This window comes from Lineus longissimus, chromosome 12 (assembly GCF_910592395.1).
Source record: "Lineus longissimus chromosome 12, tnLinLong1.2, whole genome shotgun sequence".
Lineage (NCBI taxonomy): Eukaryota > Metazoa > Nemertea > Pilidiophora > Heteronemertea > Lineidae > Lineus > Lineus longissimus.
The window spans coordinates 15006693-15143228 of NC_088319.1; the positions used below are offsets into that span (position 1 = coordinate 15006693).

General features: G+C 40.5%; 1 protein-coding gene and 1 long non-coding RNA gene across 3 annotated transcripts; both read left to right on the top strand.

The window, feature by feature from the left end:
* Positions 1 to 26141: 26141 nt before the first annotated feature.
* LOC135497291 (uncharacterized) lies at positions 26142 to 90477 on the top strand. 2 transcript variants are annotated; one of them, XR_010448792.1, is made up of 3 exons: positions 26142 to 26216; positions 70026 to 70328; positions 87229 to 90477. It is a non-coding gene; the product is annotated as an uncharacterized LOC135497291 (long non-coding RNA). The 2 variants fall into 2 exon arrangements; XR_010448793.1 differs by having other exon boundaries at positions 70026 to 70313.
* A 36328-nt stretch (positions 90478 to 126805) lies between these two features.
* LOC135496564 (uncharacterized) lies at positions 126806 to 127411 on the top strand. The gene has a single exon (XM_064785926.1). The coding sequence runs from the start codon at positions 126806 to 126808 to the stop codon at positions 127409 to 127411; it is 606 nt and encodes a 201-aa protein (XP_064641996.1).
* Positions 127412 to 136536: the final 9125 nt, after the last annotated feature.

Below are 136536 nucleotides of genomic sequence, written 5' to 3' on the forward strand. Positions count from 1 at the left end.
TTGCATAATCCTCTCCACAATGTCCTCGCTGTGTTACTGACCCCGGAGTGCATCCATTGGTGTAGGTAGATCTCTGCACTGTTCATCGCCCAATGCTAATGGCCGAGCCATTCAGAGACCTAATATTAACACTAGATGATGTACAAGTAAAGCTGGAGGCTACTGAGATAAACACGATGGACACGACGGAAAAGAGAAAGACACCTGATGTGGTCGATGGAAGCGGTAGCACTAGTGGCTGTGATAGTATTACACGTTTCGTCTGTAACTATCAGAAGTCAGGTAGACTTAGACGGCGATTGCGCCAACGTCGTTAGTGCTTTGCTATTTCATGTCGGAACACACCCAAACAATGCAAAAATCGTATGTGGAAATCATGAAAAATACGTCAATTGCATATAGTGAAAACCTTACCTATCCATGACATCGAAAAAATCCTTGAAAATAACGTGCAGCGAACCGGTTGTGGCTGAGATAATTGTAAATAACTTAACTCTGACATTAGAATATTTAACGTTTAAGAACTTCCATGTGCCACGTTTGTTTCGGCAAGCTCACCTACCTTCGTTTGAAACATATGATAACCATCTTGAATTGTGTCATCCTCCTTCTCCATACATGTTCCCTTCGTTTTGCTCAGTTGACAAACATTGCCATCGTCACTAAAACGAGTATTTATTGTTGTACAGTTTATCATCATGAAGCAAACTATAGCACAATGGCATCTTGATCGTGTTTTGTCGTCAATAAATGCTGGCTTTCGTATTGCTTTCCTCTTTGTAACCTTCATGTAACAGATTGAGCTCTTCGGTGGTGACATTTTACTTTGTTACCTATCTGATTGTTATTTTTTGCTTAACATGACCCGATATGCAGATGCAGAAGATCTAAAAATCAGCTCAGATTCAGAAAATCAGATCTTCACACCTTTGTATCAGTATTTCAATTTAGATTTACTATCAGCCCGGTAAAATCGAACAAGAATCTCCCCAAATCTCCTCGATTCGACTTTGTAAGGAGATACTATGGCGTAGCTAGATCTAGCTATACCGACACGTGGCCAAATATGCTCGATAAAAATAAAATTAGAAATACATGTACCTCGAAAGGCGTTACATGACTTTCCGGGACTTTTTATTAGGAGTTGCAAACGATAAGGCCGAGAAATCGGCATGCTTAGCGCTAACGTTACGTATCCTGGTCTATATATCGTTTGTTTTTCGAAGTTGGTTCGGTTCCAATGTTACCGCTACTAACGCTTACATTCCCCAAGGAACTGTGATGAATGGGCGATGCCATAGGTTGAGAGTGAGTCAAAATTATTCTCAAACGTCGTGGCTGAGCTTACGTCAGTTCAATAATCATTGATTGCATGAAAGACTCGCAGTGCACTTTTGACAAATGACATAAATATCGTTGATTGATCTCCATTGTATTTCTAACTAAAATGTCGATATAATAAAGTGTTGTTTATATCGACTAAAATGGATTGCCGTGCTACTCGATAAAAGACAAAAAAAGTTAAAGGGATGACACCTTTTTCGTGATCAACTATATTTTGGTCCGGAGACCCGACCCAACTATTGGCACTATCTGTGCCTTTATCAAGTATGAGGAGAGGGTGACTGACTGCATCTATATATGTTAGCATAATATTATGATAAAAACAAAAATACAGTGGTAGACGTAAATTGTAATTCAATCGGCGCCAGTTGTTTATATCGGTATAGTGTTCACATTTAATCTGCAGAATAAATTTTAAATCGAAATTATGGTAAATCGTTCTCATTCTTTGATGTTTCTTCGTGCTCTGCTTTCAAGCAAACATAGTCATTAAGGCAGGCATCTTCGATTAGCTGAGTCAGTCGCATGTTCTTCCCGTCGGTGAGCGACTTCTTCCGACTTCTTAACGGTTTCTCTAACTTTTTCCCTGATTTATCCGACAAAACTCCGACATTGTACGACTTTTCCCTGAAAGGTCGGATTTTTAGAAAATTTGTGAAAAATACTAGGGCTTCCCAAAATATGGCATTTAAGATCAAAGGATAATGTTGAATGGGGTTAATGAGGGGACCTAATTGAGTGAGCTAATTAGTATTCACACTGATGGTGACTCTGAGTGTTTGGCTCACACCTCATCAAATCAGGAAAAAGTTAGGGAAACCGTTAAGAAGACAGCAAAAGCCTCCTCGTGTTGGCGAGTGCCGAGTAAAAAGGCCATGAAGCTCAGTATTTCTGGCACCTGTGGTCATCCTCCAATTTTTCACTCAGTGTTTTTAATACCACAGTACACAGCACAAGAGACCATAAAGTTTTAATCCCCCGATTACTGACGCAAGGTTGGATTGTATGTACGTTTTCAATGTACACTGCCAAAAATAACTCCAAAGAAAAAGAAAGTGTTCTGTGCTCCGTCTTCAAGACAATGGAACTTTGGTACCATGGTCATGGCGAAGATTTAGAATGAAGGGTAGGAAAATTGTAACTTTGGATGTTTCACCGATGTAATTAACAGGGTATAGATGGCGATTGTGAGAAATCTGTCTGATAATACATGTACTTTCGTGTGTACTCCAGAATACGATTAATGTGTTCATGTTCAGCGGCAGGGCAAAGTAAAATAAAATCGAAAAATAAATAATAAATTAGACCTCTCAGAGGAGTGTACATTGATTTGGAAAACCAAACCCGATTACGCAGTTTCCCAGTCGAGTTAATTCAACAATATTGATTGAGCCCACCGGATTCCAAGCAATTTATTGTCAGCCATAGTTTGGAAACCTTTCACGCCGGGGATATTATGTCGGGTCTTAGGTTCTGCACTCTCGTCAGCACTGTAAAATATTTCTCTATTGATTTGTCATGTGAAACTTTCAATCTTTGGTGGTGTCTGCGGTCTTTATTTAAGTTAAAGCCGGGGCTCGATCAGATCAAAACCAATAGAGTGACCGCCGTACATGGTGTCACTAGCAGGCGGCTTTTTCCGACTTCTTAAGGCTTTCTCTAACTCTTTCCTGATTTATCTGACAAAAGTCCGAGATTTCTAGACAACCTGTTAAAATGACGAGGGCTTCCCAAAATAGGGCAATAAAGATCAAAGGCCTATGTTAAATGGGGTTAATGAAGTGTGAGCCAAACACTTAGAGTGACCCTAAGTGTGAATATTAACTATCTCACTCAATTAAGTCTCCTCACTGACCCCATTCAACATTAGTCTTTGATCTTTAATGCCCCAGGCTATTTTGGGAAGTCCTAGTAGTATTTTTAATGTGTTTTCTAGAAATCCGACCATTCAGGGAAGTCGGATAATGTCGGACTTATGTCGGATAAATCAGGGAAAAAGTTAGAGAAACCGTAAAGTAGTTGGAAAAAGCCTCCGATAATGAAAATGTGTAGAGTTTCGCTTATTTGTGATGGGCGGTTCTGTTTTTGCGCATGTCCTTCTGGATTTCATCGCTGAACTGTCAATTTGCTCCCTCATTGGTTTCAGTTACTTAGTCGGTAAGATTCAGTGTGATATCGCACATTATATGCAGTAATTGGACAACGATCGGCACAGCTACGCCATGGTATCTCCATGGCATAGTCGAATCGGGGAGCTTCTCAGAGGCATTGGCGACAACTCTCACAAAGTGAATACGTGCCAGTCTCCGTGACTGATGACAGTCTGATTGGACGCCCTTGTTACCCAAGTAAACATAGCCAAATTTCATTGTATCATCATAAACATATCCCGTTTCAATCTTGTGTACAAACTCAGCTCCCTGTTGAAGCAGAACCAACCGTACAACTGTGAGTCCCTATTTTATCTGTTGAATTACCGCGCTGAATACACAGTTGCGTCGGTTGAGAGTTCATTTGTTCCTTTGTTGGCCGATGGCGACCGCAGCAGCACTGAGCACCGAGTGTTTACTTTATCAACGGCAGCAGATGATACGGGATCGTTACTATGAGCAAAACCCAATGAGCAAACTCTTGTAAACAAAGTGAAAACGCTGGATAATTCGTTGGTCTTATTTGAGTAAGATACGTTCGAAAATGAACATTCAAAACCCAGTCTGTGCTAAAAGGTGATTTTAGAAAGGCACTCTGCTTTATACACAGATATATACTTTTTAAAAGGATTACAGTTATTTTTTCTATTGGAGGGATCGGAGAAGATACTGATTATTTTACTTCGGACAGTAAGGTAAGAATTTTTTTAACTTCGAAAAGTGATTTGATCGCTGATGAACGTATATTTTAATAATGTCTTAATTCGGAAGAAATTCCTTATTTCCTAATTTCTCATAAGATTGCATTGAAGGGCTACAAATTTGTTTTCTGAGTGAAAGGAATGGAAATATGTTTTATGTGAAGGTTAGTTTAATACAGAAATAGGAAGAATCCGTTCCGACTAATCTTGCTATTCAACTCTCATAAACCTTTGAGCAAACCTTATTGATCTCCTTCGATTGAATCTCTCCAAATATCTTACAGAAGATACGGGGGAAATCAGATCGCCATTACGCAGCATGAGAAGTTCTTCTTCGCCTTCATATACGCCTTTATTTGCCCGTATATGGCAATTACTGAGCATAACGTCAACCACTCTGTAAAAAGTTTTATCGACCTTCCAAGGATTTAATGGAGAACATTCTGGTATTCGAATCAGTTTAGTGGCGAATAGTCTGAAATTGTTTAAATAATATATCAGGAGTGTAGATTTTATTTGATAATAATCAAGCTTTCGAACGCGAAAGCCAATGGGATCCATTTCCTGCAAGATACACGTTTTTCTGCTAAATTTAGGATATACTTGTACGTGTTGGATTTTGAATATTTGACTTAACTTGATAATGTATAAATGGCCACCATTCGTATTAAATGATAAAGACTGGTCTTCAGACGCAATCCAACTCATGTGCAGGGTAAGCGTCCCCACCCCATTTGTCCAAGTTATATTGGATATGGTGTATACTTTATTTTCTCTCACTCTGCACATGACCATTAACATGTTTTGCAGTATGAGCGGTTCTGTAAGTGTTTTAAGTCGAATGCATGGATGTTTGTAACACATGTTGATCATTTTAACTACTCTATCAGTAAATATGTCATACCATTTAAGCGAAATAGTTATACGTCGGCCTCGTCCTTTCCTTTCAATCAGTAATAGTTTCATGTCAAATAGTGTGTGGAACATAGCCCTAAAGCCAACATTTTCCGCAGAAATATTATGCGTAAGTTTGTATTCCATCTTATTTTCACTCCTAAGCTGATAGACTAAAATCGGTTTCAAAACACCAAGCATTCTTTCAGCGTGTTTATGGACAAATACGACAGAGTCAGAATTAAAATCAAACATATAAAACCCCGTTTCATGTTTTTTGGTCAGTGAAACAACGGGGGGTTTGAAAAGTATTGCGCCACTAGGTCTGTACTCTATGTTTTTCTCCTGAAATAGGAAAACTTGCATAACCGCGCAGTCCTGTCAAGTTTATTTGTCGTCCTCTCACCACTGTATCAGTGGCCGTTGCATACTCCTCTCCACAATGTCCTCGCTGTGTTACTGACCCCGGAGTGCATCCATTGGTGTAGGTAGATCTCTGCTTTGTTCATCGCCCAATGCTAATGGCCGAGCCATTCAGAGACCTAATATTAACACTAGATGATGTACAAGTAAAGCTTGAGGCTACTGAGAAAAACACGATGGTCACGACGGAAAAGAGAAAGACACCTGATGTGGTCGATGGAAGCGGTAGCACTAGTGGCTGTGATAGTATTACACGTTTCTTCTGTAACTATCAGAAGTCAGGTAGACTTAGACGGCGATTGCGCCAACGTCGGCAGTGCTTTGCTATTTCATGTCGGAACACACCCAAACAATGCAAAAATCGTATGTGGAAATCATGAAAAATACGTCAATTGCATATAGTGAAAACCTTACCTATCCATGACATCGAAAAAATCCTTGAAAATAACGTGCAGTGAACCGGTTGTGGCTGAGATAATTGTAAATAACTTAACTCTGACATTAGAACATTTAAGGTTTAAGAACTTCCATGTGCCACGTTTGTTTCGGCAAGCTCACCTACCTTCGTTTGAAACATATGATAACCATCTTGAATTGTGTCATCCTCCTTCTCCATACATGTTCCCTTCGTTTTGCTCAGTTGACAAACATTGCCATCGTCACTAAAACGAGTATTTATTGTTGTACAGTTTATCATCATGAAGCAAACTATAGCACAATGGCATCTTGATCGTGTTTTGTCGTCAATAAGTGCTGGCTTTCGTATTGCTTTCCTCTTTGTAACCTTCATGTAACAGATTGAGCTCTTCGGTGGTGACATTTTACTTTGTTACCTATCTGATTGTTATTTTTTGCTTAACATGACCGATTTGCAGATGCAGAAGATCTAAAAGTCAGCTCAGATTCAGAAAATCAGATCTTCACACCTTTGTATCAGTATTTCAATTTAGATTTACTATCAGCCCGGTAAAATCGAACAAGAATCTCCCCAAATCTCCTCGATTCGACTTTGCCAGGAGATACTATGGCGTAGCTAGATCTAGCTATACCGACACGTGGCCAAATATGCTCGATAAAAATAAAATTAGAAATACATGTACCTCGAAAGGCGTTACATGACTTTCCGGGACTTTTTATTAGGAGTTGCAAACGACAAGGCCGAGAAATCGGCATGCTTAGCGCTAACGTTACGTATCCTGGTCTATATATCGTTTGTTTTTCGAAGTTGGTTCGGTTCCAATGTTACCGCTACTAACGCTTACATTCCCCAAGGAACAGTGATGAATGGGCGATGCCATAGGTTGGGAGTAAGTCAAAATTCTCTCAAACGTCGTGGCTGAGCTTACGTCAGTTCAATAATCACTGATTGCATGAAAGACTCGCAGTGCACTTTTGACAAATGACATAAATATCGTTGATTGATCTCCATTGTATTTCTAACTAAAATATCGATATACAAATTTTTTTGTTGATATCGACTAAAATGGATTGCCGTGCTACTCGATATAAGACAAAAAAAGTTAAAGGGATGAAACCTTTTTCGTGATCAACTATATTTTGGTCCGGAGACCCGACACAAGCTTCCGGCACTATTGGTGCCTTTATCAGGCATGAGGAGAGGGTGACTGACTGCATCTATATATGTTAGCATAATATTATGATAAAAACAAAAATACAGTGGTAGACGTAAATTGTAATTCAATCGGCGCCAGTTGTTTATATCGGTATAGTGTTCACATTTAATCTGCAGAATAAATTTTAAATCGAAATTATGGTAAATCGTTCTCATTCTTTGATGTTTCTTCGTGCTCTGCTTTCAAGCAAAGATAGTCATTAAGGCAGGCATCTTCGATTAGCTGAGTCAGTCGCATGTTCTTCCCGTCGGTGAGCGACTTCTTCCGACTTCTTAACGGTTTCTCTAACTTTTTCCCTGATTTATCCGACAAAACTCCGACATTGTACGACTTTTCCCTGAAAGGTCGGATTTTTAGAAAATTTGTGAAAAATACTAGGGCTTCCCAAAATATGGCATTTAAGATCAAAGGATAATGTTGAATGGGGTTAATGAGGGGACCTAATTATGTGAGCTAATTAGTATTCACACTGATGGTCACTCTGAGTGTTTGGCTCACACCTCATCAAATCAGGAAAAAGTTAGGGAAACCGTTAAGAAGACAGCAAAAGCCTCCTCGTGTTGGCGAGTGCCGAGTAAAATGGCCATGAAGCTCAGTATTTCTGGCACCTGTGGTCATCCACCAATTTTTCATTCAGTGTTTTTAATACCACAGTACACAGCACAAGAGACCATAAAGTTTTAATCCCCCGATTACTGACGCAAGGTTGGATTGTATGTACGTTTTCAATGTACACTGCCAAAAATAACTCCAAAGAAAAAGAAAGTGTTCTGTGCTCCGTCTTCAAGACAATGGAACTTTGGTACCATGGTCATGGCGAAGATTTAGAATGAAGGGAAGGAAGATTGTAACTTTGGATGTTTCACCGATGTAATTAACAGGGTATAGATGGCGATTGTGAGAAATCTGTTTGATAATACATGTACTTTTGTGTGTACTCCAGAATACGATTAATGTGTTCATGTTCAGCGGCAGGGCAAAGTAAAATAAAATCGAAAAATAAATAATAAATTAGACCTCTCAGAGGAGTGTACATTGATTTGGAAAACCAAACCCGATTACGCAGTTTCCCAGTCGAGTTAATTCAACAATATTGATTGAGCCCACCGGATTCCAAGCAATTTATTGTCAGCCATAGTTTGGAAACCTTTCACGCCGGGGATATTAATTATGTCGGGTCTTAGGTTCTGCACTCTCGTCAGCACTGTAAAATATTTTTCTATTGATTTGTCATGTGAAACTTTCAATCTTTGGTGGTGTCTGCGGTTTTTATTTAAGTTAAAGCCGGGGCTCGATCAGATCAAAACCAATAGAGTGACCGCCGTACATGGTGTCACTAGCAGGCGGCTTTTTCCGACTTGTTAAGGCTTTCTCTAACTCTTTCCTGATTTATCTGACAAAAGTCCGAGATTTCTAGACAACCTGTTAAAATGACGAGGGCTTCCCAAAATAGGGCAATAAAGATCAAAGGCCTATGTTGAATGGGGTTAATGAAGTGTGAGTCAAACACTCAGAGTGATACTAAGTGTGAATATTAACTAGCTCACTCAATTAAGTCTCCTCACTGACCCCATTCAACATTAGCCTTTGATATTTAATACCCCAGGCTATTTCGGGAAGCCCTAGTAGTATTTTTAATATTTTCTAGAAATCCGACTTTTCAGGGAAGTCGGACAATGTCGGACTTTTGTCGGATAAATCAGGGAAAAAGTTAGAGAAACCGTAAAGAAGTTGGAAATAGCCTCCGATAATGAAAATTTGTAGAGTTTCGCTTATTTGTGATGGGCGGTTCTGTTTTTGCGCATGTCCTTCTGCATTTCATCGCTGAACTGTCAATTTGCTCCATCATTGGTTTCAGTTACTTAGTCGGTAAGATTTAGTGTGATATCGCACATTATATGCAGTCATTGGACAACGATCGTCACAGCTACGCCATGGTATCTCCATGGCATAGTCGAATCGGGGAGCTTCTCCGAGGCATTGGCGACAACTCTCACAAAGTGAATACGTGCCAGTCTCCGTGACTGATAACAGTCTGATTGGACGCCCTTGTTACCTAAGTAAACATACCCAAATTTCATTGTATGATCATAAACATATCCCGTTTCAATCTTGTGTACAAACTCATCTCCCTGTTGAAGCAGAACCAACCGTACAACTGAGAGTCCCTATTTTATCTGTTGAATCACCACGCTGAATACATAGTTGCGTCGGTTGAGAGTTCATTTGTTTCTTTATTGGCCGATGGCGACCGCAGCAGCACTGAGCACCGATCAGAGTGTTTACTTTATCAACGGCAGCAGATGATACGGGATCGTTGCTATGAGCAAAACTCAATGAGCAAACTCTTGTAAACAAAGTGAAAACGCTGGATAATTCGTTGGTCTTATTTGAGTAAGATACGTTCGAAAATGAACATTCAAAACCCAGTCTGTGCTAAAAGGTGATTTTAGGAAGGCACTCTGCTTTATACACAGATATATACTTTTTAAAAGGATTACAGTTATTTTTTCTATTGGAGGGATCGGAGAAGATACTGATTATTTTACTTCGGACAGTAAGGTAAGAATTTGTTTAACTTCGAAAAGTGATTTGATCGCTGATGAACGTATATTTTAATAATGTCTTAATTCGGAAGAAATTCCTTATTTCCTAATTTCTCATAAGATTGCATTGAAGGGCTACAAATTTGTTTTCTGAGTGAAAGGAATGGAAATATGTTTTATGTGAAGGTTAGTTTAATACAAAAATAGGAAGAATCCGTTCCGACTAATCTTGCTATTCAACTCTCATAAACCTTTGAGCAAACCTTAATGATCTCCTTCGATTGTATCTCTCCAAATATCTTACAGAAGATACGGGGGAAATCAGATCGCCATTACGCAGCATGAGAAGTTCTTCTTCGCCTTCATATACGCCTTTATTTGCCCGTATATGGCAATTACTGAGCATAACGTCAACCACTCTGTAAAAAGTTTTATCGACCTTCCAAGGATTTAAAGGAGAACATTCTGGTATTCGAATCAGTTTAGTGGCGAATAGTCTGAAATTGTTTAAATAATATATCAGGAGTGTAGATTTTATTTGATAATAATTAAGCTTTCGAACGCGAAAGCCAATGGGATCCATTTCCTGCAAGATACACGTTTTTCTGCTAAATTTAGGATATACTTGTACGTGTTGGATTTTGAATATTTGGCTTAACTTGATAATGTATAAATGGCCACCATTCGTATTAAATGATAAAACCTGGTCTTCAGACGCAATCCAACTCATGTGCAGGGTAAGCGTCCCCAGCCCATTTGTCCAAGTTATATTGGATATGGTGTATACTGTATTTTCTCTCACTCTGCACATGACCATTAACATGTTTTGCAGTATGAGCGGTTCTGTAAGTGATTTAAGTCGAATGCATGGATGTTTGTAATACATGTTGATCATTTTAACTACTCTATCAGTAAATATGTCATACCATTTAAGCGAAATAGTTATACGTCGGCCTCGTCCTTTCCTTTCAAACAGCAATAGTTTCATGTCAAATAGTGTGTGGAACATAGCCCTAAAGCCAACATTTTCCGCAGAAATATTATGCGTAAGTTTGTATTCCATCTTATTATCACTCCTAAGCTGATAGATTAAAATCGGTTTCAAAACACCAAGCATTCTTTCAGCGTGTTTATGGACAAATACGACAGAGTTAGAATTAAAATCAAACATATAAAACCCCGTTTCATTTTTTTTGGTCAGTGAAACAACGGGGGGTTTGAAAAGTATTGCGCCACTAGGTCTGTACTCTATGTTTTTCTCCTGAAATAGGAAAACTTGCATAACCGCGCAGTCCTGTGAAGTTTATTTGTCGTCCTCTCACCACTGTATCAGTGGCCGTTGCATACTCCTCTCCACAATGTCCTCGCTGTGTTACTGACCCCGGAGTGCATCCATTGGTGTAGGTAGATCTCTGCAGTGTTCATCGCCCAATGCTAATGGCCGAGCCATTCAGAGACCTAATATTAACACTAGATGATGTACAAGTAAAGCTTGAGGCTACTGAGAAAAACACGATGGTCACGACGGAAAAGAGAAAGACACCTGATGTGGTCGATGGAAGCGGTAGCACTAGTGGCTGTGATAGTATTACACGTTTCTTCTGTAACTATCAGAAGTCAGGTAGACTTAGACGGCGATTGCGCCAACGTCGGCAGTGCTTTGCTATTTCATGTCGGAACACACCCAAACAATGCAAAAATCGTATGTGGAAATCATGAAAAATACGTCAATTGCATATAGTGAAAACCTTACCTATCCATGACATCGAAAAAATCCTTGAAAATAACGTGCAGTGAACCGGTTGTGGCTGAGATAATTGTAAATAACTTAACTCTGACATTAGAACATTTAAGGTTTAAGAACTTCCATGTGCCACGTTTGTTTCGGCAAGCTCACCTACCTTCGTTTGAAACATATGATAACCATCTTGAATTGTGTCATCCTCCTTCTCCATACATGTTCCCTTCGTTTTGCTCAGTTGACAAACATTGCCATCGTCACTAAAACGAGTATTTATTGTTGTACAGTTTATCATCATGAAGCAAACTATAGCACAATGGCATCTTGATCGTGTTTTGTCGTCAATAAATGCTGGCTTTCGTATTGCTTTCCTCTTTGTAACCTTCATGTAACAGATTGAGCTCTTCGGTGGTGACATTTTACTTTGTTACCTATCTGATTGTTATTTTTTGCTTAACATGACCCGATATGCAGATGCAGAAGATCTAAAAGTCAGCTCAGATTCAGAAAATCAGATCTTCACACCTTTGTATCAGTATTTCAATTTAGATTTACTATCAGCCCGGTAAAATCGAACAAGAATCTCCCCAAATCTCCTCGATTCGACTTTGCCAGGAGATACTATGGCGTAGCTAGATCTAGCTATACCGACACGTGGCCAAATATGCTCGATAAAAATAAAATTAGAAATACATGTACCTCGAAAGGCGTTACATGACTTTCCGGGACTTTTTATTAGGAGTTGCAAACGATAAGGCCGAGAAATCGGCATGCTTAGCGCTAACGTTACGTATCCTGGTCTATATATCGTTTGTTTTTCGAAGTTGGTTCGGTTCCAATGTTACCGCTACTAACGCTTACATTCCCCAAGGAACAGTGATGAATGGGCGATGCCATAGGTTGGGAGTAAGTCAAAATTCTCTCAAACGTCGTGGCTGAGCTTACGTCAGTTCAATAATCACTGATTGCATGAAAGACTCGCAGTGCACTTTTGACAAATGACATAAATATCGTTGATTGATCTCCATTGTATTTCTAACTAAAATGTCGATATAATAAAGTGTTGTTTATATCGACTAAAATGGATTGCCGTGCTACTCGATATAAGACAAAAAAAGTTAAAGGGATGACACCTTTTTCGTGACCAACTATATTTTGGTCCGGAGACCCGACACAAGCTTCCGGCACTATCTGTGCCTTTATCAAGTATGAGGAGAGGATGACTGACTGCATCTATATATGTTAGCATAATATTATGATAAAAACAAAAATACAGTGGTAGACGTAAATTGTAATTCAATCGGCGCCAGTTGTTTATATCGGTATAGTGTTCACATTTAATCTGCAGAATAAATTTTAAATCGAAATTATGGTAAATCGTTCTCATTCTTTGATGTTTCTTCGTGCTCTGCTTTCAAGCAAACATAGTCATTAAGGCAGGCATCTTCGATTAGCTGAGTCAGTCGCATGTTCTTCCCGTCGGTGAGCGACTTCTTCCGACTTCTTAACGGTTTCTCTAACTTTTTCCCTGATTTATCCGACAAAACTCCGACATTGTACGACTTTTCCCTGAAAGGTCGGATTTTTAGAAAATTTGTGAAAAATACTAGGGCTTCCCAAAATATGGCATTTAAGATCAAAGGATAATGTTGAATGGGGTTAATGAGGGGACCTAATTGAGTGAGCTAATTAGTATTCACACTGATGGTGACTCTGAGTGTTTGGCTCACACCTCATCAAATCAGGAAAAAGTTAGGGAAACCGTTAAGAAGACAGCAAAAGCCTCCTCGTGTTGGCGAGTGCCGAGTAAAAAGGCCATGAAGCTCAGTATTTCTGGCACCTGTGGTCATCCTCCAATTTTTCACTCAGTGTTTTTAATACCACAGTACACAGCACAAGAGACCATAAAGTTTTAATCCCCCGATTACTGACGCAAGGTTGGATTGTATGTACGTTTTCAATGTACACTGCAAAAAATAACTCCAAAGAAAAAGAAAGTGTTCTGTGCTCCGTCTTCAAGACAATGGAACTTTGGTACCATGGTCATGGCGAAGATTTAGAATGAAGGGTAGGAAAATTGTAACTTTGGATGTTTCACCGATGTAATTAACAGGGTATAGATGGCGATTGTGAGAAATCTGTCTGATAATACATGTACTTTCGTGTGTACTCCAGAATACGATTAATGTGTTCATGTTCAGCGGCAGGGCAAAGTAAAATAAAATCGAAAAATAAATAATAAATTAGACCTCTCAGAGGAGTGTACATTGATTTGGAAAACCAAACCCGATTACGCAGTTTCCCAGTCGAGTTAATTCAACAATATTGATTGAGCCCACCGGATTCCAAGCAATTTATTGTCAGCCATAGTTTGGAAACCTTTCACGCCGGGGATATTATGTCGGGTCTTAGGTTCTGCACTCTCGTCAGCACTGTAAAGTATTTCTCTATTGATTTGTCATGTGAAACTTTCAATCTTTGGTGGTGTCTGCGGTCTTTATTTAAGTTAAAGCCGGGGCTCGATCAGATCAAAACCAATAGAGTGACTTGTTAAGGCTTTCTCTAACTCTTTCCTGATTTATCTGACAAAAGTCCGAGATTTTCTAGACAACCTGTTAAAATGACGAGGGCTTCCCAAAATAGGGCAATAAAGATCAAAGGCTTATGTTGAATGGGGTTAATGAAGTGTGAGCCAAACACTTAGAGTGACCCTAAGTGTGAATATTAACTATCTCACTCAATTAAGTCTCCTCACTGACCCCATTCAACATTAGTCTTTGATCTTTAATGCCCCAGGCTATTTTGGGAAGTCCTAGTAGTATTTTTAATATGTTTTCTAGAAATCCGACCATTCAGGGAAGTCGGACAATGTCGGACTTATGTCGGATAAATCAGGGAAAAAGTTAGAGAAACCGTAAAGTAGTTGGAAAAAGCCTCCGATAATGAAAATGTGTAGAGTTTCGCTTATTTGTGATGGGCGGTTCTGTTTTTGCGCATGTCCTTCTGGATTTCATCGCTGAACTGTCAATTTGCTCCATCATTGGTTTCAGTTACTTAGTCGGTAAGATTCAGTGTGATATCGCACATTATATGCAGTAATTGGACAACGATCGGCACAGCTACGCCATGGTATCTCCATGGCATAGTCGAATCGGGGAGCTTCTCAGAGGCATTGGCGACAACTCTCACAAAGTGAATACGTGCCAGTCTCCGTGACTGATGACAGTCTGATTGGACGCCCTTGTTACCTAAGTAAACATAGCCAAATTTCATTGTATCATCATAAACATATCCCGTTTCAATCTTGTGTACAAACTCATCTCCCTGTTGAAGCAGAACCAACCGTACAACTGAGAGTCCCTATTTTATCTGTTGAATCACCGCGCTGAATACACAGTTGCGTCGGTTGAGAGTTCATTTGTTCCTTTGTTGGCCGATGGCGACCGCAGCAGCACTGAGCACCGATCAGAGTGTTTACTTTATCAACGGCAGCAGATGATACGGGATCGTTGCTATGAGCAAAACTCAATGAGCAAACTCTTGTAAACAAAGTGAAAACGCTGGATAATTCGTTGGTCTTATTTGAATAAGATACGTTCGAAAATGAACATTCAAAACCCAGTCTGTGCTAAAAGGTGATTTTAGGAAGGCACTCTGCTTTATACACAGATATATACTTTTTAAAAGGATTACAGTTATTTTTTCTATTGAAGGGATCGGAGAAGATACTGATTATTTTACTTCGGACAGTAAGGTAAGAATTTTTTTAACTTCGAAAAGTGATTTGATCGCTGATGAACGTATATTTTAATAATGTCTTAATTCGGAAGAAATTCCTTATTTCCTAATTTCTCATAAGATTGCATTGAAGGGCTACAAATTTGTTTTCTGAGTGAAAGGAATGGAAATATGTTTTATGTGAAGGTTAGTTTAATACAGAAATAGGAAGAATCCGTTCCGACTAATCTTGCTATTCAACTCTCATAAACCTTTGAGCAAATCTTAATGATCTCCTTCGATTGTATCTCTCCAAATATCTTACAGAAGATACGGGGGAAATCAGATCGCCATTACGCAGCATGAGAAGTTCTTCTTCGCCTTCATATACGCCTTTATTTGCCCGTATATGGCAATTACTGAGCATAACGTCAACCACTCTGTAAAAAGTTTTATCGACCTTCCAAGGATTTAATGGAGAACATTCTGGTATTCGAATCAGTTTAGTGGCGAATAGTCTCAAATTGTTTAAATAATATATCAGGAGTGTAGATTTTATTTGATAATAATTAAGCTTTCGAACGCGAAAGCCAATGGGATCCATTTCCTGCAAGATACACGTTTTTCTGCTAAATTTAGGATATACTTGTACGTGTTGGATTTTGAATATTTGACTTGACTTGATAATGTATAAATGGCCACCATTCGTATTAAATGATAAAAACTGGTCTTCAGACGCAATCCAACTCATGTGCAGGGTAAGCGTCCCCAGCCCATTTGTCCAAGTTATATTGGATATGGTGTATACTATATTTTCTCTCACTGTGCACATGACCATTAACATGTTTTGCAGTATGAGCGGTTCTGTAAGTGTTTTAAGTCGAATGCATGGATGTTTGTAATACATGTTGATCATTTTAACTACTCTATCAGTAAATATGTCATACCATTTAAGCGAAATAGTTGTACGTCGGCCTCGTCCTTTCCTTCCAAACAGTAATAGTTTCATGTCAAATAGTGTTAGGAACATAACCCTAAAGCCAACATTTTCCGCAGAAGTATTATGCGTAAGTTTGTATTCCATCTTATTATCACTCCTAAGCTGATAGACTAAAATCGGTTTCAAAACATGAAGCATTCTTTTAGCGTGTTTATGGACAAATACGACAGAGTTAGAATTAAAATCGAACAAATAAAACTCCTTTTCATGATTTTTGGTAAGTGAAACAACGGGGGGTTTGAAAAGTATTGCGCCACTAGGTCTGTACTCTATGTTTTTCTCCTGAAATAGGAAAACTTGCATAACCGCGCAGTCCTGTGAAGTTTATTTGTCGTCCTCTCACCACTGTATCAGTGGCCGTTGCATAATCCTCTCCACAATGTCCTCGCTGTGTTACTGACCCCGGAGTGCATCCATTGGTGTAGGTAGATCTCTGCACTGTTCATCGCCCAATGCTAATGGCCGAGCCATTCAGAGACCTAATATTAACACTAGATGATGTACAAGTAAAGCTGGAGGCTACTGAGATAAACACGATGGACACGACGGAAAAGAGAAAGACACCTGATGTGGTCGATGGAAGCGGTAGCACTAGTGGCTGTGATAATATTACACGTTTCGTCTGTAACTATCAGAAGTCAGGTAGACTTAGACGGCGATTGCGCCAACGTCGTTAGTGCTTTGCTATTTCATGTCGGAACACACCCAAACAATGCAAAAATCGTATGTGGAAATCATGAAAAATACGTCAATTGCATATAGTGAAAACCTTACCTATCCATGACATCGAAAAAATCCTTGAAAATAACGTGCAGCGAACCGGTTGTGGCTGAGATAATTGTAAATAACTTAACTCTGACATTAGAATATTTAACGTTTAAGAACTTCCATGTGCCACGTTTGTTTCGGCAAGCTCACCTACCTTCGTTTGAAACATATGATAACCATCTTGAATTGTGTCATCCTCCTTCTCCATACATGTTCCCTTCGTTTTGCTCAGTTGACAAACATTGCCATCGTCACTAAAACGAGTATTTATTGTTGTACAGTTTATCATCATGAAGCAAACTATAGCACAATGGCATCTTGATCGTGTTTTGTCGTCAATAAATGCTGGCTTTCGTATTGCTTTCCTCTTTGTAACCTTCATGTAACAGATTGAGCTCTTCGGTGGTGACATTTTACTTTGTTACCTATCTGATTGTTATTTTTTGCTTAACATGACCCGATATGCAGATGCAGAAGATCTAAAAGTCAGCTCAGATTCAGAAAATCAGATCTTCACACCTTTGTATCAGTATTTCAATTTAGATTTACTATCAGCCCGGTAAAATCGAACAAGAATCTCCCCAAATCTCCTCGATTCGACTTTGCCAGGAGATACTATGGCGTAGCTAGATCTAGCTATACCGACACGTGGCCAAATATGCTCGATAAAAATAAAATTAGAAATACATGTACCTCGAAAGGCGTTACATGACTTTCCGGGACTTTTTATTAGGAGTTGCAAACGACAAGGCCGAGAAATCGGCATGCTTAGCGCTAACGTTACGTATCCTGGTCTATATATCGTTTGTTTTTCGAAGTTGGTTCGGTTCCAATGTTACCGCTACTAACGCTTACATTCCCCAAGGAACAGTGATGAATGGGCGATGCCATAGGTTGGGAGTAAGTCAAAATTCTCTCAAACGTCGTGGCTGAGCTTACGTCAGTTCAAGAATCACTGATTGCATGAAAGACTCGCAGTGCACTTTTGACAAATGACATAAATATCGTTGATTGATCTCCATTGTATTTCTAACTAAAATATCGATATACAAATTTTTTTGTTGATATCGACTAAAATGGATTGCCGTGCTACTCGATATAAGACAAAAAAAGTTAAAGGGATGAAACCTTTTTCGTGATCAACTATATTTTGGTCCGGAGACCCGACACAAGCTTCCGGCACTATTGGTGCCTTTATCAGGTATGAGGAGAGGGTGACTGACTGCATCTATATATGTTAGCATAATATTATGATAAAAACAAAAATCAGTGGTAGACGTAAATTGTAATTCAATCGGCGCCAGTTGTTTATATCGGTATAGTGTTCACATTTAATCTGCAGAATAAATTTTAAATCGAAATTATGGTAAATCGTTCTCATTCTTTGATGTTTCTTCGTGCTCTGCTTTCAAGCAAACATAGTCATTAAGGCAGGCATCTTCGATTAGCTGAGTCAGTCGCATGTTCTTCCCGTCGGTGAGCGACTTCTTCCGACTTCTTAACGGTTTCTCTAACTTTTTCCCTGATTTATCCGACAAAACTCCGACATTGTACGACTTTTCCCTGAAAGGTCGGATTTTTAGAAAATTTGTGAAAAATACTAGGGCTTCCCAAAATATGGCATTTAAGATCAAAGGATAATGTTGAATGGGGTTAATGAGGGGACCTAATTGAGTGAGCTAATTAGTATTCACACTGATGGTCACTCTGAGTGTTTGGCTCACACCTCATCAAATCAGGAAAAAGTTAGGGAAACCGTTAAGAAGACAGCAAAAGCCTCCTCGTGTTGGCGAGTGCCGAGTAAAAAGGCCATGAAGCTCAGTATTTCTGGCACCTGTGGTCATCCTCCAATTTTTCACTCAGTGTTTTTAATACCACAGTACACAGCACAAGAGACCATAAAGTTTTAATCCCCCGATTACTGACGCAAGGTTGGATTGTATGTACGTTTTCAATGTACACTGCCAAAAATAACTCCAAAGAAAAAGAAAGTGTTCTGTGCTCCGTCTTCAAGACAATGGAACTTTGGTACCATGGTTATGGCGAAGATTTAGAATGAAGGGTAGGAAAATTGTAACTTTGGATGTTTCACCGATGTAATTAACAGGGTATAGATGGCGATTGTGAGAAATCTGTCTGATAATACATGTACTTTCGTGTGTACTCCAGAATACGATTAATGTGTTCATGTTCAGCGGCAGGGCAAAGTAAAATAAAATCGAAAAATAAATAATAAATTAGACCTCTCAGAGGAGTGTACATTGATTTGGAAAACCAAACCCGATTACGCAGTTTCCCAGTCGAGTTAATTCAACAATATTGATTGAGCCCACCGGATTCCAAGCAATGTATTGTCAGCCATAGTTTGGAAACCTTTCACGCCGGGGATATTATGTCGGGTCTTAGGTTCTGCACTCTCGTCAGCACTGTAAAATATTTCTCTATTGATTTGTCATGTGAAACTTTCAATCTTTGGTGGTGTCTGCGGTCTTTATTTAAGTTAAAGCCGGGGCTCGATCAGATCAAAACCAATAGAGTGACCGCCGTACATGGTGTCACTAGCAGGCGGCTTTTTCCGACTTCTTAAGGCTTTCTCTAACTCTTTCCTGATTTATCTGACAAAAGTCCGAGATTTCTAGACAACCTGTTAAAATGACGAGGGCTTCCCAAAATAGGGCAATAATGATCAAAGGCCTATGTTAAATGGGGTTAATGAAGTGTGAGCCAAACACTTAGAGTGACCCTAAGTGTGAATATTAACTATCTCACTCAATTAAGTCTCCTCACTGACCCCATTCAACATTAGTCTTTGATCTTTAATGCCCCAGGCTATTTTGGGAAGTCCTAGTAGTATTTTTAATGTGTTTTCTAGAAATCCGACTTTTCAGGGAAGTCGGATAATGTCGGACTTATGTCGGATAAATCAGGGAAAAAGTTAGAGAAACCGTAAAGTAGTTGGAAAAAGCCTCCGATAATGAAAATGTGTAGAGTTTCGCTTATTTGTGATGGGCGGTTCTGTTTTTGCGCATGTCCTTCTGGATTTCATCGCTGAACTGTCAATTTGCTCCCTCATTGGTTTCAGTTACTTAGTCGGTAAGATTCAGTGTGATATCGCACATTATATGCAGTAATTGGACAACGATCGGCACAGCTACGCCATGGTATCTCCATGGCATAGTCGAATCGGGGAGCTTCTCAGAGGCATTGGCGACAACTCTCACAAAGTGAATACGTGCCAGTCTCCGTGACTGATGACAGTCTGATTGGACGCCCTTGTTACCCAAGTAAACATAGCCAAATTTCATTGTATCATCATAAACATATCCCGTTTCAATCTTGTGTACAAACTCAGCTCCCTGTTGAAGCAGAACCAACCGTACAACTGTGAGTCCCTATTTTATCTGTTGAATTACCGTGCTGAATACACAGTTGCGTCGGTTGAGAGTTCATTTGTTCCTTTGTTGGCCGATGGCGACCGCAGCAGCACTGAGCACCGATCAGAGTGTTTACTTTATCAACGGCAGCAGATGATACGGGATCGTTACTATGAGCAAAACCCAATGAGCAAACTCTTGTAAACAAAGTGAAAACGCTGGATAATTCGTTGGTCTTATTTGAGTAAGATACGTTCGAAAATGAACATTCAAAACCCAGTCTGTGCTAAAAGGTGATTTTAGGAAGGCACTCTGCTTTATACACAGATATATACTTTTTAAAAGGATTACAGTTATTTTCTATTAGACAGAGATCGGAGAAGATACTGATTATTTTACTTCGGACAGTAAGGTAAGAATTTTTTTAACTTCGAAAAGTGATTTGATCGCTGATGAACGTATATTTTAATAATGTCTTAATTCGGAAGAAATTCCTTATTTCCTAATTTCTCATAAGATTGCATTGATGGGCTACAAATTTGTTTTCTGAGTGAAAGGAATGGAAATATGTTTTATGTGAAGGTTAGTTTAATACAGAAATAGGAAGAATCCGTTCCGACTAATCTTGCTATTCAACTCTCATAAACCTTTGAGCAAACCTTAATGATCTCCTTCGATTGTATCTCTCCAAATATCTTACAGAAGATACGGGGGAAATCAGATCGCCATTACGCAGCATGAGAAGTTCTTCTTCGCCTTCATATACGCCTTTATTTGCCCGTATATGGCAATTACTGAGCATAACGTCAACCACTCTGTAAAAAGTTTTATCGACCTTCCAAGGATTTAATGGAGAACATTCTGGTATTCGAATCAGTTTAGTGGCGAATAGTCTCAAATTGTTTAAATAATATATCAGGAGTGTAGATTTTATTTGATAATAATCAAGCTTTCGAACGCGAAAGCCAATGGGATCCATTTCCTGCAAGATACACGTTTTTCTGCTAAATTTAGGATATACTTGTACGTGTTGGATTTTGAATATTTGACTTAACTTGATAATGTATAAATGGCCACCATTCGTATTAAATGATAAAGACTGGTCTTCAGACGCAATCCAACTCATGTGCAGGGTAAGCGTCCCCAGCCCATTTGTCCAAGTTATATTGGATATGGTGTATACTTTATTTTCTCTCACTCTGCACATGACCATTAACATGTTTTGCAGTATGAGCGGTTCTGTAAGTGTTTTAAGTCGAATGCATGGATGTTTGGAATACATGTTGATCATTTTAACTACTCTATCAGTAAATATGTCATACCATTTAAGCGAAATAGTTATACGTCGGCCTCGTCCTTCCTTTTCAATCAGTAATAGTTTCATGTCAAATAGTGTATGGAACATACCCTTAAAGCCAACCTTTTCCATAGAAATATTATGCGTAAGTTTGTATTCCATCTTATTATCACTCCTGAGCTGATAGACTAAAATCGGTTTCAAAACACGAAGCATTCTTTCAGCGTGTTCATGGACAAATACGACAGAGTCAGAATTAAAATCAAACATATAAAACCCCGTTTCATGTTTTTTGGTCAGTGAAACAACGGGGGGTTTGAAAAATATTGCGCCACTAGGTCTGTACTCTATGTTTTTCTCCTGAAATAGGAAAACTTGCATAACCGCGCAGTCCTGTCAAGTTTATTTGTCGTCCTCTCACCACTGTATCAGTGGCCGTTGCATACTCCTCTCCACAATGTCCTCGCTGTGTTACTGACCCCGGAGTGCATCCATTCGTGTAGGTAGATCTCTGCACTGTTCATCGCCCAATGCTAATGGCCGAGCCATTCAGAGACCTAATATTAACACTAGATGATGTACAAGTAAAGCTTGAGGCTACTGAGAAAAACACGATGGACACGACGGAAAAGAGAAAGACACCTGATGTGGTCGATGGAAGCGGTAGCACTAGTGGCTGTGAAAGTATTACACGTTTCGTCTGTAACTATCAGAAGTCAGGTAGACTTAGACGGCGATTGCGCCAACGTCGGCAGTGCTTTGCTATTTCATGTCGGAACACACCCAAACAATGCAAAAATCGTATGTGGAAATCATGAAAAATACGTCAATTGCATATAGTGAAAACCTTACCTATCCATCGAAAAAATCCTTGAAAATAACGTGCAGCGAACCGGTTGTGGCTGAGATAATTGTAAATAACTTAACTCTGACATTAGAATATTTAAGGTTTAAGAACTTCCATGTGCCACGTTTGTTTCGGTAAGCTCACCTACCTTCGTTTGAAACATATGATAACCATCTTGAATTGTGTCATCCACCTTCTCCATACATGTTCCCTTCGTTTTGCTCAGTTGACAAACATTGCCATCGTCACTAAAACGAGTATTTATTGTTGTACAGTTTATCATCATGAAGCAAACTATAGCACAATGGCATCTTGATCGTGTTTTGTTGTCAATAAATGCTGGCTTTCGTATTGCTTTCCTCTTTGTAACCTTCATGTAACAGATTGAGCTCTTCGGTGGTGACATTTTACTTTGTTACCTATCTGATTGTTATTTTTTGCTTAACATGACCCGATATGCAGATGCAGAAGATCTAAAAATCAGCTCAGATTCAGAAAATCAGATCTTCACACCTTTGTATCAGTATTTCAATTTAGATTTACTATCAGCCCGGTAAAATCGAACAAGAATCTCCCCAAATCTCCTCGATTCGACTTTGTAAGGAGATACCATGGCGTAGCTAGATCTAGCTATACCGACACGTGGCCAAATATGCTCGATAAAAATAAAATTAGAAATACATGTACCTCGAAAGGCGTTACATGACTTTCCGGGACTTTTTATTAGGAGTTGCAAACGATAAGGCCGAGAAATCGGCATGCTTAGCGCTAACGTTACGTATCCTGGTCTATATATCGTTTGTTTTTCGAAGTTGGTTCGGTTCCAATGTTACCGCTACTAACGCTTACATTCCCCAAGGAACAGTGATGAATGGGCGATGCCATAGGTTGAGAGTGAGTCAAAATTATTCTCAAACGTCGTGGCTGAGCTTACGTCAGTTCAATAATCATTGATTGCATGAAAGACTCGCAGTGCACTTTTGACAAATGACATAAATATCGTTGATTGATCTCCATTGTATTTCTAACTAAAATGTCGATATAATAAAGTGTTGTTTATATCGACTAAAATGGATTGCCGTGCTACTCGATATAAGACAAAAAAAGTTAAAGGGATGAAACCTTTTTCGTGATCAACTATATTTTGGTCCGGAGACCCGACACAAGCTTCCGGCACTATTGGTGCCTTTATCAGGCATGAGGAGAGGGTGACTGACTGCATCTATATATGTTAGCATAATATTATGATAAAAACAAAAATACAGTGGTAGACGTAAATTGTAATTCAATCGGCGCCAGTTGTTTATATCGGTATAGTGTTCACATTTAATCTGCAGAATAAATTTTAAATCGAAATTATGGTAAATCGTTCTCATTCTTTGATGTTTCTTCGTGCTCTGCTTTCAAGCAAACATAGTCATTAAGGCAGGCATCTTCGATTAGCTGAGTCAGTCGCATGTTCTTCCCGTCGGTGAGCGACTTCTTCCGACTTCTTAACGGTTTCTCTAACTTTTTCCCTGATTTATCCGACAAAACTCCGACATTGTACGACTTTTCCCTGAAAGGTCGGATTTTTAGAAAATTTGTGAAAAATACTAGGGCTTCCCAAAATATGGCATTTAAGATCAAAGGATAATGTTGAATGGGGTTAATGAGGGGACCTAATTGAGTGAGCTAATTAGTATTCACACTGATGGTCACTCTGAGTGTTTGGCTCACACCTCATCAAATCAGGAAAAAGTTAGGGAAACCGTTAAGAAGACAGCAAAAGCCTCCTCGTGTTGGCGAGTGCCGAGTAAAATGGCCATGAAGCTCAGTATTTCTGGCACCTGTGGTCATCCACCAATTTTTCACTCAGTGTTTTTAATACCACAGTACACAGCACAAGAGACCATAAAGTTTTAATCCCCCGATTACTGACGCAAGGTTGGATTGTATGTACGTTTTCAATGTACACTGCCAAAAATAACTCCAAAGAAAAAGAAAGTGTTCTGTGCTCCGTCTTCAAGACAATGGAACTTTGGTACCATGGTCATGGCGAAGATTTAGAATGAAGGGAAGGAAGATTGTAACTTTGGATGTTTCACCGATGTAATTAACATGGTATAGATGGCGATTGTGAGAAATCTGTCTGATAATACATGTACTTTCGTGTGTACTCCAGAATACGATTAATGTGTTCATGTTCAGCGGCAGGGCAAAGTAAAATAAAATCGAAAAATAAATAATAAATTAGACCTCTCAGAGGAGTGTACATTGATTTGGAAAACCAAACCCGATTACGCAGTTTCCCAGTCGAGTTAATTCAACAATATTGATTGAGCCCACCGGATTCCAAGCAATTTATTGTCAGCCATAGTTTGGAAACCTTTCACGCCGGGGATATTAATTATGTCGGGTCTTAGGTTCTGCACTCTCGTCAGCACTGTAAAATATTTCTCTATTGATTTGTCATGTGAAACTTTCAATCTTTGGTGGTGTCTGCGGTCTTTATTTAAGTTAAAGCCGGGGCTCGATCAGATCAAAACCAATGGTGTCCGCCGCACATGGTGTCACTAGCAGGCGGCTTTTTCCGACTTCTTAAGGCTTTCTCTAACTCTTTCCTGATTTATCTGACAAAAGTCCGAGATTTCTAGAAACCTGTTAAAATGACGAGGGCTTCCCAAAATAGGGCAATAAAGATCAAAGGCCTATGTTGAATTGGGTTAATGAAGTGTGAGCCAAACACTTAGAGTGACCCTAAGTGTGAATATTAACTATCTCACTCAATTAAGTCTCCTCACTGACCCCATTCAACATTAGTCTTTGATCTTTAATGCCCCAGGCTATTTTGGGAAGTCCTAGTAGTATTTTTAATATGTTTTCTAGAAATCCTACCATTCAGGGAAGTCGGACAATGTCGGTCTTATGTCGGATAAATCAGGGAAAAAGTTAGAGAAACCGTAAAGTAGTTGGAAAAAGCATCCGATAATGAAAATGTGTAGAGTTTCGCTTATTTGTGATGGGCGGTTCTGTTTTTGCGCATGTCCTTCTGGATTTCATCGCTGAACTGTCAATTTGCTCCATCATTGGTTTCAGTTACTTAGTCGGTAAGATTCAGTGTGATATCGCACATTATATGCAGTAATTGGACAACGATCGGCACAGCTACGCCATGGTATCTCCATGGCATAGTCGAATCGGGGAGCTTCTCAGAGGCATTGGCGACAACTCTCACAAAGTGAATACGTGCCAGTCTCCGTGACTGATGACAGTCTGATTGGACGCCCTTGTTACCCAAGTAAACATAGCCAAATTTCATTGTATCATCATAAACATATCCCGTTTCAATCTTGTGTACAAACTCATCTCCCTGTTGAAGCAGAACCAACCGTACAACTGTGAGTCCCTATTTTATCTGTTGAATTACCGCGCTGAATACACAGTTGCGTCGGTTGAGAGTTCATTTGTTCCTTTGTTGGCCGATGGCGACCGCAGCAGCACTGAGCACCGATCAGAGTGTTTACTTTATCAACGGCAGCAGATGATACGGGATCGTTACTATGAGCAAAACCCAATGAGCAAACTCTTGTAAACAAAGTGAAAACGCTGGATAATTCGTTGGTCTTATTCGAGTAAGATACGTTCGAAAATGAACATTCAAAACCCAGTCTGTGCTAAAAGGTGATTTTAGGAAGGCACTCTGCTTTATACACAGATATATACTTTTTAAAAGGATAACAGTTATTTTCTATTGGAGAGATCGGAGAAGATACTGATTCTTTTACTTCGGAAAGTAAGGTAAGAATTTTTTTAACTTCGAAAAGTGATTTGATCGCTGATGAACGTATATTTTAATAATGTCTGAATTCGGAAGAAATTCCGTATTTCCTAATTTCTCATAAGATTGCATTGAAGGGCTACAAATTTGTTTTCTGGGTGAAAGGAATAAAAATATGTTTTATGTGAAGGTTAGTTCAATACAGAAATAGGAAGAATCCGTTCCGACTAATCTTGCTATTCAACTCTCATAAACCTTTGAGCAAACCTTAATGATCTCCTTCGATTGTATCTCTCCAAATATCTTACAGAAGATACGGGGGAAATCAGATCGCCATTACGCAGCATGAGAAGTTCTTCTTCGCCTTCATATACGCCTTTATTTGCCCGTATATGGCAATTACTGAGCATAACATCAACAACTCTGTAAAAAGTTTTATCGACCTTCCAAGGATTTAAAGGAGAACATTCTGGTATTCGAATCAGTTTAGTGGCGAATAGTCTCAAATTGTTTAAATAATATATCAGGAGTGTAGATTTTGTTTGATAATAATCGAACTTTCGAACGCAAAAGCCAATGGGATCCATTTCCTGCAAGATACACGTTTTTCTGCTAAATTTAGGATATACTTGTATGTGTTGGATTTTGAATATTGGACTTGACTTGATGATGTATACATGGTCATCTTTCGTATTAAATGATAAAAACTGGTCTTCAGACGCAATCCAACTCATGTGCAGGGTAAGCGTCCCCAGCCCATTTGTCCAAGTTATATTGGATATGGTGTATACTATATTTTCTCTCACTCTGCACATGACCATTAACATGTTTTGAAGTATGAGCGGTTCTGTAAGTGTTTTAAGTCGAATGCATGGATGTTTGTAATACATGTTGATCATTTTAACCAAGCTATCAGTAAATATGTCATACCATTTAAGCGAAATAGTTATACGTCGGCCTCGTCCTTTCCTTTCAATCAGTAATAGTTTCATGTCAAATAGTGTGTGGAACACAACCGTAAAGCCAACCTTTTCCGCAGAAGTATTATGCGTAAGTTTGTATTCCATCTTATTATCACTCCTAAGCTGATAGACTAAAATCGGTTTCAAAACATGAAGCATTCTTTTAGCGTGTTTATGGACAAATACGACAGAGTTAGAATTGAAATCGAACAAATAAAACTCCTTTTCATGTTTTTTGGTCAGTGAAACAACGGGGGGTTTGAAAAGTATTGCGCCACTAGGTCTGTACTCTATGTTTTTCTCCTGAAATAGGAAAACTTGCATAACCGCGCAGTCCTGTGAAGTTTATTTGTCGTCCTCTCACCACTGGATCAGTGGCCGTTGCATAATCCTCTCCACAATGTCCTCGCTGCGTTACTGACCCCGGAGTGCATCCATTGGTGTAGGTAGATCTCTGCACTGTTCATCGCCCAATGCTAATGGCCGAGCCATTCAGAGACCTAATATTAACACTAGATGATGTACAAGTAAAGCTTGAGGCTACTGAGAAAAACACGATGGTCACGACGGAAAAGAGAAAGACACCTGATGTGGTCGATGGAAGCGGTAGCACTAGTGGCTGTGATAGTATTACACGTTTCTTCTGTAACTATCAGAAGTCAGGTAGACTTAGACGGCGATTGCGCCAACGTCGGCAGTGCTTTGCTATTTCATGTCGGAACACACCCAAACAATGCAAAAATCGTATGTGGAAATCATGAAAAATACGTCAATTGCATATAGTGAAAACCTTACCTATCCATGACATCGAAAAAATCCTTGAAAATAACGTGCAGCGAACCGGTTGTGGCTGAGATAATTGTAAATAACTTAACTCTGACATTAGAATATTTGAGGTTTAAGAACTTCCATGTGCCACGTTTGTCTCGGTAAGCTCACCTACCTTCGTTTGAAACATATGATAACCATCTTGAATTGTGTCATCCTCCTTCTCCATACATGTTCCCTTCGTTTTGCTCAGTTGACAAACATTGCCATCGTCACTAAAACGAGTATTTATTGTTGTACAGTTTATCATCATGAAGCAAACTATAGCACAATGGCATCTTGATCGTGTTTTGTCGTCAATAAATGCTGGCTTTCGTATTGCTTTCCTCTTTGTAACCTTCATGTAACAGATTGAGCTCTTCGGTGGTGACATTTTACTTTGTTACCTATCTGATTGTTATTTTTTGCTTAACATGACCCGATATGCAGATGCAGAAGATCTAAAAACCAGCTCAGATTCAGAAAATCAGATCTTCACACCTTTGTATCAGTATTTCAATTTAGATTTACTATCAGCCCGGTAAAATCGAACAAGAATCTCCCCAAATCTCCTCGATTCGACTTTGTAAGGAGATACTATGGCGTAGCTAGATCTAGCTATACCGACACGTGGCCAAATATGCTCGATAAAAATAAAATTAGAAATACATGTACCTCGAAAGGCGTTACATGACTTTCCGGGACTTTTTATTAGGAGTTGCAAACGATAAGCCCGAGAAATCGGCATGCTTAGCGCTAACGTTACGTATCCTGGTCTATATATCGTTTGTTTTTCGAAGTTGGTTCGGTTCTAATGTTACCGCTACTAACGCTTACATTCCCCAAGGAACAGTGATGAATGGGCGATGCCATAGTTTGGGAGTAAGTCAAAATTCTCTCAAACGTCGTGGCTGAGCTTACGTCAGTTCAATAATCACTGATTGCATGAAAGACTCGCAGTGCACTTTTGACAAATGACATAAATATCGTTGATTGATCTCCATTGTATTTCTAACTAAAATGTCGATATAATAAAGTGTTGTTTATATCAACTAAAATGGATTGCCGTGCTACTCGATAAAAGACAAAAAAAGTTAAAGGGATGACACCTTTTTCGTGATCAACTATATTTTGGTCCGGAGACCCGACACAAGCTTCCGGCACTATTGGTGCCTTTATCAAGTATGAGGAGAGGGTGATTGACTGCATCTATATATGTTAGCATAATATTATGATAAAAACAAAAATACAGTGGTAGACGTAAATTGTAATTCAATCGGCGCCAGTTGTTTATATCGGTATTGTGTTCACATTTAATCTGCAGAATAAATTTTAAATCGAAATTATGGTAAATCGTTCTCATTCTTTGATGTTTCTTCGTGCTCTGCTTTCAAGCAAACATAGTCATTAAGGCAGGCATCTTCGATTAGCTGAGTCAGTCGCATGTTCTTCCCGTCGGTGAGCGACTTCTTCCGACTTCTTAACGGTTTCTCTAACTTTTTCCCTGATTTATCCGACAAAACTCCGACATTGTACGACTTTTCCCTGAAAGGTCGGATTTTTAGAAAATTTGTGAAAAATACTAGGGCTTCCCAAAATATGGCATTTAAGATCAAAGGATAATGTTGAATGGGGTTAATGAGGGGACCTAATTGAGTGAGCTAATTAGTATTCACACTGATGGTGACTCTGAGTGTTTGGCTCACACCTCATCAAATCAGGAAAAAGTTAGGGAAACCGTTAAGAAGACAGCAAAAGCCTCCTCGTGTTGGCGAGTGCCGAGTAAAAAGGCCATGAAGCTCAGTATTTCTGGCACCTGTGGTCATCCTCCAATTTTTCATTCAGTGTTTTTAATACCACAGTACACAGCACAAGAGACCATAAAGTTTTAATCCCCCGATTACTGACGCAAGGTTTGATTGTATGTACGTTTTCAATGTACACTGCCAAAAATAACTCCAAAGAAAAAGAAAGTGTTCTGTGCTCCGTCTTCAAGACAATGGAACTTTGGTACCATGGTCATGGCGAAGATTTAGAATGAATGGAAGGAAGATTGTAACTTTGGATGTTTCACCGATGTAATTAACAGGGTATAGATGGCGATTGTGAGAAATCTGTCTGATAATACATGTACTTTCGTGTGTACTCCAGAATACGATTAATGTGTTCATGTTCAGCGGCAGGGCAAAGTAAAATAAAATCGAAAAATAAATAATAAATTAGACCTCTCAGAGGAGTGTACATTGATTTGGAAAACCAAACCCGATTACGCAGTTTCCCAGTCGAGTTAATTCAACAATATTGATTGAGCCCACCGGATTCCAAGCAATTTATTGTCAGCCATAGTTTGGAAACCTTTCACGCCGGGAATATTATGTCGGGTCTTAGGTTCTGCACTCTCGTCAGCACTGTAAAATATTTCTCTATTGATTTGTCATATGAAACTTTCAATCTTTGGTGGTGTCTGCGGTCTTTATTTAAGTTAAAGCCGGGGCTCGATCAGATCAAAACCAATAGTGTCCGCCGCACATGGTGTCACTAGCAGGCGGCTTTTTCCGACTTGTTAAGGCTTTCTCTAACTCTTTCCTGATTCATCTGACAAAAGTCCGAGATTTCTAGAAAACCTGTTAAAATGACGAGGGCTTCCCAAAATAGGGCAATAAAGATCAAAGGCCTATGTTGAATGGGGTTAATGAAGTGTGAGCCAAACACTTAGAGTGAACCCTAAGTGTGAATATTAACTACAATGTATCTCACTCAATTAAGTCTCCTCACTGACCCCATTCAACATTAGTCTTTGATCTTTAATGCCCCAGGCTATTTTGGGAAGTCCTAGTAGTATTTTTAATATGTTTTCTAGAAATCCGACCATTCAGGGAAGTCGGACAATGTCGGACTTATGTCGGATAAATCAGGGAAAAAGTTAGAGAAACCGTAAAGTAGTTGGAAAAAGCCTCCGATAATGAAAATGTGTAGAGTTTCGCTTATTTGTGATGGGCGGTTCTGTTTTTGCGCATGTCCTTCTGGATTTCATCGCTGAACTGTCAATTTGCTCCATCATTGGTTTCAGTTACTTAGTCGGTAAGATTCAGTGTGATATCGCACATTATATGCAGTAATTGGACAACGATCGGCACAGCTACGCCATGGTATCTCCATGGCATAGTCGAATCGGGGAGCTTCTCAGAGGCATTGGCGACAACTCTCACAAAGTGAATACGTGCCAGTCTCCGTGACTGATGACAGTCTGATTGGACGCCCTTGTTACCCAAGTAAACATAGCCAAATTTCATTGTATCATCATAAACATATCCCGTTTCAATCTTGTGTACAAACTCAGCTCCCTGTTGAAGCAGAACCAACCGTACAACTGTGAGTCCCTATTTTATCTGTTGAATTACCGCGCTGAATACACAGTTGCGTCGGTTGAGAGTTCATTTGTTCCTTTGTTGGCCGATGGCGACCACAGCAGCACTGAGCACCGATCAGAGTGTTTACTTTATCAACGGCAGCAGATGATACGGGATCGTTACTATGAGCAAAACCCAATGAGCAAACTCTTGTAAACAAAGTGAAAACGCTGGATAATTCGTTGGTCTTATTTGAGTAAGATACGTTCGAAAATGAACATTCAAAACCCAGTCTGTGCTAAAAGGTGATTTTAGGAAGGCACTCAGCTTTATACACAGATATATACTTTTTAAAAGGATTACAGTTATTTTCTATTAGACAGAGATCGGAGAAGATACTGATTCTTTTACTTCGGACAGTAAGGTAAGAATTTTTTTAACTTCGAAAAGTGATTTGATTGCTGATGAACGAATATTTTAATAATGTCTTAATTCGGAAGAAATTCCTTATTTCCTAATTTCTCATAAGATTGCATTGAAGGGCTACAAATTTGTTTTCTGAGTGAAAGGAATAAAAATATGTTTTATGTGAAGGTTAGTTCAATACAGAAATATGAAGAATCCGTTCTGACTAATCTTGCTATTCAACTCTCATAAACCTTTGAGCAAACCTTAATGATCTCCTTCGATTGTATCTCTCCAAATATCTTACAGAAGATACGGGGGAAATCAGATCGCCATTACGCAGCATGAGAAGTTCTTCTTCGCCTTCATATACGCCTTTATTTGCCCGTATATGGCAATTACTGAGCATAACATCAACCACTCTGTAAAAAGTGTTCTCGACCTTCCAAGGATTTAATGGAGAACATTCTGGTATTCGAATCAGTTTAGTGGCGAATAGTCTCAAATTGTTTAAATAATATATCAGGAGTGTAGATTTTATTTGATAATAATCAAGCTTTCGAACGCGAAAGCCAATGGGATTCATTTCATGCAAGATACACGTTTTTCTGCTAAATTTAGGATATACTTGTACGTGTTGGATTTTGAATATTTGACTTGACTTAATAATGTATACATGGCCATCTTTCGTATTAAATGATAAAACCTGGTTTTCAGACGCAATCCAGCTCATGTGCAGGGTAAGCGTCCCAAGCCCATTTGTCCAAGTTATATTGGATATGGTGTATACTATATTTTCTCTCACTTTGCACATGAGCATTAACATGTTTTGCAGTATGAGCGGTTCTGTAAGTGATCTAAGTCGAATGCATGGATGTTTGTAATACATGTTGATCATTTTAACTACGCTATCAGTAAATATGTCATACCATTTAAGCGAAATAGTTGTACGTCGGCCTCGTCCTTTCCTTTCAATCAGTAATAGTTTCATGTCAAATAGTGTGTGGAACACACCCTTAAAGCCAATCTTTTCCACAGAAATATTATGCGTAAGTTTGTATTCCATCTCATGATCACTCCTAAGCTGATAGACTAAAATCGGTTTCAAAACACGAAGCATTCTTTCAGCACGTTTATGGACAAATACGACAGAGTCAGAATTAAAATCAAACATATAAAACCCCGTTTCATATTTTTTCGTCAGTGAAACAACGGGGGGTTTGAAAAGTATTGCGCCACTAGGTCTGTACTCTAAGTTTTTCTCCTGAAATAGGAAAACTTGCATAACCGCGCAGTCCTGTGAAGTTTATTTGTCGTCCTCTCACCACTGTATCAGTGGCCGTTGCATACTCCTCTCCATAATGTCCTTGCTGTGTTACTGACCCCGGAGTGCATCCATTGGTGTAGGTAGATCTCTGCACTGTTCATCGCCCAATGCTAATGGCCGAGCCATTCAGAGACCTAATATTAACACTAGATGATGTACAAGTAAAGCTTGAGGCTACTGAGAAAAACACGATGGTCACGACGGAAAAGAGAAAGACACCTGATGTGGTCGATGGAAGCGGTAGCACTAGTGGCTGTGATAGTATTACACGTTTCTTCTGTAACTATCAGAAGTCAGGTAGACTTAGACGGCGATTGCGCCAACGTCGGCAGTGCTTTGCTATTTCATGTCGGAACACACCCAAACAATGCAAAAATCGTATGTGGAAATCATGAAAAATACGTCAATTTCATATAGTGAAAACCTTACCTATCCATGACATCGAAAAAATCCTTGAAAATAACGTGCAGTGAACCGGTTGTGGCTGAGATAATTGTAAATAACTTAACTCTGACATTAGAATATTTAAGGTTTAAGAACTGCCATGTGCCACGTTTGTTTCGGCAAGCTCACCTACCTTCGTTTGAAACATATGATAACCATCTTGAATTGTGTCATCCTCCTTCTCCATACATGTTCCCTTCGTTTTGCTCAGTTGACAAACATTGCCATCGTCACTAAAACGAGTATTTATTGTTGTACAGTTTATCATCATGAAGCAAACTATAGCACAATGGCATCTTGATCGTGTTTTGTCGTCAATAAATGCTGGCTTTCGTATTGCTTTCCTCTTTGTAACCTTCATGTAACAGATTGAGCTCTTCGGTGGTGACATTTTACTTTGTTACCTATCTGATTGTTATTTTTTGCTTAACATGACCCGATATGCAGATGCAGAAGATCTAAAAATCAGCTCAGATTCAGAAAATCAGATCTTCACACCTTTGTATCAGTATTTCAATTTAGATTTACTATCAGCCCGGTAAAATCGAACAAGAATCTCCCCAAATCTCCTCGATTCGACTTTGTAAGGAGATACTATGGCGTAGCTAGATCTAGCTATACTGACACGTGGCCAAATATGCTCGATAAAAATAAAATTAGAAATACATGTACCTCGAAAGGCGTTACATGACTTTCCGGGACTTTTTATTAGGAGTTGCAAACGATAAGCCCGAGAAATCGGCATGCTTAGCGCTAACGTTACGTATCCTGGTCTATATATCGTTTGTTTTTCGAAGTTGGTTCGGTTCCAATGTTACCGCTACTAACGCTTACTTTCCCCAAGGAACAGTGATGAATGGGCGATGCCATAGGTTGGGAGTAAGTCAAAATTCTCTCAAACGTCGTGGCTGAGCTTACGTCAGTTCAAGAATCACTGATTGCATGAAAGACTCGCAGTGCACTTTTGACAAATGACATAAATATCGTTGATTGATCTCCATTGTATTTCTAACTTAAGTACCGATATACATTTTTTTTGTTGATATCGACTAAAATGGATTGCCGTGCTACTCGATATCAGACAAAAAAAGTTAAAGGGATGAAACCTTTTTCGTGATCAACTATATTTTGGTCCGGAGACCCGACACAAGCTTCCGGCACTATTGGTGCCTTTATCAGGTATGAGGAGAGGGTGACTGACTGCATCTATATATGTTAGCATAATATTATGATAAAAACAAAAATACAGTGGTAGACGTAAATTGTAATTCAATCGGCGCCAGTTGTTTATATCGTCATAGTGTTCACATTTAATCTGCAGAATAAATTTAAAATCGAAATTATGGTAAATCGTTTTCATTCTTTGATGTTTCTTCGTGCTCTGCTTTCAAGCAAACATAGTCACTAAGGCAGGCATCTTCGATTAGCTGAGTCAGTCGCATGTTCTTCCCGTCGATGAGCGACTTCTTCCGAATTCTTAACGGTTTTTCTAACTGTTTCCCTGATTTATCCGATAAAAGTCTGACATTGTACGACTTTTCCCTGAAAGGTCGGATTTTTAGAAAGTTTGTGAAAAATACTAGGGCTTCCCAAAATATGGCATTTAAGATCAAAGGATAATGTTGAATGGGGTTAATGAGGGGACCTAATTGAGTGAGCTAATTAGTATTCACACTGATGGTGACTCTGAGTGTTTGGCTCACACCTCATCAAATCAGGAATAAGTTTGGGAAACCGTTAAGAAGACGGTAAAAGCCTCCTCTTGTTGGCGAGTGCCGAGTAAAAAAGGCTATGAAGCACAGTATGTCTGGCACCTGTGGTCATCCGCCAATTTTTTATTCAGTGTTTTTAATACCACAGTACACAGCACAAGAGTTCATAAAGTTTTTATTAAGAGAAACACTGAAAAACGTGCCAATCAATCGTTCAGCGTTCCCAAATAATGTTTGGAAGGGTTGCACACATATTAGTGTGGTTTCGTGCCATGCGATCTTCTCTGGCAACTTTGACATCTATTAGTCAAATGAATTAAACGAGAGCAGTCTAAATGCAAATGATGAGATTCGAAAGGTGATTGCCGGACATATCCATAGTCATCCATGGCGGCCTTGCTTTTGGAATAATGGAACATCACAATAGTGTCAGATCGCTGACAGATTGTGGATATGGAGTAATCTTCTCTCCCGATGCATCGTCGCTTCTTGCTTGAGAAAGGTGTATGTTGATTGGAAGAGATTCTTTGGTTTTCATACGAATTTTCGTACACTCCATATCGGTCCTGTTGTGTCAGTGAGAATAATCAACGTTTAGCGAGCGGGAGAAGACCCATTAAAACGAGATAACGGGACATCGCCATTGCCAGATTGCTAATAGGTTGCGGTTCAGCCTGAGAAAAGAAATGCACGAAATGCCTCTATCACTTAGTAGCAGCCTCCGAAAGTCTCGTTCGATGCTAATGGCTAAGTATGCGCTCATTAAAAAAGGCTTCGTTGAGTACCCCGGTGCACTTTGCAGAAAAAAATCGAAAGCCTGATTCAGTTCACATCCGCAGAGTAGAGATAGTTGATGATGGGTTGACCTTACTACAATTCTTCCCCTATAAACTTGTGACCAGAATCAAGTGTGGCCTGTCATACTTCATCATTCGTCGATTCACTGCAAGTGAAATTAAGATGAGTGGAAGCACAATGATTCTCTTTCAGTTTGGTCACACATCTTCCGGTCATGTCAGGTGAACATGTGTACACCAATCCAGTTTCCGAAGGTAAGTGATGCATATACTAAACACGTCCCTGACATATCTGATGCTTCTATATTGGTGGCCGTAGTTAATTAAATATATCTCACACTATCATGCATCGATGCAGGTGAAGTTAGGTATATAATGTTCTAGGGAAAGCTTTTCCTATGTAATTGCTACCAAACGTGGAAAAAGATATTCCACGTCGAACACCAGTCCATTCCTTATACCTGCAATTCGGCAACCTGCATTTCAAGATTCAGATATAAAAATTGCCAATAAGGAAGTACACGTTTAAGAACAACGCTCAGATTGGCATAACACGAGTTTGGCTCTAGATTGACGTATAGGGGTTTGGGACCAGATTAGCATTACACGAGTTTGTGACCAGCTTGGCGTTACACGAGTTGGGGATCAGATTGGCGTTACACGAGTTGGGGATCAGATTGGCGTTACACGAGTTTGGGACCTGATTAGCATTACACGAGTTTGTAACCAGCTTGGCGTTACACGAGTTGGGGATCAGATTAGCGTTACACGAGTTGGGGATCAGATTGGCGTTACACGAGTTGGGGATCAGATTGGCGTTACACGAGTTTGGGACCTGATTAGCATTACACGAGTTTGTAACCAGCTTGGCGTTACACGAGTTTGGGATCAGATTGGCGTTACACGAGTTTGGGATCAGATTGGCATTACACGAGTTTGGGACCTGATTAGCATTACACGAGTTTGTAACCAGCTTGGCGTTACACGAGTTGGGGATCAGATTGGCGTTACACGAGTTTGGGATCAGATTGGCATTACACGAGTTTGGGACCTGATTAGCATTACACGAGTTTGTAACCAGCTTGGCGTTACACGAGTTTGGGATCAGATTGGCGTTACACGAGTTGGGGATCAGATTGGCATTACACGAGTTTGGGATCAGATTGGCATTACACGAGTTTGGGACCTGATTAGCATTACACGAGTTTGTGATCAGCTTGGCGTTACACGAGTTGGGGATCAGATTGGCGTTACACGAGTTGGGGATCAGATTGGCATTACACGAGTTTGGGATCAGATTGGCATGACACGAGTTTGGGACCTGATTAGCATTACACGAGTTTGTAACCAGCTTGGCGTTACACGAGTTTGGGATCAGATTGGCGTTACATGAGTTTGGGACCTCATTAGCATTGCATGAGTTTGGGACCTCGTTAGCATTACATGAGTTTGGGACCAGATGGGCATTACGAGAGGTTTGGTTCGACGATCGTTATTTGTTATGGAATGTGATAGAGCGCCATCATCCCTAATTACAATATCGTGTCATGCAATCCATATCAACAGTAGTATTTACGAAGTGTCGATTTTTGTTTATTGGTCTCGTGTCCGGTTGCAGTCGCGATCAAAGGGCAGCGTCATTCGATACTGTCTGCCGATAATGAACAATTGGATTGCCGTCATCCCAGAATTTGATCCAACGTTGCTTCGATCGTGGCCGAGTAATTTTGTTTCTCTTCTACGGTCCGGGGTTACATCTGTGGTTATTCCCCATATTTCACTGTTTCCATACAATATACAGCTAGAGACTTGTTTTCCTTCACCCGCACATTTCTGCTCCCGCTGCACCCCGTTGATGACCAAGATTCAGAATACTGATTAGGTCAGGCGGCTTCGCCAAGAGAGATAGCCTTTGCATTTGTGAGATCTTCTTTTTATTCATGCTATCTATGGGCGAGTACCATGACAACTTCCTGTAAAGATCCGTCTATTTTTCTTGATAGCTTTACCGTTTTCGCTGCGGAAGATAAGAGAGCTGTGGTAGCGACCGCGGGGATGACTTTGTGCAATGGCAAACCCGACATGGACATAGACGTTGATTCCGTCGTTTGACTTAGCTTCTTCTAGTGACGTAACTGGATGCTAACTCTGCAAACGATGTTCGAACTTCTTCCGACTGCGTGCTGATTCGAAGTCCTTATGGTGTATATATCAAGGCGATGATGATGATGCTAAAGAGAACTTTTGATATATCAGAGTTAACTTTTCTGTCCATTGCTTTAAGTGCTCAAAGCGCCATCGCTCTCATATAAAAATGACTCCCATTGTCATGATTGTGTCATGATCAGCAGATGATTGATTAATTGCTTCTCCGCGACACCATCACAATCAAGCATTCTCCATGAGAAAGGTAACCATGCGCAACGTACGTCAGTCTGAATCCTAATCACAATGGGTCGTATTGAAAACTCACTGGATATCAAAAGAGTCCCGTTGTACGTCACTTCCTGGCTTTCAAATCAGCTGAATTTAGTCAAGCTTGGCCTTTTATTATGGAGTATGTCGATGATTGATTAACTACGATATCTGACTTAAGTGGTACTAGTCATCAGAGGTAAGATTGTCGTTGAAGCTCCATCCCTTGACTGCGAGGGAGGTTGCTATTGCTTGTGTATTGATGTCATTTCTCCTCGTCCACTTGCGCGGAACGGGTCACCTGTGCCGCGTAACGATACACGTTGTACTTCTTAGAAGGATTGCACTGTACTATAACGCAACTGCTGATGCAGATCATTACATTGTAATTAACATAAAACTGAAATTGTTTTCTCATGCAACCAGTCTGTGAAATGAACGATTGATTAAATCTGTGACATGCAACAGATTCTTCTAGACCCGACGCTACTGCTGCTGGGCCTTTAATTACCTCGACTGTCACTCGGAATACGGACTTTTGATCAAATGGTAATCGTGACAGGTTGAAAGGAGTATTCATTATTGCGTCTATTTTTAACCGATCCGATTAGCAAAGGTGATGAATATTTCCTGGTGATTGTATGTGCATCACGTAAAGCAAGCTTTATCTGTTTGTGCGTCGGATCTCCTCGGGTTGCTCTGTAGTGTCTTTCTAATTGGAAACGCCCTTTGAGTTGAGGAGGGGTAATGCGATGACGTCATATCACGTGACTTCTTGCCATACTGTCAACGGACATTGTGTATATGTGGGGTTTTATGGAGTCAGGTGTGATTCAGGTAATTTTTCATGTGCATTTGAAACTGAAGTATAACTGTGCTTTGTGAGAGGCCATCTCGTTGCTTTGAGCCTTTCTAACATCTTGACCTGCAGATCAGGTGTGAAACGTCCTCTGAAGTCATGAGAAAGTTTTCAACTGCCTGCTCTAAATTGGTTGCTTGTTGACAGTGATGTCAATCGGCGCCGGATAAGATACTCTCATCGTCATTAGGCAGTTAACGTGGGCGGGACGAATAGTTTACTGGCATAGCAAACAGTTTGTCCCCAAGAAAGAAGCTTGTCAACATGTTGATGGCCTAGTGCTTAATGTGCCCGGAGGCAGGTCAATGTTCGAGCCCCGTTGGTAGCTCTTCCCGATGCAGCCGTTTGTTTGACTCCTGTTAGATTCAAAATCTTATTTTGAATAACAAGAAATATTGACCTGTCAGAGCCATGATTCCATTAACATCTGATCCAGCTTGGCAACGTCTAGCCATCAAAACGAGGCGTCTGATTAACGTCACAAGGCACATCAACACTTATATATGATTTCAGACATCCGCTTTTAATCAGATCAACACGAGTCCTCGCGTTCTCAAATCCGTTTAAGATCGGATATCAAAGTGATCTCCTGAAGTTACTGGAGGCCATATTTGTAGTCTTAGCTCTGTATCATGATTTTGGAATTACAGTCTGTCATGCGATCATCATGGCTTCAAGGTGTCTTCAAATGGCCATGATAAGCGTTCAACGATGAGACAGAGGCAGGCAGGGTTTCAGACATCATTAGATGACTATAGTCAGTATAAACTCCTACTTTGAAGGTATTACTGAACTGCAGCTGAATGTAATCAGGCTTCGTATTGGTGTGATGCTTTCGCTCGATATGTTCAACTTTACACTTAATTGAACGCACCACCACTAGAACTTGCAGGCCACACTTAGCCACAATCTACCGACTATAAACGGCAATATATGTACTTACCCCCCCCCCCTAAGGATGGTTTTGTAGCACATTGCCACAGAAACAACAATTGGCTAATTTTTCATGTAGGGAAAATTACGGTGGCATTAGCTTGCTCTTGCAACCAAGAAATTAGATTAGAGAGTTTCCCGGTGATAAATATTGTCGCTAAGTGTCTTTTTTTCGGTTTGCTCTGGCGCATAACCAGATTGAAACTTTTGCTCTTTTTTCTCATCGCAAAAAGCCGAATGTTCTCTGCATCAGATTCTTATGATTCCACTGGAGCCTTTTCTCACTTTGGATGTCGCAGTGGTAAACTACACTCGGCTTCAGCGGTTATTTGGTAATTCAAAACTACCCAGCCCACTGGTCTCGTGTGATTGATGTAATACATCAGCTCCTCCTACAACATGTACAACAGCAAAAGTAGATAATTTGGGTTACCATATTCCCGAAAGAAATTTTGCTTCGGCGGAAATTCATCTAGTTGAATCTGTAGTACAACCTCCCTTCGTTTCGAGAAAAGTCATTTCCTGGGGCTACTTGCAGCGACTCACACTAGCCGCCAATTCGTAGATAATGATAGTAATTACGCTGTCGCACTGATAGTATATGTGGCTGACCGCAGTGTGCTAGCTCTGGGGGTAGCCACCGGGGTGAAGAAAACAATTGGGAGGCTATCAAGTAGTGTGTATGACCTTTACTTTTCATTAGCTTGGCGGCTAAATTAACACCAGCGCTGGGGATTTGTAAATGAAATTTGCCAGTTGAGTCAACGGCCACTATGGAATCAAGAGGAACGAGAACAAATTGTGCGCCTACAACAACACCAACATATACCAGCAATCATCTCCCAGTTAATTGTCTAACTTTAGTTCAGATGTGGACTTGTCCCATCTCGCTACTCTTGACTGGCGATAAGAGCAAACTTTCTAATCCATCTTGCAACCTTCTTTTCACAGTCCAAACATATATGTAGTCAACTTCATTCCCTACCCTAGTTGCAATCTCTGCTTAAGACAGCAAAAATTGAATACTTGATTGATGAAACCTTCAAAAGCATCAAAGGTTTGTTTATTTGTGGTCACTGTGATTTGTTTAAAAATGCTTTGCTCAGTCCTATTGTAAGCTGCGGAACATCAGTCATCAGGCGTGCCATGCCAGCCTGTTCATTAATCACAGCATAACCACGATAAAAGCAAAAACACTTGTAAAAAGACGATTTGAAGAAGTCGTCAATATTCCAACATGATGTCGAGTAAAAGCAATTGGTTTTCATAGTGCAGAACAGGCGTATATCAAAGGGTTTCGGTTGTCTTAATTTACAGCAAAAGAACGATTTTAGGGATCCCAGTGGCGATTTATTTAGCTGCCTGGCTCGGCACCTATAGAGCAGTAAGACGGAACCGTGCATCTAGTTCATCTATCACACGCCTACAGTAGCGGAAAGACTGCCTAATGCACGCGCCAAAAGGAGGGAAGTGTGAAATGGTGTACATAAACCCCAAACTGACCACGGCAAATAACTTATCGAAGCACTAATGGTCACTCGCTGGTGCTGCATATCACTGAGCGTTAAAAAACATCTTCAAAGTGCCCTCGCTCGACAAACGGGTTTCTAATTGTTGTTAACGTGTGTTGCTTGCCTATCGGAATTCCACTGATGAATGCCAGCCAGCTTTTCGGACGAGCCTTTGTTGCAACGGAGCAAGCACAACGAACTACGTACCTTGTCAGAAGTCGGTCGTACTGCTATCATCAAAACTATAAACATCATGCCATTTCTCGTTTTGCCTGTTTCAAATGTGACAACTATTGTAAATATTCGTTAAAGAGATGTTGCAATGTGTACAGGCAAGCACTCGTGTTCTTAACCTTCACCACATATCAATTTCTTTGCAACCCTATTTGACCTTGGCAATGACTCTACCAAAAGGTAGGCACATGATCTAAAGGCATCCCACATTCACTGAGTCTGTTCCGATGTCACAATGGCAAACTAATGAAAGCAATTAGAAGGTACGAACAAAGCCACAAAAGACACCAATTCAGTGAAGCAGAATCCATCATTTTAAGCTGATAACTACCAGCCCTAGGAATGAACCTATTGGGAAAAGTATCATCTTTTAAATAGTGAATCGATTTACGTAGCTGGGCAAACGGAGCCTGTGCCTTCTGAACGGATGGGTTGGCCGCTGACAGCACACTTAAGTTTGTCTCGGAAACCTGTTCATCTGTCTTAACCATGTTCACATCTTTATCACTTGTAGGTCAATAAATTCGTCTGTTGTCTGGGTTCAGTGACAGCTGTGTTAAACATGTTACATTGACTTGGGAGAGTGATGTACGCCAAGGGAAGGAGCGAAAATGCAATTAACCTTTAACAGGATACTGGGGTTGAACTCCTTGGTATGTTACCTCGTCATGCTTGGCGACAGATTTAAACGAACATGTTTTGGTAAACCACATTGTATCATCTGTGACACGATCTGATGAACTGAACCAACGATTTCTTAAGGCAATACTGTCGGCGTCTAAGGAAAATGCGAACAGCAATCAATGTCGTATGTCAAAAGATGGCTAGAAGCTGATCGTTTTCGATATCGGTCGCAATCTTCGTGACATGGTGAACATACTTTGAAATTAAAGGGACGTGGAGGATTGGAATCAGTCCATTAGCTGAGTAATTTCGTTTGGGCTCCACTGCAGTTTCATCCTCGATTGTTCGCTTCATCCACATGTCAGATATCGATCCAAGCGACACAACCCTCACGGCCGTCAACTAAAAAAGTATCCTTTAGAAATAGGCAAAATACATTATATGTAGCTACAGGGTCAGTCACAGGACCAGTACTTGACACTGTCCGATGAAATGGACGCAGAGGTCATGACAATTTGACAAAGGCAAAATCCCGGAACTTCTCTTGCTAATTGCACACACCTGACCAAAGGGATACCGGGACACCTGTTCTTGTCGGAAGAATGTCAATACGAATCATCTTCCATCCATCCGCCTTGAAGCTGACGAACCCACAATCGCCTCTCCTTTCAAGGTGTCTGGTGATATTGGCTGTCGTTGAGATGACTCAGAGGCCACAACAGTTGGCAGAAACACGTTCTCCGGCTGTTTTTCCCGACCATGCCAATACCAACGTCGCAAACGTCTCGCATCCATACTAAACATTCTGACACGCCACTTCTGAAAAAACATCCACCGGGACCAGAATTATGGGTCGTCGAAGTGATCGCTGATTACCGAGTACTTCTGACTGATCTACCTGAAGCGATTTGCTTTGGCGCAGTTCCTCTTTTAAAGTTATCTGTTTTGACCATACCTGTGGCCCTCATCGTTTACAGCCACGGGTGACGAAAAGTATCGGGAATAATAAATTCCGTGCATGTTAAAACATAGAAGCTTTGCCTTTGAGTTCTTCTTTGTCCTTCAGCCCAAGGCCAGACACAACTCAAATGTCATTCTTTTAATCTCGCCAATATCAAAGACATTGAGCATTCCGATTCATCATATTCCGAGCCATTGGGCCAGGTCGAGGAGTGAGGCCAACATATTTGCATTTGATATGACTTCTTCTTCGACCCGCAACATGTGGCTATCTTTTTCTAACAAACCCGCGGCTAATGCATTTGATCTACTTCATCTTAAGTTAGGCCATTACCGGTAATTCATCAGATCTGCCTTGAAAGATAGGCCAAAAGATTTGACTGGATCTTTTCTTTGTTCTATTACATGCACCTCGAGCTTAATGGTCTAATTTGTTTCAAACCATGTCACACGCAGCGGACAGGAAAAGCCGTCCGACAATGGATGACTTTCCTTATCATGTTACTGTAACCTGTGGCTAGTGCATTTATTGCCAATCTCTGCCACTGGCAATTTGCTATTCTCATCTACGCGTCAATAATGCAATGCAGTAGCCGACACCTGTGATTGCGACCATTTCAATAAAGCAATCTCAAAGTGTGATCACCGCGGGCATACACCACAGCAAACACGAGGCAGCATTCAATATGCTTCGATCAGTTCCGGGAGGGATATTGGAATTGTCACGACCTGAGAATAATAGCAACCCGCTTCCTCCCAGTTAAGATTCAACTTCTTTCGATTATATGAATACTTAACTAAAGATGGGTAAAGATGTTGCGGCGAAACATGGTGGGTAAAAATGTTTAGTGGGCAAGACTGGGCATGACCTAGTTCAACATTTTTTGATTAGGCAAATAATGATTTGGATTTTTGTCCGACTTTGTCCGACTTTTTGTCCGACTTTGCCAGACTTTGCCAGACTTTTTGTCCGACTTTGCCCGACAACGAGGAATTAACCGCTAAAAAACTGGTTTCTCACTAGTTCAAAACAAGCGATACGTGGCTTCTGACGGCAATTCCGTCATCACACGACATTCGAGGAAAAATCTGGGAGGTGACCAAATGTTCACGTATTGCGGGAATTGACCACTTGCTCTGTCAATCAAATCAAAATTGAAATGCTACTCGTGAATCTTGAGTACGTATATGGTGTCGGCATGCAACTGGTTAGAAGTTACAAAGATTGCCAGGGACGAATTACAGCTGAGCGTTCCTCCAGAGATTGCCTTCCATTTTCGAACTCAATTGGCAGGCCATTAATTTGAACTATCTGACCCGGGACCAGCTGCGGTATTCATTAACGCAAATACCAGGATCATGTTGACATGTATGTCTGCAGTATCATATAGACGGGATCTTAGGCCAAGGACAGCGCGCGACAGGTCAATCAACGTTACTGTCAGTCAGCATTGATCGAGTAAAGAAACGAGTGCCACTTGCATTTTTAAGAGCAACACCATCGGATTCTCCAAAGCAAACATGATATTCGGGCACAATCTCTCTGCCAGTATAGGGTCTATGGTGTGAAGTCACTGTACATTATACCTTAAATGGGACTGAAAATGGCGTCTCTTTTGCTTTTGGACCACGGTCTGCATGGCTTTTTTTATAGCCTTCATGTATCATCAAAGAAAATTGCCGTGGAATACTGAATACTGAGACAACAACAATAGGAGCTGTGAATCAACTGGCCATATTTATCATGCTACATCGCGCCATAATAGCTACGAATAAAGTGCAAAAACAGCAGCGGTAATTAACCATAAATTGTCTCCTAATTCGTCCTGATGACAACAATTCTATTACGCGGCCGCTGAGGACTGCATCACGGGCATGAAAAAAAACAAACATAAAAACACACACACAAGCGTAGCTGACGCTAATGAACGTATTGATTAGCCTATTCAGCTCCAGGCATGCGCAACTGGAAGCAATGTGAGTAGGGCATTGTTGGGAATCATCATGGCGTGGAAGGAATTTATGTGGCCTTGTTGGTCATGCTTCATCCTGACAATGTCAGGCAATTTGGGCATTGTTCGAAATCATCAGGGCGTGGAAGGACTTTATGTGACCATGCTTCATCCTGACAATGTCACGCAATTTCACTCGATACATACTTACTCCCTCAATACGTTAGGAGAAGTCGCGTTGTTGGCCCTGTTTGTAAGAGGCTTGCGGGTGATTACCAATAAGTAGATAGGTTGACCTTTCGGAAGATGAATGCATCAATTGATAAATTCGCCTATAAAATAAACCATGGATTGTTGGACATGATTTATCACGAACTTCTCTTGATTCTTCATAAACCCTTCATAAACCAATGTTTCCTCAATCATCCGAGGGACAGCCTTTGTCTCCTTGAATATGCAACGATTCGTTTGATTGCATATCTAAGCTGTGAGCAACAGGTGCATGTATTGCTGCTGTGGGAAGCATGGAGACCATACAACAATGTGTCCTGATAAACAAATATCCACTCAATAATATTGCCAGAACAATCAATACAACAGGCATGGATACAAAACTAGATGTTTCAAAACTAAAAGTATCGATGTGCCTTTTTGATTCGATTAATGCTAAATGAATTCCTGTATTACTTCTATACATCACTATCCCTACAAAACTAGATGTTTCAAAACTAAAAGTATCGATGTGCCTTTTTGATTCGATTAATGCTAAATGAATTCCTGCATTACTTCTATACATCACTATCCCTACAAAACTAGATGTTTCAAAACTAAAAGTATCGATGTGCCTTTTTGATTCGATTAATGCTAAATGAATTCCTGTATTACTTCTATACATCACTATCCCTACAAAACTAGATGTTTCAAAACTAAAAGTATCGATGTGCCTTTTTGATTCGATTAATGCTAAATGAATTCCTGTATTATTACTATACATCACTATCCCTCCAATGTTTGAAATGATGAACGACCGCTTCAATGGCAATCGACGGCTCCCTGACATGCCTAACACACTCCATCTAGCACAGTTGGAAGCGAGCCGTCAATTTGCATGCCATTTCTGTTCTTGACCACGCAAACTGTCCATTATTCTCAATTAAAGTGTTGAAGGTGATGAATGACCATATCATCATCAACTGTCTCCTTCCTATGAAGAATCTCAGAGTCAGTCATGGTGTTCAGTGCTGATAAACGCTGGCCTTCATAACGGCGCCATGGCTCGGAGCAAGCCTGAGTGATAGCGCGGATATTCAATAACGAGAGCACGACAAAGTGGCGATGTGATAAGCTATTAGTTCACTTGTTGGCGGCAGAGCAGAGTGACCACGTGTTCATTCGTTTGTTTACATTCCTCTCTTGGCGACAGAGGAAGATTTTGGAGCGTGGTTACATGAGTTCTGATGTACCATGTCTGGTAGAACAAGTACAATCCCCTACTTTACGATTAATTTGCGCCGCGCAGTTTCCCATTTGCACCGTCAAACTAGGTACATGTAGTTGTAATGAAGGAGACTAAATGGGCAACACTTCAGAGGGAACCATGATCGGTGTGTACATAGCAATTCTGATTACAACTACCAAAGGGTTGTGGCTTCCAGGTAGAAAATGCAACAATTCATGTACATCTCTGTGCACATCTATCAAGTTTCTTCCAATCTCTGTTGGAAACTGAGGGAACCAAGATTGTTGGGATTCTATATATACAGATTTCACATCAGGGCAAGACTTCGCGGAATTGCATTTGCTGGCAATGGCGTGACATATCTGATGGACAGCTGGGGCAACCTGTCCCCTCTATGCCAATAAATATTCAATCAATCATTCCGATGGGATATTAACAATACTAAACAGAGCAGCTGACCACCTTTGATAGGTTTAACCCTTATTTCCACGGTCTCCAATCAAAGGCAAAGTTATTTTATCCGTACGCGATTTCGCTAATGCACACTAATCGTGGCGATTACTTTTTCAGTTGAAGAGATACGATAAACATATCCTGAAGATTTCATCGAAATTCATTCAGAACTTAGTGGTACAGAACAGAACTTAGGTAAAAAATCAATACGTGAAGATTATACACGAATACATGCAAAAAATGTATATCGTAACCATGTTTAGTGAAATGTCAACTTCCCTCTTCCTCCCAAACGTATTAAAAAACGTACTAAAAAGGAACCGATAATCGTAAGACTGCATATTTACAGTCTCAGTAACAGAAATTGGAACCATAGATTTAATATTACGACCATTACTGTCTCATCAGTGATTGGAATCGACAGCCGTGATGACTTGTTTTTCCCGTTGAGAGTCAATTTGCATTTATAATCCATATATCAGTCTGTGTATTTGCATTACCGATGTCAATAAATGTTGCATCTGGTCACGAAATGGCTGCAACGACGAATATTTTATCCTATTTTTTCTATTTCGGTCTCGAAGAAAAATCTCAAAAAGATTTAGGAGTTTTGTATCAGGTTTTAAACGCTCACGATAGCGCTATTTTGAAATACGCCCAATTGGGAAATTGAATATTGAACTACATGAACCTTACATTGCCTAACGAGCCCGATAGCATCTAGATAAGATCCGAGTACATCACAAATTGGTAACTTGTGTATCTTGTAGTTGGTAATGAAATGGTCTTGAAGCCAACTGACACAGAAAATATTGAAGCGCCTACTGCATCAGGTTTCTTGTAGGGATACGAGTTTCTGTGACCAAAGGAGCGTGATTTGGCCATCCAGGTTAGTGTCGGAAGGGTGAGGGAACTCGGTCACTCTGGAGAACAAAATATGCACCGATGTAGCAAAATATAGTTGTAGTTGTCTGCTATTTCGGCATGAGATTCCTTTTGAGTCTGTGAATGAGGTGAAAGGGGAATTATTTTGTGGACCAAAACTTTAATTAGGCCCTCACATGCTATAATATGTGAGGCGCGATGTAGGATTCGCCTGTAACCGGAAGTGACGCACCACCGCGCTCCTCGGGTACAACCATAATCTGCAATGAGATTCCATACAAGCAGGAGGTGATTTATCATGGGATAATTGGCCTGGAAGGAAGGAACTGAGGGAATATTATATAGTGAATGTCAGCTGGGACAACATGGGGTAGACGGAACATCGAGTTAGTTAGTGAAGTGGTCGATTTGGAGTCGGCATGAGGTCTTGTTTCCGATCAGAAGAAGCGTTCGGAAAGTTTATCTCAGAAAACATAAAAAGCTGTTTTTCCCGCTAATTATGTTTTGGTGAATTCGTAGTACCAGTGATGTTGCTTACAATGTTTGAAGTTGTCCTCATATGTTATTTATGATAGTTGAGATTGTCCTCTATTATGTTTTGGTGAATTCGTAGTACCAGTGATGTTGCTTACAATGTTTGAAGTTGTCCTCATATGTTATTTATGATAGTTGAGATTGTCCTCTTATATATTATTATAATGGTTGAGGTTGTCCTCATATGTTACTTTTAATGGTTAAGATTGTCCCCAAATGTTCCCGTCCTGGTGAAAAACTGTTTCGCCTCTACCAAATGAATATTGTAGGCAGAATCTTATTTCCTGATCTGCTATTCTGACACACACTCAGTATTCTACTCCCAGTAGCAATGATGAATATTTAGCTAACAGCCAATTTACGCAAGGACCAAACGGTTGGGAGAGTGACTAATTCACACCCAAGGCCAACATAAATATACTAGAAGTTCTGGTATCAAATGTGAGGGGATCTAATTTTGTTGCTATAATATAGAACGACTGTCTTTCACTGATGGGGCAACTTTTACTCTATATAATGGAAGGTTAGGGTTCCTTTAGCCGAATCAAATACCCGAATTTCCGATGCGTGGGTCAGCATCTCAAGCGTGGTCAAGCTATATCGAACTCCCTTTAAATATATACTTAAATGTAATGGGCTCTATCATAAGCAGGCACGTAATCAATTTCACCTCTCACCACTTCAAATCTACCACGACATCCCTGTACTCCAGTCAGATTCTGCTTCTCAAGTGCAGCGACGAATTCAGATGCAATCGCATGTATTGTTGTGATTGGAGGTGACATCCATTATCCAGTTAACTGTAATTCTTGAACATTTGATTGAACTAGCTGCAAACATCCTGCATGACACCAGTACCTGATTACCGAGCGCTTGTCTTAACTATCGCAACTCTTCGGCGAACATGACCCTGAATGTGATCATCTAACCATAGAGGATGTGATTGAGGGCGACACCCATTAGCCACGGCTCGACCTCCACCCTTATAGGCTAATTATCAGCACCATAGTTAGTTAGAAAAGCTGTCACTTTGTTGGTGATTCTCTTCCGTGGTGTGATAGACGATCTGCAGTCCCTGTGAGACATTTGTCGAAGGAAATTTATATAAAGCTAATGATGGGCTAGCTACGGCAGGATATCTAGTGGCTAGCTGGATTATATAGTGGCCGTGAACAGCATCGGAAAGGTTGTGTTCAACTTCGTACAGTCGTCGGGGACCATTCCACGGAGACTTGGGTTGGAGATATCTTTGACTCAGGCATACGAAATAGCTTATGTACTAGTGTTCCTAAAAAAGTTGTAAAACAATAGTTCAACAAGACAAAACCCAAATCCTGTTATTCAGTATCGTCGTTGCGGAATTTGCAGTGAACTGTGTTTAACTTTTAACAACCCAACATGCACTGAAGAACACTGGAGGTGTTCTCACTGTAAGAACCCTGGAGGTGTTCTCAAGTTTCACTCATCCAGCCTGGATGGATACCACCACCCACCTTAGGCACTCAGGCTGATGGATTATCGTAGTAGTCAGACCTGTATTTATTTTTGGTCTGGTTTGATAAATACTCAAAGGAAGGTGAGACGTTGATAAAACGTACATTCTACCCACCAATGGCCCTCTGGTGGGAATTTTACAGCGGAGTTATAAAGAGCGATGAAATAATTCTCATGTTTTACATTTTGTCGAGATTAAAGCTATACCAGAGATAAGGTGTTTAAGTGCTATTTTCACCCGAGCTATTCAGGCACTACCACCGACCATGCCCCACTCAGGTAGCAGGGTAGTTTTCCTAAACAATTAGCAATACGAGCCTCGCAACTCAGTCTGACAAACAATCCACTTTGTTTGAAGTCTCTTGAGTGAGGGAATGCCAGGTAAAAAGAACTACAACTTAATTGAATTGAATCACAGAAACCACAACCTTCAGCTACAAAGTGATTGTGGCTCTCATCCTATTTCTCCGAGTACCAGCTCACGAAGTGAAGCATCTGCTCATAGTTGCCATTCAGAGAAAAACATGGCTTCATAACAAAAACACTAGAAACATCAGAGAAATCGGTTTGGTTTCTGCGGAATGAAAGAAAGCTTAGTCTGATGCGCATACTGGAAAGAAATATCTAAAAGTTTGCTAATGGACACCGAGATGCAGAAGAAGCTCTGCCAAATATAGAATGCGGTTATTTTACTTCGCAAAACCGTATTCTCAATACCACACACACAAGCTTCTTACCCTAATTTTCCAAAGCCTCTTACCCAGATTCGCTGTATTTCCTTTCAGGCTACTTAAAATGAATAACTTAGATGTTGACTACGACTTTAAGTGATCTGGCCTTGCGCTCGAAACATGAAATGACAAAGACATTTAAAGCTCGTTTGTTAACGTACCATGTTACGACCCTCGTCATTTATCAAGAATAACGAAACCAATTTCGATTTCATGATAATTTTATATTAGAGCCACAAGAGAAATTTCCAAGGTCGATGTCACGGTGTCAGTTAAGAAATCTTCACTTAAATACCGCGTTCATGAGAGAGGGCAGTCATCCTGATGATCTTCCTTTCCTCCGGGTTAGGTTTGTGGCACGTTCCAAGGACATAGTGCAACTTATATTAGATTGTTATCAACTCCATCTAAGGAAGACACCCAGCAGAACCTTTCATACCAATATACAATAAGGCGCCCTACTTACGTAAAACGAAACCGTCACGAGGATCAATGGGTTGTTTGGAAACATTGAAGGTCACATCCAAACTCCTCTCCTTTGTACAGCGTCCCCGTAATATAATGATACTTGTGATTGTATGAAGGCGTATTTGCCAGGTACTCCAAGGAGCTGGCCAGGGACGTAATAGAGGCAATAACTAAGGCAGACTCTCTAGAGCCTGACAAGGGACATAATTGCGCCGGCAAAGGATGAGAGTGTGTTATTAACTCTCGTATACAGCCAGTTTCGAACTGCTCTTCGAAGTAAAGATTTTAGTGCTTTTGAAAAACCTTTCAAAGTTTTCCACCAACTTCAAATAAAAACCTTAGAAGCTCTATTGGTCTTTATTTTGCTGAAAAAGTCCTACGGAGAGCTTATTTGTGTTGGCCGGAAAACCATTAAATCTTTTTCAAAAGCTCAGAATCCTTTATTTCTGAGTGTACGGCGACGACAGTAGAAGCAAGAATATGAAGACAAAACATCGAAAGGTGTGGCGTACACCAACATGTTTCGTTCTAGTTCATTAAAATAACTTGTCGTTGCACAAACTGACGAGGAGTGAACAACACACATTAAGTTTACTTCAATCGCTTGTGCAATTCTGAATAAACCGTTCGCATCTGCATGGATGGAATAGTTCGCTGAGGTTGCCTGAATAGGCATGACCTTGGAAATAGTGAAATTAACCATGTTTCAATTAAAGAATTCCAAAGAAATCAATGATAGAGTCTTAGATCAATGGTAAAAAACACAGCGTATTTTCGACCGTAACATTTGAAACTCTTGGTGTATCTCCAAAAGAAATCTATCGGTGATACCATCTCAGTTAGCAACGCGGATCGTGAGGAAAAGATGAGACATCAGGGCGAATTTGAAAGCTGTGAACTTCCAAAGGAAAGATAGAGTTGAGAGATTGAAATTGGATTAGATCGACGAATGTCTGGAATACTAATTGGTTGTCTGAGATGGAATGCTGAAAGCGGTGCAGTGAGTGGAATGCGTGAATTTCGTAGTCAAAATCTACCATTAGCTAACTAACTTCTGATCATCCGAAATCCCCAATGGTCAGACATCACGCGCCGGTAGATTCTATCGTCATTTCCTGGATCAAAAGACATCTACTGCAAAGGATCAAATCTACCAGTTAGTTAGGTTGAGATACACAGATAGTTACCAATTTACATGAAATAACACACACACAATCAACTTCTAAGACATGCCACCTTCTACGCACACTGATTATCTGACTTTCAGTTAACCTATGAACTCTTGACAATATGCTCCTAACAAAGAGTGATTCAGAACACGAAACGTCTATTTACACAAACAGAGCCGGCAACATAACTAATTCATCTTGTATCAATATCAGCCAATACCCCAAATCACCTGGGGGGCATAACTCTCAGTTTACTCTACACATGATCTGACCATTGCTCCGAGGAAATCATGAACGGGCAGCGGGGACAAACAATCAAATGCAAGGTCAGAGTCGTGACTTAGCAAAACCTTTGGGTCAATGTCTTGGCTTGCTTATCATGAAGTAGTCAGTGATATTTCGGTTAGGAAAATCATATTCAGAGGCTAAACGCGGGACATGCTACCATTCACATTGACTTCTGGAGAAGGTGTAGCACTCTTCACGTTCCACTATCTACAATGACTGGTAAATTTTCCGTCCTTGGCGACGGAATCTCTGCAACTTTGGTTAAAGGTTCAGCCAGTTAGACCATGCACTTACCTGATCAAGTGTGACCTTTTTAGATGGCGGGCGACTATGACAGAAAACATCGATATTTCGGGGTATAGGTTCGCTTTATTGATAATGCGTTTTAAGTGAAAGGTTTCACGACATAGACGAAGTGGTTTTCGTTGTAAATGAGATAAATAACGTACATCGAGACCGGGCTGAACTATATTGGATATGGTACATGTAAATCAAGTGGTGTTTGAAAAAAATGGACTCCGTCGAAATTGGCTACGGGAGATACGCGAGAGTGAAAATACTGAGAAGGATCTGACAATGTGAATAATATATCAGCAGTGGAGTTTAAAGCCTGCGACTTTTGACTTCCGTCCCGCTATATATTTACTTGTATTAGCCTATCAGCGCACCCGAGTCAACAGGGTCCCGAACTTATGGCCCTAACATATCAGCCCGTCAGTTTGATATATGGGGCTATTTGCAAGGACTAATGTCCCATTTGATTTAACCGATGGAGCGTATCATTGAAATGGTGATATAAATCATTTGGGATGAGACTCGTCTCCTTTTTAACTATCGTCATTTATTATATCTAAACAAATGGCAGAGGCCAGATAGCATAGTTGTCTGGAATACAATTGAATACGTTACATTGTAGTTGATTTTATTGCTGTATATCCCCTTGCAGGAAAAATTCAGCAAATGAGCTCACTATGTTGATGTAATCATTCAGGATGCAACTCACTGACTTTCCGGTCATTGCGCAAATGGTAAAAGTCATTTGCTATATTCATAGCAAACAGAGATGTGTCATTTGTTTCTTGTCCGAATTCCTAAACAATGTTGAAAATCCTCAGGGGTACTGTTGTTGTTATCAGACAGAGTAAATACGAGTAATAAATTGAGGGAATATTGTCTGTATGTGTGTACAAGTAGGCAATTTACTGTTACATCGTGCATAGTTTAAAAAGCCAGCTTGACCATAAATGTAGCAGACGGACTCTGGCAATATGCGAAGGCAACGGGTATTAATTAAGTGACCCGCTTTCAGACGACAATTTGTTGATTTATTGCTGAGGAGAGGTTTTTCGAAGCCCATCCTTCATACCCGTCCAATATAACACGGCATTGTGAAAAAACAAAAAAGTAGTTACTGCAAATAATCCAATCCATCATATTAACACGTTGCTCAGTGAAAGGCAAAATTAGGTTGACCGAACGAGAAATGATTCTTTTTGGTGCTTTGGTTCTTTCGGTGATAAATGAAGAAGAAAGAAGTTGCTTGTCATCAGTTTGTCTCTCAGAATTCCAGTTAATGTAATACATTATTTTAAGGCCACTTTGGCGACTGATAGGACCAGAGGCTATCGATCTGCAGTGACATCATGGATGATGTAAACAAGACCTTGAATGTGACGGGACGGCAAAAGGGGGCACTGCTTCCTCGCCCATTATCAATTCTTCTAAAACTCTTGCAAATATTCAAGAGACCACCACAGATGTCATAAATCAAACAGGCACTTGCGGTGACTTCCATCAGCTAATGTTAATCGATCCAAGGTCGGGGTGCATATAAATATTGCTGAGATGAATAGAGGTCCAGTTGATCGCTGATTTCATTTCCAAACTGATACGACTGACTTGCCATTTATCGAGCTCACATGATCGTGTTTGAGGAGCGAGAGACTTGTGACCCTGAGTCGATACGATTATGGAGAAATTGATAAATCATGTTGACTGAGGCGGTCAACAGAAGTCAAAGGTTGTGGATATTTCCGACACTGATTTGTTCGTTCTTGAAAAGACTGCTCTTGCATTTGACGAAACTGTCAATTGTGAGAGATGTTTTTGTCTTAGAGCACTCTTATTGTGCAACCTACTCGGCCAAGTGGACTATGAAGATTTTTTACGCGATGTCTAGACGATGGTTGGTAATATATAATTGTAAGTCAATCCTTCCCCGGACCAGGAAAGGCTCGTTCTTCACCAGACAAAACAGGGAACTGCCTGAATATGTACTGTATTGATCATCAAAAGGTCAGCCGTACTGCGCCTGATGGTTTCTAAAGGTTCTTTCCCTTGTGAAGAAAATATCAGAGGAGGTCGTGTTCACCAAATGGAACTGGCGGAAATTACCTCTTCTATCGATTTCCTTACTGATGGTTGCTCTTACTTGTGAAAGAGCCCTGCGATTATATTTCGATGGGGCCAATAGCTTGTTTAGCTTTCTAATTCAGTATCCAATATGTCAGTTGTAACCTGAAGCCACATATGAGATTTGTAAGAGTCTTTGTTGTTTTCCTACTGATATTCAGCTTTTGATGATGGTAAAAATAGACTTCTTCTTATGCGCCTAATGAGGTTCTTGTATTCCGTCTCGTTGGGCTTTGTAAGCAAGGAATTGGAGTCGCCGACGAAGTTTGAAATATAATCAACTTTAAAGATACTTTAAATGTGGAAAATGAGTCTTTAAAATGTCAAAGCAAACGTTGATCTCATCAAATGCCACCTCTTTTAAACCGGACTAGACAGCTAGACATGAGGCTTTTACACCACTCCATGAACCAGTGACTTTATTTACAGACTCAGACATAAATCACATTAAGTTGGCTGACCTATTGGTTGTACATGACTTTACACCTTTTACTCCCAACCATTTCCTTGCAACCGATGATAACAGATCTCTGGTTTAAGATGATGGCGAAAAATAGTTGACATTATTTCACAGAATCTGATTACACTCCCACATCTTCAATATTATTCTTTAACCTCGCACCAAGGGGAAATATAAAGGTGACAATAACTTTGTGAAACATGACTGCATCAAGTCTCGGTTGCTATGGCATGTAATGCATGACTGCTTGCTTATTTGATTTATTATTTGATTTATCGGTTTAATTACAATGTCACTCTTTAATTAATATCCAAATGGGATATTTTAGTTGAAGTGAAGGTCATTCGACCGAAGATTTTGAGTAATTTCTGGTGGATCCTAATTGATATTTCCACAACAGTGGCATAAGCGTAATGTATAATGTACACACATGTACACGAGATCTACGCGATGTTGACACTCTCTCGCGGACAAATAATCATGAAATCTCTAACAATCTAAGCTAAGTAAGTCAACATTCAAAAATTTTCTCACTCCCCGTATGGTTTCTCATATTATTTCTATCTTTCTTTCTACTTGATGGGTGTTTCTCTGTAGAATGCTACAGTTGATTACTATTATAACCGATGATGGTATTTCCCTCAGCACTAGAAGAATCCAGTGGTTTTACCTCTGACATTACTGTTTGAGATACGAAGTTATTTTAGAATAAGTCATAAATATATGTGTTTTGTCCCGCAGTTCTGCACACTTTTTCAAGACCCTATTCATCATGTTCATCAGTGCCACTCGTAAACTAATCACGGTAGGCCAACGTTTCTTTTCGCCATTCCGGCGCTAATGGACATGTTGCGTTTTCACATAATGACTTCATTGATCCAGCCATCCAATATTCCTGAATGTTTTTTTTATACTACTCGTCGTATCAAATGTCTTTCACTGCGAGTGTAACAAAAAGGCTCTCAATACATCGGTTACCATTCGAAGCAACACATGAAGGTCAAATGCCCTCGGCAACTACTTGCTTGCTGCCTAATCAACTTGATAGGTGGATCATTTTATTGACACATTGAAGAAAGGTTAGTATAGTATTGAAATGGTGCTTATTTTGATATTTTAATATTTGTGTGTGCTTTGAGTAGGCTAAATAGTGGAAATAGCCCCTGATAAACAGTTTTACAGCACATCCACGATGTAAACAAGAGCAGCCATATTTGATTCTGTTATCAAGTACTCTCCAACTCTATGTTTTATCCGGAGGGTTGAAGATTCTTGTTATATCACTGGTGATGCAGTGCCTATGTTATAGAAGTGTGAGGGCGATAATATGTCGTCCTGTCTCACCAGGAATGATGATAAATTGATCTACCACCTATTTTGACACAGTCACTGGAAAGTAATATGAACACGCTATTAAAGGAAAATCTCAGCTTAATCGTCGTAGCTTCTCCGCGAAGGTAACTTATCCGTTGATTAGACTTTCCTTCATGGCAGACAGCTGTTGGTTGTCACGTATCCAGTATCGATGTTCGTAATCAATACGTTCATAGAGGAAGGACTATGGCAGTGTAAAGATGGATATCTGATGTCGTCAGGAAAATTTGCAAACATGCAGTGCGCTCACCCAAGTTGGTCTTTGACATGGTTGCGTGAACTTGTCCCCGATGGCTCCAGACCAGACTTACCAGGCTCATTCATACGCCATAAAACGTATCCACGTTATCCACAACCAAGATAATGTGTAGCCACTACAAAGACTAATCATTCTGATATCGGCTAAAGTGGCGACCTGGGACCGATCTCTTCGTGAAGTTGATCAGCTCATTCTCAACACTCCCGTCTCGCATTAATGTTTCATCATGATGTTTCATGTTATGGTTATCCGGGGTGACAAGCCTTTTGGTGGATACTAGGGTTTCAAGCATTACAGGAAGATAGTTGGCCTAGCAACACGAGGTTTACCGAGAATAAAACTGATATCAACCCTTTTACTCCAAGTGAAGCTTTGGCCACTCGCACGTTTTCGCCAATTCCTCCTGTCCTTGGTGGATAATTGGTCAACCTGTATCCAGAGTGTGTGAAAATGCCGGAGAAAATTCCAAAACAAAAACAGTGTCTTTTGTGCAACACATTTATTACGATAAAGGTCGATTAGCAAGTGTTTCCAGCGCACTGGCAGCATGCGTGTGCTCATCCGAGCCGAATTAAGAAGATGAATAAAGTGAGGGCACCATTGCTTACATAAGCAGACCAGAGAATCCTTCGAGATCTGTAAATCGGCCGAACAAAGATGTCGATATTGCCATGGGATGCAACTCACATAGGCTAACAAACACATCATACTTCGTAAAGAATGTTTATGTTGACACATTACAATGGCGATAAGGTACATCATTGTCGTACTTATCACCCTGATATCGCCTAAGTAGCAACCAGGGACAACTAATTGCCCATTAGTAAGACTACATTCAGAATGCAAGTAATTCTCCAACCATCGATTTTAAAATGGTTGAGGATGGAGCATTCCTTTGTCGGATGAGGTGCAAGGCAAGGCAGTGTGTATTTGAATAGCGATTTAGACTATACTTCACCCTGCTTGATCCTCAACACCACGAGAGGTGTCTTGGTCGCCGTGGGAATCACACGTTGTCACACGGACCCGCTTCTGGCCTCGACTATATTTATATCAACTGATACACCAATGTACCTCATTGGTGATGTATTGTTTCACGACATAACATTATCAACAGTCACAAAGAATGTCCGTCCAAAAAAACCCAGAAATTCTTTTTGCTCGAAACTAATCACTCTGATACCACCTAATGTGACAAACTGCCTAATATACTATCTTTATTGGTCATTCTCCTCATAAAGGTTAATAATGGCCGATTGTAAGCCCTTAGAGATTTCATTAATATTGTATTGCATTTGTTATGTGACAGTCGCTGGGAGATAAATGAATGTACTTGGTAGATGGAGGAGCGATAAGAAGTGCCACAAAATGTCTTGTATCCAGGCAATGCTCCTATTTGTAACATCGGAGACAAAATAGAAAATTTGTTTTAAGTATCTAAAACAATCTAGATATAAGTGTCTAGTGTCATGGCGTCACCAAGTTGTCTTAAAATGTCTTCAATCTTATGGATTAGAGGAAACTTGTTTGATGTTAATAGATTAAAGTTGGTTTCCATCTGCTTCTCTGCCTCTTTGTTAGGACGCTGTCCTGTCATAGCTGACGTTTGTTTAATTTTTAAATTTTGTTCCCGAGATCAAATTTAATTCTATTGAATCCCTCAACATTTGTTTATCTGATGTATGCCAAGAATTCGATATGGCTTTATGCAGTGTTCTCTGCACTGGGATGAACCTAATTCATTGGAAACTGTTTCCCCAGAAAGAAAACCTACTAAAATGTCAGCTTTTATCAACATGACCGAGAATATGGTGAATTGGAATTGACGCATACTATTGAAAAACATCGCGCCCTTTTTCAATGTCAATAAATTGAACTGAATTATTTATTAGGACAGAGATTGACATTACCCTTCGTTTAGAAGCCAACCATTGTCAAGTTCTATTCTCAGCTTAGAATGTTGATATTTGTTTAAAAAAAGAAGATTCCTTATCAGTGGATTAATAACATTTCAATGATTTATTATATAGATTTAACCCTTCATGCCAGAACTAAAAAGTCCGTTTTGTTAAATGTCGCCATCTTATCTGTCTCACTGAGTTTTGGAAAAAATATATGACTCATGTCTGTGCATGTCGTTAACATACAACTATATTTGATTTATACTTTCCAATGAACTTTGGTTTTTAGTCCAGTTAATGCGATAAGGACACAAGATCAGCCATACTCCTACGCGTTTGTGACGGCGTTTTATCGAAACATCGAACAATGAAACATCAAGGGTCATCAAGAGCAATAATGATAAATGTGACAAAGTATATTCAATAAGAATTCTTTATCTCCATGTATTTGTAATACCCATTTCTATAAATAAGCATCATTTTTTTTCCAAAGCAAAAGTTGCATTTTTGCGGTTGATGCTAATCCCATCAAGCGCACAAGCGAATGATATTTTGCGATTTCTTACGTCAATTGATTTACCTACCATGTAAGGGCAGGTGGGACCAGGTGGGACATCATAATGACTTTTATTTAAATGGTATTCTTCTACAAAAAGGTCGAAAGATTGCCATTCGCTGCTCAACTCTCCATAATCTGTGGTACACGCAGCGACTAGATTCTTAGTCAATAGAGTTACATGGCATTATCTCGGGCTCTTTCGAGGAACATCCGTCAGTGTATATCCGGCATAAACTAGATCGCCAACTCTGATATTTTAGAAGCCATATCGAAATGTCGATACTTTCCGTGTTTCTTGAAAAATAAAGAAAGAAAGGAAGAATTTTCATCGACGATTTTTATTCAAACGTTTCTGTTCCAGTTACCAGAAATGGAATGAAAAGGATTTATTGTGCATACTTGTGTATTCTTCATTGTTGTCTGGTTTAAATGTTAAAAATACACCGTCCGGTGAAAGAGGATTCGGGCTCTACAGGAAGTCTTCGAGCTGGTGCTGAGGAAAGGGATGAATAAGAAGTATCACTCGTGGCTGAGTCTCATGAAGAAAGATTAGGGAAATTCCCACGTCACTCGACACTGAAAGGCCACGATGTCATAATGGCAATGGATAGCAATCAAGCAACAAGTTTATTCAACTCAAATGTTTTCACAAAAAATATTTAATTTGTTACATTCTACATGTATCTGACTTGTTTCGACATCATTACAAGTAATCTATTCCCCTTTCCGAATAATTTTTCAAAAAGCATTAACTAATCATATTTCATTGAAATTACGATAATACACGATGACACGATATTTTCGAGAATTTTCAATAAATATTTCCGACGGATTCCGAAAAAATACGATAACTTAAAAATTACCCAAAACAGAGTTTCAGTCACGTAATCGTTTTTCATTCAGTTCTACACGCCATTGACTTAGTTAATAATCTAGTTATTCAAGTCTTGAAGCAAAACCAAGTTTGTACGTGGATCGAGTGGGAGATGATATTAAAAAAAACTCACATCGAATGCTTTGAATATGGCGGATTTTTTACAACATTTGTACAAACCTGGCAGTTTTTACAACATTTGTACATACATGGCAGTTTTTGCAACACCTCAGAAAACTATAACATTTAAGAAGTTTGCACTAAGTAAAATTCTTTATCCTCGGTCTGAATGTGTCATGAATGATACATCGATTCCTCAAAGATTGGCTGAACTAATCCTCGCTGATGATGATGCTAAAGTTATTCTGAACAGACCAAACCTAAAATTAACCCAGACCAGACTCATTCTTACTTCGTGTACACTACACCTAAGCAGATAAAATGTTTCAACTGGGAGAACTAATCATTCTGATGTCGGTTAAAGTGGCGAACCATCGGACCGCCCTCCTCGTAAATGTTGATCTGGTCATTCTCAGCACTCTCTGCTCACATTAATATTTCATCCTGTTGCTTTATGTTGCATTCGTAACATTCATTGAAGTGGCAAACAATTTGCTGAGACAGGAGCTTTATGTTTTGCTGATCGGTGGAGGACTACTAATTGTTTTTAGGGTATCAACTACAGAGGAAATGGCGCATAGTGTCCGAATCTTAAAGCAAGGGCATGCAAAGACTGGTGATGGAAGGATGGAAAGGATGAAATTGTCAATTAAAAACATTTGCTATCTGTTTAAATGACAAACCCTTGACAAATACGTGTCTGATGAGAGCAGGGCGATTGCTTAGTGAACCTAGTCTGTATTTTGAACAATATCCGCCTGCATTATACTGCCCCGGTTAGTTTTGAGGTGAACTGCGCTGAACCCAGTTTGTTAAAATAACACTAATAATTTACAGCTGTCGCAGCCAACATCTTTCTCGAAAAACCAATATTAAAATGGTAAACGATAACATTGACATAAGCAATTGAAAAATGTCGTTGTCCCTCTGGCAATAAAACTAAATTATAAAGAAAAGCAAACATTATGCCGATATCTTTGTTATCAGTGATCTATTCTAGTTATGGCATTCGTAGAAATTTTATCATTCATCTGCAATAAGGAAATTGGCCATCACAGAAAAATCCATTAGTTCCGTCACTAGCAAATGCATTTCCTTGTTGAAACATGGAAATGTCATTCGGATCGAAGTAACGCACACCTGGTTGCAAAAGTGTACGAATGAATTGCTTTGTGCACAGTTGAATGTAAGTGTTACATTGCGTTTCTTTGCCATTGGTAGTTAAGGCCAGTATCTAACACCCTGTAGGCTGTTTCGTGGGGGTCGATGTCATCATGATTCGAATAAGACTGTAAAACAATGGGAATTAAGTCCTTTGTGCGAACATGCTTTGTTTAAAGACAATAGACCGCATATTGGGATAGGTCTGAATTCATTATACTGCATGGTAAGTGACAAAATGACGTGTTACTGGCGATAAACATGTGCTCTCAGTTGCTTTTGTCTCGTTCTTGTCGTGCTATGACAAACTAGTGCAGTGCAACTACAATCAGCCGTATCCTCATAGCAGCTTCCCCTCCCTAGTCTTATGCGGCTTTGGTATTCAACTGTAGGCCTAGAGCAAGCATTAATCGAAAAAGAAAATCGAAACACTTCATTTACATTCATTTGGTGATCACCTCTGGTGCACTTGTAGCATCTCGGGATGCTTCTTGGCCAAGAAGAAGAAAATATGCTGGTCTCGTTATCGCATTGTAAAAAGCCAGTAAATCGAGGAACAACATCAGCTGAGGTGAATACTTATTGTATATTGCCATATTTGATTGTTCAGAATCTAATTTAAATTGTCGTTTTTTACCTGCTTGATCTTTCAATGCCAGGTCAACTTCACCAGTTGAACTTATTGACCACTAGCTGCACATAGTGGCCAAAGTTCCTTCCATACGTACAGCGTGTCAGTAAAAGCCCTCTAGTCTTGAATAATGTTGGTAGATTAAATTGTATTTTGAATGCTTCGCAATTAGGTGCAGAATCATGGAATTCCTTCTCAGAACGAGAAATGACACGACATCGTGATTACATGTATGGTTGAAAAACCATTTCGTCGCAGAATATGCAAAAGGCTTCATCATCTCGCTTCATCCAACGCGTCAGTAAATCTTGTAATCAGCCTCAGCAACCGGAAGCAATTCATTTCAACACGCGTAGAGTATTAGGTATCAAACAGAACGTGCAATTGACAGTTAATTCATTTTTGGCAGATACCTTTCGATATCTAGTTTTATTGTTGAACAAATTCAACTAAGATGCTGGAGGATATCTATCCAATGCACATAGTTGTCATTTACGGCATGGTGTTGTTCGATGTAAGAAGTAGTCAAACTAATTTACCCCCAATTTAGGCAAACATGATAGTATGGATGAATTCTGTGAACCCACTGGCAAACACAGTTTCCTCAAACCGCTGTGTACATTCATAAAAAGAAATAAGCACTACAGGCCATCACTTTTTGTGTTACGTTATCGTACGTCTATCTCATTTTCTTGCCAATTATTCGCGGTCCCACCGCGGAAAAATTCTCTTCCCGGAGGCAACTTCATTCAATTAACAAAACGAAATACACCTTAAAAGCTTTCTCCATTACAAATGAATTCACTCTCTTAATCGCCTGATTCATTTGATTACACTGACACGAAACTGAACCTCTATGGATTATCACACTGAATCAACAGGCTTCCAACCATTTGCATTCACAAAAATGGACATGGGCGTAATTTGAAGAAAAAATAGACATTATAGACAACAAGATACACACTTTTGCCATCTACGTGGTTCTTCCAAATTCGTTCACATGATGGACGAAAACATGGATGTTATCTTGGTTATTTTGAAGAAAAGTGAAAAAAGCCTTCCATCGATCTCGTCCATGGTATTCAGACGGCCTATAATGAACCGCCCACTAAGAAAATGGCTCAGGATCTTTTGTAGTTGAGAGAGATAACTTATTCGAAGTGATTCTCGATAGGCATTAGGCAGATCACTTATTAATGAATTACTTAATGGATCACTGTTGCTAAACAACTTCAAAGGGTTAACCCAATTAAAACAAATTTCTCGACATGACTTTGATATGATATAAAGTAACTGACTCTAACTAAAAAATCTTCCAAAGGCAGACACTGTTTGTCGATGGCATATTCCCTAGGGTAAACCCATAAATATTTGTTGCATTCGACTCATGTCGGTACTCTTGTGTATTCGTAGACCAAGCCAATTAGCAGTGGGAACTTCAAAGTATGAGGCAAGGTAAGAAAAAGTCACTTGCGGGTACCGAGAGCAAAAACCACTTTGATAAAACATTCAGAAATATGAATATCGAACGGCAACAAACCCAGATATCATATTCTCAACTTTCAACCTGTATTTCTGCGACGGGAAAAATAGCTTTGATCTATGGTCAGACGTAGAAGATGTTGTTATATTAGCTTAAGGAATTTGGTCTTTAAGAAGACAGATGTATGATTTTTCTCAGAGCAACACGATTTTCCGTCTCATTACTTTGATTGGAAACGCTTCTTTCAAGGGACTAATTATTAAGAAACACTTGTTTTCCTAAGGCATATTGAACAATGTATTGCATTTGCAATGCCTCTAGGACATGTGATCGAGCGAGGAATAACGTATACATGTACATGTATCTTTTTTAATGCATTCGATTGTAGGATGCTGTACATAAAATGTAAGGTTTTATGATACAATACCGATTACCAGCATGATGTAAGGCTTCATGAAATCATAGATATAACATAGAGATAACTAAAGATGATTCTCGATATAACGAAACATATTGAAAACAACTGATAACGACTATACAATCAATGAGAGTGGTATTGTACACCGCGCCAAGAGTAGTCAAATTGCGAAATTTCATCAGCGATGTTCTTGCCATGAAGAAGAAGAATGAGACAACAAAGACGAAAAAATGAAGAACAAGATGACGGGCAAAAAGAAGATTGTCCTGGCATTCGTGTTAACGGATTAGTCTTATTAGCCAAGCTGCGCCTGCAGCCGTTGATTTGATTTGAAGCAGGTAAGAAGTTTAAGGGAAAGCCACAGAAGTGACTCATGCAGAATGCGTCTTTGTTACCGTTCAAACACCCCTGTAGGCATTTGGAATTGCTTCCTGTCTAGGCCAAAGCACCCATATCATCTTGCCTCAGACATATTAGAGGAGTAGGAACAAACAGGCCACGGAAGTTGTGACCAAATAATTTGGCAAATCATGCGGACTTAAAATTAGCGAGAAGCAAATGTCAGAGTTGCCTTCCTGTGTTGTGCCTGGCTGAATGTCTATCGCTCGAGGCGGTACCTTATGCTACGTTGGATTGTATGGGTTTCTGAGTCTAGTGTCGAGAGCCAGGGAAAGTAAAGGGCTGTCGTGATGGCATTAGCTCTTTTGGGTTCCTTCAGTTCAATCAATGTATGCATGATCAGGCATAGAAACGGACAGTTTTCGGACAAACAGCTGACTGAAAGTGTGAATCAATGATCATCTTCGGTGATTAGTCCCGCATGCAAAATTCCCAGATTTTTCCCGGAACCACTGCGCAGTGCTTTACTCTTTGACATCCAGTCAATACTCACAAAGAAGCCAATAATGAGAAAGGATAAGACTATTCCCCGCTCCTTTTTTCTTTGGAGTGACAACAGAAAGAAAAATATTGATATCGGAAATGTTGATTCGTGTGGCCACGCAACCAGCACTGTTCTATTTGCTTGAAAATAGTTTCTGTTTTTTTTTACCCAAGAAGAATAGATGAAGAAGACAGATAAACATTGCCCTCACTGCCCAGACCTCAACTACTCTGTCTTGTAATCAGAACAATTTTTACTTAAGGGTTGACCATTGGTGCCGAAAGTCCAATCAATGCTTATGTTATTGTACATCTCATACATTTTCGCCCCCGCTTGGACGTCAAGTTTCTATAAACAAAATACATGTACTTCATACAATGGTATTGTCATACGAATTCCTTTAGCCATACCCAATCGAATATATCTTATAGTTCTCAGTATCGGAACTGATGACCCAATGTGATATCCAATCAATGTGTTCTTGCAACAGCACTTTAATTCACCTTAACAGATGCTTGTACAGAACTCATTTATCATCAAAACATTATAACAAAGAAAGGTTACTTTTCACATTTCAACTTCGTTGAAAACTCAAAAAGCAAAAACAATCCTCTGATGTTATCAATCTAACTCAAAGCAGAAAAAGGTCAGAATCGCGGGAAATTAAACCTTTGGGACTACTAGCAAACAGGGAGACTATCATAAAGTGTTGATCAAGTTCGAATCAAAGAACTCCATTACGTTCGACCTTCACTCTAGGGACACGAACACGGGGTGATTTCAAAATTGCTTTTGACTCTGAATGAATTAAAGGGTATCTCACTAATGATCACTCCACGGGTGATAAAGTCAAATTAAATCAATTTGCCAGGACGCGAGTGTACTCGGTTAGAGAGTCCGTTCACTTCGCCGTATCAATGAATGGTGTAAGAACGAAATTAATGAAATGGAGGTGACTTGTTGATGACACTGGTCTGCTTGATGGGTGAAATGAATGCGATAGGAAGAGCTGTGACGAGTGGATAATAATCAGTTTGTCCACTTGTCATTTCTTGATTCAACAGGGGTCAGTTGGTCCTGATGACTGGTGTAAAATTGAATACATTCCCCTGGAGATTTACTTACCCGATTGTCCGAGAATATGGCAATTTTGCATGATTCATTTTATAATATTCCGGCATCAGTATTTGTTGGTGAAAAGCACATAAGGCGCCCATATGGTAATACTCATTGCAGAACGGTGACCCAAACTTCAATATGACAAGATGTCACCACTGTTTGAATAACCTGACACCCTCATTACTTCCTTCCGATGTCATGTTTGTCCACGGCTATCACGCCGAGACCTCGGAATCGTTTTTTACCTGGATAATAGCTTTAGCCTCTGTAATTACCGCCGGATTGACGTGATGCATAACAGAGCTGGGCTCGGATAAACTGGCGGATGACTCTGCGTTCATGAAGTTCACATACGGTGGACACCGGCGAGTGGCACTCTTCCTAAAAGCATATTTCCGTTTCAAGGTGTCTTATTTTGCAAAGGTTGCGTATGTGAAATTCTGTATTCTAAAACAAATGAGTCGAGTTTCAGATCACTTTGAGCATTTTTCAAATTGGCATGAGTCAATGAAGCGTCATCTATTTCAATTTCAAATTTCAAATACATGACAATATGCACGTCACGTGACCAGTGACCTTCAAAGTTCCGAAATACATATTTATTCATCGGCTCTGTCTCCAAATTTGACAGCTCCAATCTGCATGAGCTTGAACCGTAATCTAACATTCGGGGCATTTCTCCCTGAGAGATTCAATCACAGCAAAATAAGACGGTGAATTACGGAAACGTTGAAAACAGAGATCTTGAGAACAAATCAATTTTAATATAAATCAAACGGACGTCCACCAATTTCTCGGGGGATATCCAAGTACATTAACAAACTGTTCATATCCCGTTTGAGTCCTGTTTTGGTTACTGATATGTTTTAAACATGATTTTAGGATAAGAAAACGTACATTGTTTATCCCTAAGTTGTGTCATTAAATTCAACCTCTATCAATAGTTGTCAAAAAATCGTTTTCGGATCCAGTTTGCCTGAAGTCCGTAGCGCAACAGTCACGTCTTATCAATGTCTTTAAGTATTTCTTTCTGCGTTGGCCGTTCTTTTTACGCACCATTTTGAAGAGAACCAGCGATGATCATGCATAGGAAATGTGACCTTGTTCGGTTTTAGTTTCCCCATTTTAAGAAAAATGCTTATTAATAGCGAAGGATTTTTTTCTTATCACCTTTGCGCTTAACAAGCCAGCGGCAGTCAGATTTTGTGCGTTACCTTGTCATCTGCCAGTAATCTCCCCATTAAGGTTGACACTTCTAGTCCGTCTTGAAAAATGCGGATGACAGGCTTCATGAGCCCTTGAAGATGATCCCGACGGAATGGTTAGATGAGCCCATTTTCAAAGTCATCTAAAAACAATATAGGTGAATAAACTGCCTTATTAAAAATATGGATTAGTCTAAAACACGACCTTTGTTCTTGGCTGCCGTTCTTTGATAAGACGATCCACCTTCAAAGTTCGAAAAGTGATTTGAAAAAGGCAAGAGAGCTATAGAAAAATTCAAAGAGGAAATTCAGGCAAAAAATTACACCTTGAAGGATGAGCCGGCGAATCAGCGCAGCAGCTAAGATCAAAGACGGACGACTTCCTCCTGATAAGAAGAATAATTGCTAAATGAAGTCACATCACATTACAAAAAGACCCAGTTAAACCATGGACAAGAGAGAACGTAGAACATATTTTTTTAACAATCATAAGCTTAATTCACACCAGTCTTCAGAGTTACGTGTACTTAAAACCTACGTGACCTCAGCAACCCGTTTATGAGTTCAAGCAATTTCTCCGACAGTTCTACCATGTCAAACAATCGCTATCGCGGTGTTGGTAACGCCAGGAGTGTCTTTAATGGTGGCGGGATTGTTGCCGCTGGGAAAGTCATATCCGGGAACCGTCTGAGCGTGTTTTATCACGAAGATCTTTCCTGTCAATTATCACCAATCCATTAGATACTAATAGTCTCCTTTTTATACTATCGCACAAATAGGTTATAATGATAAGCGATATTGATAATGGATTAGCGTGGTGTGTGAATATGGTGTATCGAAAAACCTTCACCAAGTTTGGCAATCACAATCGAGGAAAAACATTTAAAATTGTCTTTCATCGAAATGATTGACAAGCTCATCATTTCTTTAGAAATAGGTGGACTGTATGTTAGTATTTTATTATGGTTATTGTCGTACTGCTTAGTCCATCATCTCTATGAAAGATATCAAGTGAGAAAATAGGTTCTTGTTTCTTAGTACCCTCCTAGTAACATGCATTGTAAGATACTTTTTGAAAGAAATTGACGGAAGAGTGTTCTTCTTTTAGATATATATAATTATGATTAGGAAGGAAACTCACGCTTAGTCAAGGCGAGCACATGTATCTCGAAAGGACAAGTACTTTTCATAGTCGAGATTATAACATGTAAAGTATCAATACTTCAAGGAACTTTGTATAGAATCTTTAAGGATCATTGTTAAATACCAAACAATTGCCAAATAACGACTTTAATTCATATTAAAACACACTGTCCATTACTCGAGTGTTGGATGGAACAGTAATAGTTGATATAAGTTCACCAGATATCATTGACCTCTCTGATCAATACACCATTAGGAAGTCGGATAAGAACGAGGACAGCTGCAAAATAAGAGCCTCAGGTATCTTTGGAAGGGCCAAATGTTACTATGCTGATTTTCTTCTTGCATATTCATAGCCAGATCCAATATTCATGGGAGCTCCAACATCTGTGACCATCGTTGATGAAAATCTTCTTGGTCATTCTTTAGTGCGTTCTTACTTTTTTCGCATTGTTTGATGAGCCACCGTTTTTCTGATTAGTATCCGGGATTCTTTTATATTTTCCTACATTTTTTCCATCTATTTCTGATTATTCCCCTTTTTGTTATTATCATTCGGAAAAGGTTGGGAAAGGTCAGAGTAAATAGTGTGTGTAAGTACCGGTATATGCTTCGCTATGGAAAATAAAATTTCCGAACAGAGTTTTGTGTATACACCGCATTAGTTCCAATTCTACGTCGTATAATTTACCATGAGTGCAATTCCTTTTCTTTACTAATTTGCATATAGTCTTTTGTCAATAGAAACCATTCAAATAGAGAAGGATTCTTGTAATAATGACGATTTCAACCAACGGCTTCTTGTCCACCAAGGTATAGAGAATCTAGGTCATACGGACTATTTCACAGAAAGACTCCTCAAATTCAGCCTGAGAGGCGACACCACGTTAGATTTGAACACCACAGATGACTTTATGCCCTCAGCATAGCACTATTGGTAAAGCTGGTTAAGGATGAGTCTCTCAGACACTGTTGTCCCGACGGATTAGCCACAGGCACACGATCAGTGTTTCGTATTGCAAATAGCTCATCTCGACGTTTTTCTCTTTTTCAGGAAGGGTATTTCGACAACAGACAGTTCTGATCCACAAGGGACTTTCTGGCGGATAGAGAAAATATGGTGATTCGTATTAAGGCGTATCAGAGAGTCTGAGACTTGAATTAAACTTTCAGACGTCTTCTACTACTCGAGTTGTCGACTGAGGCGATAAAACCAAGGATCTACACACTCCAGTTAATAGAAGTGTCCCCTATCAGAAAATATTTGCCCAGGTGTTGCACATTGAAGGATTCGATTCTCGTACTTTTAAGGAATTCCGTGTTGGGATCGTAAAATAGCACAGTAAGTCCAAAAAAGGTGAATTGACGTTTTTCTTTCTCATCTGTTTTTTTGCGTCACTGTTATTGCGTTACAAAAACAAGGAAGATTGAATAATATCGCTATTTGTTGATGGTTTTTAGGTCGAGCTCATAATGGACGATATTAAACAGAATATATTCATAGACTGTCGAAGCCTTTGTCATTTAGCCATTTAACTCATAGTTTCTTTTTGTCAAAACCGACTAATGATACATTTGAAAGTCAATTTCCATGTCGAATGAGTCTACTGTGTTAAACGTGTTGATACCAAAACATCGCAGTGTTTCTCTGCACATATTAACGACCGTATCTATTGCCTAATCGGGAAAACACATGCAAAGGTCAACTGGTCAAATTACTTGATTAAACTATATATTCCTTTTTGTTCAAGACGGCCAAGATTTATGGCTGCATCTTTAATGTGCCGTACATTTCCCATGACAATGATAACCGTCCATTGAAAGTTCAGACCATAGTTCACGCAGTGAATAATATATGGGTTGGCTTATTGAAATAGCGACGCATGCCTTCGCGCTGTGGTGAATTAAGAGGAAATTTACGCTGGCTTCGCGCAGATTTACTGTGAAATAAATGTCACTGCTTTTTCTCATGGTAGTAACATCGGTTTTAAATGGATTACTTTGCAAACAATTGCAAGCTTTATCACCGTATCTGATGCATTAAATGCATTACACAATTTCCAATGCTGTTGTAACCATTGATCTAGACGGGAAAGATTTGCCACTTAGCAAATAAGTGTTGGCAAGGGTTGTTGACAAACGTCATTAAGCGCCTTTGCGATGTCGCATGCGCTGCGCGATTAAAACAAAATCCCATTCAGTGGCAACCTATCCAAATGGTAGTGACAGACTGTCGCGTGGGTTTGTTTTGTTAAATATTCGCCGCGTTGCATTATTACGCACTGGCGCCGAACAATACAAGACACTGCCGCGACGCACTAGTCTGTCTCCGCCTTAGCATACAGTATAAACCTAATCACACCAGTTAGGATCGCTCCATGCATGGTGTGTTGCCGGTCACTTCTGATTAGCAACTGTATCATAGCCACATGTATGTAATAACACAATTCATAAGAAGGCAATGGACCAGTAATGGGTCCTGTTGATTAAATCCGGCCGCGGAATGACAAACGCCGCATGAGCAGCCAAGAGGGAAGATGGGCGCAGATAAGCTCTGGGAAAGCTTATGTATGTGTAATGTATACCGAAGTGAAAATTACTAATCTCCAGGGCAAATCGAAAGATTACATATTGACAATATAGTGTCACATGTTTACTATCTACAAAAATCAAATATTTAGCTCTGAGTTGTCAATATTCTGTTGGAATGCAAACTCACAGAAAATTGCTCTATTAAGGCGGCGACAGGCTGTCACGTTGTGTTGGCGATTTGTTTGGTTGATTTTTGTCGAGCTGCGCGGAAAAAACATTGCCCACGCATTGCACCAGTATGTCAACGCGACGCGCCATTCTGATTCTGTCACAGCCCTAATGAATACTAACAACCTGTCATGAAGTCATTCATGAAAAAAACAACTGAAAACATATTCCTTCGAAAACGAGAGGTGTTGATGTGCGGCCAAGCGGTAAAAATATCTCATTAAGATGACTGGTGAAACTGATAAGTCCAAGACACTCCATCTTGGCTAGTCGTGCGTTGATACGCCACTCCTCGGTCATGAGATCTAATCAGTAATCAGTTCACAAACCTGTGCATGATTACCAATGTAGATATTGTACATGTATATATTTGTAATTGAGCCGGGTGATTTGGTGAGCAATGGGATCTGCTTATTTCATCTTATAGTGATCAGTGATGGGGAAAGCTACCCTGGCGATGTATAGACCACGTTAGGCAGGCAGTACTGCGTGGTTGGGTGTGACTCGGAGATTAACTCAACCATGACGCGAGGCTTATACTGAATAGGTTGTCGCTTTTGTATGTAACTCTCTCTAGCTTTGCTTAATGGCAACACATTGTGTGATTCGTATTGTTATACATAATACTTGGGGATACGCCCTTCAATGTAATGTCATGTGGTCTCAGTGAGTTGATATTAAAATGCCCAAGTTGTCCCTTCAAAGGAACGATTTCTTTCGGATCTTTCTTTCTTAGCTAAAATGCGTATTTACATTAGATGCATGTACTTGAGACACTGTGCATAGAGCACACATCGAACCGACCGGTGTCGCATCGTCAGCATAAGCATGTGCTGTTTGCAAACACAACTTTATCATATAAACCAACTTTTTGCACGACATATGACTGTTCGTCGACCAGTCAATGCCCTTGTATCACGCTGAATCTCTCCAAGGGAGTGTTAGCGTGTGTATGGTGGGTGGCTTCATATCATAAAATACGATGTCGGCTTAAATGTAGCGTACAAAGACACCGCCGTGCACACCCGCCACACGACCAACATGACCAAGTGATTAAGTTATCTGGCCATCAGACAGAACATTCATTTACAGCGACGTGTTTGGTTCACACTGTACTGCAAAGGCACTTCTTAAGATTTAATCGAGGACAATTAATAGTGCTCTCGCAGTTTTTGCTAATATTTTCAGGCGTTTATCATTTTTGTCATCACTGCCTTTCTATAAAAACATATTGACAAGATTATCATATTCTAAGTTAAGCTACTAATGAGTATTTGAGTCGCCAATTACAAGAGTCTTATCGATTTTTGGTTGTGATGTGGCTGTTGACTAGCTATCAATCATTTTTGGTTTCAACCAATGATTTTCATACTGCTCTTGCTTTTCCTAATAAAATGCCTGATCGATGCAAATAACTCTTTCTCTCCCGCACCGAACTAAATTGGAGAAGTGAGTCTACATTCTGGGCACTAAAGGTAGCACACTAGGGGTTGGTTTATCCGATTTTGTCCCTGCAAACTGATGGAGGCCAAAGGGGTCTTTAACCCATTGACGAATAAGCTCGCTATACACCTTTCCGGAAATGGGGCGCTGTGTGTCCGAAATAGTGATGTCATAAGGGGAAACTAGGCCTTGTGGTGGAGGGACAAAGGCGATAGTCATGTTTGACCAACACACTTGAATGCCTTTAATGACGGACAAGGGGGAAAAAGTTAGTTCCAATGCAAGCCACCAATTTCGGGAAGCATGTATATGGGTCTGTATTTTGTCTGTTCACCAATCGTGGCTTCAAACTACGACCAAGTCTCATTCTTTCTTTCCTTTTATTCCTCGGTAAAAATACATAAAATATCCATAAGAAGAGAACGCTTGCTTACCGCGATTTTCTTGAATAAAACATAACAGACTAGAGAAATGCGCGTCATTTGTATAAACAACCAATTTGTTATTACGGAGTTATGTATTGGAATGACAAATGGGGGTCTGGCATGAAACCGAGGTTTTATTTCTCGCAAGGCAGAAAGATGACTGCGGTATTGGTTTTACGTGGGTGTTATCGTCTTTGCTCGGATCGTTTTGATGGTAAATATGGGAAGACCATTATGTTCACGTTACCATCTTTGTAAGTCGAGTGTACATTGTCAGCGATTTCTCAGTTCAAGAACCTATTTTGTTTTCATCTTCAGTCTTTGCGGGGTGCATATAAAAGTACTTTCTACACGGGGCATTCAAGTTACCCGTATACCTTTCAACTTTAACTTTGTGTACGTGCTATTTAGAAATTAATACAATACTAAAAGCCACGGAACTGATCAAATTTTAATTCAGGTTAGTTTCCTCGCTTTCCATGTTTCCCCGGAAATATGGCAGACCAAACGGGTTTCTGGATGAAATGTAATGAATTAACCATGGTGAAATAGACACATTCTAAAATCGATCAGGTAAATGGAGTCTCATACATTTCAAAGTATCTTTGTTCATTTTAGCCATCATATAGGTAATGAAGATGAGACGTATAATATTTCCCAACACAAAAGGCGGACTCGTCTCCTGGTATGATGTGCACAGGCAAAAGTTGTTTCCGTCATAGGATCTATGACTTGCCCATTGTATAATCTATGTTGATTACACAAGCCAAGTTACTATCACTACCATCGTGGTGAACAGTGCGCTATTGCTGCCAAGAACTCAGAGATCCTTCGCCTTTAATACAAAGCTATTCTTGTATGAAGCCACGCAATGGGGTCTCCCATAATGTATTCTGTCACGGGCCATCACAGATTCTATGAGTGTACATTCCAAAGTAGGCCCTAATATTACAAATTCCCTAATGAACGCTTTGGATTTTTGAGATCCCTGGGTCAAGATCTTGGTTCAATCATACAATACAATACAATAAAGACTTGTAAGGCGCTCAAATCCAGCAATTAAACTGTTCGAGTGCGCCCCCTAGCGAGCAAAGTACTTCTGAAATAGGACCGTCTTTAGAGTGTTCCTGAACGCAAGGAGTGACTGAGTGCCACATTTCTGAGGTGGTAGTTGGCAGAACTGACAACAGCTCTAACATGGGAAGCCATCGACAGTCATCACTCTGGGAGAAGCAATGCTCTCAGCTGCCTAATCATACTGGCAATACCAGGCTTATAAACACTACCGGTAGTCGGATATCTGGTTGGCTGAGATGAATAAACCATGAAAAGGCAAAGGCGAAATATACCCAAAGTAATGACTAGCAATTAAAGAGAGATATGTCCTTATCCTCGAGCTAGCCTATAATCTTTGCCTATAACGTCCCACCAATGTGACAGACATACACTGATGACGACCGCGAGTATATGTTTGGCGACATTGCTTTTGTCATAAGAAATAGAAGTTGAGAAAAGGCAAAGGGCACTGCAGTGCATTTTAAGAAGAATCGTGTCCGAGTATCCGTTTGGTGATAACGATATTTGTTTTAAGAAAGAGTTGAGAAAGGCTAAGTGTACTGCAGCAGTGCCTCTAAAGGAAAATCCTCTCCAACTCAGTCACTGTTCAAGGGAACTGGGTTCGTTACTTGTAAGACTTCTAAGATTGCTCGGTGGTTGAGGCAAAGTAGTCATCTGATTAACCAATTTTGCTATTTTAGTCACCCCATTATAGAGAGGTCTATCTCGAATCATCCACCACACGCCCAAGTAACTTGTCAACTCCCAGCCTGATCATATCACTTTTCTTCAGAGGGAAGGCACGTACACGTTGCGCGTTCATTTCTCACCCTGTCAGATATCCTGTTTGTAAGTTCTAAACCAGCACGCCGTCCTTGGGACGCCGAAAGGCACAGGAAATGTATCGACGGGCGTCCTTTATCCCTGGGTGGAGGAAGGGGTTTGACAACGACTGGAAACGTAAATTGATGATGTTACGCCCACCGCGAGTCATTATTCATTCTCCACGAAGGAAAGCTAATGGATTTCTTGGGTAACACTATAAAAACATTTTAAGATAAGACGCTTCTTTGAGATTCCCATACCTCATTAGCGGGTTATTAATTGGGGCATTGGATTATGTGATCACGATCCTTCGTCTTTACACCAGGAGAGATTAGCGCATGTGACAGATGGTTGTTGCATGAAACATGGCCGACAAGATTGGGCCGCACAGAATAATCCGTGGCATCATTTAAAGGTGACAGATGGCTCCAGCCACGATTTTGCAAAGTTTTTTTAGACTGTCGCCGAACCAAATGCATTCCGTTCTGTTGCAGGACGCCACTCAGAACAAAAATCAAGTTTTCGAGTAATGCTAACCAGTTTTGCGTTAGGACGTAAGAGGGAGTCTGGCTCTAGACTGCGCAGGCGTACAAGGGGGGCGTGGGTACTGACTTAATGGAAAATCTTGCATACGTAGTCAATGAACGGCCATACACAACATCAGAATCAGAGAATCAGATTCGGCGGAATAGTGCCACATGATTATTCGGCCGAAATCGATTTCCTATACCACTATCGTATATTGTTTCGTACTCTTGCTCAGTAAGCCGATAGTTCTCAGATTGGAACCTCTCACAAGTTGACCCGGAAAAGCTTGGACAATCCAGATTACAAACAGACATAAAAATGTGGGAAGAGATCAGTCGGTAAATTTAATCACGTCTCTGCCCTCATCAAGTGTATTAAGGACACGTTCATTTATTGCTGAGCATCTCATTCAACGAGCGATCGGCATTACTTGTGCAATACACCCTGATTTATAACAGCTAATCAATCATAAAATTCTCTTAAATTTCATTTCATCCTGATTTTATTTCTGAGCTACATGTACTGAACCGAAAAATTTCAATTTGGCATGATATTTATTCTAAAATGGATTTATCTCTAATTACCACATTGTTTGCTCCCTGATTAAAGTCTGAGTCAGCGGGATTTTATCCCGGGCCAGACGAAAATAATAATAATAACAATGATAATGTCACGGATTTATGTAGTGCTCCTCAGTAATGAAACTGTTAAAGCGCTGTGGGATATAATTATTATAAGAAAGTATTGATCATAGCGGAAGATACTGGTTCAGTATAAGCGGGATGTTAATGGGTCGACTCTGTCCCACTCGCAACATATCACGAAACTACACACACCCTTCAACATTTTCATTTTCATTCAGTTGGTGATCCTCAGGAGACCGTTGTCCAACAAGCGAGCTGAAATGAGCCGCCTTTCATCGCTTGGCCACAGAGCTCATTGAGGAATACCAACGAATGGTGATTATTTGTTGAACTGAATGGGCTAGCCCAGGCTAAGTTGGCATCATGTCATGATATGACTCATGCTTCATCGGCGAGACTGGTAGTGGTATTAAGTTTATTTCCCCTCACTGGTTTAGGCCGCCCCCATGAAAGCTGTTTTGAGGGGGGTCGGTGTTATTGAGATTCTTTGATAAGACTGTGGAATAATTGGAATTAAGGCCTAGGTGCAAGATGGCTCTCTTCAAAGATTAGGCCAGGTCGAAATACTGTTGACAGCGAGGTAGGGACAAGACTTCGATTGACAACACTATGGCGCAAATTCTACGGTATTGCTCAATATTAGATCGAATCGTAAAGGTACATGTACCTCTCAACCCGGCACGCACAAGCTGGCAGCGCCAAAGAACTGACGACAAAACCTCTTCGGAATACAAATCAGGTTCTTTGAAGTTGATAGATGATACCTGGCAATCACCTCCTCCTAGCGAACACGTTAAAGTCCCCCTTGGAAGATAATTGAATTCTATAGTGGACTAACTGTCCTGCAGCATGATCAGACTATCGTGACACGCTACACGAAAGCCTCACCGTGAAGTGATGTTTTTGTAATTTCCGGCATTTCATGGTTTGAGGGGAACTATTTATGTAATTGTACCTCATCATTTCAGATGTTTATTTTGAATGAACCACCAACAATATCTGAGAAAATGGAAGCTCGGATATGGCTGGTCATTCTTACATTTTTGATTGTAAACACTTAAACTGATTTTTAAGAACGCTTTTACTAAAATGACTTTCTCATGAATGGTTCATAGCTGTGAATAGAAATCTTGCTCTCCTAGCTTCTCCATAGTTACGACTCTAGCAAACGGTTGATAACCCAAATGTGACCTGGTTATCAAAGCGAGTTTTGAGATAAGCCTATGCGATAATTGATAGAATAATCTGGTCAAACAGAGCAAGGCTGACCGCCAAACGAATGATGATAGATGTTATTAATCTTGATATGATCAATCAGACAGCGCAGCTAGTCCACTGACTTCCACAAATCACCGCCGGTTTGTATTCGTAAGCGAGCTCGTTGGCAGGACGATTGATTCCAGCCCATTTCAGCCTGTTGGACGGAGTCCCCAGTGAGTTGCTTGTTGATAGCCAGGGCTAATGATCCAGAATATGTTGTGGTGTCGGAAATGTCAAGGGGACATCGTTAGTACTTGTTTGAAGTCATGATGTTTTTCATACACAAATTGTATCCAAGTACCTCTTTTGTGGTAAGTGGACAAAAACCTTTGATTACGTGCCTTTTTTAAATGCTGGAAGTTGCATTCCCGAAGGAATTTCTTCAAATAGCTTCATGAAAAGGAAGTTATGACTCTACAAAGAAAGTTGATATTCAACGTCACATCTGACGGATTGATTAATAATTTAGGAAAAAGTCCTGCCCTAAATAGACATGTTCTTATAAAGATGATAGATGATCTGGCCTCCCACTTTTACCTTTGTTTAGGCGAAGAGAAAGATTTATTAGGGCTGCGCTGGGATGGGTTGATGGAGTGGGCGACATTACAAATCACCAGGGATCTACAATAGATATCACTCGTAGCTTTTGATATAAACCTTTAAGTTTGTGATAAACCTGGTGTTAATAAACACCTATAAAAAAGCTGTTTTCGACATATTAGGAGAGAGTGATGAGAACAGCCTAAATAATGCCAGCAGCTATTTGTGTGGAATTCTGATATAAATCATTTGAACGATGAACAATTATTGAATTCATCGAGGCAACTGACATTCACTGCATTTTCATGACTGGCAAACATCAGGCAATTTTAACGAAAACATATAAGACCACGGCCGTGGCCCTGATCAATGGCGTGTCGATTAGCGGAAAGACTTCAAAGGAAGATATTTTTATTTTTTATGTATTTATTGTAACCTCCGCAACATTTACATATACAGATTCACAAGTGATACACTTAGATAAAATGCACAGAGAGAAAACACATTGACATATAACACATTGACATATAGGCCTATACACACAATACTATGCAATGCAATAAATCGGTAAAATAGAAGCTGGTACGGGTGAAAGGTTTCACCGTGGATTGCTCAGCTGAGCCAGCCTTGTTGAACCCTCTACGGAGAGAAGGAGGACCACGCAAGGAGTCCACGATCCCGACCTCCGCAGCGGGGCTACCGGCGGCACAGAGAGTAAGTGCACGGTGATAGAACCAGCATGTGCAGGAGTCCACGATCAATTATATCCACGACACACATCGCTAGGTCAACTGAGTAGCGCCTAATTATAGCTCTGAATAGTTCAATTGTTGAGTACGTCGCCGCCTTCATTTATGCGTGGTCAGGCATAAATCCATTCAAACCACTGGATGATCGGTCTATTCATCATAATAATAGAAGGTGGACAATGGTATGAATGACAAAACCAGCTCACCGTGACAATTACCATACATTGAACATAGCAAGGCTCTTTCAACTGTTACTCATAATATTGTTCAATAAAACCTCCTTTAAGGAGAACAAGCAAGGAGAAGTTAAAACAATGCAACAATGCAATTATTTACAATAAAAATACTGACAATGACTTCAATTGATGCTTTAGAGACACGGAAGCCGCCATTTTAAAACCAGGTACGACAGAAACGCGCTAGAGGTGTGCTGTACAGATCCCAGTACTCATTTCTGTTATTGAGATGTTCAACCACAACAACCCAATTGTGCCTTTAGATACGCCAGTTTCAGTTTGTTGAACATTTTGTCAAACATGCCATTGTATTTCTCATCGTCACAAATTGTCAATCTCATGCTTTGTCAACTGTGAAATGTAAATCACTCGCTTGCATGGTTTCAGATAATTCTCTCAGGAGAAGCTATTACCCTTACCATAGAGAATGGTTCAGTGGTATGTGTTTGTGTCTTTTAAACAATATTGTCAACAGTGAACAATTAGCTTACTTATCTGCGCCGCAGGAAATGAGAAGGTTCATTTTCACCACCCGAGAAAATGTAAAATATAGGCCGAAACGTAGCTCGTGCGAAATCCACTTAAATATAGAAGATGATAACGATGAAGTACGAATTAGCACAGAACTTGATGGTTCTTTCACCTCTGCAGCTATTTGTACTCCGTTCTTTGTCGCTTGCAAGAGTTGCGAGAGTTACGAAACGTGGCATATTACCGTGCCAGAGGGGATCAATTACCTTCTTCTGGTTTGTCATTGCTGTTATTACCGTTTCTGTGCCGCACTAATGATGTTCAAATAAGCACCTGAATCAAGCTATGGTCTGGTTGACCTCCGGTAGGGAAAGAAAATGCGAATATTATTTTTTGGAAAGATCGTTAGCAACTAATTGGTGAAATAAATTTGGATAATTAAAGCGTTTGGGATTCTGAATTTAGTTCGGAGTATGATTTGTCTTTTTTTGAGATTGTGAAGGGTGAGGTGGGGGAGAGTGCTAATCCTGTTGTTGCTTCAGACTTTTAAAACACAGTCTATCTCCTTGTAATTCTGACACCATGGTCGTCCATTTCGCCAAAACAAATCCATACTGTCTGCTTTTAGTAATCCGAACAAACCACAGAGGCATGTTATCCTCTTATAGATACAAGCAATCGATGTGATCAAATTGTCGTGTCTCCATTTTGTCGAGACGTGATAGATCGGGGGTAAGGCTGACAGCTCATCAGGGCGATTCTTATTGAAATGCCGAGCCCCTGATGAGAAATGTAAATTGAAATTCATAAAGCAGTAGAAGTCGACTTCTATTTGTCAACCAAAATGTCCAAGTTTTAGATTGGTTTCGGAGCTTCCTGCTGATCCCGTATACGGGTACATCGATTTCTTTGTAAAGTTTACATTTCTCTTTGGCTCAAAGCTACTGAGTATCTGCCGTGCTGAGACGTGTCTTACAATTAGGAACCTACGAACGAATGCTCCGACAACTTAAACGTGTTAAACAGGATTATGCTCAAACAGCGTTTTAACCTATACTCACACAATTTTACCGCCCGAGAAAATGTACCTTATCGTTTCCTGTTTAAAACACCGGCAAAGATCACTCTAGCAAGATTCGACTTGCTATGTGGACAATAGGGTTTCATTCAGGATCAAACTATGTAACGTGCGTCCCTCGTTTCTTCTATCTAGTAGCATCTTCGGTGGATTTATAGAAATTCGCCAATACAATCACAACCATTTTGACAACTGACCATGAAATGGAAACGACCCAGAATGAATTCATTCCACATCTGTGCAGAGATAAAGAAACACAAATGGTCATCGGACCAATTTGTTGAATCGGATCGCACCATTAAGCAACAGCGCAATTTTCTGAGAGTTCTTTTTTGCTCGTTATCGTCCATAACGTGTGACCCATTAACGGGGTAATGGCCGTTTTGCAATGCCATTTGATGCTGTAGGGTAATCCACGTCATTGGGCAAGTTGGGGAAATGATTCTTATGCGCACTGACCCAACCACTACAGGGAAACATACACTGCGAAGGAAACATGCACATCATGAATGACAAAAACCATCTCCAAGTTGGCTTACGTGAAACCGTCGTTCTTTGCGTCGGCCGTTGGCCCTGACTGGTGTAATCACTGGGGTCATCCCCGTATCAACAGCCTCGGAACACCAAGAGATCACTCACTTTAATACTTTGATGCTGCGATCTTCTCCATACCTTAAGGCACGCCGTTTCGTTAAACAATTGAATATCGTTGAAGGTACTCGTCATTGGCTTTAGGCTAACACAATTACCGTTAGAAGTTGTGGATAGGAGGGTAATCTTATTTACGGACGTGATTTTATTGGCTTCAGAGATTATGAACAGTTCCTGCAGCAGCTTTGTGAGGTCATGGCAGGTTGAACCTTCGGGGTGAGTTGGTGTGATGTGGATCACCCTTGCCACCAATCTCATGCAAATCTCACAGTTACAGAGGAGGCAATTCCCGTCACGGCTAAGACAGATAGGCCAACCATAATCGTAACTAATGTACAGCTTTTGTCACAGATTGTTGGGTAAATGTCATCAATTTGTCGCAATCATCTGCCTAATCGAAGCTACCTGTGTCACAATTATTGTCAAAGTCGGCCAAACAAGACGTAATGGAACAAACAACCAGGGTATGACCCGATATCGGACATAATAGTATCTATAATGATGTCTAGAAGATGAATAGTTTCCGTCGAGCTGGCTCTCCGTGGGTTTTTTTGCAGACTTTGCCATCCATAATATCCTTATTGATGTTGATATCAGTCTAAACGAAAGATAAATTATTCGCATTGTTTTTCTGAGCCTTCCTTGTTACTAGTATTATGTCCTCTAGTAATGAGTGTACAACCTATTGGCGACTCCAGAATGTTTCTTCTTTTAGAAAGACGTTTTCATCGTTAATTTTCTACTTTAATGCTTTCTATCGAAATTGTATGATGTGAAAGAAACGAACGGGGTACATCATCAAAGACCAATAATCAACGCGAGTCCAATGACCAACTCTTGGCGGAGTGTCGGGGCAATCATGTTGATTGGCTTATGATGTGAGTGCAATCCACGTCGAACTTGCTTCCTGGGCAGACATGCGTCTTGCCGAATGTTAGTGTCAAGGCATCATTCGTGTGTGTGTCCATCGTTTCAGCCCTGGGTCTCCCGGGACTCGAGAAGTCTAAGATGCCCCTCAATAAGGTAAATCAGAGTCTTTCAAATACAGAGTCAGGCAACAATAGGGAACGTACAATTTCAACGGAGCCAACAGAGCTCTCTCGGGTCACGGAACTGGAACTTGAACAGTTCTTTGAAAGACTCCAGTTGAATCAAGCCGAACTGCTATCCAATTCAATTCCAATGCTTTAATAAAGAATCACTTAATCTATAAAATTTCTAAATTTCACAATTTTTTTGTTGCACAGAATAAAGATGACACGAATGACATGAATGATGCATAAATTCAAAACACTTCCGCTAATAAGCCGAGACAGGATTTAACAAATTTTTTTCAAAGATGACAATTTCCTGTCAGAAAGCTATTCTGAAATACACAACTGGTGCATTCGGTTAATTAAGTGGCGAGCAACATCCGGATGAGGAGCGAAATAATGTCGTCATCTGATTAGTTGAAAAAATGTGATCGCAATCAGTTCCATCGAAATAGGTAGTAGGTGCGAATGTGTTGCCTTATTCACTCATCTAAGTATACCTAACAAATATCGTTACGTAGGATTTTAGCTGTTATCCATATAAAAAGTGTTCATCAATTTCGCTATCGCCATTTCAGCCATCATGATTGTCTGGTAGAAAAGCAGCATTTTTTTCATTGCATGTGCATGCGCAATACTGTATTCATCAAGTTTGGCAATCTTCAGATTTGACGGATAGTTGTTTAATACGAAAGGCGTCTGTCACTTGTCAATTCTATCTCCATCCCCCTAAAGCACATAATATCTCTTTCACGTCACGGACTGAATTAGTGATTTTATCGCATTCTGTTCAAACATCGCTAAAACATTGGTTATTCAACGCCATGTCAAGAATGGTTGCGTCGTCATTTTTTGTTTTTCTTGTTAACTTGGGCTTGGAAGCAGCCTTACGAAAGAACACAATGTGAATACTTATATGTATAGTATTTATATTACAAAGAGCGAAACAATATGTTATCATTGACACTTAACAACTGAACAACGAACAACTTATTAAATTGAGGAAAGATGTACGGGGTGTCCCCGTTGGCCAGCCAACCTCCTGCCGTGCCAGCCAAACACCCGCCCGATGGGAGCCAGTCAGATCTTAAGTTTACTTGGAAAGTATAGACAAATCAGCCCCTTTAGATAAAATGGGAGGATTGCCCAACATTAATTATAGGTTATTCTTGTCACGCAAGTCATATGTTGGGCTTCACCAAGATACACGGATTATAAGCATGAAATCTAATTAAGCGTCGTCGGCAGAAACTTTTTTCCCGTGAGTATTATACTATACTTACCATGTGCGTGTACTTGTGTGCAGATGTCTGTACAGAGTAGCCATGGCGTACCAAAATGATCAGGTCACGCATTTCAGATATGGTTATTTATATACATCGAAAAGGTCACATCGTGGGTCGTCTCGAGGACGGGATGGAGAGCAAAATACATGATATGAAACGAGATATGAACCAAATAGACTGAAAGACCATGATTTGGTGTTGTGTCTCTCCGGGTCAAAGGTTGAAAACAGGTTGAAAATGGGAACCACTGACAATATTTTCTCAACTTGAAATCCGTGACACCCAAAAGTATTTTATCTTCCTCATTGCCATAGCTGTACAAGCTGTCTAGAATTCCCAACTCGTGACATGTCCTACGCAATAAATAACGTATATGTTTTCATTTGTCAACGCTTTGCTCATATCGGCGTGCAGGGTGACAGTTATCGCAGCGGTGATTATTCCTCCATCAAGTATCGCGTTATGACTCTCATTATCGTCGACTTTTGGACTTCAGAATGATAAGTGCGAGTTCTTAACATGAATAAGTACTTGGTAAAGACGATCTCATCCACATCGCTGGACAATCTCAATCTTCACGTTGATGAATGTGATGGACATCTTTGGACAGTACTCACATCAAGACTGAACCCAATGGCCTTATAAGCTCGGGCTAAGGTGATTTACATAGGAACGAGCCATCACCAAATGGCGGGGCTTTTATCCGACCAAGTCTGTCCAAAAACAATTTACAACGACTGTCACTATGTTGAGTCTCCAACGAGGCGCTTGGGACTTTCAAGGATCTACAGTCAGAGTTCACCTGATCTTTCCAAAAGACAAAGCGGCATCCAGACTGAGATGCTACTCACGAAGACCCTTGGATTGTGATCGGGATGTGCCTGATTAACTGGTATCCGTACACCGTCATGACCATTCCGCTCGAAAAAGACAGCAAATTTGGAACGAAAGCTTTTATTCACCAGATTTATCAAGTGGTTGTCATGTCGGTTACTGAGTAGAAAGGCGACAATATGTACATCGTTCGTGTACAAATGTACGTAGATTTGGGCATCACGTTTCTACCAGACACTGTTGAAAGAAAGACGGCGGCGAAAAGGAATCCATTCTTCTAAGGAATTTAAAAGTTGTACTATGGATGGCTGGTTTGGGAATCACACCGTACAAAAGACCATGCCTGACATCGTGTTTTACCAGCTCCTGATGGAGTCTTCTAATTTACTTCGGTCTGATCTAGTCTCGTTCGGCGGCCAATCCTCCTTTTATTCTGTTTTTTCTCTCTCAAGAAGACCATGTCCACAGTGATTGATCAGGCTTGTCGGTGTTGTCGCTGTCATAATAAAAAAGCCAAAAGTTGTAATTAGCGATATGACAACAGCATGTCCCATCACTTTATGACGGGGTATCGAACTTCTTTCTCGGCCAGATTACTTATAGTTTCCAGACACAACGCATGATAATGATGTCTTCTTTTTTTTGTACGCGACATCATCTACAAGACTTGCTAAATAGTCCCTCATGTTGACAAATAAAAATAAGCTAGCAGAGGCTGTATATTATTTGCGACAGAAATATATTATTATTTCGAGTGATTATGTCAGGCCTGCATTGTTAACTGTTACATTGTATAACTGACGATTTATAGTGCATCCCTAAATATAGTAATTAGCCATTAATTACGAACCGCAATGCTCTATTCGCGGTAATTAAATGGAAGATGGTTCATTATCAGCCAGCAGTAACTTCAACAACCCACTCTCATTATTTATTTTTTAAGTTTACCACACTTAAGTGTGGCACCAGAACCACAGGACCACGACATTTCATCTTTGTTATTTCATCTTATTTTGTTTGTATTTTTAAAAAATACGATAGCGGAAATAATTTATGTGATGGTCTTGCTCTGTTGAATCAGAATCTACCAGAGATACAGTGGAGATTAGACAACCTCTTGAGGTATTAATACTTGTCGATGAGTAATACTGCCGCTGAAAGACGGCCAGTAAATCAGACTCACTTGTCAGACCAAGAACGATGAATTATTATCAATTCAATTTCTGAATAATCGGATCAAGATGAACAGTACTTCTGATTGGTGCCATAATAAAGCGGCTCCTCCAAATCAATTTCACAATCTCATCTCGTTAAACTGAAGGCACTTTGAACATTTCACGATTTCTGGCAAAAATGGCTTTGCTTAGGAGGCCATCTTGGTTTAAGTCAGTGTCTCTCCGCCAGGCCAAAAGCAGGGTTGTCAGGAACTCTGCGCCGCCAACCCTTGCCGGTTTCTCGAGTGGGGAACAAGACCACAAGTAGTCGAATTCGAACGCATCACAAACTAAGGAATGGGGAGAATTTCGCTACGTAGTCAAATTCTGATGTTTCCCAACTTATTCACGGATTATGACATACCACACAACGAGTCCGTCATATTATTGGTTCCGTCAGTAAACAAATCCTCCTCTCCACACGTCACGAACACGATGAACTGCTGAGAGCCCATGGATTTACCAAAGCTTTGCCAGAGTTCGATTATGTTGTAGCGGCCTGACTGGCTGTCACACGAGGTTAGATGCTTCAGTGATGTTAAGACGAGCTGCGGCGATAAGCGAAAGTGCAGAATGATGTTTAGTAACTCTCAACATCCGGCCCTGTCAGGGGAAGTGGCTATCGAACCGGCGGTATCTACGAAGGGACAGATCGGTTGGGTCAGTTTCGTTAGTTGGCTAATGATACTCCGGAAATAAAGTAGCTTCGTTACTTAAGAAGAGATGCTTAATGCTTGTCTGTTGTTCATCAAATCTGACAGGTCAGCGTTAAGAAGGCTATACGTACATGTAAAGCACCCTGAACAGAAACAAGGCATTTAAAAGGAGAACATTGTGAGAGTCTCAGTGCGTTAAAATGTTGACGGTAACTTAAACCCGTCCTTTTACTATCATATCGACTCGTCCAGAAGATGAGCAGCCTTCTCATTTTGAAGTGAACGCTTGTCAGAATGTGTGCTTTTGAAACGCCGAACGATATCACAACTTTGCATTACAAAACCATAACATGAGCTTAATAAGTGATACATACAAACTTCCATGAGTACGAAATCCATGAACAAGTGCAATCTGTCTCATAACACAGGCAATTTTATATTGTGTTGACGTACGTCCGGCCAATATCAGTATCATTTTCAGATTATCATCGTCTATATAGCTGATTTGATGCAACTTGTTGTTCATGCATTTATAATCTATATTTAATGATTTCTTTATCATTTCAGCCAATCTGGTGCCATCTGATAACCATTGCGATGAGGCAGCTGGCATAATACCGTGGAGAGTCACACAACAACTCAACAAGATGCATATCAGCAGTGTACACTGCTGTACATAAGGAAAAGTGCACGCCATCTTCGGATCAATTATCACCTCTATCGGAAAACAATGGTTTTATAAAACTGGATAAACTGGAAGTGACCCGAAAAACAAACGGACTTGGTGAGAGTGGTGAAAAGAGACATGTAATCACCATTCTGATGGTCAGGAGTATTCTCATTGGTATAAAGTCAAAAGCTTTATCCGCACTTAAATTCCATCTTTCTCCACCATCGTCAGATTCTTTGGAGTGATTATTCTTATCGATATTCTATAATCTCGATTTTTTTTTATGAGTGCACACAATAGTAGCTTTCTTATACCAGTATCATCTTCAGGAACGCAAAAGGGACGCACCTACGCGAATTAGGTTGAAAAGTACACACGGATACCTTTAGAATCGTCGGGATGGATGACATTTCGTTCGGAACACAATAGAATCGATAAATCTTTCCCTTAAGGTACACTCCCACGTCATATGTAGAAGGCGCTCTGCAGACCCGATTTCTTTATCGAATGCTGCGAGGACACGTGTATCTGCTGATCTAGTAATCTCGAAATTTTTCTAGATAGAAATGCCGTCAGATATTCTATATAACTTAGGGGTATCGCGAAGCTTAGTCTCATTAAGACATATTTGTTTTTTTAAGGAAGTGGTATCAACGTCACTGAGTGGTTACAACTCTTTCTTCGAAGTGCTGAAATAAGCACCCTTCCCAGAAAAATAATCGGGTTGGTATGAAAATGACCCATCGCTTTGTGATTAACTTACGGAAGTTGGCGCTCGTTGAGCACTGGCCTGCCACATTGATTTTGGGAAGCTGTGCCACTTTGTTCTAGGTCAAAAGCAAACCTATCGGCTAATATCACTTAAACCAGCCTAGCATCGTTTCTTTCTTTAACACAGTTTCCTAATTTAAGCTATTTACTTTCACTTACAACAGGAAATATCGGAAAGCCCAGAGATTGTGTGGCGGCCTTGGCTGCAATGGCGGTGAAAAATATTAAATTGTTCAAGAATATCACCAGACTACAGGCACTCTTCTTTTCATTGGCTGACTTTCTTCTCACAGAAGCTGGTTACTTTGACAATGGCGACAGAGATGGAGACTCTGCCTATCTCATTCAGCAGAGTGAGAGATAAACTGCTTCCAAGCAATCGTTTAGCATTCGATCATGGTAGCCTTTCATGGCCACAAAGCCAATCTGACACCATAATCAACAAAGCGTTGTCCATTTATACTTATTTTCCGATCCATTTGACATAGGGACGAATAATAACTGTCTACATTATCGGATTACGGAATTCTATTCTCGGACAAACATCAATATACGTCGCGATCAATCGTTTTGCGCACAAATAACCCTTGATTTGGACACTAGGTCGTGTAAACGAAGTAAGCGGAACAGATAATTGCGTTTCGGATTCTAACACAGGAGAGGTGCAACAGGGGACATGTTGATATTGAAAGGTATTGGAGAAAACTAATAATCAAAGCATTGTTGTTCGATCTTGACCTTCTCGAGTTTTACTGAATCCGGGAACTGTACGTATGTTTTGCTTCTCTCGGTTATTGACTTAAATATGACTATGATCAGATCAGAGCTTGCTTTGGTATCATTTCAGTAACCAGAAGACCAGAAACGCGTGCGTTCGTCGGTGCATTGCTTACCGTAAACGAAACAGATAATTCTCTTGGTGCCGTAACATGCTCTACATCCAACTTCACCTCAACTGGTATGACTGATTGTAAACAGAATTAAGTTTCCTTTTAACATCCTGTTAGCGGACAACCGACAGGAAAAACTTGTCAACTCAAACGAGAAATAATGTTGCGGCGACTGACTTATTGGGTATGGAGATGTTATTAGAGGTTTTTCTGCAGAGGGTTGACTCTGAGGATGAGAATTGCATTTAGCCTTTAAATGCCAGTCGTCTTGTGTGTCACAGCTTGATAAGATTTTATCGAATTTGTGATTCCCGTATGTACGCTTGTGGGAAGTGAAGACTAACTAAGAGTGCGAAGCAGACATTTTAAAGGCCAATTCGATTGTGTCTGCTTATATCTAATTTCTCTCATATCGTCCAGTCACTCTTACAAAAAAAAAGTTTAACACTGGAAAAAAGTGCAAACGAAATTCTCTCATTTTGTTGTCAGTCTGGATGGTCTTGGTTACGTTGAATAGGAAGTTTACCAGGATTTGTTGGGTGAACGTACAGCTTTATACAAGTTGTTGCAAGAAGGAGAAATTTTCAATTAAGGTGGCAGTGGAAAAAAACAGTTATTAGAGGATTACTTCGCTGAATATAGAACAAAGATCGGTGATATATGATATTTGATCTTCAGTCATAAATGTTTCTGACGCAAGTGTTGTTTAGATGTGGACATCCTAATGAAATAACTACGAGGCATAACGTATCAATAAGGGATAAGAGATAAATTTATGGAGATGTGAAATCAGTTTCAATTCTGATCAAAGGATAGGTCTTGTTACATTGCTATCAAGCTGGGTTTGTATTCTCCAACCAAATTTCGATGTGAATTTTCTAGCAAAACAATTGATACCAATCTAGGTAGGGTTTGATAACATGGATAATAATTCATTCAAAATGGCGGCGGAGCATGTGAAAGTTGATGTCAACATCACAGACGGATCAAACGGCAGCCAATTCGATGCAAATTACCGCCTAGGCATAATTACCATGGAATATATAAAAATTCTCGGAACCGTTGTTGGAGTGTTAGCCTGCGTTGGCATGGTAACGAATATTCTAAGTCTCGTCGTGTTCACGCGTGTGCGAGAAAGAACGAGCACAACTTTTCTCTTGCAGATTCTGGCCATCGCAGACTCTATGTTTCTCCTCATGAATCTACTCGTTTTTACTGTCATGGCTGCCTTTCTAAACACCGGCCAACACAAGCGATATTTTCAAATATTCGGCCCGGTTTGGCCCTATATGAAAGGGGTTATGGAAATAACGCGAGATTTCAGTGTTTGGATGGTAACTGTGGTAACGATGGATAGATATATAGCTATATATTACCCACTGAGCGCATCGAAATTATGTCGAGTCGCTTCTGCTGCGATGGGCGTGGTACTACTCCTTGTTTACGTTATATGTTTCAGTATTCCGCGCTTTGTGAGCATTTCTCCAAAAACATCGACAGAAGGAGAAGTACACTTAACTGTCGTCGGCAGCAACATCCGATATCAGACAATATATTTTGCAATAGACAGCATTGCGAATTTGATAATTCCGATGTTTTTAGTTGTGTTTATGAATATACGTATCGTACAGGCGCTACGCCGCGCAAGCAAAAGGAGGCTCGTGATGTCACGATGCGAGGAGGAGAAACAGTCCTGTACGACCATGACCTTGGTCATTATCGCCGCCATCTTTGTTATTTGTGAGATGCCCAAGACCATCCATTTATTGTGCGAAATCATCGCCCAGGCGTTATCGAAACACGACGAGCAAACCTCGGCTTGGTTGATCAGGGCCGGGACTATATCCAACATCTTTCAGAACATCAACTCTTTCATAAACTTTTTCATTTATTGTTTCATAGCGCGACGATTTAGAATGATCGTATCCAGAATGGTCAAATGTAAGCAGAAAAAACGCCTGAGTCTCATTCAGATGAAGACCGAAAAACCTTCGACTTTTTAAAGGAGCTTGTTCTCTCTGCGAAAAAAAGACGTATAAGAGGGCATTTTTCATTTTAACCAGGGATAATGTTTGTTTACTCGTATTGGACTACTTTCATTGGATATGCAAATTAACAACTCCTTGCACTGCCTGGAACCTGCACAGAAATCACGTTTGTGAATAAACAATAGCAATCTTGAAAGTGTCTGAACAAGTTTTAATTGTTACATCAATTATGTTATCTGAATAGCGGGCATGTAATGCTTTAAATTGGTAAAAAATTTTCTGCTGGCCATTTTGCCTGTTGCATAGGCGAGTACAAGTATTTTGAAAATCAAAAAATCTGAAGACGTATTTCAATTAATTACAAAATTGTGAAATGAATGCAAGACAGCCCGCTATACAGACAAGAAACTGGTGTGGCTGCCAGGCACTGTGTACGGTACGTGGTGGAAAACGCCTATAAAGAGATAGGACAAAGGGTTTCCGGCTGTGAGTGTTCGGTTCTAGAAGGCTCGATGTGTGTTACATTGTGCAATAAAGGAACGTAGTGATGACATCTAGAATTACATAATATCACCAGAAAAGTCGCCCCAATCTGCGCTCCTCGTCGTGGGCAACTGCGATAACCATCGCTTACGAGTAAGTTTTGTCGCATGCGATTATGATTGCAGGTCACGTAATTTAAATCGTACGTTTGTAGGCATGAGGCAATTAATTACCTGTGCATTATATGTTGCAAAAAGATGACTCTCTCCAGCACACGGATTTTTGACTTCACCAAGCGCATATTCATGTAAGCTAACGACGAACGTCTCGCACGCAGTACTATTATTTATCAACATGTTTACAATTAAACGTTGAATGTATGAATTAAAACAAGTGTTATCGCCTTCGAATCTTAAGTTACTTAATCAGCGGCTTCATCGGCGCCTCATATCGAATTGTCTAAATTGGAGGATCCATCCAAACCATAGAACTATCGGACATGAGAACATCCGAAGGACACCAACAAAACCACATTTCAGCCACCCAATATGAATATCTATCAAAAAGGTTCCACACGAACCCAATGCCGTGTGCGTCTTGTCGATATGCAAAGCCAATTATCATGTAAGGAATAATAATAATTGGTGATGTATGTCAACTAAACTCGAAAATGAGTAACGTACTGCAGAAATAGGCAAACTGCCAAGATGGCGAAACCTAAAAACTGCTTCGGTGCTTATCAGGGAAATGTTTATGGAGTTATATCGGAGAAAAACACCTTCGTCTGTATCTATGCGTAATATATCAAAATGGAGGTGATTTCATCCGATAAACTGGTAAATTCAAGGGTCAAAGGCATGATTCGTGGTCAGATCTTTTTATACCGACACCCAGCCTGGACCTTAGCGTGGAGTGGCGCTGAAAATCAATCCAACCATTCACCTCTTCCAACGACATCTGGCGAAGAGTTCCATCACGTCTCTTCGGAATTTAGTCCCTCCGCCGAGGAAATAGAGATAAAAGTTAATGGCGAAGTTCATCATTGACATTCGGCTGAATATGTGCCACTGCATCCAGTACCGTAGTCCCCAATAGGGGTCACTCAAATCGTCATAATAATCTATCACTCCGGATACAGTTTCGTTTACTCGTTTCGGGAGTGTGAGAACAACGTAAGCAAGTGAAGTCATCAAAAGTAGGACGGTTAGGTTCGTTTCCGGCGTCTTTCGTTCTTTTGATTCGAGTTTCTTCCTCGTCGATGCTGCTTTACGAACGCCGTGAATTATTACACAGTTGGCGCCTATTATGAATAAAGCTGGTAATACTGTTCCAACGATAAGTTGGTAAAGATCTAAAAATGCTTCCACCCATCGGGCCTCTGGGACATCGCGAATCAGCAGCCCATTCGGCGGATCCGGTAACTTGTAAGTGAAGAAGCGATTAATGTTGAAAATCATCTGAATCAAAGCTGTGATGACAGTGACCTTGACCGCTCGTGAAGCGGTGCAGATTGTGGTGACTCTCATTGGATACATCACTGCGATTGCGCGGTCAATACTCATTTCCGCTAAAAAAAGGCCTGATACAATTGAGAATGTTCCAGTGAGGTACCATATAAAGCTGAAAAATATTTAGGAAAACATGGTGTACATGTAACTGCTGCGCCGATGATCATTTACCCACCGTGGCCTCATCCATCCAAGCATGAAAACCCGACGTAACTGTCGCAGTTAGGCATGCAGCTAGAGAGACACAACATAATTTCCTGCCAATTGTCAACAATTGAAAATTACCTCGATTCATGCAAAATGATATCAGACAGTTGCGTGGTGATCGATCCGTCCTACGACATGTGAGTTTGGCATTGATGTGAGTAAGGTGGTGAAAGGATCTTCACTTCTGCTGAGTATCAAAGATGTCGCTCGACGACTGTATGAATGATTGAGCATCGAAGTTGAAGTCGGAATTGTTAAAGCACCGCGCAACGAGAACGACATATGAAATGCGAAGACTGCTGTTACCTACCATAAAAACATTATGTTTGAACGTAGACTGTGCACAAGTCTCTGAGTGATGAACATATTGTGTAGCATCGTCCCCAACAGGACCAACGAATCGGCAACGCTTAGGCCGGCCATATAGACACAGCAGCTTATCTTCCTGTTTTCCTTCGTTGTAGTCACTAAGAGTGATAGGAAATTCCCAGGGAGGCCAAGGACCATGGGTACCCACCATGACCTTTGAAGAAACTCGATGACGAATTCCATCGACGGATACGTGGCGGAAATGTCGACAAAGTTATGTTCCAAAGATTCCGATACGTTTAGTAGGCTCTTCATGTTGGACTCCGATTCATTGACACTGTATCTTACGAATTTAACGCATGCACTTCTGCCTCTTATATAGGATGTTCCAAAAACTGCAACTCATAAACTTGCCAAAAGGACCGAAACGGCTTTTACACCAGTGACATTTCGTTGATACAATTTGGCACAAATGACACAAATGGATTCCTTGACTTAATCTGCCTTTCCGTCACTGCTCTTGCTCTATTTTTATAACTTTGGATTTGCCTTTAGACATTATGAAGAGAGTAAACCCAAGAAATTTCTAGTTGATATTAATGATCGTAAACTAATATGTGGACACGTTCGTGACGATCATGGGCTTCATTATATTAGTCACCCTGCAGACATTTCACCCTCTCTCAGCTCTCACGGTTATAAAATAACGCATCGAAGGTGTTCTGACTACAGCATTCGTTCAAAGGGCTCTAAGATGTTTATGCATCCGAGCGATGAACCATCGGCTCTTGATAGTGTAGGAACTAAATAATCTAGGTACTTTCAACAGTCCAAATACATTGAATCTACTTGTCAGAGTGAAACCCACAAAAGCACACTCACAACTAACTCTTGATGTGATACTGTTAGAACCCCTCGTTACCACTTGATTGCCACATGGCGTCGCCGAAGTCATTTCGATGTCTGATGAAGTCGTTCTTATGATTGAATCATTAATTCTTCAATTTTAGGAATAGATAGACGAAAGGCAAGGCAAGCGAACTGTTTCCCTGCTATCCGTTTTGAACGATAGGTCGTTGTACCGTGCGATCCAGTTCCACATGCGATCTAGTTGAAAGCAACCTAAAAGTCTTGCTGATACCTGTTATATGACCCCAAGGAGCGAACGCGCCGTGTATCACCCTTTTCTAAAGCAGTATCAAATACATATTAAATCCTATCATATTTCTCGTCATAATATCGGCTATTTGCAAAACCTTTATTTGATGTAGTCTTCCTACTCATTACATGTATTACTAAGCAGTTTTTTCCCCTGCTAACGACAGTATTACAACAGCCAACAGAACTGGATCGTATGATAACCTTCCACTTCGACTTACTGTAAACCGCGAAATATTCACGCCTCTTACACAATTTTTCGATTTGCAAATATTTCTAAAAAAGGTAAATTTTCGCGATTTCTGATGATTAAAGTATATAACTAAACGTTCAATATATTGTACACTTCGGCTCCATTTAACATAAGAGCCAACATTTTTCAACAACTCCCTCCCGTAACTCGAACTGCAATAACGAATAGCACAGTGTCATCGCCAAGTTTAACCGGCCGATGCTGCACGTGGTTCATTCGAAAGCCCAGAAGGATCTTTCGAAGAACGAAATACGAAATTCGAAATTTGAACTTGGAAATTCAAGGTAACTGTTCGAATCGAGAATTTTGTATTCAGAATAATTTTTTGGGCTTTCGCACACACAGGATATTGAGATTCTACGTGAGTTTGTGGTACATCAATAGTCTTAGCCAAAAACTACTATCCTGGACGCATTAACCCTTTATTAACCCATCTTTCCTTTTGGATTACTTACTTATCGATTCATCCTGAATACTTATCGCTTTCATGATATATCAGTATCGATCCCAAAATGCAGTTGGTATTTTGTTGGAATCAATCAAGACAGAAATATTCATCTATGAAGACAATGGTAATAGATCATGGATTACATGTACACCTCACTCGTTACTTAATGATTGAGACTTTTACATGGCAGTTTGTTGGTGATCTCTAATTTTCTCAATATTAGTGAGGTTTTGCAATTATGCAGCTTTTACAACCCTTGAATGAAGTACGAAGTACGAAGGTCTGTGCTGTCAGCAAGTCCGGCGGGAATACTTTTCATATATGACGTTCGTAAATCAATGTCAGGACTGCGGTCTTTATTAAATCACAACGTTTCAAGTAGAACCTACATTTAGGAAGTTATCCGAATATTCATGCATTTAAATTCATTACTCCGTTACGGTATAGGCCGATGAATGTTCAAGCTTTTTGTGATGGCTGAGCGATAATTACAGTGAAGAGGTGACGATTTATCGCTCTAGATGTTGCAGTCACGTCTCACCTGCACGTTCCTGGCGTCGTTGCTTCACTTGGTCCAGTTTGAGGGAAACGTCGCAGTAATCGTTCTGAGTCAAGTGGTCGCAAACAACACAATCGCAATGCCGAACTCAAATATTCTTTTCATACACTGTTTTCCTGATTGTCGCCAAATTCATTTAATCTCGTCTGGGCAGTTAAAAATATGTGCGATTATGGTTGGAGCCGAATCGGAATCACACCGCTTCGACAACAACGTATAAAGGTAGGTTTCCTCTGAGGGCGATTGCGAGAACGCCCAGTCAGAGGCGCGGATGCAGGATTTTTCGAAATTTTTGAAAATTAAGCAAGGCTATTTAGTTTGCCCCCAAAATCTTGTCATGTAAGAGAGCGTTTCTATTTTGCCCACGGCCTACGCCTTTAGTCGTTGGGATAAGAAGTCGAGACAGTTCTGCAGTATGTGGGCTGTCAGAGATGATGGCACTCCCGTACTGGCAGAGGACTGTGCTCTGTCTACCACGGCCAATCTCTGTCTACATTTACGTGGGCTAGTAAGCCACAGTGTTAAGTATACGAGTGAATCTTCATTAGATTCACTCATCGTTCTAACGGTTACTACCCACGTCCTCGTTATAAATATTCTGGATCCGCCTTATTTCAGAAAATTCTTAAAACAGAGATCGCTGCAGATATATACGATTGATAGCAAAATCCCTGGGTGTTTAAAAAATATGTTATCGTGTGAAATACATAAATATGTTATATGTGAACTCCCAAATGTTGTCGTTTTAGCCCACGCTTCGAGTGCATTGACTAACTATCTATACACGTACTGCTACAGTTCTACTTTGAAGGGCAGGACATAGTGGTCCATTTGATCGCAAATGGTTATGTCGGGCACAATGAAACTTGACATCGACATTTGGCGATCAACGAACGAGTTGAACAGCCCCCTCCGACCTTGAAGCCATTCTGGTGTCATGTGTCTACACCCGAACCGATATATGTATGTCGGAAAGTTATGTTCCTTATCATTGTCGGTTTAGATTGTCCTGCCATGCTCCGCTCTGGTGGAGCTGCCAATTGGTCGGAAAACCCTCGGCGAGACGCATCATTTTAAGCCTAGATTTTAGCTTCCCCATCGCAGTGTTTGGTGAGAAAATTTCTCCGACGAGTGTAAATTGCTTGGCGTTTGTTTCAACATTGTGTTCATGATAGCTTCTATGCTATCAATGTCTGGACGGAAATATGGCAGTCTCCACACGCTTCGAACTAGTCTCAGCCAACATACAAATGCTTCATGCAGATTTCATGATAAACTTTCAAAGATCATTCTTGGCATGTTGTTTAGTATGTGTTTTGCTACGATGTGATGGAATTAACGCCACATCTAAATGCCACGACCTGGCAAAAGGGTCGACATGCCAGATACATATACGGATAACGGATGTCAATTGCATCGAAATAGACGAGGTAGTTAATACAGTGGGATATCATACGTATCTACGCATCAAGGTAATGAATCAAATATAACAGTAAACAGCGTGGTAGTACATGTATTTTTTACCAGAAGATCGATTTCAATGCGTTATTACCAAATGTTTCTGTATATATTATCTCTGCAATATTCAATATCGGCATCACGCGCACATCCGGGTTACTGCACACAGAGCCTCGTCTCAAAAGGGCTTCCCCAGTGATATCTTTCCGACAACTTTCAATTGATAAAATTGTGGCGATTTGTGTTAGTCTTCCTAAATGAACGGTATCGAGATTCGACTTACATCGTGTCAGTGATCTTAGATTATTGGTACTAGACACTAAGTTGAAGTTACTTAATTCCTATTCCGGATTCTACTTATTTCGGTTACTGAGTTGCTTATTCCCATCCGGGTACCAATGACCGATCTTCTAACTGTTATGTTGGGCTTAGCATCGCTCTTTATTCCCTTTGAGTAATGACTTAAACCTTTTTACTAATAAAAACTCACTAAGTCATTGCTTTGTGAATCAAGAATCGGCAAATAACATGAGAGTCGGGTACAAGGAATAAGTAATAACTATTCAACGTAAGGCTGGAAATCATGGTCTGGTTGTTCAATACATGTTTTGTCACAATGCTGGCGTTATCTGAACTTGGCGTTAGGTCACTAGTCTTTATTGACTTAACTGAAGGATATATCGCCGTATTAGGTTAACGCAAATGTCAGTGACTCGACAAAACTTGTTCTAAACAACCAGGCATCGGCATCCAGATTTTAATCGGGCGTCGGACGCTGTTGATCGTGGGAGTATGAATTGGACTCTACAGAGCCCTGTCCCAATGCCATCGTTTATATGTATATTAGGAGACGGAGACTCTGAGATACAGGCATCAGAAGAACTATTACTTCAATGTACCTCCTAATGCTACTTTTGACCGGCGTAATCGGTGGATTTATGATTACTACGAGGAAATACATTCATTGGTATCATATAAATATACATATACTAGGGTTGACCATGGAATATCGCACATCTTGCGAGATATATGTGTTTTTGATATCTACCGCAATGACGGTAACTGCACTAAAGAAATTGATATTTCGCCTATAAAGTATATGCCAGAAAGTCTAGGCTACCAGTTAGTTTTCGGAGATATCGTCGTGTATTGTGGCACGAGATACGGGTATGCTGTGATGATGCTGTTTAGTATTCACAGGGGGCGGGTAGTTGGTAGTATCGTAATACCCAAAGGCAGTACTTGCTACAGGACCTTGTCCCTCAGAAGACCCTGGGTGATCGGGTCAAAGATCTTGCTGATATGTATATCTGGTAAAAAGAGTCAGAGAAAGTACGGTAGGCGGGTATACGAGTGCTTCTTATTCAATGCTAGGTCGGTATCAGGTGATGTACTGCTCTCCGAAGAATTAAAAATTCCCATGAGGGAGAATCATGTTGTGGGGTATTCTACAGGCAATAAAGACATCCTGTTTGTGACCTGGGAAAGGCCGCGGATTTGTTTATATTTATGCAAGCGTTCGTCAAACTACCAAGAGATATTGAAAATCAAAACTGTAGAACATAAAATTCCGCGTGATGACATCAAGCCTTTCATCTATTGGAATAGTCAGCTGCAGTTCCTCGTTGTTAGAAAAAGCGGTGGGCTCGGCCGGCCTTTGAGGATTATCGAAATCGGGCGTATCGCAAGGTGCGGACTTTTGAACCAGACCCATGCCGAAGATATAGAAGTTTTTTTTGAGGATTATAACACCAGAGGCATCCAACCCATTTTTATGATTGGATATCGTGTCTATGCTATAATGGAATCCAAAGAGGTATTGCCAGATGGCAGAATAACAAAGTCGGTGAAGTATATGAAGGTTTATGGATTGACTGGGTCATGAGGTGATAGAATAGTACGGACGGACTTAAGAAACAGGCATCCTAAAGCGCTCAACAAACGAGAGATTTTTGTCGCTGAGGAATGCATTATTGCAATATCATCATAATGCAGTCATTGCAAAGTTGGGATATTTCAAAAATTGTCTGTTTTGACACAAATTGTCAGAAGTTCTCGTGTACGGTAAGGACGTTCTAAAGGCACGACACACAAAACCTGTTTGATTCACCAATAATTGAATGATAATGTAAATTTTGTGTGAAATGTAACCACCTGATATTTCCACTGAGCTGTTGTCTCTGAATTTTTGTTGCTCTGTGACTTGTTGTGGAACCAATTGCTGGCCCAAAAGAAATTGGCGTCTTTTAAGGCAAATACTATGCCAAAGAGAGCAATGACAAAGGCATGAAATCCCAGGAACACTGAGGTGTTTTGAGGTCGTATCGAAGGCCACGGTCACCCAACCCCGACAGTGTTACAACAGCCAACAGAACTGGATCGTATGATAAACTTCCACTTCGACTTACTGTAAACCGCTAAATATTCACGCCTCTTACACAATTTTTCGATTTGCAAATATTTCTAAAAAAGGTAAATTTTCGCGATTTCTGATGATAAATGTATATAACTAAACGTTCAATATATTGTACACTTTGGCTCCATTTAACGTAAGAGCCAATATTTTCAACAACTCCCTCCCGTAACTCGAACTGCAATAACGAATAGCACAGTGTCATCGCCAAGTTTAACCGGCCGATGCTGCACGTGGTTCATTCGAAAGCCCAGGAGGATCTTTCGAAGAACGAAATACGAAATTCGAAATTTGATCTTGGAAATTCGAGGTAACTGTTCGAATCGAGAATTTTGTATTCAGAATAATCATTTGGGCTTTCGCACACACAGGATATTGAGATTCTACGTGAGTTTATGGTACATCACTAGTCTTAGCCAAAAACTACTATCCTGGACGCATTAACCCTTTATTAACCCATCTTTCCTTTTCGATTACTTACTTATCGATTCATCCTGAATACTTATCGCTTTCATGATATATCAGTATCGATCCCAAAATGCAGTTGGTATTTTGTTGGAAATCAATCAAGACAGAAATATTCATCTATGAAGACAATGGTAATAGATCATGGATAACATGTACACTCACTCGTTACTTAATGATTGAGACTTTTACATGGCAGTTTGTTAGTGATCTCTAATTTTCTCAATATTAGTGAGGTTTTGCAATTATGCAGCTTTTACAACCCTTGAATGAAGTACGAAGTACGAAGGTCTGTGCTGTCAGCAAGTCCGGCGGGAATACTTTCCATATATGACGTTCGTAAATCAATGTCAGGACTGCGGTCTTTATTAAATCACAACGTTTCAAGTAGAACCTACATTTAGGAAGTTATCCGAATATTCATGCATTTAAATTCATTACTCCGTTACGGTATAGGCCGATGAAAGTTCAAGCTTTTTGTGATGGCTGAGCGATAAATACAGTGTAGAGCTGACGATTGATCGCACTAGATGTTGCAGTCACGTCTCACCCGCACGTTCCTGGCGTCGTTGCTTCACTTGGTCCAGTTTGAGGGAAACGTCGCAGTAATCGCCCGGAATAAAGTGGTCGCAAACAACACAATCGCAATGCCGAACTCAAATATTCTTTTCATACACTGTTTTCCTGATTGTCTCCAGTTTCATTTAATCTCGTCTGGGCAGTTAAAAATATGTGTGATTATGGCTGGAGCCGAATCGGAATCACACCGCTACGGCAACAACGTATAAAGGTAGGTTTCCTCTGACGGCGATTGCGAGAACGCACAGTCAGAGGCGCGGATGCAGGATTTTTGGACATTTTTGAAAATTAAGAAAGGCTATTCAGTTTGCCCCCAAAATCTTGTCACGAAAGAGAGCTTTTCTATTTTACCCACGGCCTACGCCTTTAGTCGTTGGGATAAGAAGTCGAGACAGTTCTGCAGTATGTGGGCTGTCGGAGATGATGGCACTCCCGTACTGGCAGAGGACTGTGTTCTGTCTACCACGGCCAATCTCTCTCTACATTTACGTGGGCTAGTAAGCCACAGTGTTAAGTATACGAGTGAATCTTCATTAGATTCACTCATCGTTCTAACGGTTACTACCCACGTCCTCGTTATAAATATTCTGGACCCGCCTTATTTCAGAAAATTCTTAAAACAGAGATCGCTGCGGATATATACGATTGATAGCAAAATCCCTTGGTGTTTAAAAAAATATGTTATCGTGTGAAATACATAAATATGTTATATGTGAACTCCCAAATGTTGTCGTTTTAGCCCACGCTTCGAGTGCATTGACTAACTATCTATACACGTACTGCTACAGTTCTACTTTGAAGGGCAGGACATAGTGGTCCATTTGATCGCAAATGGTTATGTCGGGCACAATGAAACTTGACATCGACATTTGGCGATCAACGAACGAGTTGAACAGCCCCCTCCGACCTTGAAGCCATTCTGGTGTCATGTGTCTACACCCGAACCGATATATGTATGTCGGAAAGTTAAGTTCCTTATCATTGTCGGTTTAGATTGTCCTACCATGCTCCGCTCTGGTGGAGCTGCCAATTTGTCGGAAAACCCTCGGCGAGACGCATCATTTTAAGCCTAGATTTTAGCTTCCCCATCGCAGTGTTTGGTGAGAAAATTTCTCCGACGAGTGTAAATTGCTTGGCGTTTGTTTCAACATTGTGTTCATGATAGCTTTTATGCTATCAATGTCTGGACGGAAATATGGCAGTCTCCACACGCTTCGAACTAGTCTCAGCCAACAAACAACTGCTTCATGCAGATTTCATGATAAACTTTCAAAGATCATTCTTGGCATGTTGTTTAGTATGTGTTTTGCTACGATGTGATGGAATTAACGCCACATCTAAATGCCACGACCTGGCAACAGGGTCGACATGCCAGATACATATACGGATAACGGATGTCAATTGCATCGAAATAGACGAGGTAGTTAATACAGTGGGATATCATACGTATCTACGCATCAAGGTAATGAATCAAATATAACAGTAAACAGCGTGGTAGTACATGTATTTTTTACCAGAAGATCGATTTCAATGCGTTATTACCAAATGTTTCTGTATATATTATCTGTGCAATATTCAATATCGGCATCACGCGCACATCCGGGTTACTGCACACAGAGCCTCGTCTTCAAAGGGCTTCCAAAATGAGTCTTTCTGACAACTTTCAATTGATAAAATTGTGGCGATTTGTGTTAGTCTTCCTAAATGAACGGTATCGAGATTCGACTTACATCGTGTCAGTGATCTTAGATTATTGGTACTAGACACTAAGTTGAAGTTACTTAATTCCTATTCCGGATTCTACTTATTTCGGTTACTGAGTTGCTTATTCCCATCCGGGTACCAATGACCAATCTTCTAACTGTTATGTTGGGGTTAGCATCGCTCTTTATTCCCTTTGAGTAATGACTTAAACCTTTTTACTAATAAAAACTCACTAAGTCATTGCATTGTGAATCAAGAATCGGCAAATAACATGAGAGTCGGGTACAAGGAATAAGTAATAACTATTCAACGTAAGGCTGGAAATCATGGTCTGGTTGTTCAATACATGTTTTGTCACAATGCTGGCGTTATCTGAACTTGGCGTTAGGTCACTAGTCTTTATTGAGTTAACTGAAGGATATATCGCCGAATTAGGTTAACGCAAATGTCAGTGACTCGACAAAACTTGTTCTAAACAACCAGGCATCGGCATCCAGATTTTAATCGGGCGTCGGACGCTGTTGATCGTGGGAGTATGAATTGGACTCTACAGAGCCCTGTCCCAATGCCATCGTTTATATGTATATTAGGAGACGGAGACTCTGAGATACAGGCATCAGAAGAACTATTACTTCAATGTACCTCCTAATGCTACTTTTGACCGGCGTAATCGGTGGATTTATGATTACTACGAGGAAATACATTCATTGGTATCATATAAATATACATATACTAGGGTTGACCATGGAATATCGCACATCTTGCGAGATATATGTGTTTTTGATATCTACCGCAATGACGGTAACTGCACTAAAGAAATTGATATTTCGCCTATAAAGTATATGCCAGAAAGTCTAGGCTACCAGTTAGTTTTCGGAGATATCGTCGTGTATTGTGGCACGAGATACGGGTATGCTGTGATGATGCTGTTTAGTATTCACAGGGGGCGGGTAGTTGGTAGTATCGTAATACCCAAAGGCAGTACTTGCTACAGGACCTTGTCCCTCAGAAGACCCTGGGTGATCGGGTCAAAGATCTTGCTGATATGTATATCTGATAAAAAGAGTCAGAGAAAGTACGGTAGGCGGGTATACGAGTGCTTCTTATTCAATGCTAGGTCGGTATCAGGTGATGTACTGCTCTCCGAAGAATTAAAAATTCCCATGAGGGAGAATCATGTTGTGGGGTATTCTACAGGCAATAAAGACATCCTGTTTGTGACCTGGGAAAGGCCGCGGATTTGTTTATATTTATGCAAGCGTTCGTCAAACTACCAAGAGATATTGAAAATCAAAACTGTAGAACATAAAATTCCGCGTGATGACATCAAGCCTTTCATCTATTGGAATAGTCAGCTGCAGTTCCTCGTTGTTAGAAAAAGCGGTGGGCTCGGCCGGCCTTTGAGGATTATCGAAATCGGGCGTATCGCAAGGTGCGGACTTTTGAACCAGACCCATGCCGAAGATATAGAAGTTTTTTTTGAGGATTATAACACCAGAGGCATCCAACCCATTCTTATGATTGGATATCGTGTCTATGCTATAATGGAATCCAAAGAGGTATTGCCAGATGGCAGAATAACAAAGTCGGTGAAGTATATGAAGGTTTATGGATTGACTGGGTCATGAGGTGATAGAATAGTACGGACGGACTTAAGAAACAGGCATCCTAAAGCGCTCAACAAACGAGAGATTTTTGTCGCTGAGGAATGCATTATCGCAATATCATCATAATGCAGTCATTGCAAAGTTGGGATATTTCAAAAATTGTCTGTTTTGACACAAATTGTCAGAAGTTCTCGTGTACGGTAAGGACGTTCTAAAGGCACGACACACAAAACCTGTTTGATTCACCAATAATTGAATGATAATGTAAATTTTGTGTGAAATGTAACCACCTGATATTTCCACTGAGCTGTTGTCTCTGAATTTTTGTTGCTCTGTGACTTGTTGTGGAACCAATTGCTGGCCCAAAAGAAATTGGCGTCTTTTAAGGCAAATACTATGCCAAAGAGAGCAATGACAAAGGCGTGAAATCCCAGGAACACAGAGGTGTTTTGAGGTCGTATGGAAGGCCACGGTCACCCAACCCCGACAGTGTTACAACAGCCAACAGAACTGGATCGTATGATAAACTTCCACTTCGACTTACTGTAAACCGCGAAATATTCACGCCTCTTACACAATTTTTCGATTTGCAAATATTTCTAAAAAAGGTAAATTTTCGCGATTTCTGATGATAAAAGTATATAACTAAACGTTCAATATATTGTACACTTTGGCTCCATTTAACGTAAGAGCCAATATTTTCAACAACTCCCTCCCGTAACTCGAACTGCAATAACGAATAGCACAGTGTCATCGCCAAGTTTAACCGGCCGATGCTGCACGCGGTTCATTCGAAAGCCCAGAAGGATCTTTCGAAGAACGAAATACGTAATTCGAAATTTGAACAAGGAAATTCGAGGTAACTGTTCGAATCGAGAATTTTGTATTCAGAATAATCTTTTGGGCTTTTGCACACACAGGATATTGAGATTCTACGTGAGTTTGTGGTACATCAATAATCTTAGCCAAAAACTACTATCCTGGACGCATTAACCCTTTATTAACCCATCTTTCCTTTTAGATTACTTACTTATCGATTCATCCTGAATACTTATCACTTTCATGATATATCAGTATCGATCCCAAAATGCAGTTGGTATTTTGTTGGAATCAATCAAGACAGAAATATTCATCTATGAAGACAATGGTAATAGATCATGGATTACATGTACACCTCACTCGTTACTTAATGATTGAGACTTTCACATGGCAGTTTGTTAGTGATCTCTAATTTTCTCAATATTAGTGAGGTTTTGCAATTATGCAGCTTTTACAACCCTTGAATGAAGTACGAAGTACGAAGGTCTGTGCTGTCAGCAAGTCCGGCGGGAATACTTTTCATATATGACGTTCGTAAATCAATGTCAGGACTGCGGTCTTTATTAAATCACAACGTTTCAAGTAGAACCTACATTTAGGAAGTTATCCGAATATTCATGCATTTAAATTCATTACTCCGTTACGGTATAGGCCGATGAAAGTCCAAGCTTTTTGTGATGGCTGAGTGATAAATACAGTGTAGAGCTGACGATTTATTGCACTAGATGTTGCAGTCACGTCTCACCTGCACGTTCCTTGCGTCGTTGCTTCAAGGCTTGGTCCAGTTTGAGGGAAACGTCGCAGTAATCGCCCGGAATAAAGTGGTCGCAAACAACACAATCGCAATGCCGAACTCAAATATTCTTTTCATACAATGTTTTCCTGATTGTCTCCAGTTTCATTTAATCTCGTCTGGGCAGTTAAAAATATGTGTGATTATGGCTGGAGCCGAATCGGAATCACACCGCTACGACAACAACGTATAAAGGCAGGTTTCCTCTGAGGGCGATTGCGAGAACGCACAGTCAGAGGCGCGGATGCAGGATTTTTGGAAATTTTTGAAAATTAAGCAAGGCTATTTAGTTTGCCCCCAAAATCTTGTCATGTAAGAGAGCGTTTCTATTTTGCCCACGGCCTACGCCTTTAGTCGTTGGGATAAGAAGTCGAGACAGTTCTGCAGTATGTGGGCTGTCGGAGATGATGGCACTCCCGTACTGGCAGAGGACTGTGCTCTGTCTACCACGGCCAATCTCTGTCTACATTTACGTGGGCTAGTAAGCCACAGTGTTAAGTATACGAGTGAATCTTCATTAGATTCACTCATCGTTCTAACGGTTACTACCCACGTCCTCGTTATAAATATTCTGGATCCGCCTTATTTCAGAAAATTCTTAAAACAGAGATCGCTGCAGATATATACGATTGATAGCAAAATCCCTGGGTGTTTAAAAAAATATGTTATCGTGTGAAATACATAAATATGTTATATGTGAACTCCCAAATGTTGTCGTTTTAGCCCACGCTTCGAGTGCATTGACTAACTATCTATACACGTACTGCTACAGTTCTACTTTGAAGGGCAGGACATAGTGGTCCATTTGATCGCAAATGGTTATGTCGGGCACAATGAAACTTGACATCGACATTTGGCGATCAACGAACGAGTTGAACAGCCCCCTCCGACCTTGAAGCCATTCTGGTGTCATGTGTCTACACCCGAACCGATATATGTATGTCGGAAAGTTATGTTCCTTATCATTGTCGGTTTAGATTGTCCTACCATGCTCCGCTCTGGTGGAGCTGCCAATTTGTCGGAAAACCCTCGGCGAGACGCATCATTATAAGCCTAGATTTTAGCTTCCCCATCGCAGTGTTTGGTGAGAAAATTTCTCCGACGAGTGTAAATTGCTTGGCGTTTGTTTCAACATTGTGTTCATGATAGCTTTTATGCTATCAATGTCTGGATGGAAATATGGCAGTCTCCACACGCTTCGAACTAGTCTCAGCCAACAAACAACTGCTTCATGCAGATTTCATGATAAACTTTCAAAGATCATTCTTGGCATGTTGTTTAGTATGTGTTTTGCTACGATGTGATGGAATTAACGCCACATCTAAATGCCACGACCTGGCAAAAGGGTCGACATGCCAGATACATATACGGATAACGGATGTCAATTGCATCGAAATAGACGAGGTAGTTAATACAGTGGGATATCATACGTATCTACGCATCAAGGTAATGAATCAAATATAACAGTAAACAGCGTGGTAGTACATGTATTTTTTACCAGAAGATCGATTTCAATGCGTTATTACCAAATGTTTCTGTATATATTATCTGTGCAATATTCAATATCGGCATCACGCGCACATCCGGGTTACTGCACACAGAGCCTCGTCTTCAAAGGGCTTCCAAAATGAGTCTTTCTGACAACTTTCAATTGATAAAATTGTGGCGATTTGTGTTAGTCTTCCTAAATGAACGGTATCGAGATTCGACTTACATCGTGTCAGTGATCTTAGATTATTGGTACTAGACACTAAGTTGAAGTTACTTAATTCCTATTCCGGATTCTACTTATTTCGGTTACTGAGTTGCTTATTCCCATCCGGGTACCAATGACCGATCTTCTAACTGTTATGTTGGGGTTAGCATCGCTCTTTATTCCCTTTGAGTAATGACTTAAACCTTTTTACTAATAAAAACTCACTAAGTCATTGCATTGTGAATCAAGAATCGGCAAATAACATGAGAGTCGGGTACAAGGAATAAGTAATAACTATTCAACGTAAGGCTGGAAATCATGGTCTGGTTGTTCAATACATGTTTTGTCACAATGCTGGCGTTATCTGAACTTGGCGTTAGGTCACTAGTCTTTATTGACTTAACTGAAGGATATATCGCCGAATTAGGTTAACGCAAATGTCAGTGACTCGACAAAACTTGTTCTAAACAACCAGGCATCGGCATCCAGATTTTAATAGGGCGTCGGACGCCGTTGATCGTGGGAGTATGAATTGGACTCTACAGAGCCCTGTCGCAATGCCATCGTTTATATATATATTAGGAGACAGAGACTCTGAGATACAGGAATCAGAAGAACTATTACTTCAATGTACCTCCTAATGCTACTTTTGACCGGCGTAATCGGTGGATTTATGATTACTACGAGGAAATACATTCATTGGTATCATATAAATATACATATACTAGGGTTGACCATGGAATATCGCACATCTTGCGAGATATATGTGTTTTTGATATCTACCGCAATGACGGTAACTGCACTAAAGAAATTGATATTTCGCCTATAAAGTATATGCCAGAAAGTCTAGGCTACCAGTTAGTTTTCGGAGATATCGTCGTGTATTGTGGCACGAGATACGGGTATGCTGTGATGATGCTGTTTAGTATTCACAGGGGGCGGGTAGTTGGTAGTATCGTAATACCTAAAGGCAGTACTTGCTACAGGACCTTGTCCCTCAGAAGACCCTGGGTGATCGGGTCAAAGATCTTGCTGATATGTATATCTGGTAAAAAGAGTCAGAGAAAGTACGGTAGGCGGGTATACGAGTGCTTCTTATTCAATGCTAGGTCGGTATCAGGTGATGTACTGCTCTCCGAAGAATTAAAAATTCCCATGAGGGAGAATCATGTTGTGGTGTATTCTACAGGCAATAAAGACATCCTGTTTGTGACCTGGGAAAGGCCGCGGATTTGTTTATATTTATGCAAGCGTTCGTCAAACTACCAAGAGATATTGAAAATCAAAACTGTAGAACATAAAATTCCGCGTGATGACCACAAGCCTTTCATCTATTGGAATAGTCAGCTGCAGTTCCTAGTTGTTAGAAAAAGCGGTGGGCTCGGCCGGCCTTTGAGGATTATCGAAATCGGGCGTATCGCAAGGTGCGGACTTTTGAACCAGACCCATGCCGAAGATATAGAAGTTTTTTTTGAGGATTATAACACCAGAGGCATCCAACCCATTCTTATGATTGGATATCGTGTCTATGCTATAATGGAATCCAAAGAGGTATTGCCAGATGGCAGAATAACAAAGTCGGTGAAGTATATGAAGGTTTATGGCTTGACTGGGTCATGAGGTGATAGAATAGTACGGACGGACTTAAGAAACAGGCATCCTAAAGCGCTCAACAAACGAGAGATTTTTGTCGCTGAGGAATGCATTATCGCAATATCATCATAATGCAGTCATTGCAAAGTTGGGATATTTCAAAAATTGTCTGTTTTGACACAAATTGTCAGAAGTTCTCGTGTACGGTAAGGACGTTCTAAAGGCACGACACACAAAACCTGTTTGATTCACCAATAATTGAATGATAATGTAAATTTTGTGTGAAATGTAACCACCTGATATTTCCACTGAGCTGTTGTCTCTGAATTTTTGTTGCTCTGTGACTTGTTGTGGAACCAATTGCTGGCCCAAAAGAAATTGGCGTCTTTTAAGGCAAATACTATGCCAAAGAGAGCAATGACAAAGGCGTGAAATCCCAGGAACACAGAGGTGTTTTGAGGTCGTATGGAAGGCCACGGTCACCCAACCCCGACAGTGTTACAACAGCCAACAGAACTGGATCGTATGATAAACTTCCACTTCGACTTACTGTAAACCGCGAAATATTCACGCCTCTTACACAATTTTTCGATTTGCAAATATTTCTAAAAAAGGTAAATTTTCGCGATTTCTGATGATAAAAGTATATAACTAAACGTTCAATATATTGTACACTTTGGCTCCATTTAACGTAAGAGCCAATATTTTCAACAACTCCCTCCCGTAACTCGAACTGCAATAACGAATAGCACAGTGTCATCGCCAAGTTTAACCGGCCGATGCTGCACGCGGTTCATTCGAAAGCCCAGAAGGATCTTTCGAAGAACGAAATACGTAATTCGAAATTTGAACAAGGAAATTCGAGGTAACTGTTCGAATCGAGAATTTTGTATTCAGAATAATCTTTTGGGCTTTTGCACACACAGGATATTGAGATTCTACGTGAGTTTGTGGTACATCAATAATCTTAGCCAAAAACTACTATCCTGGACGCATTAACCCTTTATTAACCCATCTTTCCTTTTAGATTACTTACTTATCGATTCATCCTGAATACTTATCACTTTCATGATATATCAGTATCGATCCCAAAATGCAGTTGGTATTTTGTTGGAATCAATCAAGACAGAAATATTCATCTATGAAGACAATGGTAATAGATCATGGATTACATGTACACCTCACTCGTTACTTAATGATTGAGACTTTCACATGGCAGTTTGTTAGTGATCTCTAATTTTCTCAATATTAGTGAGGTTTTGCAATTATGCAGCTTTTACAACCCTTGAATGAAGTACGAAGTACGAAGGTCTGTGCTGTCAGCAAGTCCGGCGGGAATACTTTTCATATATGACGTTCGTAAATCAATGTCAGGACTGCGGTCTTTATTAAATCACAACGTTTCAAGTAGAACCTACATTTAGGAAGTTATCCGAATATTCATGCATTTAAATTCATTACTCCGTTACGGTATAGGCCGATGAAAGTCCAAGCTTTTTGTGATGGCTGAGTGATAAATACAGTGTAGAGCTGACGATTTATTGCACTAGATGTTGCAGTCACGTCTCACCTGCACGTTCCTTGCGTCGTTGCTTCAAGGCTTGGTCCAGTTTGAGGGAAACGTCGCAGTAATCGTCCTGAGTCAAGTGGTCGCAAACAACACAATCGCAATGCCGAACTCAAATATTCTTTTCATACAATGTTTTCCTGATTGTCTCCAGTTTCATTTAATCTCGTCTGGGCAGTTAAAAATATGTGTGATTATGGCTGGAGCCGAATCGGAATCACACCGCTACGACAACAACGTATAAAGGCAGGTTTCCTCTGAGGGCGATTGCGAGAACGCACAGTCAGAGGCGCGGATGCAGGATTTTTCGAAATTTTTGAAAATTAAGCAAGGCTATTTAGTTTGCCCCCAAAATCTTGTCATGTAAGAGAGCGTTTCTATTTTGCCCACGGCCTACGCCTTTAGTCGTTGGGATAAGAAGTCGAGACAGTTCTGCAGTATTTGGGCTGTCGGAGATGATGGCACTCCCGTACTGGCAGAGGACTGTGCTCTGTCTACCACGGCCAATCTCTGTCTACATTTACGTGGGCTAGTAAGCCACAGTGTTAAGTATACGAGTGAATCTTCATTAGATTCACTCATCGTTCTAACGGTTACTACCCACGTCCTCGTTATAAATATTCTGGATCCGCCTTATTTCAGAAAATTCTTAAAACAGAGATCGCTGCAGATATATACGATTGATAGCAAAATCCCTGGGTGTTTAAAAAAATATGTTATCGTGTGAAATACCTAAATATGTTATATGTGAACTCCCAAATGTTGTCGTTTTAGCCCACGCTTCGAGTGCATTGACTAACTATCTATACACGTACTGCTACAGTTCTACTTTGAAGGGCAGGACATAGTGGTCCATTTGATCGCAAATGGTTATGTCGGGCACAATGAAACTTGACATCGACATTTGGCGATCAACGAACGAGTTGAACAGCCCCCTCCGACCTTGAAGCCATTCTGGTGTCATGTGTCTACACCCGAACCGATATATGTATGTCGGAAAGTTATGTTCCTTATCATTGTCGGTTTAGATTGTCCTACCATGCTCCGCTCTGGTGGAGCTGCCAATTTGTCGGAAAACCCTCGGCGAGACGCATCATTATAAGCCTAGATTTTAGCTTCCCCATCGCAGTGTTTGGTGAGAAAATTTCTCCGACGAGTGTAAATTGCTTGGCGTTTGTTTCAACATTGTGTTCATGATAGCTTTTATGCTATCAATGTCTGGATGGAAATATGGCAGTCTCCACACGCTTCGAACTAGTCTCAGCCAACAAACAACTGCTTCATGCAGATTTCATGATAAACTTTCAAAGATCATTCTTGGCATGTTGTTTAGTATGTGTTTTGCTACGATGTGATGGAATTAACGCCACATCTAAATGCCACGACCTGGCAAAAGGGTCGACATGCCAGATACATATACGGATAACGGATGTCAATTGCATCGAAATAGACGAGGTAGTTAATACAGTGGGATATCATACGTATCTACGCATCAAGGTAATGAATCAAATATAACAGTAAACAGCGTGGTAGTACATGTATTTTTTACCAGAAGATCGATTTCAATGCGTTATTACCAAATGTTTCTGTATATATTATCTGTGCAATATTCAATATCGGCATCACGCGCACATCCGGGTTACTGCACACAGAGCCTCGTCTTCAAAGGGCTTCCAAAATGAGTCTTTCTGACAACTTTCAATTGATAAAATTGTGGCGATTTGTGTTAGTCTTCCTAAATGAACGGTATCGAGATTCGACTTACATCGTGTCAGTGATCTTAGATTATTGGTACTAGACACTAAGTTGAAGTTACTTAATTCCTATTCCGGATTCTACTTATTTCGGTTACTGAGTTGCTTATTCCCATCCGGGTACCAATGACCGATCTTCTAACTGTTATGTTGGGGTTAGCATCGCTCTTTATTCCCTTTGAGTAATGACTTAAACCTTTTTACTAATAAAAACTCACTAAGTCATTGCATTGTGAATCAAGAATCGGCAAATAACATGAGAGTCGGGTACAAGGAATAAGTAATAACTATTCAACGTAAGGCTGGAAATCATGGTCTGGTTGTTCAATACATGTTTTGTCACAATGCTGGCGTTATCTGAACTTGGCGTTAGGTCACTAGTCTTTATTGACTTAACTGAAGGATATATCGCCGAATTAGGTTAACGCAAATGTCAGTGACTCGACAAAACTTGTTCTAAACAACCAGGCATCGGCATCCAGATTTTAATCGGGCGTCGGACGCTGTTGATCGTGGGAGTATGAATTGGACTCTACAGAGCCCTGTCCCAATGCCATCGTTTATATGTATATTAGGAGACGGAGACTCTGAGATACAGGCATCAGAAGAACTATTACTTCAATGTACCTCCTAATGCTACTTTTGACCGGCGTAATCGGTGGATTTATGATTACTACGAGGAAATACATTCATTGGTATCATATAAATATACATATACTAGGGTTGACCATGGAATATCGCACATCTTGCGAGATATATGTGTTTTTGATATCTACCGCAATGACGGTAACTGCACTAAAGAAATTGATATTTCGCCTATAAAGTATATGCCAGAAAGTCTAGGCTACCAGTTAGTTTTCGGAGATATCGTCGTGTATTGTGGCACGAGATACGGGTATGCTGTGATGATGCTGTTTAGTATTCACAGGGGGCGGGTAGTTGGTAGTATCGTAATACCCAAAGGCAGTACTTGCTACAGGACCTTGTCCCTCAGAAGACCCTGGGTGATTGGGTCAAAGATCATGCTGATATGTATATCTGGTAAAAAGAGTCAGAGAAAGTACGGTAGGCGGATATACGAGTGCTTCTTATTCAATGCTAGGTCGGTATCAGGTGATGTACTGCTCTCCGAAGAATTAAAAATTCCCATGAGGGAGAATCATGTTGTGGGGTATTCTACAGGCAATAAAGACATCCTGTTTGTGACCTGGGAAAGGCCGCGGATTTGTTTATATTTATGCAAGCGTTCGTCAAACTACCAAGAGATATTGAAAATCAAAACTGTAGAACATAAAATTCCGCGTGATGACCTCAAGCCTTTCATCTATTGGAATAGTCAGCTGCAGTTCCTCGTTGTTAGAAAAAGCGGTGGGCTCGGCCGGCCTTTGAGGATTATCGAAATCGGGCGTATCGCAAGGTGCGGACTTTTGAACCAGACCCATGCCGAAGATATAGAAGTTTTTTTTGAGGATTATAACACCAGAGGCATCCAACCCATTCTTATGATTGGATATCGTGTCTATGCTATAATGGAATCCAAAGAGGTATTGCCAGATGGCAGAATAACAAAGTCGGTGAAGTATATGAAGGTTTATGGATTGACTGGGTCATGAGGTGATAGAATAGTACGGACGGACTTAAGAAACAGGCATCCTAAAGCGCTCAACAAACGAGAGATTTTTGTCGCTGAGGAATGCATTATTGCAATATCATCATAATGCAGTCATTGCAAAGTTGGGATATTTCAAAAATTGTCTGTTTTGACACAAATTGTCAGAAGTTCTCGTGTACGGTAAGGACGTTCTAAAGGCACGACACACAAAACCTGTTTGATTCACCAATAATTGAATGATAATGTAAATTTTGTGTGAAATGTAACCACCTGATATTTCCACTGAGCTGTTGTCTCTGAATTTTTGTTGCTCTGTGACTTGTTGTGGAACCAATTGCTGGCCCAAAAGAAATTGGCGTCTTTTAAGGCAAATACTATGCCAAAGAGAGCAATGACAAAGGCATGAAATCCCAGGAACACTGAGGTGTTTTGAGGTCGTATCGAAGGCCACGGTCACCCAACCCCGACAGTGTTACAACAGCCAACAGAACTGGATCGTATGATAAACTTCCACTTCGACTTACTGTAAACCGCTAAATATTCACGCCTCTTACACAATTTTTCGATTTGCAAATATTTCTAAAAAAGGTAAATTTTCGCGATTTCTGATGATAAATGTATATAACTAAACGTTCAATATATTGTACACTTTGGCTCCATTTAATTAATAACACAATTTTTCGATTTGCAAATATTTCTAAAAAAGGTAAATTTTCGCGATTTCTGATGATAAATGTATATAACTAAACGTTCAATATATTGTACACTTTGGCTCCATTTAACGTAAGAGCCAATATTTTCAACAACTCCCTCCCGTAACTCGAACTGCAATAACGAATAGCACAGTGTCATCGCCAAGTTTAACCGGCCGATGCTGCACGTGGTTCATTCGAAAGCCCAGGAGGATCTTTCGAAGAACGAAATACGAAATTCGAAATTTGATCTTGGAAATTCGAGGTAACTGTTCGAATCGAGAATTTTGTATTCAGAATAATCATTTGGGCTTTCGCACACACAGGATATTGAGATTCTACCTGAGTTTATGGTACATCACTAGTCTTAGCCAAAAACTACTATCCTGGACGCATTAACCCTTTATTAACCCATCTTTCCTTTTGGATTACTTACTTATCGATTCATCCTGAATACTTATCGCTTTCATGATATATCAGTATCGATCCCAAAATGCAGTTGGTATTTTGTTGGAATCAATCAAGACAGAAATATTCATCTATGAAGACAATGGTAATAGATCATGGTTTACATGTACACTCACTCGTTACTTAAATGATTGAGACTTTTACATGGCAGTTTGTTAGTGATCTCTAATTTTCTCAATATTAGTGAGGTTTTGCAATTATGCAGCTTTTACAACCCTTGAATGAAGTACGAAGTACGAAGGTCTGTGCTGTCAGCAAGTCCGGCGGGAATACTTTTCATATATGACGTTCGTAAATCAATGTCAGGACTGCGGTCTTTATTAAATCACAACGTTTCAAGTAGAACCTACATTTAGGAAGTTATCCGAATATTCATGCATTTAAATTCATTACTCCGTTACGGTATAGGCCGATGAAAGTCCAAGCTTTTTGTGATGGCTGAGTGATAAATACAGTGTAGAGCTGACGATTTATTGCACTAGATGTTGCAGTCACGTCTCACCTGCACGTTCCTGGCGTCGTTGCTTCACTTGGTCCAGTTTGAGGGAAACGTCGCAGTAATCGTCCTGAGTCAAGTGGTCGCAAACAACACAATCGCAATGCCGAACTCGAATATTCTTTTCATACACTGTTTTCCTGATTGTCTCCAGTTTCATTTAATCTCGTCTGGGCAGTTAAAAATATGTGTGATTATGGCTGGAGCCGAATCGGAATCACACCGCTACGACAACAACGTATAAAGGCAGGTTTCCTCTGAGGGCGATTGCGAGAACGCACAGTCAGAGGCGCGGATGCAGGATTTTTCGAAATTTTTGAAAATTAAGCAAGGCTATTTAGTTTGCCCCCAAAATCTTGTCATGTAAGAGAGCGTTTTTATTTTGCCCACGGCCTACGCCTTTAGTCGTTGGGATAAGAAGTCGAGACAGTTCTGCAGTATGTGGGCTGTCGAAGATGATGGCACTCCCGTACTGGCAGAGGACTGTGCTCTGTCTACCACGGCCAATATCTGTCTACATTTACGTGGGCTAGTAAGCCACAGTGTTGAGTATACGAGTGAATCTTCATTAGATTCACTCATCGTTCTAACGGTTACTACCCACGTCCTCGTTATAAATATTCTGGATCCGCCTTATTTCAGAAAATTCTTAAAACAGAGATCGCTGCGGATATATACGATTGATAGCAAAATCCCTGGGGGTTTAAAAAATATGTTATCGTGTGAAATACATAAATATGTTATATGTGAACTCCCAAATGTTGTCGTTTTAGCCCACGCTTCGAGTGCATTGACTAACTATCTATACACGTACTGCTACAGTTCTACTTTGAAGGGCAGGACATAGTGGTCCATTTGATCGCAAATGGTTATGTCGGGCACAATGAAACTTGACATCGACATTTGGCGATCAACGAACGAGTTGAACAGCCCCCTCCGACCTTGAAGCCATTCTGGTGTCATGTGTCTACACCCGAACCGATATATGTATGTCGGAAAGTTATGTTCCTTATCATTGTCGGTTTAGATTGTCCTACCATGCTCCGCTCTGGTGGAGCTGCCAATTGGTCGGAAAACCCTCGGCGAGACGCATCATTTTAAGCCTAGATTTTAGCTTCCCCATCGCAGTGTTTGGTGAGAAAATTTCTCCGACGAGTGTAAATTGCTTGGCGTTTGTTTCAACATTGTGTTCATGATAGCTTTTATGCTATCAATGTCTGGACGGAAATATGGCAGTCTCCACACGCTTCGAACTAGTCTCAGCCAACAAACAACTGCTTCATGCAGATTTCATAATAAACTTTCAAAGATCATTCTTGGCATGTTGTTTAGTATGTGTTTTGTTACGATGTGATGGAATTAACGCCACATCTGAATGCCACGACCTGGCAAAAGGGTCGACATGCCAGATACATATACGGATAACGGATGTCAATTGCATCGAAATAGACGAGGTAGTTAATACAGTGGGATATCATACGTATCTACGCATCAAGGTAATGAATCAAATATAACAGTAAACAGCGTGGTAGTACATGTATTTTTTACCAGAAGATCGATTTCAATGCGTTATTACCAAATGTTTCTGTATATATTATCTGTGCAATATTCAATATCGGCATCACGCGCACATCCGGGTTACTGCACACAGAGCCTCGTCTCCAAAGGGCTTCCCCAGTGATATCTTTCCGACAACTTTCAATTGATAAAAGTGTGGCGATTTGTGTTAGTCTTCCTAAATGAACGGTATGGAGATTTGACATACATCGTGCCAGTGATCTTAGATTATTGGTACTAGACACTAAGTTGAAGTTGGCTACTTAATTCCAATTCCGGATTCTACTTATTTTGGTTACTGAGTTGCTTATTCCCATCCGGGTACCACCGATCTTCTAACTGTTATGTTGGGGTTAGCATCGCTCTTTATTCCCATTGAGTAATGACTTAAACCTTTCTTCTAATAAAAACTCACTAAGTCATTGCATTGTGAATCAAGAATCGGCAAATAACATGAGAGTCGGGTACAAGGAATAAGTAATAACTATTCAACGTAAGGCTGGAAATCATGGTCTGGTTGTTCAATACATGTTTTGTCACAATGCTGGCGTTATCTGAACTTGGCGTTAGATCACTAGTCTTTATTGACTTAACTGAAGAATATATCGCCGAATTAGGTTAACGCAAATGTCAGTGACTCGACAAAACTTGTTCTAAACAACCAGGCATCGGCATCCAGATTTTAATAGGGCGTCGGACGCCGTTGATCGTGGGAGTATGAATTGGACTCTACAGAGCCCTGTCGCAATGCCATCGTTTATATATATATTAGGAGACAGAGACTCTGAGATACAGGAATCAGAAGAACTATTACTTCAATGTACCTCCTAATGCTACTTTTGACCGGCGTAATCGGTGGATTTATGATTACTACGAGGAAATACATTCATTGGTATCATATAAATATACATATACTAGGGTTGACCATGGAATATCGCACATCTTGCGAGATATATGTGTTTTTGATATCTACCGCAATGACGGTAACTGCACTAAAGAAATTGATATTTCGCCTATAAAGTATATGCCAGAAAGTCTAGGCTACCAGTTAGTTTTCGGAGATATCGTCGTGTATTGTGGCACGAGATACGGGTATGCTGTGATGATGCTGTTTAGTATTCACAGGGGGCGGGTAGTTGGTAGTATCGTAATACCTAAAGGCAGTACTTGCTACAGGACCTTGTCCCTCAGAAGACCCTGGGTGATCGGGTCAAAGATCTTGCTGATATGTATATCTGGTAAAAAGAGTCAGAGAAAGTACGGTAGGCGGGTATACGAGTGCTTCTTATTCAATGCTAGGTCGGTATCAGGTGATGTACTGCTCTCCGAAGAATTAAAAATTCCCATGAGGGAGAATCATGTTGTGGTGTATTCTACAGGCAATAAAGACATCCTGTTTGTGACCTGGGAAAGGCCGCGGATTTGTTTATATTTATGCAAGCGTTCGTCAAACTACCAAGAGATATTGAAAATCAAAACTGTAGAACATAAAATTCCGCGTGATGACCACAAGCCTTTCATCTATTGGAATAGTCAGCTGCAGTTCCTAGTTGTTAGAAAAAGCGGTGGGCTCGGCCGGCCTTTGAGGATTATCGAAATCGGGCGTATCGCAAGGTGCGGACTTTTGAACCAGACCCATGCCGAAGATATAGAAGTTTTTTTTGAGGATTATAACACCAGAGGCATCCAACCCATTCTTATGATTGGATATCGTGTCTATGCTATAATGGAATCCAAAGAGGTATTGCCAGATGGCAGAATAACAAAGTCGGTGAAGTATATGAAGGTTTATGGATTGACTGGGTCATGAGGTGGTAGAATAGTACGAACGGACTTAAGAAACAGGCATCCTAAAGCGCTCAACAAACGAGAGATGTTTGTCGCTGAGGAATGCATTATCGCAATATCATCATAATGCAGTCATTGCAAAGTTGGGATATTTCAAAAATTGTCTGTTTTGACACAAATTGTCAGAAGTTCTCGTGTACGGTAAGGACGTTCTAAAGGCACGACACACAAAACCTGTTTGATTCACCAATAATTGAATGATAATGTAAATTTTGTGTGAAATGTAACCACCTGATATTTCCACTGAGCTGTTGTCTCTGAATTTTGTTGCTCTGTGACTTGTTGTGGAACCAATTGCTGGCCCAAAAGAAATTGGCGTCTTTTAAGGCAAATACTATGCCAAAGAGAGCAATGACAAAGGCGTGAAATTCCAGGAACACTGAGGTGTTTTGAGGTCGTATCGAAGGCCACGGTCACCCAACCCCGACAGTGTTACAACAGCCAACAGAACTGGATCGTATGATAAACTTCCACTTCGACTTACTGTAAACCGCTAAATATTCACGCCTCTTACACAATTTTTCGATTTGCAAATATTTCTAAAAAAGGTAAATTTTCGCGATTTCTGATGATAAAAGTATATAACTAAACGTTCAATATATTGTACACTTTGGCTCCATTTAACGTAAGAGCCAATATTTTCAACAACCCCCTCCCGTAACTCGAACTGCAATAACGAATAGCACAGTGTCATCGCCAAGTTTAACCGGCCGATGCTGCCCGCGGTACATTCGAGAGCCCAGGAGGATCTTTCGAAGAACGAAATACGTAATTCGAAATTTGAACAAGGAAATTCGAGGTAACTGTTCGAATCGAGAATTTTGTATTCAGAATAATCTTTTGGGCTTTTGCACACACAGGATATTGAGATTCTACGTGAGTTTGTGGTACATCAATAATCTTAGCCAAAAACTACTATCCTGGACGCATTAACCCTTTATTAACCCATCTTTCCTTTTAGATTACTTACTTATCGATTCATCCTGAATACTTATCACTTTCATGATATATCAGTATCGATCCCAAAATGCAGTTGGTATTTTGTTGGAATCAATCAAGACAGAAATATTCATCTATGAAGACAATGGTAATAGATCATGGATTACATGTACACCTCACTCGTTACTTAATGATTGAGACTTTCACATGGCAGTTTGTTAGTGATCTCTAATTTTCTCAATATTAGTGAGGTTTTGCAATTATGCAGCTTTTACAACCCTTGAATGAAGTACGAAGTACGAAGGTCTGTGCTGTCAGCAAGTCCGGCGGGAATACTTTTCATATATGACGTTCGTAAATCAATGTCAGGACTGCGGTCTTTATTAAATCACAACGTTTCAAGTAGAACCTACATTTAGGAAGTTATCCGAATATTCATGCATTTAAATTCATTACTCCGTTACGGTATAGGCCGATGAAAGTCCAAGCTTTTTGTGATGGCTGAGTGATAAATACAGTGTAGAGCTGACGATTTATTGCACTAGATGTTGCAGTCACGTCTCACCTGCACGTTCCTTGCGTCGTTGCTTCAAGGCTTGGTCCAGTTTGAGGGAAACGTCGCAGTAATCGCCCGGAATAAAGTGGTCGCAAACAACACAATCGCAATGCCGAACTCAAATATTCTTTTCATACAATGTTTTCCTGATTGTCTCCAGTTTCATTTAATCTCGTCTGGGCAGTTAAAAATATGTGTGATTATGGCTGGAGCCGAATCGGAATCACACCGCTACGACAACAACGTATAAAGGCAGGTTTCCTCTGAGGGCGATTGCGAGAACGCACAGTCAGAGGCGCGGATGCAGGATTTTTCGAAATTTTTGAAAATTAAGCAAGGCTATTTAGTTTGCCCCCAAAATCTTGTCATGTAAGAGAGCGTTTCTATTTTGCCCACGGCCTACGCCTTTAGTCGTTGGGATAAGAAGTCGAGACAGTTCTGCAGTATGTGGGCTGTCGGAGATGATGGCACTCCCGTACTGGCAGAGGACTGTGCTCTGTCTACCACGGCCAATCTCTGTCTACATTTACGTGGGCTAGTAAGCCACAGTGTTAAGTATACGAGTGAATCTTCATTAGATTCACTCATCGTTCTAACGGTTACTACCCACGTCCTCGTTATAAATATTCTGGATCCGCCTTATTTCAGAAAATTCTTAAAACAGAGATCGCTGCAGATATATACGATTGATAGCAAAATCCCTGGGTGTTTAAAAAAATATGTTATCGTGTGAAATACATAAATATGTTATATGTGAACTCCCAAATGTTGTCGTTTTAGCCCACGCTTCGAGTGCATTGACTAACTATCTATACACGTACTGCTACAGTTCTACTTTGAAGGGCAGGACATAGTGGTCCATTTGATCGCAAATGGTTATGTCGGGCACAATGAAACTTGACATCGACATTTGGCGATCAACGAACGAGTTGAACAGCCCCCTCCGACCTTGAAGCCATTCTGGTGTCATGTGTCTACACCCGAACCGATATATGTATGTCGGAAAGTTATGTTCCTTATCATTGTCGGTTTAGATTGTCCTACCATGCTCCGCTCTGGTGGAGCTGCCAATTTGTCGGAAAACCCTCGGCGAGACGCATCATTATAAGCCTAGATTTTAGCTTCCCCATCGCAGTGTTTGGTGAGAAAATTTCTCCGACGAGTGTAAATTGCTTGGCGTTTGTTTCAACATTGTGTTCATGATAGCTTTTATGCTATCAATGTCTGGATGGAAATATGGCAGTCTCCACACGCTTCGAACTAGTCTCAGCCAACAAACAACTGCTTCATGCAGATTTCATGATAAACTTTCAAAGATCATTCTTGGCATGTTGTTTAGTATGTGTTTTGCTACGATGTGATGGAATTAACGCCACATCTAAATGCCACGACCTGGCAAAAGGGTCGACATGCCAGATACATATACGGATAACGGATGTCAATTGCATCGAAATAGACGAGGTAGTTAATACAGTGGGATATCATACGTATCTACGCATCAAGGTAATGAATCAAATATAACAGTAAACAGCGTGGTAGTACATGTATTTTTTACCAGAAGATCGATTTCAATGCGTTATTACCAAATGTTTCTGTATATATTATCTGTGCAATATTCAATATCGGCATCACGCGCACATCCGGGTTACTGCACACAGAGCCTCGTCTTCAAAGGGCTTCCAAAATGAGTCTTTCTGACAACTTTCAATTGATAAAATTGTGGCGATTTGTGTTAGTCTTCCTAAATGAACGGTATCGAGATTCGACTTACATCGTGTCAGTGATCTTAGATTATTGGTACTAGACACTAAGTTGAAGTTACTTAATTCCTATTCCGGATTCTACTTATTTCGGTTACTGAGTTGCTTATTCCCATCCGGGTACCAATGACCGATCTTCTAACTGTTATGTTGGGGTTAGCATCGCTCTTTATTCCCTTTGAGTAATGACTTAAACCTTTTTACTAATAAAAACTCACTAAGTCATTGCATTGAGAATCAATAATCGGCAAATAACATGAGAGTCGGGTACAAGGAATAAGTAATAACTATTCAACGTAAGGCTGGAAATCATGGTCTGGTTGTTCAATACATGTTTTGTCACAATGCTGGCGTTATCTGAACTTGGCGTTAGGTCACTAGTCTTTATTGACTTAACTGAAGGATATATCGCCGAATTAGGTTAACGCAAATGTCAGTGACTCGACAAAACTTGTTCTAAACAACCAGGCATCGGCATCCAGATTTTAATCGGGCGTCGGACGCTGTTGATCGTGGGAGTATGAATTGGACTCTACAGAGCCCTGTCCCAATGCCATCGTTTATATGTATATTAGGAGACGGAGACTCTGAGATACAGGCATCAGAAGAACTATTACTTCAATGTACCTCCTAATGCTACTTTTGACCGGCGTAATCGGTGGATTTATGATTACTACGAGGAAATACATTCATTGGTATCATATAAATATACATATACTAGGGTTGACCATGGAATATCGCACATCTTGCGAGATATATGTGTTTTTGATATCTACCGCAATGACGGTAACTGCACTAAAGAAATTGATATTTCGCCTATAAAGTATATGCCAGAAAGTCTAGGCTACCAGTTAGTTTTCGGAGATATCGTCGTGTATTGTGGCACGAGATACGGGTATGCTGTGATGATGCTGTTTAGTATTCACAGGGGGCGGGTAGTTGGTAGTATCGTAATACCCAAAGGCAGTACTTGCTACAGGACCTTGTCCCTCAGAAGACCCTGGGTGATCGGGTCAAAGATCTTGCTGATATGTATATCTGGTAAAAAGAGTCAGAGAAAGTACGGTAGGCGGGTATACGAGTGCTTCTTATTCAATGCTAGGTCGGTATCAGGTGATGTACTGCTCTCCGAAGAATTAAAAATTCCCATGAGGGAGAATCATGTTGGGGGGTATTCTACAGGCAATAAAGACATCCTGTTTGTGACCTGGGAAAGGCCGCGGATTTGTTTATATTTATGCAAGCGTTCGTCAAACTACCAAGAGATATTGAAAATCAAAACTGTAGAACATAAAATTCCGCGTGATGACCTCAAGCCTTTCATCTATTGGAATAGTCAGCTGCAGTTCCTCGTTGTTAGAAAAAGCGGTGGGCTCGGCCGGCCTTTGAGGATTATCGAAATCGGGCGTATCGCAAGGTGCGGACTTTTGAACCAGACCCATGCCGAAGATATAGAAGGTTTTTTTGAGGATTATAACACCAGAGGCATCCAACCCATTCTTATGATTGGATATCGTGTCTATGCTATAATGGAATCCAAAGAGGTATTGCCAGATGGCAGAATAACAAAGTCGGTGAAGTATATGAAGGTTTATGGATTGACTGGGTCATGAGGTGATAGAATAGTACGGACGGACTTAAGAAACAGGCATCCTAAAGCGCTCAACAAACGAGAGATTTTTGTCGCTGAGGAATGCATTATTGCAATATCATCATAATGCAGTCATTGCAAAGTTGGGATATTTCAAAAATTGTCTGTTTTGACACAAATTGTCAGAGGTTCTCGTGTACGGTAAGGACGTTCTAAAGGCACGACACACAAAACCTGTTTGATTCACCAATAATTGAATGATAATGTAAATTTTGTGTGAAATGTAACCACCTGATATTTCCACTGAGCTGTTGTCTCTGAATTTTTGTTGCTCTGTGACTTGTTGTGGAACCAATTGCTGGCCCAAAAGAAATTGGCGTCTTTTAAGGCAAATACTATGCCAAAGAGAGCAATGACAAAGGCATGAAATCCCAGGAACACTGAGGTGTTTTGAGGTCGTATCGAAGGCCACGGTCACCCAACCCCGACAGTGTTACAACAGCCAACAGAACTGGATCGTATGATAAACTTCCACTTCGACTTACTGTAAACCGCTAAATATTCACGCCTCTTACACAATTTTTCGATTTGCAAATATTTCTAAAAAAGGTAAATTTTCGCGATTTCTGATGATAAATGTATATAACTAAACGTTCAATATATTGTACACTTTGGCTCCATTTAACGTAAGAGCCAATATTTTCAACAACTCCCTCCCGTAACTCGAACTGCAATAACGAATAGCACAGTGTCATCGCCAAGTTTAACCGGCCGATGCTGCACGCGGTTCATTCGAAAGCCCAGGAGGATCTTTCGAAGAACGAAATACGAAATTCGAAATTTGATCTTGGAAATTCGAAGTAACTGTTCGAATCGAGAATTTTGTATTCAGAATAATCATTTGGGCTTTCGCACACACAGGATATTGAGATTCTACGTGAGTTTATGGTACATCACTAGTCTTAGCCAAAAACTACTATCCTGGACGCATTAACCCTTTATTAACCCATCTTTCCTTTTCGATTACTTACTTATCGATTCATCCTGAATACTTATCGCTTTCATGATATATCAGTATCGATCCCAAAATGCAGTTGGTATTTTGTTGGAAATCAATCAAGACAGAAATATTCATCTATGAAGACAATGGTAATAGATCATGGATAACATGTACACTCACTCGTTACTTAATGATTGAGACTTTTACATGGCAGTTTGTTAGTGATCTCTAATTTTCTCAATATTAGTGAGGTTTTGCAATTATGCAGCTTTTACAACCCTTGAATGAAGTACGAAGTACGAAGGTCTGTGCTGTCAGCAAGTCCGGCGGGAATACTTTCCATATATGACGTTCGTAAATCAATGTCAGGACTGCGGTCTTTATTAAATCACAACGTTTCAAGTAGAACCTACATTTAGGAAGTTATCCGAATATTCATGCATTTAAATTCATTACTCCGTTACGGTATAGGCCGATGAATGTTCAAGCTTTTTGTGATGGCTGAGCGATAAATACAGTGTAGAGCTGACGATTTATCGCACTAGATGTTGCAGTCACGTCTCACCTGCACGTTCCTGGCGTCGTTGCTTCACTTGGTCCAGTTTGAGGGAAACGTCGCAGTAATCGTCCTGAGTCAAGTGGTCGCAAACAACACAATCGCAATGCCGAACTCAAATATTCTTTTCATACACTGTTTTCCTGATTGTCTCCAGTTTCATTTAATCTCGTCTGGGCAGTTAAAAATATGTGTGATTATGGCTGGAGCCGAATCGGAATCACACCGCTACGACAACAACGTATAAAGGCAGGTTTCCTCTGAGGGCGATTGCGAGAACGCACAGTCAGAGGCGCGGATGCAGGATTTTTCGAAATTTTTGAAAATTAAGCAAGGCTATTTAGTTTGCCCCCAAAATCTTGTCATGTAAGAGAGTGTTTCTATTTTACCCACGGCCTACGCCTTTAGTCGTTGGGATAAGAAGTCGAGACAGTTCTGCAGTATGTGGGCTGTCGGAGATGATGGCACTCCCGTACTGGCAGAGGACTGTGCTCTGTCCACTACGCCCAGCCTATGTCTACATTTACGTGGGCTAGTAAGCCACAGTGTTGAGTATACGTCGAGTGAATCTTCGTTAGATTCACTCATCGTTCTAACGGTTACTACCCATGTCCTCGTTATACATATTCTGGACCCGGTTTATTACAGAAAATTCTTGAAACAGAGATAGGCTGCGGATATATACGATTGATAGCAAAATCCCTGGTTGTTTTTCAAAAACATGTTATGATTATTTTAATGACAAACACGTTCCGGACCATGCGATGGTAGCAAAAATACTCATAAAGTCAGTCTTGCAATGATTGTGAACTCGCAGATGTTGTCGTTTTAGCCCACGCTTCGAGTGCATTGACAAACTATCTATGCACGTACTGCTACAGTTCTACTTTGAAGGGCAGGACATAGTGGTCCATTTGATTGCAAATGTTTATGTCGAGCACAGTGAATCTTGACATCGACATTTGGCGATCAACGAACGAGTTGAACAGCCCCCTCCGACCTTGAAGCCAGTCTGGTCCATTTCGTCACGATATCGTTCCGGATAATCCATAGTAGAAACAAATTACCTCTAACAATACAAATATAAAATTTCACGGACTTTATAATCTTAACACACCCTATAAATTGCCATTGTCGGCAGTACCATTTTTTCACCATAATCAGTGCGTGAGATGGCGAATATTTATTTCATGTGTCTACACCTGAACCGTTACATGTATGTCGGGGCTCCATTTCCGATCTCCTGGGGGTTTCTGCCTTGGGGAACTAACTCATGGATCGAATAAGGAAGAACATCCGCACGAGATAATTGTTATACGTACTTGATGTTTATTACTCTCATCTCTTGGAGCTTTGTCGAAACTTGTCAAACTTAAGATGGAACATGAACTCTCGCTGAAGGGAGAGACAGTTTATATCCAGGAACCAACCAACCAGGATACAGGGAATGAACCGCAATGCGCCACTGCGCCACTGCATCACGAATACGTCACTGCGCCACTGTACCACGAATACGCCACTGCGCCACTGCGCCACTACCACGAATACGCCACTGCGCCACTGCACCACGAATACGCCACTGCGTCACTGCGCCACTGTACCACGAATACGCCACTGCGCCACTGCGCCACTGCGCCAATGCATCACGAATACGTCACTGCGCCACTGTACCACGAATACGCCACTGCGCCACTGCGCCACTGCGCCACTGCACCACGAATACGCCACTGCGCCACTGCGCCACTGCATCACGAATACGTCACTGCGCCACTGTGCCACTGCACCACGAATACGCCACCAATCAGGAGGCCAGCAGCGTACTGCAATGCACCGAGGCAATGCGCAAAATACGCCACCAATCATAAGGCCAGCAGCGTACCGCAATGCGCCGGGCAATGCCGCAGTCAGTTCAAATCCTCTCACCTGTACACATTTGGGTCCTGCATAGAGCCTACCTGTCCGTTTAGGAATAGTGCAAGGTGAATACATTGAAATACAATATGATTACAGTTATGTTCACTATCATTGTCGGTTTAGGTTGTCCCACCATGCTCCGCTCTGGTGGAACTGCCAATTTGCCGGAAAACCCGCGGTGAGACGCATCATTTTAAGCCTAGATTTTAGCTTCACCATCGCAGTGTTTGGTGAGAAAATTTCTCCAACGAGTGTAAATTGCTTGGCGTTTGTTTCAACATTGTGCTCATGATAGCTTCTATGCTATCAATGTCTGGATGGAAATATGGCAGTGTCCACACGCTTCGAACTAGTCTCAGCCAACAAACAACTGCTTCATGCAGATTTCATAATAAACTTTCAAAGATCATTCTTGGCATGTTGTTTAGTATGTGTTTTGCTACGATGTGATGGAATTAACGCCGCATCTAAATGGCACGACCTGGCAAAAGGGTCGACATGCCAGATACATATACGGATAACGGATGTCAATTGCATCGAAATAGACGAGGTAGTTAATACAGTGGGATATCATACGTATCTACGCATCAAGGTAATGAATCAAATATAACAGTAAACAGCGTGGTAGTACATGTATTTTTTACCAGAAGATCGATTTCAATGCGTTATTACCAAATGTTTCTGTATATATTATCTGTGCAATATTCAATATCGGCATCACGCGCACATCCGGGTTACTGCACACAGAGCCTCGTCTTCAAAGGGCTTCCAAAATGAGTCTTTCTGACAACTTTCAATTGATAAAATTGTGGCGATTTGTGTTAGTCTTCCTAAATGAACGGTATCGAGATTCGACTTACATCGTGTCAGTGATCTTAGATTATTGGTACTAGACACTAAGTTGAAGTTACTTAATTCCTATTCCGGATTCTACTTATTTCGGTTACTGAGTTGCTTATTCCCATCCGGGTACCACCGATCTTCTAACTGTTATGTTGGGGTTAGCATCGCTCTTTATTCCCTTTGAGTAATGACTTAAACCTTTTTACTAATAAAACCTCACTAAGTCATTGCATTGAGAATCAAGAATCGGCAAATAACATGAGAGTCGGGTATAAGGAATAAGTAATAACTATTCAACGTAAGGCTGGAAATCATGGTCTTGTTGTTCAATACATGTTTTGTCACAATGCTGGCGTTATCTGAACTTGGCGTTAGGTCACTAGTCTTTATTGACTTAACTGAAGGATATATCGCCGAATTAGGTCAACGCAAATGTCAGTGACTCGACAAAACTTGTTCTAAACAACCAGGCATCGGCATTCAGATTTTAATCGGGCGTCGGACGCTGTTGATCGTGGGAGTATGAATTGGACTCTACAGAGCCCTATCGCAATGCCATCGTTTATATATATATTAGGAGACGGAGACTCTGAGATACAGGCATCAGAAGAACTATTACTTCAATGTACCTCCTAATGCTACTTTTGACCGGCGTAATCGGTGGATTTATGATTACTACGAGGAAATACATTCATTGGTATCATATACATGTACACGTACTAGGGTTGACCATCGAATATCATACATCATGCGAGATATATGTGTTTTTGATATCTACCGCAATGACGGTAACTGCACTAAAGAAATTGATATTTCGCCTATAAAGTATATGCCAGAAAGTCTAGGCTACCAGTTAGTTTTCGGAGATATCGTCGTGTATTGTAGGACGAGATACAGGTATGCTGTGATGATGCTGTTTAGTATTCACAGGGGGCGGGTAGTTGGTAGTATCGTAATACCCAAAGGCAGTACTTGCTACAGGACCTCGTCCCTCAGAAGACCCTGGGTGATCGGGTCAAAGATCTTGTTGATACCTGGTAAAAAGAGTCAGGGAAAGTACGGTAGGCGGGTATACGAGTACTTCTTATTCAATGCTATGTCGGTATCAGGAGATGTACTGCTCTCCGAAGAATTAAAAATTCCCCTGAGGGAGAATCTTGTTGTGGTGTATTCTACAGGCAATAAAGACATCCTGTTTGTGACCTGGGAAAGGCCGCGGATTTGTTTATATATATGCAAGCGTTCGTCAAACTACCAAGAGATATTGAAAATTAAAACTGTAGAACATAAAATTCCGCGTGATGACCACAAGCCTTTCATCTATTGGAATAGTCAGCTGCAGTTCCTAGTTGTTAGAAAAAGCGGTGGGCTCGGCCGGCCTTTGAGGATTATCGAAATCGGGCGTATCGCAAGGTGCGGACTTTTGAACCAGACCCATGCCGAAGATATAGAAGTTTTTTTTGAGGATTATAACAGCAGAAGCATCCAACCCATTCTTATGATTGGATATCGTGTCTATGCTATAATGGAATCCAAAGAGGTATTGCCAGATGGCAGAATAACAAAGTCAGTGAAGTATATGAAGGTTTATGGCTTGACTGGGTCATGAGTTGGTAGAATAGTACGGACCGACTTAAGAAACAGGCATCCTAAAGCGCTCAACAAACTAGAGATTTTTGTCGCTGAGGAATGCAATATCGCATGCGCAAAAGCTCTCGTTTGTGTCGGTCATCGAATTAGATTCCTGTAACACTATATTTTCATCCCGTGGACAACTTTAAAGGGATAATATAGGCAGCAGCTAGGCAGGCAAGATAAAATTATACAAAGTCGCCAATAGGGGTCTCTCACATTTCACAGTAGGTCGAAATGGTTCACGCTTGTACGTGGGATATTTAGTGCGACCAAGGGCTCTTACTGTGTATACTAGTCAATTGAAGATGGCCGAATTAGCCCCTCTCCTCCTGCCTATAGTCCCCTTTGAGGTTTTTTCAATCTCAAAGTTTTAATTTTAACTACTAATATCTAAATTTGAAATCGTAAGACGACCTCCCATAGTAGTGCGATGATGTTTGTATGTATCAAAGCTTGTATCAGTTTATTACATTATTATGGACAGTTGGCTTATTTTAAACCTTGCCTGAGGCACGTTCATGAATGGATGGGGAAAATCAGAAGTACTGTTTGAAACATGAGGATATATTTCATATAGATGATGCTATATTAAGGACGTTCTAAAGGTACGACACACAAAACTTCAATTACCCATTATGAGGGTTTCTCCGAGACACGCTATCCTTTTCGTTTTCACCCCGTGTGCCATCCATCGCAGGGCCATTGATACTGGGTGCAACAAAACCTCTACCACAATAATTCACCTTCGAATTGTAGCCACGTTGTCTTTGCTGTAAAAAGGCAATACGTTGTACAGTATCACACTGGTTGTAAGTCAGTCAACAGTTTTTAAAATCAAGTAAATTCGAACTTCAGACAGACTAAAACAACGGGTAGGACAAGGTTTTAAAAAAAATGGCTGAGAGCCTACTTAACAGCACCGACGCTTTGGAGCCAGCTCATGGAGACCCTGCCATTTCCATGATGATAGCCATTACAGAAGTTCTTGTCAAATGGTGGCCGATTGTCACAATTACCTTTGGCATCTCTGGGAATCTCATGTCCTTCCTGGTGACCACGAAGAAGGACAACCGGCTGATAAGTTGCTGTATCTACATGGCTGGTTTGAGTATTGTCGACACGTTTGTCCTGGTCGGAGTGATGTTGTATAAAGCGCTGGTCTCACATGGACTGGGGAACAACTTGCATGCAAACTTGGTGTTTCTAAGGTTAGTCGTTTTTCTTCCATTGGTATCCTGGTCATAATCCACCAGCATCGATCAGGTTTGATTCACCAATTATAATTGAATGATAATGTAAAATTTGTGTGAAATGTAACCACCTGATATTTCCACTGAGCTGTTGTCTCTGAATTTTTGTTGATCCCAGGAACACAGAGGTGTTGAAAGGTCGTATCGAAGGCCTCGGTCACCCAAGAAAAACAACTCATCGGTCTGCCTTTAAACATGATGAGCACTTATTAGGAGAGGACTATAGGTCCCAGGGAATATGAATTACTATTAGCACCAGAGTATAGCGGCCGGGCCGCCACTGCCTAGAAGATGGTCATTTTTTCTTCTAAAACTGTGCTTTGTCTTTTCTTGCTTCTCAGCTTTATTTGGTACGATACAGATACTTTTGCGATAACTTCTGGACTTTTCCTCGCCGAAATGAGCATAGACCGCGCGATCGCAGTCATGTACCCAATGAGAGTCGCCACGATCTGTACCGCCTCACGCGCGGTCAAGGTTACTGTCATCACAGCCTCGATTGAGATTATCTTCAACATCCAAGCCTTCTTTTCGTACAAGTTACCTAATCCACCGAACGGTGCACTGTTACGCAACGTACCGGCGGCCCGATGGATGGAAACGCTCTTAAACATGTACCAACTCGTCATAGGTACAATTCTACCGTTTTCAATCTTGATTATCTGCAACAGTGTAATAATATTCGGGGTGCGTCGAGCAGCCTCAGTCAGGAGGAAAATCGAATCAAAAGAACGCAAGTTGAAAGAAGCAAACTTGACTGTACTACTTTTGATGACATCATTTGCTTATCTCGTTTGTTCGATTCCGAAAAGATTCTACGAAGCGGTGGTGAATTATGACGATCTTACTGACCCCTATTGGTCGGCGCGGTACTGGTTACAATGGTGGGTATGCACTGAAATGTGGCACTTGAATTTCGCCATAAATTTCTATGTATATTTCCTCGGCGGAGGGACGAAGTTCCGCAAGGATGCGAAAGAAGTATTGACTAGATGTTATAATTGAGCGGGCTTCTTCATTTTTGCTAATTGCCTGAACGCTTATTTTATATAAAAATGTTAAAACAATCGCATATATCAAGGCTGCTTTCGAAACCCTCGGCATAATGTTACTTGAGTGAACGCCCCAGAGAATCATTACTTGTCAATAACTTTGTTGTAGTGGTCAGCGCTGTCAGTGGTGTTAAACTGACATTGATGCGCCACGATCGGCGGCTCACTCGATCATCAATATGCCTTAAGGTGTCGCCGCTATATTGCAACCGGAGCAAATCAATGAATTATCTGCGTCAAAATAGCAGTGACATCTTACTTTTTGGTCTTATCGATCGTGGGAGTATGAATTGGACTCTACAGAGCCCTATCGCAATGCCATCGTTTATATATATATTAGGAGACGGAGACTCTGAGATACAGGCATCAGAAGAACTATTACTTCAATGTACATGTACCTCCTAATGCTACTTTTGACCGGCGTAATCGGTGGATTTATGATTACTACGAGGAAATACATTCATTGGTATCATATACATGTACACGTACTAGGGTTGACCATCGAATATCGTACATCATGCGAGATATATGTGTTTTTGATATCTACCGCAATGACGGTAACTGCACTAAAGAAATTGATATTTCGCCTATAAAGTATATGCCAGAAAGTCTAGGCTACCAGTTAGTTTTCGGAGATATCGTCGTGTATTGTAGGACGAGATACAGGTATGCTGTGATGATGCTGTTTAGTATTCACAGGGGGCGGGTAGTTGGTAGTATCGTAATACCCAAAGGCAGTACTTGCTACAGGAACTCGTCCCTCAGAAGACCCTGGGTGATCGGGTCAAAGATCTTGTTGATACCTGGTAAAAAGAGTCAGGGAAAGTACGGTAGGCGGGTATACGAGTACTTCTTATTCAATGCTATGTCGGTATCAGGAGATGTACTGCTCTCCGAAGAATTAAAAATTCCCCTGAGAGAGAATCTTGTTGTGGTGTATTCTACAGGCAATAAAGACATCCTGTTTGTGACCTGGGAAAGGCCGCGGATTTGTTTATATTTATGCAAGCGTTCGTCAAACTACCAAGAGATATTGAAAATCAAAACTGTAGAACATAAAATTCCGCGTGATGACCACAAGCCTTTCATCTATTGGAATAGTCAGCTGCAGTTCCTCGTTGTCAGAAAAAGCGGTGGGCTCGGCCGGCCTTTGAGGATTATCGAAATCGGGCGTATCGCAAGGTGCGGACTTTTGAACCAGACCCATGCCGAAGATATAGAAGTTTTTTTTGAGGATTATAACAGCAGAAGCATCCAACCCATTCTTATGATTGGATATCGTGTCTATGCTATAATGGAATCCAAAGAGGTATTGCCAGATGGCAGAATAACAAAGTCAGTGAAGTATATGAAGGTTTATGGCTTGACTGGGTCATGAGGTGGTAGAATAGTACGGACGGACTTAAGAAACAGGCATCCTAAAGCGCTCAACAAACGAGAGATTTTTGTCGCTGAGGAATGCAATATCGCATGCGCAAAAGCTCTCGTTTGTGTCGGTCATCGAATTAGATTCCTGTAACACTATATTTTCATCCCGTGGACAACTTTAAAGGGATAATATAGGCAGCAGCTAGGCAGGCAAGATAAAATTAAACCATACTCGACCCCACCTCCAAACCAAAGCCAATGAAGACAACCCCCCCCCCCCCCCCACCTATCAATACATATACCGTGATTGGCTCAATCATCAGAAGAAGACGAAGTCACAACCCCTCAGACCAATCAACCCATATCACCCAGATTGTCCCAATCATCAAAATCAGGACAACATCACAACCCCAAGACATATCATTTCATTTCACCTAAATTGCCCCAACCCCACAGTACGCCCACACCCTAAAACAACCCGCGCCTCGGGTATTATGCTAGTTTTAATTAACTACTATCTAAATTTAAAATCGTAAGACGACCTCCCATAGTAGTGGGAAAACGTTCCCTTTCGATGATGTTTGTATGTATCAAAGCATGTATCAGTTTATTACATTATAATGGACAGTTGGGTTATTTTAAACCTTGCCTGAGGCACGTTCATGAATGGATGGGGAAAATCAGAAGTACTGTTTGAAACATGAGGATATATTTCATATAGATGATGCTATATTAAGGACGTTCTAAAGGTACGACACACAAAACTTCAATTACCCATTATGAGGGTTTCTCCGAGACACGCTATCCTTTTCGTTTTCACCTGTGCCATCCATCGCAGGGCCATTGATACTGGGTGCAACAAAACCTCTACCACAATAATTCACCTTCGAATTGTAGCCACGTTGTCTTTGCTGTAAAAAGGCAATACGTTGTATCACACTGGTTGTAAGTCAGTCAACAGTTTTTAAAATCAAGTAAATTCGAACTTCAGACAGACTAAAACAACGGGTAGGTCAAGGTTTTAAAAAAATGGCTGAGAGCCTACTTAACAGCACCGACGCTTTGGAGCCAGCTCATGGAGACCCTGCCATTGCCATAATGATAGCCATTACAGAAGTTCTTTTCAAATGGTGGCCGATTGTCACAATTACCTTTGGCATCTCTGGGAATCTCATGTCCTTCCTGGTGACCACGAAGAAGGACAACCGGCTGATAAGTTGCTGTATCTATATGGCTGGTTTGAGTATTGTCGACACGTTTGTCCTGGTCGGAGTGATGTTGTACAAAACGCTGGTCTCACATGGACTGGGGAACAACTTGCATGCAAACTTGGTGTTTCTAAGGTTAGTCGTTTTTCTTCCATTGGTATCCTTGTCATAATCCACCAGCATCGATCACGTTTGATTCACCAATAATTGAATGATAATGTAAAATTTGTGTGAAATGTAACCACCTGATATTTCCACTGAGCTGTTGTCTCTGAATTTTTGTTGCTCTCGACTTGTTGTGGAACTAATTGCTGTCCCAAAAGAAATTGGCGTCTTTTAAGGCAAATACTATGCCAAAGGGAGCAATGAAAAAGGCGTGAAATCCCAGGAACAAAGTGGTGTTGGAAGGTCGTATCGAAGGCCTCGGTCACCCAAGAAAAACGACTCATCGGTCTGCCTTTAAACATGATGAGCACTTATTAGGAGAGGACTATAGGTCCCAGGGAATATGAATTACTATTAGCACCAGAGTATAGCGGCCGGGCCGCCACTGCCTAGAAGATAGTCATTTTTTCTTCTAAAACTGTGCTTTGTCTTTTCTTGCTTCTCAGCTTTATTTGGTACGATACAGATACTTTTGCGATAACTTCTGGACTTTTCCTCGCCGAAATGAGCATAGACCGCGCGATCGCAGTCATGTACCCAATGAGAGTCGCCACGATCTGCACCGCCTCACGCGCGGTCAAGGTTACTGTCATCACAGCCTCGATTGAGATTATCTTCAACATCCAAGCCTTCTTTTCGTACAAGTTACCTAATCCACCGAACGGTGCACTGTTACGCAACGTACCGGCGGCCCGATGGATGGAAACGTTCTTAAACATGTACCAACTCGTCATAGGTACAATTCTACCGTTTTCAATCTTGATTATCTGCAACAGTGTAATAATATTCGGTGTGCGTCGAGCAGCCTCCACCAGGAGGAAAATCGAATCGAAAGAACGCAAGTCGAAAGAAGCAAACTTGACTGTACTACTTTTGATGACATCATTTGCTTATCTCGTTTGTTCGATTCCGAAAAGATTCTACGAAGCGGTGGTGAACTATGACGATCTTACTGACCCCTATTGGTCGGCGCGGTACTGGTTACAATGGTGGGTATGCACTGAAATGTGGCACTTGAATTTCGCCATAAATTTCTATGTATATTTCCTCGGCGGAGGGACGAAGTTCCGCAAGGATGCGAAAGAAGTATTGACTAGATGTTATCATTGAGCGGGCTTCTTCATTTTTGCTAATTGCCTGAACGCCTATTTTATATAAAAATGTTAAAACAATCGCATATATCAAGGCTGCTTTCGAAACCCTCGGCATAATGTTGCTTGAGTGAACGCCGCAGAGAATCATTACTTGTCAATAACTTTGTTGTAGTGGTCAGCGCTGTCAGCGGTGTTAAACTGACATTGATGCGCCACGATCGGCGGCTCACTCGATCATCAATATGCCTTAAGGTGTCGCCGCTATGTTGCAACCAGAGCAAATCAATGAATCATATGCGTCAAAATAGCAGTGACATCTTACTTTTTTCTCTTATCGATAACATCCGGGTCGAATAGTAAGCTCAAGAATCTCCACATATTAGGCGACAACCGCTGATAAATTTGTCTGTGACTTTAGAAGTCTTTAAAACATTTGTTACGTATTGGAATATTAGCAATCAAACTGCATGCATGCGGAAATCTTAACACGAGGTTAGTGGGTGGGGGCCATTATGTTATCAAGACATTTTGATTTAGGGTAAATTTAGGTTTTGACCCATTGATCTATCTTTCGGTTTT

What these genes read in the sequence shown, in the direction of transcription:
- LOC135496564 (XM_064785926.1), top strand. Translation starts at nt 126,806, where the DNA reads ATGGAACATGAACTCTCGCTGAAGGGAGAGACAGTTTATATCCAGGAA.